The sequence below is a fragment of the Juglans microcarpa x Juglans regia genome, chromosome 2S (genome assembly GCF_004785595.1).
Source record: "Juglans microcarpa x Juglans regia isolate MS1-56 chromosome 2S, Jm3101_v1.0, whole genome shotgun sequence".
Taxonomy (NCBI): domain Eukaryota; kingdom Viridiplantae; phylum Streptophyta; class Magnoliopsida; order Fagales; family Juglandaceae; genus Juglans; species Juglans microcarpa x Juglans regia.
The window spans coordinates 12,296,274-12,440,452 of NC_054597.1; the positions used below are offsets into that span (position 1 = coordinate 12,296,274).

Genomic DNA, 144,179 nt, shown 5'->3' on the forward strand with positions numbered 1-144,179 from the left:
ATCGGCCTTTAGTTTGGTTTTGAAAATCCATTTACATCCAATGAGTTTCTTACCAGGGGAAGAAGTTCAAGAGTCCATGTGGAATTATTCTCTAGGGCACGGATCTCAGCGGACATAGCCTCGTGTCAATGGGAATGGTGGATGGCATCAGAATAGCAGGAATGGTCAATACAGGAGGTAAGAGTAGTTAAATAAGTAATATGTGAGGAAGAAAAATGAGAATATGAAAGAAAAACAGATAAAGGATAAGCAGTACCTGAAGCCGATGTAGCAGGTGAAGATGTCATGGGCTCCATGTGTAAGGTGGGGCATATGTAGTCGTGGAGATAGAGAAGCCGAACAATGGTGCGGTGAGGACGCGGAACAAGAGAGTCAGATGGTGGAGAAGTACTAGGTGAGGGTAAGGAGGGAGGAAAATCAGGAGAATCAAGAGTCAGGGAGTAGAGAAGAAGGGACAACAAGTTCAGGAACAGGAAGAGGATTGATGAGAGAAGGGGAAGAGGAAGTGTCTGGGAGATCTTGAAAAGGAAATTGTTGTTCATGGAATGTGATGTCACGAGAATAGAAAATGGACTGGGTGTCAAAGTTGTAGAGTTTGTATGTTTTATGAGTACTGGGATAGTCAAGAAATATACATTTAGTAGCCAAGAAATACACATTTAGTAGCATAAGGAGAAAATTTTTCACGATGAGCACTAAGAGTTTGTGCATAACATAGATACCCAAACACACGAAGGTGTTCGTAGTTAGATGTTTTATCAAAAAGAATTAAGGGTGCTACCGACCCTTACAGGGCTGGGTAGCCCCCACCGCACCCCCAGCCCTTGCCTGGGCGGGATCATAGTTTTGCTCCCAGGGGCGGGGTACCCCGTCAGTGATAATGGGGTACGGGTTGGGGGGGGGGGGGAGGTCAATTCGTCCGCCCCTACCCCTACTGGGCCTTTGGCCTAAAAGCGATTTTTGGGCCATAAAATTAGAATTTTTTTTAAAAAAAAAGGGCATTAAAAAACCTGATTAAAAAAAATTTACTTGAATAAAAATAATATATACATGATACAAATTTACTAATTTAGACTCTAATAAAATACTATTACAGACTGCAAGTCTACTACCTATTACCTAATAAACTAATAAACAATAATAATAACTAAGCTATTACAAAAATAAAATTGAAAGTCTAAACAATTACAAAATTACAAACATAAAAGTGTCCAAGAGACATTGTATCAACATTACAAAATTACAAATTAAATACATAATACGTACAAATTATTCAAATTTCAATATTCTAAAAAATTAAGAATCTAAAAATAGAGGCATAGAATTGTTTGGATCTTTGACTATGACATTTGGAGCGGCTCGGATGGGTAGTCTTTTGAGGCTGGAGCACATATTCATATTGCAGTGGAGGTAGACATCGTCTGAGTCGTCTCCTGTGTTGCTACAACAATGAATACTAAAATTAATATCGATAAAATCGAAATGAATATAAATAAATCAAAATAAAAAAATAAAACAACAATTACCATATGGTCCAGATTCAGACTGATCACCACCCTCTTCGTCGGTCTCCTTAAAATCTAAAATATCTGGAACATAAATATCATTTTCCATTGTCCAACTCTTTGTGCATATCAATGCCTCCACAGTTGTAGGAGATAATAAACTACGGAAATGATCTAATATGCGTCATTCGGTACTAAAGGCTGACTCCGAGGCAACGGTGCTAATAGGGATGGCTAAAATACAGTGGGTCATCTAAAAAATGATGGGATATTTCTTTGTTGCCGCCTTCCGCCATCCTAATATGTCGAAACCATCATCATCTTGAATAAGATCCACTGACAAATAGTTTGTTTAACTCCGAAACCACATCTGTAGATTGACGAACTAGTGTGGTATTATATGTGAGGGTCATAGTCCACACCAATCTACGCTTCTTTGTTGCCCCAGTGTCTGGAGGAGGTGTTAGAGTAGGTGTAGCTGTAGTAGATGCAGTGACATCCTTAATTGCATTAAACTCATCATATAAATTAACTAGGGTATCTCAAGCCATCTGATCGTGCTCAAGTCCCAAACCATATAACATGCCTGAAATTTTCAGACGAAGATCAAGAATAATAGCCACATATAACAAAATATTTAGTCTACTCAAATCTCCCAAATACTTGTCATATTTTACCCTCATGGTCAATGTCTTCCCCCTCATCCTTAGATTGGAACCCTTACAAATGTCGTCTAATTTTTCTTTCAACCTACATATTTGTTGACAAAATTCATGGGTGTAGAGTACAAAGAACCAGATAACTTCAATGTGACATTTTTAAAAAGTCCAAGAAAATTAACAAAAGTAGAAACTACTTCACAATCATCATCATTAGGGTTTCCTAGGCCCCCGTGCTCATCAAAGTATTTGACATATTGAATGTCTTCGTCACCCAATAATTGAAAGATTGCCTTATATTCTTGGGCCGCCTCCAACATCAAGAAGGTTGAGTTCTATCTAATAGGAACATTAGTACAAAGACCCTTCTTTGATGTTATACCCATAGTTTTTGCAGCAATCTTGAATTTCTCCAATCTAGAAGGAGAAGACCTCACAAATTTTCCAGTCATTCTAACTTGTGCAACCGAGTCATCAACATCTTTCAACCACTCAGTCACAATTATATTCAAGATATGTGCAGAACATCTAACATGCAAATATTTACCACCCAAGAATGTCTTATTTGCTTCTCTAAGATAAGTCTTCAAATATTCCAAGGCGACATTATTAGACAAGGCATTATCAACCGAAACTATCAAAACCCATGCCAACGCTCACTCCTTTATTAAGGCCTCCAAGGCCTTCCCAATCATCTCACCCTTGTGATCAGTTATTTGACAAAATTTAATAATCTTTTTATGAAGAATCTAATCGGAATCAATAAAATGAATAGTCAAAAACAAATAATTGAAATTTTGGACAGAAGTCCAAGTATCAGTAGTGAGACAAACTACCAAACCCGTCGATTAGCCCCTCAAAACATCTTTATCTTTCCAATGCATCTTTTTAATATCTTTTGCCACAGTGTGGCGAGATGCAAGCGTAAATCTAGGTTCCAATTCTTGGATAAATTCTTGGAACACTCTCACATCCATAAACTAAAAAGGTAGTTCGTCTATGATAACCATACGAGTTAACTTCATTCTACACTCATCGGCATTATATTTCGTATACCCCTTTAACGTTAGACCCTCACAACTCCCATTCGCCCTTTTTTTAGTCTAATATCTAATCTAAATTGACTCTTCTCCCGTAAAGATCTTAATATTGGACTCTTCTTGCATTATTCCTCTAAATGGACCTTCAACTAGGATGTACCATGTTTCCTATAGTGGTATCCTTATATTTTCCTACAATAATTACATTTAGCTTGGGATTATTGGGGTCACCACTCTCTAGTGTGGTAAAATGAGACCAAACTACATAAACAGATTTCTTACATTGTGTGGGCTTGGGGGCGGGGCAAGGTGTACTCCCACTCTCAGGGGTTGGAGTAAGGTTAGGTTCTGGAGCAGGGGTACCGATAGGGATAGGAGAGTTATCATTGAAATTCCTTTGACAAGACATTCTTGATTCCACAACACAATAAAAAATTATAAAATCAATCATCACAATATATAAAAAATCATAATAATACACCACACATGAAAAAACAAGGCAAAGTGACAAGCCAACACAATTTAGGGATTTTGGATTAGAACCCCTAAATCAATTTAGGGGTTCAGGATTGAACCCGATGGAGAATGGTCCTGTTATTTTGGTCGGGATCAATAAAATTATTTGTCTAATATCTCCATTTCCTTTTAGTGAGAAGGAAACTCATGGAAAAATCCTCAAACATAACAAAATCTATGCAAAAATGGACTGAAATAGAGTAGCGAGTTACCTAGGACAAAATTGGAACTGATGCGTTGCAGAAGCTCTCGCGCCTTGTAGAAGATCCAGCATGTCTTTGCACTGCTGAGTTTTGTATTGCAGACCAAACTTTGTTGGCAATGTGTTTTGTATTGCAAACCAAGAGAAGTAGAAGAGAAATCGAAGGGGGAGAAGAGGAAGAAGAAATTCAATTAGAATGGGGTGAACAGAAATCAAAGGGGGATAAGGGGAATCATGCGTCTGGCAAAGGAAGAAGAAGTTCAAAATGCACCATTTTATTTCTTCTAAACGGTGCGTTTTGAATCCAAGTATGCAGTAGTGCACGGGGAGCTGTAGACGACGCCTACATCCAGACTTTTTCTTTGTTAAAGGCTTCTGATGACCACCTACATTCTATGTTTATACCTTGAAAAATTATACAAAACGACCACAGCAGCATCGACTCATGCCACTTTTGCACACCTAAAACAACCCACCAACCCCAGCTCGTTAGAGGTTATTTCTGAAACAGAGAATTATACATTCTTTTTATATTTTTTTTATAAAATAATATTTTAAATGATTGATTTTTTTATAAAATAATTTATAAAAATAATTCTATCTATACAAATATCTTCATTTTAAAATATTATTTTATAATAGATTATAAAAATAATTATTTTATAATAGATTATAAAAAGAATTATACGTGTATTATTATTGTATTGCACAATGCTTGCACTATTAAATAATAAAATATTAATTTTTAAATTTATTTTTAAGTATTACTTTGAATTTTGTGTTTTGAATTCAGGGGGCGGTCTAATTGTTAGGATTAGGCCTGTGCAAGAAGCCCAAAGGGCCGATCAACCTGTGCGACCCGATTACACCCAACCTGAAAAAGTCGGGTTGACATCAAAAGTCGGTTTCGACTCTATCGGACCCGATGAATGTCGGGCCGTCATTTGGAACCCGACTATTTAACCTTCACTTTCACTTATACATCAAACACTAGCCCCTGCCCCATCTCTGTTCCTCGTCTTCTAAAACAACGACTCATTGTTGCACATATTTGATGGCCTCCTCGATTTCTTTTCTCATACTTGCTTTTTCACCTGCTTCCATTATGCCGAAATGCATTAGACTTGGTCGAATCATCAGTGCTTAATCGGTTTCCATTACAATTTTCCTCCTCTTCTACAGAATCTGGCTTCTCTTTTATCTGTGAGTTTCAGTTTCTCTTCTTTTCATTTTTTGTAACAGGACTCTTTATCTCTTTACTAGGGTACCAGATTTTGTATTCTCACTGTCTTCCTCTTTTATCTTTTCAACTTCTTCATCTTCATCAATTTCATCTTTTAGAGATTTCTGTGGTCATCCTTTTCTTTTCTGTCAAGTACAAATTTAAAAGAAGAAAAGAGTAGTTTGAGGAAATTCACAACCTCCAAGACTTACTAACTGCAATTTTTTTCATGTATTTTCTCATTAACATGAAAGACTTAAATACAACTAGGAAAATAACAAATGCAGATTACAAGGACTCAATCCATAAAAATAGCATAACTACGCTGATATTCAGCAACCCAACTACGCTGATATTCAGCTGACAACCCAACCTGAAGACCTATTCTTAAGCCAAAATATTTGACTGTGAACAAACAAATTAAGAACAAATCTTATTCTGATGTTCACGTACATTTATTGGACCCAACTAACTAGACTTGACTGGACTCAATTTCTATTAGACCACATAATAATAAACCAACACCTGGGCTTTTTGTGCAAACCATGACCCGACCCATACGCACATGACATTTTCTGTGTCAAATTTTTCTCTTCTTTGCCACTTCTAGAATCGGGGGTGGTGTTGGATTTACTCTATTTTCTGTGTAATTGTGATATGAGAAATCTTGTAATTGGAAAGAATGGCGATTGGTTTTCTAAATTTGCTTGGTGGGAGAAATGGGAAGATAGATAGATGTGTATATATATATATATAATTTTAAAGGAAAGAAAATAGGTGTGGTGAGAGAGAGATGGTGGGTTTTATGGATTCGGTGGAGTCAAAGAGAAGGTAGCGAAAGGTTCAAACTAGGCTTCTCTGCACATCTTTACTTCCAAATTATTGTTGTCTGGTGAATGCCCATCTGGTCCTTTTGATCATGACCGGTGAGGGTCTCTTTGCATGTCTATTGTGAGCCGAGCAAAACAAAGAGAAAGGGATAGCGAGAAATTCGGGGAAAAATCCCTTTCTTAGTTTTCATTTTTGGGTTTCTGACATTCAGAAAATGGAGGTCCTAGAGGTTTAGCAAGGGCAGGTTTCATGGAGCCTCTTTTGTTAGCTCTAGTTTCTGGGCTTTCTCAGATGTGTGAGTGTTTTTGCCCCAACTCACCATGTCGTAACTCGCATACCGATAATTTTTTTTTTCAATAAAGAAGGTCCGACCCTACCCAAATGGTCCAGGTCGTGTCGATTCGAATTGGTATTTTACTATTCATCGAACCGAGTCGGGTCGGATCCAAATCCGACTTGGCATGATCGGGTTGCAGGCCTTAGGATTGATTAGTGTAGAACTAATGGATGCCTTAAATGTGGTATCATAAAGTAGTCATATATCTTTGGTGCATCTCTCACACCAATTTTTCACATGCTAGTACTTTGTGGGTTATGAATTCCCGTTTGCCTAAACATGAATTTGACAAACAATACTCAGATGTCAGGTGGATTGTTATGAGATCTTACTATATTTGATTGTTAAACAAAATTCCAAAAATGGGTTGTGACACCCCAAGATTTCGCTTGAGATCGAACAGACATCCGAAGCGTCAGGACATGCAACACAAGGTTACCTGTCCCGTTTATGACAGGACAAGATGCAATGTTCCTAACATGCATATAGCATTATGCAATATTCGCAGCGAATAATTTTTTTTTTAGCAATACTATACACCAAACTTATAATATTTCAAATAGTTAAAACATAATCCATGTATACTTAATAAAATAAACATCCACGATTACAACACGAATCTCAGAAGGCTGCATCTCAAAACAACGGAGACCTGACTCCATAATTACGTTGCCAAAATACACTATTGGGCTAATTCATTGAATAACTCGCGTAACTCGACTAACAATGCCAGAATACTATCCAAAGACCTAACTATGAAGGTTACAAGTTTCGTGTTGCGTCTATGGCGTCTAGTCAACCTCTTCCAGTCTGCCAGTGTCTGCTCCTTACTCTGATCCTGACACATCGCCTACCATTCGGGGGAATGGTAGCTGGGACTACCACGGTGAGATTTGATTACAAACTCAACAAGTTAACAGGAAACTTCTACACAGGTTAATGATGCATGGATGGCAGTAAAAGTATGAATGCATAATTAAAGTCATAAGTAAGCATAGCATACCTTGACATATAGCATAACATAAATGACATAACTTGAACTGAAACTGAAACTTAGCTTGACATGACATGGCATATACGTGAACTTAAAACATAACATGGACTAACAACATAGCATGAACGTGAACTTGAAACTTAACATGGAATTGAAACATAGTATGAACGTGGACGTACATAATTTAAACATGAACTTGAATATAACATGAACCTGAGCACAACATAACATAAATGTGAACTTGAAACATAACGTGAATGTGAACATGACATAACACGAATGTGAACTTGAACATAACATGACATAAATATGAACTTAAAACATATTCTTGTCTCATGGGATCACCATGATTAAGTAATCTTATCTCATGGGGTTATCATGATTGCGTATTCTTATCTCATGGGGTTACCATGATTGACATGAACTTGAACTTGAACTTGAACTTGACATGAACGTAAACTTGAACGTAACATAACGTGGAATATGACTCGAACGTGAAATACATGAATTTTGAATCTTATTCAATAGAGTTAATTGATAAAAGTGACCATACGGGTGCTACACGAGTTCCCTTAAGCCGTGTGTCCCTATCGATTACTGCATCACAACACAAGTGTATATATCAACTGTGAGTGTATTAATACATACTCCACAGCTGTTGTGGCCCCACGTATTCTCGTGTCACAATTGTTGTGTCTCACGTAGTGTATGCTCTATAGTTCTTGTGGCCCCATACTCCATGTTCCACAGTTGTTGTGGTCCCATGAATTGTTTGTGCCACTTTTGCTGTGGACACAAGTAACATAAAGTGTGGCTCTACCAGCGTTAATGCTTGGGGCGCTGGTGACCAGTTAGTTTGGCCTCATTCGCAACATGTTGACTATACTTCGTCAATCCAGAGAATTTCACACCTATTTAGACACTCCAACGTGAACAAGAGAGTTCCACTGAGATATTACTCTATCCTAGCGCTTAGGGTCATGATTGACATGAATAACTTAACAAGACTGTTCTCGAGATACACAAACTGTATTCAAGACGAGATGACATGAATACGAAAAGACAGAAGTCTTGACGTAGCATAACGTGGTGTGAATATAAGACAACATACATGACATACTTTGAGACATAAATGTAACACACAACATTTCATAACATGGCATAAATATAACAGATAATATTTCATAACATGGCATAACATGTTACAGAAAATATTTCATAATATTGCATAACATGTGATAGTGAATATTATGTAACATGACATACATGTAACAGATGGTATATGTAATGTGACATACTTGCAACAAATAGTAACATGAGACAGATTATAATGTGTAATAGATAAGTATTTCATAACAGAATAATTCGTGTAATAGATAAACATGGCATGACATGGCATATATAACAACATACGGACATAAACTGTAGTTCCCTTACCCATCACATATATACAGTAAACTGATAGTAAATTAAGAGCTAACTTACCTCGATCGTTGCGTTCTATGAGAATAAAACGTAAAACACGAGGAACTGAAAGAAGGTATTCTAAAAGTTAAAAATTTAATACTAACAATTAGAAATGTGAAAAGTGATAACTTATAGTAAAATTACCATTTTACCCTCTACATGTGGGAAAATGATCATTTTATCCATAACTTAAGGATTTCACATCTTAACTCTAAAAATTACCAAAATTTACATTCATCAAGTAAATTTTGTTCTAGACTCAAATATCAACTCAGAAAATTTTAAAACCATTCACAACTATGGAAACTCACAATGGCCGAAACATTCATAGGTCATTTGTCTTGATTTTGGTTGCAATTTCTTTCATCTTCAAAACCCATGATTAAACCAAAATTTTATAACAAAGATCTTCATATCCTAAGTTTAAAAACACACTTAAAGTATCCATTAAGAAAAGCTAATTATCAACACCAAACTTTTTGTAAAAAGACCCAAATTTTTTAACAAAAAGTAAACCCTTAAATCACAAGTTTTGACCTTAATAAAAACATTCTCAAGAATTCTAAAAAACTCAAATCTTACTTCTAACATATTCATAGCATTATCCTACGATCAACCATGCTTTAAATCATAAAAAAAAAGTCACCAAAAATTATAAAACAACACTTGGAGTTTTTGGTTTTACACTTGATCAATCTCTTGATCCATGGCTTAAAGACGTGTAGTCTTCAAACTAATAGATCTCATGGTTTAAAAATGTGTCCTAAAGAAGATCCAACCATTAAACCTAAAATCTCATGGCTAAAATTCAATAAAACATGGATCTAATCCCAAAAAATCAAATCCTAGGCCTAACCGAAATCCTCTTATATAGAAAATTATATCTTTAAAAATAATACTAAATATCTTCAAAATAACATCCTAACATATATATAAGAGGCCTAGTATCATCATATAAAAATATCAAAGCCTTTCAAATAAGATTAAACCACAAAATATTCAAACTTTCACTAAACAAAAACTGTTTTTCCACTTCCAGTTTTCAAGTTTTTAGATCTAAGGAAATCTATCATCAAAAGCTTTATTCATGCAACAAAACCTCAATAAACATTCATAAACACATGCTAACAACACTCCATAAAATTTTCGGACCAAGATATGTCCATTAGCTTGGTCAAAAATTTCAAAACATAACATACTCTCCAGTTTCACGCCCAAAATGACCTTTCCATGGTTAAAAATACTCTTGACCAACCAAATGAACATGGAATGAGACTAATAAGATATACACGGAAACTAGACTCAAATGCGAACAAATTTTATGAAGGATCCATCGTGCAAAACACTTACAAAGGGTCAAAAAGTTCCACACAAAAAATCTGCCCGAGAGTCTTTTGAGTTTCTCTCTAAGAACGGGGTGAAGAAGTGATAAAATGGAGTGAAATGTGCATTGCACGACTTTAGACTCTTAGAGGGGGAAGTTATGGGCTTTGAATGACCCTTGATTGGAGTTGACTATGTGACATAAAGTGGAGAATAGAGAGGAGCAAAGACTGCCTGCAGCAACTGTGAGATATGGAGGTTGATGGGGTGGATTTCTCCTTCACATTAAGGCACTATTGGGTGCAGCCAATGGCAATGAATGGTCTGCCATGTGAGGGAGGAAACTTCTTCAAGAATCTTTTCCAAGGTGGCCAAATTCGTGGGCCTTGGTGGGCCTCAACCAAGTGGGCTTCAATTTGGGGTTTAAAAGGGGTTTGATTAGGGTTTGAGATGCTATCAAGCCCAAATCTAATTTTTCTCTGTCCAATCAAATTTTCAAGGTTTAAAAAATTGGATAATGATGTCATAACAAGGTTTTGATTAATTAATAGCATGTGGAAGTGATTTAATCAAGTGATTAAACATAATGCTAGAAATCGGATTAAAAAGAATTTGGAGGCCAACTTAGGGTTTGGGAAACTGTTTAGGGTTTCGGTTTCAACCAAACTTTTGAGGTTTCAATTGGATTCCAACCATTTAGGGTTCCACTAGGATTGAAACCCTCTTTGGTCTGGCACAATTTGGTTGATCAGATGAAACAAAGTTTTACTTAGGTGGCATGATCTCATACATTGATTTCCTTCACAAATCTAACAAATTGTTCCCCTTTGTGCCAAGTGTCTAATATTATTCACTACGTGTGGCTAAGATCTTGCCAAGTGTCCAAATAAAACTTCTCTAACCTAATTTGGACATTCCACACTGTGATTTTGAAAACACTGCACTGGGTGCGCTTATCGAGATTACTATTCACTCCGAAAAAATACATAATAAACTTAGTATTGAAAAATCCTAAATATTCATATTAACCTATAGTAAAAATCCTTTACCGAAATTCAACCCTGAAATGCCCCTAAAAATAATTTCACAATTTCAAACAGGCGTTTCGTCTGAAATTATGAAAATAGGCTATTACACCATAAAATTTTGAATAATCAACTGAGTCTAATGGCGTAGACCATAACGCATTTTGACACTTCTAACTATCTCAAATAATTAAATTTATATTTCTAGCATCATATTGAGTGATAATACTGACTATGTTAACAAACTAAAACCTGCGCGATTAGTCGATTCGTAAAAATCTAGGGGTTTTCACGAGGTTCCTAAAATCAATAAAAATTCCACTAGTGAATTTCTAACAGGCTGTTACATTGGTGGATACTTATGATTTTAGAAGTGATTTTCTGGATTATCCTCTTCTCTTTCTCTAGATTCTCTATATGCCAATCTTATGGACTTTAGGTCATTTCAAGGGTCAACACAGAGAAATGTTTTAAATTCATAAAAATACCGATAAATATAATATTAGTTAGTTATAAACCTACATATGAGTAAGAGCACGCTTATCCGCATTCCTAAACACTTATATTCTCCAAAATATAGAAGAAATTTTGGAAAGAAACTTATCTTCCCTCCTCCCATCTGGTCCCTAAGTTACGGATTTCATTTGCAGATGCTACAGTGATTCCCCAAATATGGGGAGCCATTGTACATCCCCAAAGGCGTTGTTTATTGTTTTATCACTCTGCTTCCCTCATTCAACTCTCTCTCACGCCCTAGTTGGTATCGACCCTCTCTTACACTGTTTGTGTCCAATGACAACAACCCCTTCGATTGTCTTCGATAGGTAAGTTTCTGCTCTTGTCACACACAAACTAACAGCCACACACACTTTCAATCTCTCTCATGGGTTTCATCTGAGAGAAATGATCTCTCGAATCACTTTGTGCTCACTATCTCGCATGCCTTTGCTTGAGCTTCTCTAGTGTTTCACCAACTGAGATTTTGTTAGACATTTGGAAAGAAATTTAGGGAAAATCAATTCAGTTGCCATTTGATTCTACAACTTCTTTGATTTATGCTTTGTGTGGTTTTCATACTCCAATGAAATATTTGTACTATGTTCTCTGAATTGGATTTTCTGTGATTACTGACTTTGCATGATTTTGAGTAACTGTTGTTTGATAAGTTTTGTGAGAACCATGCGATTTGGGAAATGTCATAATTGAATTTACAAAAGCTATTGATGTGATATTTTTCTTCCACAGTTGCTATGATATTTGGCTTCCACATGTCATTTGTGATATCTTGATTAATGTTTTATGTCGTTGGCTTACTTGGTTCTTGTTATTCATTGGTTATTTACTTTGTTGTTCAATTATACTTTTGTTCTTTATAGCTTCTGGTGTTGAAGTAGGGTTGTCGTTTGGGTTGCATGTGTAATGTAAGGCTATGATGATGGTTGAATTTTGTATTGAAAGTGTAAAATCACAAGTGCTATGAATGGGGCTCGATCAATATGGCAAGGTAACTTCGATGACCATCTTTATTGTGAAAGTCTCACAAAGGTGACTAGGGTTAAATGTTTTGCAGCCACTCAAGCTTGGGCTCCTTTCTTACTCCTGAAAAAATAAAAAAAATAAAAAAATAACCATTATGAGCCCCGTGGAAAAATATTTATAATACTTGCTTGTTACTTATCCCCAATTTGTTATATGTTGTGTTGTGGTCCCTGCATCAAGCTATGGACAAATTGTATAAATAGGCATGCTGTTCTTCAAGCTTGCTTGGTTCCGTGCATTATCTATCAAGCAATGGACAGATTGTATAAATTGGCATTATGTTTTTCGAGCTTGGTTGGATTTGTTTTTTATTTTTCCTGTTGCACTGTGATGGTTCCATGCCTAACATCCTGAAATCTTGAAATCAGCAGTTGTTTTTATATTACTTTAATAATGAAACTATTTCTAGACAAAAATATTACTGATAGATCTCATACAAATGATTAAATGATTTTTATCTGGTTAAATGATTAAAAAATTACCAGTTGTTTTTATCTGGTTAAATGATTTTATTGATCTGAACATGAGTTTCCTTTGGTAACATAATATTCAAACGATGGGAAGCAAGCCGCAAGGCACCGCGCTGGGATGGTTTTGGCTTTGGTTTAAAATAGGTTTAGTATTTTTGTATACGTTTGTTTATAGTTTGGTTTTATGATGCCTGGGATGGTTTTTCATTGTTTTTCTTGTAAATCCCAAGTGTCCGGCTTGTTAGCACGGTTTTCCTCTGTCATAAGTGAGGACTTTTAATAAAATTGAGATACTGTCATCTTCCTAAAAATAAAAAAAAGCTGGGGTGATCAAACTGAACAGTTCCAACAACCCTACTCCTTGTGGCCAACCATACTTTGATTTAATGACAGTTCCCACAACCCCTATTCTTGTCTGCATAATAACTTGACACTGCATGCATGATAGGTAAGAGATTTCTACAAAATTATTGTAACTCTTCATGTTGATGCTAAAACGGATGCAGAATAGAATTCTAGACAGCACAGAGCAGCGCGCACACATCCATAAAGCTGTACAAACATTTCATTTGCGTAAATTACTCGTTCAGACCAATCACAAAAGAGGTTAAGAGTAATATATAAGTAATCACCAATCCAAATCGTGGAGAACTTAAAAAGGGGAGATCAGGCTAAACAGTGGTCCAATTAATATGAACAAGTCATCGATCCAGGTCATTTTGAAAATAACATCCAACTGAACAGTCATCAAACTGATATAAATGATCATTGATCCATGAACATTAAACTAACATACTGCAGAGAATTTACATTTAATATAACTCCATCCTTTGTTATTTTTTTAGTCCTATTCACATTGATGCATATTAATCACGTTTCAGCACATCCCAAAGGTATTCTCGCCACTGTAGGTCATATAGAGGAAACCATCTTCTTCCTTATTTTCCTCATAAATTGCAGACATCATAGCCGCTGCAATTACAGACCAATACTACAAATCAACAAAGCTTAATAATGTGCCGTAAATTGATATCAGAGAGGACTTTTATCTTACCAGTGGGTGGTAGAATGTTCTTGACAAAAATGAAAATAGCCTTCTCAGGACTTAGCTTGATTCTTTTCCGAACCACATACACAAACTGGCCAACAGTCAAATCAGCAGGAACAAGATATCTAGATTCATTAAAAAGGGGAATATTTAGAATATGATAGACTATAAGGAATTGCAAGGTATAGAAGTGATCTATACATATATATAGACATAACCCTCCAAATCCACACTCAAGGCTTAAAGAACTGAGAATCAAACTACAAAATTGTATCTTTTGTTCTCACTAGGAAACTCTAGAAATATATAATAGGTGGAGACTCTAGAAATATATTCAACATGTCCATATTTATTTATTTTTTGATAAGTAGGAATAGACCTGAGAAATACGGCAATGAGTACATTAGAAATAGGTGATAGTTACACAATTAGCACACAGAAACAGCACATGGAAAAATCATTCACTAGTATTAAGAAATTCTCTAGTATTACTTAAACTCCAAAAAGCACTCAAAAAGGTAAAAATATCAATCCAGATGAAAGTATTTTGTGATTGGATAACATATGAAGATTATTATAGAAAAGATGTAGAACAAAAGCAAAGAACAACTGACTTTTTCTTATCGATGTCAGGCACATCACTCTTTTCAGCCCTTTCAACAATCACCTAAACAAGACCAACCATTAAATTGTAATAAACCAAAACTCTCATACACACCAACACACAAAATGAACAATCATACTGGTATTCTGTCTGGGTACTTTTCACGGATCCGAGCAGCTTCTGCCTGCCTCCTTTCTGGCATATTAGAAGAACACAAACATTAACATAGTGCAAAGGATGATCTATTCTTTTATATGTACATTGGGCAATGTTCTTAACATTAATCACCAAGCATCATAAATTTTTTAGGTTATCCTCTTGGGTGCAAACAGTTTCTAGGGCCATTGGACTAGGAGAACTTCCCCTTGAATTACCCGAGTGCACTTGCAGGAAACCCCTTGCCAAGGGCTTGTGCACCCCCGGGATTAGTTGGGACTTTGTTTTCGGACACCCAGTGCCAATCAAAAAAATTTTTTTAGATAATCGCTAAGCATAACATCACAGAACAACCAACACAATGGTTGCCCGAAATAAGCTACATGACACAATTTAAGGAAAAAAATACAATTCTCATTCATAACCAAATGCCCCTAGGTCCTACAGAGTGAAGATGCAAGATTCTACTCCCGTAGTTACTGTCACTGGTACACAATAAAGTCAAAAAAATTCATCGATTTTTTTTTTTTTTTTTTTTTTTTGAGCAAAACCTTCATTGGGTTGCTTTGGAATCTAAAGAAATGAAGAATCCCTAACCCTCATTCACCCAAAGAAACAAAGTATGCATTACAATGACGAAAGTTCAAACCAAAATTGGCAACTGTCAAAAAAACCCAGAGAAAAACCGGAAAAAATATAATTTAAAGCGAATCAAGTTGATAAATATCATAATCAAAGAAATCAGCCAACCAATAAACTAGAACGCCACAAATCAAACAAAATAACTATAAATATTGATTTAATTTTGTCTGTTGTAAATTCAAAATTAAGGAAACATTCAGTTTTCTAAAAAATGAAAGAAAGAAAGAAAAGCGAACCGAGAGGGTGTTCCATCTTAAAGGAACTCTTGGCCATGTCGGCAAATTCTGCAACCAAAGTAATAATTATAATAACATCAACAAAATAAGTGCAGAGTTAGGGTTTTGATCGGGGGATCGAAGGATCAAATAAAATTATTAAGAACAAATTTTACCTAATTGAAGAGAGAGGAGGGGTTTGGTTGAGATCCCAAAAACACGGTCGTGAGAGAAAATGACAAATTGCCTCGTTGCCAATGGAAATACCCCACAAATTCTTGCATGGGCAAAACGCAGTCGTTTTACTATTAAGTGTTACACACGATCATTTCAACAAGTTCTCTCTTCATAAAAAGAGAATTACTTTATATAAAAGAATTACATAAAAATAAATTCATAAAGTGACAACATAATTTGATATAGTATATTAGATTATAAAATTATTTTTATCGTAAAATAGATCTAATAGTTTACATAAAACTACGTCACTTTATAAATTTATTTTTATATAATTTTTTTATATATATAGTACATCTCTTTTTTAAAATAAAATAATTCATAGATCATAACAAAAATGATTTTATCTCATCTAATCTCATATTATCATTACAAATTTTTTAAATTTTCACAAAAAATATAATAAACAATTCAATTTTTTTAAATACTAAAACAATAATAATATTAAAAAATAATATTTTATTTAATTTTTAATTTTTATTTAAAATCATCTTATTTTATCTCATTTTATCTTTATAGTGCCTAAGATAATAGTGTAATATCTACCTGTACTCTTTCTAAAAAGTTTTTTTTTTTTAATTTTCTTCTCCACTTCCTAAAGGAAAAAACATAAAATCGTTTTTGCATTCCAAAGTGCCTCAAACAAATAAAAATTTAAAACTATCAATTGATACCTCAAACTACACTTCTTGGTAATTTGCACCGTCATCTAACTACGAACTTTTATTTTATTTTATTTTTTTTAAAAAGTGATATAATATTCACGGTCAAATCACCATTTGAATGTCCAAGTTGTTAAGAATATTATATTCTAGAGTTCAAATTGTCGAAAGTGAAACTGATTACTTAGACTGGCTTTATGGTTTAATCGGTTTTCTTCGTTTCGAAGTTAAACTTATCTCCATTCATTTCAACTCATCATTATAATTTTTTTAAATTTTAATATAAAATATAATAAAAAATTTAACTTTTTTAAATCTTAAAATAATAATAATATTATTATTAAAAAATAATATTATAATAATACTTTATCATCTCAACTCAATTTAGTTCAATATCTAAACGCAGTCCAAATATTACATGTTGATGTCATTTTCAGTCTGCGGCCTGCCTAACGACCTAAAAGAGAATTTGGGGGAATTTAATGGGATGCCTTCATGCTCAAGTTAACGAAAAGTTATGTTCTTGCTATAACCAATGAATCTATCTCCCAATGGTATGTACCTTGTGAGCTATTTATAAAGGTAAATATGACTTAATATGGCAACACTTCTCCATAGATACGATTCTCAGTGTCTAGTTTAGGTTATTACCTTCTAGAACACAATTCGATCGTTGATAATGTCGATCTGGCGTGGATATCTTGCTCAAAATTATCTTTATAGATTTGTCTCTCCTCAAGATATAAGTGGTTAGGTTTCCATGATGGTTATGCTCTTCTAGGATTTATCTCTATGGACTAGCCTCGATATTAGAGGGATACATGTGGTTGACTTTTATCCCTAAACTCATATTGTGTGTTTGATATAGTTCGATCCTTTAACCGCTCTTTGTCACGTGAATTTTGTGTAACCATGGCTTTTAGTTGTCTGTGGCCCCTTCTTTGCCTACTAAACATAATTACACCTAAAAGTTACCTCGTAAATTCTTGCCGCATGTGGTCGGTAATAATTTTCTCTTTTTTAAATTCTCTTCTTCTCTTTTTTACTCTATATTTCCTCTACATTTCATCTATTTATATCTGATACATTTATTCTAGACACGTGTTCTTCCCTTATAGCGCATGTAATTTGTACATTCCCCATGTCTGACGGTTAACCTTTGACACCATGATTCACTTTATCGTGTAACGTGAAATCAATTAGCCCATTTGACACATGTCTTCTTGTGCAGAGTAGAATATGGTATTTGTCTGGTGTGTTCCCTCTGCTTTGGACACGTGGCATCTCTCTCCTTTGGCTTCAACAACTGCGTCCTTTATCGTTCCACCTTCTCATAACCATCATTATCTTCTTTCATTAACCTATTTAGTTCTCCTTTCTTGCTCTCAGTGTCTTCTGCATATGTTCAAGTTCTCTCATTTGTCTACCTTTACGTTCTTTTTGCCTGCATTAGTCATTCTCTCTTTCTTTCGAATCATCTCATTCTCTTTCTTAGGTGGCCCCCATAAACACTTCCTGCTTTGCTCTTCTTAACCATGTAGGTCCCCAAACAAGTCCCTTGCGGATGAGTCATCATGACTAGTTGCTTTCAAAAAGAGTTGTTGGACTGCTACTACTACTCAGGTGGAGTTGGACTCTGTGAGGGATTGGTACAGTATCTCCAATTCGATGAGCATGATCCTTCCTAACTCACATTGTGGCATTGTCAACTCTAAGGGGATCGCTAAGCATGTTGGCCTGTACATAGGCAAGTTTCTGATGGGGCTAAGACTCCCATTTTGTCGCCTCATTTGCGACATCTTGGACTTTTGGGGTATGACCCCTAGCAAAACTTCTCCCAATGCTTTGAGAATCATATTGTTTTGCTACATTGTTTAGATGTTATAGGAGAAGAGAACCATGATCTCATCCCTCGTAAATTCTTTTATGTCCATAGTATTAGAGGTCACGACGGGAACCAGTGTAGCTTCCATTCATAGATTGCCTATATAGGATTATACATTTGGAGTCTCATTATTCCTAAGTCAAAAACTAGGATATGGAGTTAGATGGGAGTTTCTCGTTGATGAAGCTGACCATCATGAGTTTCTAGAGAGGGCCTCGAGTCGTCATGCTCCCAACGACCATGATTTTGAAGTTACTCCCACCAAGGAGAGATGTGACGTTTGGATCGTGTTTGTTCATGGGTTAGGAAAAGTCCAAACTCTTTTGATTCTAACATGATCCTTACCCGAGAGAACATTGACCGTTTCTTGGTGTCACCAGATCAGTCACGAGTTGTAGGTTGTCAAACACTTGGTTAGACAGGCCCAAGACCCATTCGTATGGGCATAAGAGGTATGCCCTTGCTCCGCCAGACCTTAAAGGAAATAGACCCTATATTATTGAGGGTGTCGATGCCTGTGGTGGGTCATGTGCCTGTCACGACCCCGCTAGCTAGAAAAAGGCACAAGGCATCCTCAGCCATCAACCGTCCCTTCATTTGGGGGTCGCTGAGAAACTCTACTATTGAATGCTACACTTTTCGACACGATCCCTGATGTCTTCCCAGGTTCCTTTCCCAAGATGTTGTTTGAGAGATTCGAGTCGTCTTCAATGGCGAATCAATATGTTGAAGTGTTGGTGGTTGGTGGGGAAGAGCCTGTTCTTGTCGCCCATGAGACCATGGTGGAGGATGTTAAAGTTGCTCTTAGCTTGCCCTCATCGATGGGGAAAAGGTGACCACTTCTCCTATGGGTGAACCCTCGCCCATTGTTACTCTTAAGTGAGGAAGCTCATGATTATGTTAAGCTTTCGGGAAACCAACTTATGGTTCCCTCACCAAGCTTGAGGGCATCTCCTGCTATGTCCTCTTCGACTGTTTTGCCGACAGCTCCCGCCGAAGGGACAAACCATCATTTACCCTTTGCAGCTTCTCAGGAGCCCTATCCTTGCTTAAAGATGTTCAGTCCCTCCCCCACTCAACCTTCTTCATTTGACCCACCTTTGAGTGATTCTTCATATCCATTAGTCACCCAGATTGCTCGAAAATTTGAGCATTTTGAGATCCATTAGAAGAAGTGTAGGAGGCAAAGTGTTGTTGCAATGACAGGTTGGAGATTGAATTAGAGGAGGCACTGAGGTTTGCGTCAGAAGTGAGTGAGGGTTGCTTTGCCTATATAAAGAGAGGGCTACACAGATTGAAAGGTCTCATCGCCGACTTTGTTTGGAACTTGATGTCGCCCAAGAGGAATTGTCTTAAGTTGAGACCAAGTATAACTCAATTAGAGAGGAGTTTGGTAAGGCCAATAGGCAATACTTTAAGCTCCAATGCATAACTGAGACTTTTTAGGGGAAACTTGCAAATTCTCATCAATGCGTTAATGAGCTCGACTCGAATTTGGATTTCCTTGGGGCTGACGTGATGTCAGACACTTTCTTGTACTAGCTGCCTCCCCATCCCCCAAATAGTGGCTCAACTCCTTAAGCTTGGGCTTGTTCCTCTCATTATTTTGTGTTTTATTTTGGTGCTAATGGACTTGTAATACTTTGTTTTGAGTTTATATTGATAGATTTGTAACTTGTAAGACACTTGTCATGTCATGTACATATTCCTTTAGTTTTTGACATCCAATGCTTTGTTTTGTATTAAGGGTCTATAGGTTGTAATATCATGTTTTGGGTTTGCTCTGTAAGAGACCTACCACGTTGCATACATATTCTTTTGGCGTTTGACATCTTGTGCTTTGTTTTGCATTGACGATTTGTAGCTTGTAATATTCTGTTTTGGGTTTTGTATGTAAGAGACTTACCATGTTGAGTACATATTCTTTTGGCCTTTGATTATATGTTGTGGGCCTTTTTGTTCCTTTCATCGCCGACTTTGTCTTTGTCCTTTATTCCTCATCGTAATTGCCTGCTAACCAATGTGGTATTTTCCAAGCGAAGGCTAACCTCAATCACATGTGTGTTGTCAACCTTTGACCGCCACGAATGATTACGAATGTTAACCCCAATCACATGTGCGCTCTTAACACTTTGCTTTTTTAAAGGAGCGGGAGATTTTCTCAACTGCTGTATGGGTGAAGGCTAACCCTATCACATATGCATCGTCAACCTTTCACCACCACGGATTGGTGCAAGTTTTAACCCCGGTTGTATGCGCGTTGTTAACACTTGGTGTGCTAAGGGAGCGAGAGATTTTCTTGACCACTGCATGGATGAAGCTTGACCCCAATTGCATGCACGTTATTAGCATTTGATCACTAGGGAATGATACAATGTTAACCCCGATCTCAGCTTGTTAAGGGAGCTAGAGATTTTATCGGCCGCTGCTTGGGTGAAGGCAAACGTCAATTACATGAATGTTGTCAGCTTTTGACCACCAAGAATTGGTGTGAGTGTTAATCTCGATTGCATATGCGTTATTAATACTTGGTGTTAAGGGAGTGTTGTTAACACTCGACCATTGGATGGGCGAAAGTTGACCTCAATCGCATGCACGTTGTCGGCATGTGCTATTATTAAGCCTAATCACATTTTCTTTGAGGGAGCAGGAGATTCTCTTGACCGCTGCATGGGCGAAGGCTAACCCTGATTGCATGTGAGTTGTTAGCCTTCAACTGCCACAAATTGGGCTAGTGTTAACCTCAATTGCATGTGCGTTGTTAACATTCAACTTAGTAAGGGAGTGGGAGATCTTCTTGACTACTGCATGGGAGAAGGGAATGGTGCAAGTGTTAACCTCAATCACATGCGCTTTATTAACTTTCAACTTGTTAAAGGAGCAAGAGATTTTTTTGACCATTGTTTGGGTGAAGGCTAACCCCAATCGCATGCACGTTGTTAGCCTTTAATGGCCACGAATTAGTGTTAGTTTTAACTCACACAAGCATTCTTAACACTCAGTTACTTATCCCGTAGACATTAACACTAATTCTGAAAATTGCATAACATAAGCACTTGCAAAAATTGTTGCGGACTCATAAGAAGATTCTTTTATTCCACGTCCAAATTACATGAAACCAATTGGAAAAAAATATTTCTTCAAGTGCTCTGCATTCCATAGGAGTTGGTGGTAGTCTTTTCCTATTTATGTCTTCTAGGCGGTAGGAGCCTGGCTAGTTGTTTGCTATTAACACGTATGGTCCTTCCTAGTTAAGCCCAAGCTTTCCCTCTTCTTGCCTCCTGGTTTTTGTCTTGAGTTCTCTTAGCATGAGATCCCCAACTTTGAATGAAAAATGCTTAACTCTCTTGTTGAAGTACGGCACAATTCTTCTCCTATAGGTTGCTGCTCTAACGTTTGCCTCTTCTCTCCTTTTCTCCCGTAGATCGAGGATTCCCTCCAAGCCTCTATAACTTAACCTTTTCGTGATAGTGCTAGACTCGATAACTCGAGATGCTGATCTCCACCAATATCATTGCCTCACAATTGTAAGTTAGTGCGCATGGGGTTTCTCTAGTTGGGGTCCTTATGGTGGTTCTATATGCACATAACACTCTTGGGAGCTCTTCGGTCCACGTTCCTTTTTGGTCCACCAACTTCTTCTTCACTAAGCGAAACATGGTCTTATTTTTCACATCTACTTGCCCATTAGCCTGAGGGGACGAGGGAAGAATATTTGACTTTGACCCCTAATTCTATGCACCATCTCTATACTGGTCGCAGTTGAACTGTAGTCCATTGTCCAAAATCAAGGCTCATGGTATGCTGAATCGATACATAATGGACTACAAGAGGAACTTTATGATGTTGTCGGTCGTAATCGTGGCCAACGCCTCTACCCACTTCATAAAGTAGTCTATTGCGACGATGGTAAAATTGCTCTTCCTTTACTTTGTAGCATGGGACTTGCAATGTCAATTCCCTATTGCGTGAAAGGTCATGGTGTCACTATTGTGGTTCACTCCTCTAGGTGGTTGTGAGGTATGGTAGAGTGCAATTGGTACTTCACACACTTCTTGATAAACTCCTCTGCATTCTTCAGTGTGTGGGGTCAGTAATACCTTGATGTCAAGGATTTTTGTGCAAAGATTTTACCACTGAAATGGCTTCTGCATACTTATTTGTGTATTTATACCATCACATACTATGCTTCTTATGGAAAAACATACCACATGAGTGGGGCAAAGAAACCCCTCTTGTATAGCACCCCTTCTATGAGAGTAAACCTAGTTGCCCTGTCTTTCACCTTCCTTGCCTTCATTTGTTCGTTAGGGAGTTCCCTTATAGTCAGATACCTCGCCACATCTTGTGCCCACTCTAGCACAATTGTTCCTATCACCGATACCTAGGTCGTTATGTCCCATGGGAGGAGTGAGCCTTCCATACTTGAGGCAGCTAGTGCAAGTTTTTCCACCCGCTAGTTGTCTTCATGCCACTCCCATACATGGTGCAAATACATTTGAAGTCTTTCCCCCTTCGCCAGGTACTCCCCTATCACTTGGTTCACCACTAGCTAGAAATCTACATATATTTAAACTTCCTTTACTTCCAGCCCTTTTGCCATAATGAGTCCTGCCAACAGTGCCTCGTATTCTACTTCGTATTCTACCTCACGCCTTTTGGATACAAGGTAGAGGCCTACTCCCTCACCGCTGCAACAGGAGGAGCCGTCGACATACACCTACTCAAGATTTCCCTTCGATGCCACACGTGACTCTTAAACCAATTTAGCGACAAAGTCTGTTGAGACTTGTCCCTTCATGGTGCTTCTTGGAAGGTAATCAAGCTCGAACTCACTAAGCTCGATTGACCAATTCACCAATCAACCTGACGTGTTGGATCTGTGGAGGACTCATGTAGAAGTAGGGCTTTAGAAGTAGGGCTTTAGTCAGCATGCTGCTACCACCAGAGCAAATGCCAACAACTTCATTTGCGAATAATGCATTTCTGCTTCCCTTAGGGGCACGACTCATGTAATACATCGGCTTCTTCTTGCTTCCATCTTCCCTGACCAGTGCAAAGCTCATTGCCTCTGGTGTGACTGACAAGTATAAATAAAGGGTCTCCCCCTTTGTATGTCTGTTGACCTTGACATGATTCTATTCAATGCCATTATCCTGCCAGTCAACTTTTGTACTTTGTTTAGACATTTTGGGGGCTTCATCTCCATTATCACCTTGATCTTTTCTGAGTTGGTTTTTATTTTTTGCTCCGACACCATGAATCCTAATAATTTTTCAAATTCCACGTCGAATGCACATATGGCCGAGTTAAGTTTTCATCTTGTACTAATGCAATACAACGAAAGCTTCTCGTAAGTCTGCTATGTGGTAGTTTGTCTCTTTGCTCTTAACTAGCAAGTCGTCTATGTAGAGCTCACTATTCTTCCTGATCTCTTTTTTGAACATATGGTTCACCAGCCTCTGATACGCCACCCCCAAATTTTTTTAGGCCAAACAACATTACTTGATAAAAATAGAGCCCCCTGTCCATTATCAAGGAAATGTTTTCTTGGTTGCCTTCGCTCATCCGTATCTTATTGTAGCCGAAATAGGCATCCATAAAACTTAGCATCCAGTGGCCTGCTATTGAGTCTACTATCGGGTTAATCCATGGTAAAGGAAAGCTATCATTTGGGCATACAAATCCACACACATTTTCCATTTGTCATTTGACTTTTTCACCAACACGACATTTGAGAGCCATTTCGACTAATGGGCCTCTCGGATAAATCCTGCCTCTAAAGAAGCATTTCGCCTCTTCTGCAATTGCTGCGTATTTCTCTACACTAAAGCTCATATGCTTCAGCCGCCCTTTCTTGGCTATCGGGTCAATGTAGAGGTGATTTTCTATCACCTCCAAATTTATGCCAGGCATGTCCTCATGACTCTATGCAAAGACTTCTCAATGCTTGATGAGGAACAATTTTAGCTACTCCTTGAGTTCTGGCATCATTCAGGTTCCTATATTGGCTGTCGCATTTAGTCTAGACATAGAGTTACTAACTCTAGGCTTAGTGGCCTTTCCTTACTTCAGATTCCCCTCGTCCCGTTTCTCTATTCCTCGTTCGATGAGTTTCGGTGGTGGAGGAATTGCTTCTTCAACCTCTCATTCTTCAGTGGTCCGAACATCCATACCCTCATTCTTCAGTCCTTGCACCTAGCATTCATGTGCCAACACTTGTTTGTAGTAGACTTCCCCGACGCCTGCATCTATGGGCAACTTCAACTTCAGGTGGTCAGTCGAGGCAACTGCACTTGTTCAGCATTGGGCAGCTAATGATGGCATTGTAGAGGAACGAGCTTAAACCACCAAAAAGTCCATCATTGATGTAGTTGCATGACACCCCACTCCCTCTATGACAAGAAGTGCGATGGAGCCTACTGGCTACAGTCTCTCCTAAGAATCCCTTCAACATCATTGGGTTAGGCGTAATTTGTCTTGCTTAATGACCATTTTTGGAAACGCATCTCAGAATAGGATGTCTATAGAGCTCTTGTTATCAATCAAGATCCTAAAGTAGTGTAGTTTGCAATGAGTAGAGTCACTACCAATGCGTCGTCATGCAAATAAAACATGCCCTCGCAGTCTTCGTCGCTAAAGGTTATGGAGTAGTTTTCCCAGTTTTAGTTTGCTTCAACGGTTTGTTGACAGCAAACACTTCTTCATGCCTCGCCTTCTTGGCGTGAACTTTACTCGCGAAGGTTGACACTTTGCCCCTGATGAACCTCATTGCTATAGTTCTGATCTCACCGAGAGGCTGATTCGGTCTAGCAGGGAGAGTGTCCCTTCTTGTGTTTTTGCCCCTACTTGGGCAATGGTTGGGGAGCATCCCTTCTCCCGCCATTTTCCGATGGGCTACCTTAGTGGCAACTCGTATTTAAAAACGAGTCACTCCAACTCCCTATTCTCCTGCATAACCTCAATCTTATGTTTGAGAATGAGACAACACTCAATTCTATGCCCCTCCCTCCTGTTCAATGGTAAGCACATTAGCGGTTGGTGCCTCGGTCATCCGAGTTCTGGCTGTCATTCAGTCATGGCCACACCCCTTCATTCCCTTGCACATTCATACTCGAATGAGCAACCCTGGAACCTTAACCACTAGAGCCTTTGTCCTTCCTCTTGTAGTGGTTGTTTTTTACATTGTCTTCATTTTCCCTTCCTTTGCCACCCTTGCTTGCCTCCTTGAGCTTTTTGTCTGCATCTATTATCTTAGATCTTCATGTATCGATCAATGCCCTCAGTGTGTCTTTCGCATTGAAAAATCATCCACCCTATCCAGGAATTTCCACAATGTCACCAATGACTTCCTCGCCAACTCCGCTATAAAGGGACTTTTGGGCCAAATGCCTCCTTAGAGTGCCACAAGTGTTATATTTTATTCTTGGTCGTTTGCTGTCAGGCGTTCTTTGTTGAACCGAGTACAGTATGCATTCAAGCTTTTGTCCTCTTGCTGTTTCACAGTAAGGAGGTACATGGCTGGCTATCTCCCACCTATTGGCCATAAACTGTGTCAAAAACTATCTACCAAGCTACTCGAAGCTGGAAATATAGTGTGGTTCTAAATTTCCAAACCGGTCTCTTGCTGTCCCCTTAAGGGTTAACGGGAAAGCCCAGCATGCGATTTCTCTCGAAAACCCGTGCAAAGTCATATGAGCCTTAAAGGTTTCCAAATTCTTGACAAGGTACTTAGACCCATCATATAGGTCGGTAGATTAGTATTATTGAGCAGATGATTGACTAATGACGATGTTCCCACTCGCTTTGCCATCTTCCCATACTTGTTCGTGAGGTCGCGCAGGCTGTTGTGCATTATCTTCTTTTCTTCTTGGTCATTTGGAGTAGGCCCCGCTCTACTTCAAGACTCCTTATCGAGTTGTTTGCTACGGTCTCTACCTCCTTCAGACCCCGTGTCTTGCCAATTTAAGGCCTTGTTCTCCCTGTGCAAGGCTTCCATCTCCAGAGTCATCTTCTTCAGCCTCTCTTCCATATTTGTGAACCTCCTCTTCATCATGCTGCTTCCAGCTTGCTCTTCCATTATAGTTGCTTCCTAGCCACATATCGTATGAGAGCATGTAGACACAGGCAATCTTAAGACACTTTATGAACAAATCAACGATCCTACATATAGTGTCAAACTATTGATGTAATTTTTAGTATGCCTGTGGTTTGCCCTAACAAGCTACAACAAGAAATTAGAGCTCAGGAAACCTAGTGGGGGATACCTTTAATTCTTATATATAAAAATTGAATAATGATATACGCATAATTTTTTTTATAACTTTTTATATAATTATATTTTATATTACTTATAAAAAAAATAATTATATTTTATATTAAGAATATTTTTATAAGACGATGTTACTTTTATAAATTATTTTGAAAAAATCTCCCTGATTCAAAAGAAAGTTGTGTAAAGAATTATTCTCAATACAAAACTTTTCCTTTCACTTTCAACGAAACTGGATCTCTACATGGATCCTTTCCAATATAATTTCCAATATCACTTTCCATGCGCTTCCCACGAAGTTTCTACCTATAACGTACGTACTGATCTCTCTCTGTGATCTGGAGGGGCACTCCTATATGTATTTTCCACTTGAAATGCCTTTTCGAACCCATACTTTTTATTTCTTGTAATTTTTAAGTTTCTCTTTTAATAAAGTACTGCACTGCACTGGCCAGCTTGGCGAAGAGGCTTGGTACTTTTTCTTGATCTTCTTCTTCTTCTTTTCCTTCTCCTTCTCCGATCTTCTTCTTCTTCCTTCTTTTTTTTTTTTTTTTTTCTGCTGTCTATGCATTTTAATTATTGTCTCTTTTTATAAGGTGGCCATGGTGGGCATGATAATATTTGCTTTGGCCTATATATAGAGCAGTGAAACTTGTTTGTCTTGATGATCGTCAGATGAACGTACGTGTTTGTTATTTGCTTAAGCATATATTGATTAATAGATCAGTCATCATGAGTGATCAGCAATTATTATATATATATATATAATCTGTACAAATTAATTAATCATGCTTGTGTATAATGCATAATATATGTGTATGTTTAATTATTTAGTACGTATGTAGGCCTAGATACATGATCAGTACCGATGCTGCATGCATGCGAGCTAAATTTGTATAATTTGTAAGGAGAAAAAGGAGGAAGAGAGCTCAAGGATGATCTATTGATCTTCATATTAGGTAACATGTCGATTAATTGGAGACGATTTTAATTATTCCCTGCTAGCTCTTAATTAATTTCTTGCAATAATGGCACCCCAAAAGCCAAAATGTGATAGCCAACATATAATATATATATATATATATATATATATATTTATATATTTGCCTCTGGGCCTTTATATATATATATTTATATATAGCTAGCTGGGCCTTTATCAAAGCTGCCAACTCATCTTTGCCTCTATATATATGTTTCGGCTTCTTTCCTTTTGCTCCAGCATTGACAAAGCCAACTCATGCATGTCTGCGCTTGGAATAAAAAGCTAGCTAGCTTTTTGGGACCCTCAAACTGATGATCTATTCACCGGCCTGGTCAATTCCTATTTTGTTTTTCGGAATGTTTCGTACGTAAACTTGCTAGCTAGAGTGGAATCTTTTATATCATCAACTGATCAATAAATATTTAAGCAGCAAATTAAGAAAATGTATAAATTATTACAAATAATTCTGGTGCTGATCAGAGCCTCAGAGCACCATGCATGCTTAATGTTAATTTCATTGCATGCATTTATAAGTACACCGCGTACTGCACAAATATCTTGATGGTTCTTGACCTTTATCTATGATTTAATTTCAATTTCAACTAAATTAATTAAGCTTATTCCAGACAAAATATAAACATAATCTAGCAAATTAACTTCCCAAAACGATTGCTGCAGGCAGACAGCAATATCAGAAAGCTAATATGTGCAGAGGTTCCAAAAGTGATTGAACGGATCGACTGAACTTACGAACTGCCTCATGCATGCGGCCGGGTGGTTGTATGCATACATATGATCTATACAATAATACCAAAAAGAAAAAGGTTCTTTCGGTTTGATTCATAAATGCTAATTGAACAGAACCAACATCTCTAGCTCTCCCTCTGATCTACTCCATAAATGCACACATTAATTAAAAGCTCCATCTTTGATCTTTGTCCCCCGGTCCGTGAGCTTTTTCACGATTCCTGTACCTTCTTAAATTAATACTCCAACTTCTTTTTTTGTTGGGTGGTTGGAAACTTAAATGCAACACCTTCAATGCTACCATCACCAGCCATCTATTTTTGTTTGCATATCGGACGTCACGACCTTGATCTTTAAGACATGGGTGTCTGATCATCTGCTCACTCTGTCTCGTTTAATTTTAACTTGTCCATGACCACCACCCCTGGCCACTACTCCTCGCCCTCCTCGCACAGCCATCGATCAGAGCTGAGCACTTCTCACTTCCATTTAAGAACTGCATTTTCTTCATATATATATACCCGAAGACTATTCTCGTAGCTAGGTTTTGTTATGTCTTGATACCTTGTACGTAGTACTATTACTAACCTTGTTTATTGTTGTTGTGTTTTTTTTTTTTTTTAATATCATTGGAGACTATATATATAGTACTGTTGCTAAGAGATCGATATTTGAAGATGCATGGTGATGGAGAATAATTATGGATCAGTTTAACGGGATATTGGTCCGGTTCAATAAGAAATCCGTGCTCAAAATGTTTCGGGCCCTGCTTTTTGATTGAGCCGTGCCAATATCACGTTCCACTTCTCCCAAGTAGCCCTCGTATCTATGTATATATCTGTTTTATCACATGAAGGGTTCAAACCCTAGTTCGTTCTTAGCTAGTCTCGGTCGGGGAGGTAAACCCACGTACGGGCTATGGCCGAAGGTAAATTTGGTTTCAGTATTCATTTCTTTTTCGATCCTTTTATGTCTTTGTAACTCGCCATGATTGACATTTTTTTTTCCAACGATCTTCATCATCAGTTGAGGCTGTTATTCATGAGTAGTACTTTATCAGTACAGTGATATGAACCTAATTAACAAAAGCTCACTTAGAAGCTTCACCCAACAAATTAGTACATTTCGAAAGTAGTTGAGATGTGTAGTAGGTTGTACGTTGATGCTAGAAACAGTACTACCTCCGCAGCGCAGCCACATTCATGTTTGGGTAAGACATGCTAGCAGCTTGTGGTTAGTTGATATTAGTTTGAGGCTTTAAGCTGCTTATCTACTACTCACATTTTGCAGGACTAGAGAGGAAAAAAAAGTATATATAGAGCTTTAAAGAGTACTTGAGATTGGTTGAAAGTTGAAAGATCATCATGAGCTGGGCCAAAGCTGGACATGAGTTTCAGTTTGGTAACATGTACCTGTCTAATTAATGTCATTTATATATAATAGTACCTTCCATGGAAAGCAGTTTTTCCTAATTTCATTCAGATTAGTATATACATTTAAGTCAGATGTTGGTGATGTGTCAGTACGTACCTATCTCATGTTGTTTGCAACATTTTTGTAGTAGAATTTTTTATTGTAAATTTGGCATTTTCCTTTTATAATTTACATTATGAGTATACATATACTTCCTTGGCTTGGCGACATTGATCATCCTTTAATTTGTCTTATTTTTTCTTTATATGTATTTCTATGAATCTATGGATAACTTTTACAATTTGATTTAGCCAAATTAGATATCCACTAGACCCATCAGATTCTATAGAAATATTATGTATCAGATCACTTCGAACAACGTACGGATGAAGAAGGCAATATATAATTAAGGCTTGATGTCTCTGAAAGATATTCAGCTTTTGCTGATTGCAAATGAGCTGGTTAATGCTGCTAGCTGTTTTCGCTCGAGAAGGAGAGTTTATCTATATTATATGCTCTAATAAATTAGAGTGGAGAGAGAGAGAGAGAGAGATACGAATTCAAAATTATAAAGAGATCATCAAGAGAGTAGTACTTTATTTCTTCAAATTCATAGTTGAAAAACAGAACTACAATACTATATACGGAAGGAAGGAAGAGCAGCAAAAACCATCAAGGACTGAGTTTTAGGATCGCTTTATCGCCATGGAATTGTAACTTGCAAATTGGCCCTCCAAGCATCCATCCAAGATATGGGTGATGATTGTCTCTTCCTTCTGCTTGCTACTATGGTCAATCTCCTCTCTTAAAATGCAGAATGTCCATGTAGCCACCTCTCTCTCTCTCTCTCTCTCTCTCTCCCCGTGTAGATTACATACTCTCTATACCCACACAATATATAAAAGAAAAATGCATGGTTGCTTCACTACTACTCTAGCTTATAATCATCCCGAGTACTATGGAAGAACTCCAAGCTGCATGCTTCTCAGAAAGAAGCACTCCATAGAGCACTTTCACCTTCCCCACAACGCCGATGGACCTCCTTAATCCTATCAGCAGACCTGCAAATCCCACTGCAGCTCCAATCAAATGAAGCTACACAAATGTTGCCTGCCTGAGCCTTCCACTCGCAATCTGCAGCAGTATTAAGTTCCTAGTTAAGAAATTTATAATAATAAACAAACTAATTCTCAAAGTTTGTGATCAGATCAAATAAAAGGTGGCGCGTTCTCCATATTCCTTAATTTGGTCCCGCACCACAGACCAAAGGTACATGAAGATGACAGCCCAGGTCAAGGGAATGAAAGCCAATAAGTCATATGACAACCTTTATAAACAGTACTTTCAAATATATGATTCATAAAATTTTAATGCGGAAGCCACCATCCAACTATTTGAAATCATAGTTATTATTGTGATCACAGGTGGAAAAAGAAAATCAAGAGTAAAAGGAGCAAACTACAAAAAATAAAGGTATAACATTAATATCATGGTTTTATGTTACCATTCAATATTCAAGAGGTCCCATCTGGGGTCCATCATTGGGTATCCTCATTGGTTGTAAGTATATATTTGCAAGGACCCCACATGATAAGTTCTTCATACCTTCTGGAAAGATAAAACATTAAAATCATGCCATTGCTATCATTTAGCCAATTCAGTTTCCCTTGTGGAGTGCTTCTCTTCCGGGAGAAAAATTGGCATGTACTTTCCCATGCTTGAACAAGATGTGTGAATTTAGTTTTCTTAAGGTAGAGTGATTTCAGTTCACATTACAGAATCTATATATGGCTCAATTTATTTTTCTTCTCCGAAAATAAACCAAAAAAATTATGCTCACACAGCCTTTTTATCCTCTTCAATAATAACACCATCTTGGCAAGATAATTCAGAAATTTCATGAAAGTAGATTTTACCAGGTGGAGTGCCACAACATAGTCTCCGATCATCGATATGCTCCACATCAAGGCCAATAAACCATGATCCCAGTGAGACATCTTCATTAGCGTACTTGTGTAGAACGTGCCTGAGATAACAATGTGACAACCAACATTAGTTCTGAAAAGAACACCAACAACCTGCATGTTCATATTAGCGTCTGGTTTATTGATATGTGGTCTTACTGGTTTGTTGATATATACGTAGCCAGATCTTTTGAAATAGCATAGAGCTGTCCTGTGGCATGACGGAAATACTTGTTTCCTGCCTCACCAAATTTCCAATACTCAGGTTCATGGTATCTCACTCCCCTGTATGATGAAATGGGCAGTTATGAAACTAGAAGATAAGTACGAATGCAACGTGGTGTTTCTGAAGCAGAATCGGCAAAGACTAGATTTCACAACTCTTCTATAAGCCTACCAACTGAGCCTAGGAATATAGGAATTAAAGACAGAATTCCATGATGAAAGCCGGATAGACAATGACAAATGATTATGTCAAACTGGTCCAATAATGTTCAAATGGAGTCTAAAATCGGTCCCTGATTCATAATCCCAATCAAAATGAAAAGGAAAAATCGCAGGTTCACTCAAGCACGTGTTGAGTAAAATTTTGGACAGACAATGGGGACTTTTATAACAAAACTCGCTCGAGAAAAAGGTCAAGCGAACCAAGTGGGCTGAAGCAAGCATGAAGCCAACTTTCTATCATATCACAAATTCACTACAGGTTGTCTCTGGAATCTGGATTGAGCAAAACTCAATACCAAGCAAGAATTCATCCACTCAAACATCTTCATGAAACTGGGACAATCTGGTCTACATTAATTACTTTCTCAGCATTCATCAGAAAAAAGACACAATTCATAAAACAGGAGAAAAGGGAAAAAAAGGGCTCACTTCTGATTAAGAACAGGACCAGATTTCATGCATCCAATATATACCAGTGGTTTTGATCGATGCCTTACTACAGTTTCTCCAAGTGTAGCTGCAGCAATATGAGATGAGTTTTAGTCAGTAACAAAGAATAAACATATAAAAACAGGCTGCAAAAACACTTGGCAACATTAACCTACTGTAATCATCAGATATGGATCTTTGAGGCATTGATAGAGCATGAATTCCAAGGGTGAACATTTATCACATATTAAGAGCTTTGCTTGATTATTTGATTGTAAACCTCATATTGAGTTGTAACTCCCAAATAAGAAAGAATACAAATTAAACAACTCAGATTTATGATTCCCACAAGGTTATCCTAGTAAAGAAAAAAATCAACTCACCTATATTTACATGGACATCATCATCAACTTTAATGTAGAAATCTGCATCCCACAAAGCAACAGCAGTTGAAAAATATGCCCTTGTCTTGGCAGACAATTCCAGGTAGCCTTCAACATGGTCCTGATCTCAATTAATGCATGCATAGAGTCAAATGTATATCGTCTTCTAACAGAATTGATACGGTGAAAACTTCTTCTGAGGTGACAATATATGACACAGAAAAATTAGGCAACATGGGAGAACAATATATGAATGAATTACCAGCCTCAGGAAATCTCCATGCTTTCTGTCCTCTGCTTCAACAGCTCTGTCTAGAATTCCCCTGATGTGGCACTAATGATGAAGAAAAATGTTATATTAGTTATCCATTGTCTGTATTCTTAGTTTTCTATAATGACTGCTGTCTGCTAGCTGTTGGATATAGAAGTCAATATGCAGATGAAAGTGCCTGGGGTGCAAGCATTTTGTTGATAGACTAAAAATTATGGTCAACATATGGAATTTCAGAACTAAACCAAACAAGAAAAATGCATCCAGACAGTTTGCATGAAACAGACATGAACAATATTGATTTGGGAGATCAAACTGTTCTCTCCAATAGATAGATTTGTGTTTCTACCTCCAAAGAAAAAGCTAAAAAATAAAAAATTATGCTCCCCCAAGAGGTTGTAAGAAAAAGGATATCATAATTTGGGCAAGCAACTTATAAAAGCATCAGCACCCATCAGCTACTGTAGAATTAGGAAATGATGCTTTTTTAATCAGGTACATTAAAGTAATCCACCGATTTTATGCCCACCAACTAAAAAGCTAAGCTACTGTGGCAAATTGACAATTAAAATGAGATTACAATATAAATGCAGGTATACATAGTCTCCACTTATGCAAAAGTGGCATCAAAAGAGAATTAAGAACCCACCTATGACCAATGACAAATCGAACGACAATGCCCTTCTCTTCCTCCAGCTTCTTTCTCTTCTCACCTATTTTTGTGTTTTCAGACGCACAGATCATTAGAAAACAGAGCCAAATTAGCAACCAGAATAGCATAAGAGTAATCAAGAAAAACCGGGGGGGAGAAAGCTGGAAATAAAATCAGAACCTTGTGGCATCCATGTTGCACGAACTGAATCTCTTCTCTTTCGGCTGCTAAAAGCAGTATTAATTCCTATTATCATTAGATACTGTCTTTTTCCAGATGATTCATTCTTCTTTAGATCCTGTGATAAAGGAGAGCCACTTTGCATAGACTCCTGAGCTACCCTTGCGGCAGCTAATTCCATCTCTAACTTTGAAATAGTCTTATCTAATGTCCTATGTTCAACATGTAATACTATTATGTTGCATTCAGAATACTCCCAAACCAACTTTCTAGTAGAAAAAGGGTAAGAAAGAAAATAAATAAGAATAGGTGTGGATGACTTACTGTATAGCATTATGAGTCTTAAAAACTTCCCCAGACTGTCCTTTGATTCATGCTTTACTTCCTTTTGATGCAACTAAAGGAACCCGAGCAGATTAAAATGCAGAAGAGATTCAGATGAGAAAGATAACAGAAATGGAATACAGACAGACAAAACATTTTGAACGAAGTTCTCTGAAAGAATTAAAAGAAATCTAGCAATAATAGGATGGCAATGCTTACAGCTTTTGGATTGCAGCCCTCTGAAATTAATTTTAATGTTTCTGCTTCCATTGCAGTTGTCCGTGCAACTGTTTTATGTTCAGGAACATCCCACATCCTGCACCACTTTACTTTTATTATTAACACGTCACAAATTTTCAGCAACAGGTTTCTATACAACAACTGTAGCTATTTTTTTATCTGATACAGTTTAAATGAAGAATACCATGTTTTCAATCGTATCATTGGTATACAACTCCTTAACTAGCCAAAACATTTAAAAAAGAAATTCAAACTTGTTAGAAAACACCAAGGAATGTGCCAGTATAACTAAAGAGGATTGTGACAACTCTTGAAAATATAAAGTGTTCTATGCTGAAAATTCAATGCATACCCAAACAACAATATAGAAGCAGATGAAGCCTATGAAAATAAAACATCGGCTAATAAGCTGAAATTTTGTCTTCAAACAATAATATGAACCAAAAAGAAAAAAAGGTATTTCCTTTAACTTAAGCAAGGTTTTTGGTGGCTAGTACGAACGAAAGCTGAAATGATTCAGATGCCACAGGTCCCAAACACACCTAATAGTGTGAATGGTTGTTTTCACACAGTGGAATTTAAATTCTAACAGATCTAGATTTTTAATCAACCACAAACATTAAACCAAAATCCAGAAAAGCAATTAAAATAATGAACACAAAGATTTGGTCATGAAAGAAATTTTGTGAAGAACTTTCAAAGAAAAACCACCGCGGCTGCTCAGCAACCACCTATAAGTCCATGATAGAAGAAAAATATTATAATCAATTTAAGATCTAAAAAAGCCTTTGTAAACTTGAATACTAGACCATTATCCCGATGAGTGACCCACTCAATCTCTACCGCAACAGTTCGAGAACTCTGGAATTATTCTACAACATTGCACACGAACAAGCTTCATCCAATCTATTGAAACTTCAGCAGCACCATTGATGAATTTACCAGCACACCAATAAATTTCCTGGCTCTCACGGAACAAAGTGATCAAAATATAAACAACTTGGTAGTCTATGCATAGGAGAGAAAACTAGTCCGCTCTAAGGCTCAATATCTCACATTGAGTTTTCTCTCACTAGGAAAAAATCTAGGTTTGTAAAACTAATGCCCATGTTTCCATTGAAGATCGTGCATTATTAAGCTTAAGTAAGCAAATCATGTTTAATTTGGAATTCAAAAACCTAGTAGGACTCGAATTCAGGCCAGTTTGCTTGGCTGCAGATCTCATACGCATCTACCAAACTAATCCACAGTAGTTTACTCGAGTTGTGTGTGCCCCAGCTGTGAATGGGGGGTTGGGTGTTTGTAATTTGAGAACCTTTAATAAAGCGTTATTGGGGAAATGGCTTTGGAGATATCATTTAGAAGGGGGATCATTGTGGAAGGAAACTACAGATGCTAGATATGGTGTTGCTTGGGGTGGTTGGGGTTCCAAAGAAATGAGAGGGGGGTATGGAAGATTCTAAGGAAGGGGTGGACATGCTTAGAAAATCATATTCGCTTTGTCGCCAGTGAAGGCAACCAAATCAGCTTCTAGCGAGACGTGTGGTGTGGATATCATGCATTGGGTGGGTTTTTCCAGCTTTATATCGTATTGCAGCTAACATGGAGGCTTCAGTGGCGGATGTGCGGTTATCTGCTCATGGTTCGCATCAGTGGAATATTCTGTTTAGTATGGATATTCATGACTGACAATTATCTATGGTTTCAGACTTTTTCAGCCTATTACATTCCTCGGGGACTACTATGGCACATCATGATAGCTTGAAGTGGAGGTTTCAGGATCACAAGAAATGTTCAGTAAAGGCGTATTATAACCTATTGACTACACAGAATCACACTCCATTCCCTTGGAAGAATATTTGGAGGTCTCATGTGGTCTCTAAAGTTGCTTTTTTTGTTTGGAATGCCGCTCTTGGGAAGATCTTGACCACGGACAACTTGAAGAAGAGAGGATGTGTAGTGTTGGATTGGTGCTACATGTGTAAAAAGAATAGAGAATCGATGGATCATCTCTTACTACATTGTGACGTAACAAGGGTGTTGTGAGATGAGATCTTTCGAAGGATTGGTGTTACTTGGGTAATGCCTATGAGGGTGGTGGATTTGATGGGTTGTTGGAGAAAATTGCAGGACAGTCATCAAGTGGCAGCAGTTTGGAGGATGATTCTGTTGTGTATCATGTGATGTATTTGGACGGAAAGGAATGTGCGCTGTTTTGAAGACAAGGAACGCACAATGGTGGAGCTGAAGAATTTTTTTCTACATACTTTATTGCTTTGATTTTCCACTATAGTATTAAACGGGGATGATATTCATGATTTCTTGTCTTTAGTTCATCGCTCTTAGAATGTATTTAGATGTTCTTTTGTATACTTCATGTGTTCTTGGTACGTGCCTATTTCATTCATATCAATAAAGTTTATCTCTTACTTATAAAAAAAAAGTTTACTCAAGTGGGTGTCACATGTGTTCAAGCAAAATTTCTTTGTTAAGGTTCGCTCAAGCAGGTGTTGAGTTAGTATGAAACGAACTTTCTGTATGAGCTTCGGCCTATGTTGCAGCTCACGGGAGTCTAGCGAACTCAACTTTGTCTTGAATGTTTTCATCCAATTTCAAATTAAGCTTAATCCAAACTAATTACCATTCAATTCAACTAAGTTTTATAGTTAGAGTAAGCCAATACAATAATTTTTACATTAACAAAATCAACGACTTCCAATTCCCATCACCAGAGATATAATTAAGAGTAGGACATTGAATAAGAGACGTCAGCGGCCTTCTGTGCTATAATGAGAAAACGGAACAAGTAAGAAGTTGGAAATATTCTTCAGGGTCCTCAAATCTGACATGTATATATTTCACCTATATATACAAGCTGACACAATGTCTGAAGATCCACTAAACGATAATGGAATTGACAAAAAATTTTGCAGAGTTTCAGACTAGAGTTGACAATTTTCGACTCGGGAATCTCCGGTACGCAATGTTATACACTATGCAGAAATAGCATCCTATACAGAAAATTAATATGGCTTAGATCTACCTTATTTCAACGATAAAACGGGTACGTTAAGTACATCACAGGCATGAAAGGTAATGGAATCGCGGATATTGAATGTCATAAAACAATGAAACCCAACCGAAAAAAAAAAAAATCTCAGCGCAATCAGAGCATTGAAAATCACAAAAATACTGACCATTCCAGCTAACCAAAACATAAAAAACATCGAATTAGATGTTATAAATTTGTTACTAAAAATATTAAATACTCACAAATCCCATAAAAGTCCAAGAAATATAATTGGACTTGTTACAGGAAAAGCAAAAAATCAACCAACTCGTCAAAATCCAGGAGAAACTGCCTTTCAAAAAGTTGCAGAAACTGAAAAATGAAAAAAGCACATTAGATATACGTACGTGTCGGTGAAGAGCATTCCAGCACAGAAGCAACCCAGACAAAGCAAAAGTGCCCATCTTTGTGATATAACATTTCTAGGAGACTGCTCTCCTCTGCATTTCCAAGACATTTTCTAGCTAGATTCTCCTGTATTCCTAAAGCAACAGCTTTCTCAAGAAAAACCCATATAGACGACTACAAGGAGTTCTAAAAAAATGGAGGACCCAGAAGTAGACAAAGCCCAAGTGCTCACAATCAAACTCGGAAGTGAGCTCTGGTACAAGATTTGAGGCAGAGCAAAAGTACAGAGAGAGAGAGAGAGAGAGAGGGTGGGGGAGAGTATCAGAGCAGGGAGGTTGCTCTGTTGTATAACTTCTCAGTTTGTTTTCTTCTTTATCCTTTGCTCTCTCTCTCTCTCTCTCTCTCTCTCTCGACACTTCTTTGCCGGCAGCAAGGGAAGTTAGAACAGTAGGGAGAGCCGGAGAGAGGACTCCCTAACTGCTAATGTTTCTTACTACCAATTTACCAAACGGTCCTTGTCAGACCTTCCCTACCTTAGGCCCCATTAACTTTTAGTAATGATATACACAACAATTTTTTATATGGTATTTTTATAAAATAATATTATTTTTATATAGTATTTTATAATTATATCTTTTGTTTTAAAATATAATTGTGAAATATATTACAAAAAGTATTGTTTATTTATCATTTTTTTTAATTTTTTTTCCTTTATTGACATAAATGCCCTCGAGACGGTATACTTAATTATTTTTTCTTGGAATTATTTATTTATTTTTATATTTTTAAGAAAACTTTTCATAAGTAAAGTGTCGTTTGTTTTCTCAAATGAATTAAGACGAAAATTAAAAATTGAATAAAATATTGTTAGAATATATTTTTTTATTTTTATTTTTATTTTGAAATTTAAAAAAGTTAAATTTTTATTTTATTTTGTGAAAAAATTTGATAAAATTGTAATGATGTGATGAGATAAGCTGTGAATACAAAAATTTAAAAAATAATGGGAGATTTAATCATTAATATTTTCAATTATGTTTAGAACAAGAACAAACTAGCATTACCAATTTCCTGTCCCTAAAGTTTTATTGTTTATCACATTTTGAACTAGTTTTTTTATGCAGTCATTACTTTGAGAAGACTAGAAGTTTGCACTAATTAGAGAGTGACATTTTTGCTATAAAAAAACATAGTAAAGTAATGCAACTATAAATGCGTTTCCAGGCTGTTTAAAACATCGAAATTATGCGTTTCCAGGCTAATGGGATTTGATTAGGGGGGGTGGCATTATTAGGCTTTTGGCAATAAGGATTAAGGGGTTTGGATGATGTCGACCATTTTCACAGATATTATTTAACCTTAAGATGGAAGTTTGCCAACTAATTCAGAGGTTAGGTCCATGACAGCCATGCATGCATGCTTCATGATCTAACAGTGGCCAGCACTATAATATTTAAATTGGGAAAAAATTTATAATAAATAAATATTCTTTCAAGTAATACTACATACAATTGTGAAAGGTATAAATATCGTACAGTTGTTTTGAAAAAGTGTAAGATTTACTATTAAAAAATTAATTTCTTTTATGTAAGTTTTGTATTCATTCATTTTTTTTAAAGTGATTATACGATGCTTGCATACTCACGATTGTAATTATTATTTTTTTTTTTTTAAATTCTAGAGGTCGAAAACTTGAGGTACAACATCGTTTTGTGATGAAAAATTTTCTTCAATTATCTAATGTGTATTTACGTTACATTTTTTTTTTTTGTTAAGAATTTATACATTCTCGAAATTATTTAGAACATTGTGTTTAAAAAAAAAAAACGTTAGATCTACAATTAAATCCACATTCTAATAATATCGTGATTACATTTTCAAAATTCATTTGATTTCAGCCTACAACTTTTACTTTATAAGAAAGAACGATAGTTATATTTATGTAATGTATAAATATTGTATAGTCATTTAAAACAATAAAAAAATATAAAATTTATATAAAATAATAATAATTTTTTAATAATAAACTTTATTCTTTTCTAAAATAATTTAAAGATACTTACACATTCGACATTACATATATCAATACTTCACCTGATCAGGTCTAGAAGAAACTTATTATTACTTGGCACATCGGTGGGTCCCTTTATAGCACTACCTTACCTTGTCCATGAATGATGTTACAGATCACCCCAAGCTCACGTGGCTGCTGCAGGAAGACACCAAAGCAGTCTGACACGTGGCATTATGCAGTGAGACGACGCCAACTATTTTCTTTGTGGAGGGCACTTCCGTCATTTAGAAAGATTTATATTTTGTCTTGGGATAAATGTTCTTGGGAACATACTTCTTGGGTTTATCTCTAATGATTAAAAATAACAATAAATTACTACTGAAATTAAGTTGTAATCAGATAAGTCACGTTATTGGTCGGTTTGGACTGTCTGTCGGGCAGCATTAGATTTTGTTATCAATAATAAAATTAATGCATTATATTAAAATATCTAATTCTCATATATCTTGTACTTTGAGAATATATTGTGAATGCTTGCATGAGTGAGAGTATGTACTTATTTTCAAAAAAACAAAAAAGAGAGAGTGTGTACTTGAGTCCACTATATATTTTCTTCTTTTCATGCATGAAGTTCACTTTGAAAGTTGTAGCGCATCATGTGTAGCCATGGAGTTGGAGGATTCTTGATTAAGATACTAAACATCTACTTTATCATCTAAATTGTTAGAAATTCTAGATCATAGCGGAATCGTTTTTCTCGAACGTCAAATTTTAGATCGGGTGTGACGATTGTTCCATTGATTTCTTCACGAGTATTGTCGTTCGTCTGAAATCATTTTTGTCATTAGCGGAGTGTGCTATATGATAAGACTAGAGAAATATTCATATACTCCACAATTTAAATATCTAGACTAGAGAGATACATTCTGATAAAGAGATTTTTGCTTTTGTACTTTTCTTAACATGGAGAGGGGGAGCCAATTATATAACCACCTCCATAAAATCTACGACTGAACATTTAAGCCCAGACTTAAATGCTATTATGCCTAGGGGTAAAAAAAAAAATCGATGAATCGGTAAATCAAACTGAACCAAACAAAATTGGTGGGTTTGGTCTAGTTCGATACCAATTCTATTTTTCTCAAAATCGATCATGTTTCGATTTTTCTTTTTTTAACACGGGATCAAATTGAAGCAGACCGGTTCATATATATATTTTAATTTTTTATATTGTATAAAATATTTTTTATATGATTTTTTGTATTATGTATAATTTTTATATATAATTATATATAAAATAATTTTTTATTATATGATAAATTACTAATTAATATAATATTAATTTTAAAATCTTATATAAATAATTATATATTATCACTACAGTCTATTGTGTTAGTAGATATACTAATAATATATCAGTATATATTATAATATACTATAATATATCACTATATTATATACTATAATATATAACTATAGTCTATAATACAATTATAATATATATTATATATATTACAATATATTATCACTATATTATTATATAATATAATATATATACTATATAATATATTGAAAAAATCAGATTGAAGTGGATCGGAATCGTTAAAATCGAAAGTACCGGTTTAGGGGTGCAACCAGTGCGATATTGGTTCTTCAAATCTCAAAACTGATATATACTGGTTCGGTTCTAAAATATATCTAAAACTAGACTGAACCAAGCCGGTTACATCCCTAATTATGCCACTTTTATTGTCAATAGCTTAATGGCTCTCGTCAATAGTTAACTTTCTTAACATAGAATGTTTACATGGAATTTGAGTCTAAAGTAGGTGCGATGACTATGTTTTTATGACCGATTGTAATTCCAAAACTTAAAAAAAGAACATTAAATCTTGTGTAATTGGCAAAGATGGAAGTTCAACCTAAAGGAAGATTTTAGGATTGATAGATAGAGGATCTAATAAATGGGAATTTTAGTTCGAATAACAATGATTGAGAACCGTAAAGCAGCAGCAATAGCAATCCATGAGTTGCAAAGCACAATCGACACAAAGGGACAGCAATTGCCACTTGTTGACATCATATCTTATACTACAACAACTCTTGAAAACAATAAGCAAACAACATCACTTGACTTCGATACAACAACTCATTTTTCATAGCATTGAGTTAATTATGACAAAGAAAAATGCTAAATGTACTTAAGAAAAATTTACTTCTCCACGTGTCAGTTATTAATATGCTGAAAATTATGAAATTTAAAATTCAAAAAAAAAAACTAACAAAATGAATCTTGTAAAACAAAATGCAAGTAATTCGACTCGTTGATATTCCAAAAATAGTATTTCTCAACGCATCCTATTTTATTTCAAAGAATATTTGAGGTAAAGAAAAAGGTGGAAGAAGCTAAAAAGAGGAGGAATTGCTTGCAATAGGAGTGGCTGTTGCTTTACAACCCCACTTGCTAGTCTGGCTAAGCAACCCAAAGCTGCCATTGCACGAGACATCTGATGGTTGGTGTTGGTGCTATGTCTAAATATATGTATTTACACACACACATGACACATGCATAATGAAAAGGGGGAGGTTTCTAAAGGAGCAAAAAGGGCAATCAAGGTCTAAAAGCTATAGACATCAAAAGAAGGGAATTTAAGAATGGGCCAATTTACCATTTTTGGTGCTACTCTGCAAACTTTATGAAGCATTGGTCTAATTTAGCAGAAGGGGCTTGCTTATCATAAGAGAATGATTACCAATTTCTTTAATCAAATTGTATATAATTTGGGAGGAAAAGTATGATTCTTCTAGGAATAGTCTAGATCTACATGCACATCCATTAGCTAACATGGGAAGAGTAAAGATGGGTGGTCTCCTAGAATGCACTGAAAAGTACTCGGCACCTTTCCTAGTTGTCTTAAATCTTAAGGAATTTCATATTCTTAAAATGTGTCTTGTATACTATATCTTTGATAAATTATAAAAATCTTTGAAATTTTGATTTCTTCTTTCTGGAAGAAGAAATTTTAAGAAATTTCAATTTTTTTTTTAAATCTTAAGAAATTTTTGATTTCTTAAAATTGATATACAAGCTGCTTATTTGATCAAATAAGGAATGCTATATATCAATTATTCACTCTCACATCCCACATATATAATTTTTTTCATAGTGTAGAGGTATTTTTCATAGGGTGTGGGGTAGAGGATGAATAATGACTGATGAAAAGAATTTTTTTTTGATCAAATTGAATGATTTAATACAAAAAAGATAGACAGAACATTATAAATACTTATGTGAGGTTTATATTACTTGAAAATAGAATATGAACGGTACTAATGCTGTAGAGCCACATAATTTGACTATCTCTCTTTACAACCCGTTTGGATAGTGAAAGTGTTTTATTTCATCTCATTATTATAATTTTTTTAAATTCTCACATAAAATATAATAAAAAATTTAATTTTTTTCAAGTCCCAAAACAATAATAATATTAAAAAACAATATTCTAACAATATTTTATTCAACTTTCAACTTTTATCTCAACTTATCTTATCTCGACTCACTATACAAATGGCACCTTAAACAATCTTATTCAGTCATACAATTAGAAATTATTTCTATCTGTAATTTCAGCATTCATCCCATTCTAATGAAGTAGGCCTTACGACACATTTCAAAGCCTTCTTAAATGTGGGCAATATCCATACATCGTTTGCATCTTTGATAGCCATTTCCATCCAAGCATCTCTTAATCAACTTCATCCAAATTTTATTTCAGACTTCTGTGTGTTGTTTTTGGAACAAATAAACTAGTGTTAATTGATCTACAGACATCTAGACAATGGTGGGTCAAAGCCAATATAAGACCAATACAAAGAGTTATCTCAGAGTTCTGTTTCTGCTGCTGAAAACGATCTTGATGAGATTTCAGCACGGAAATCGACTCTGGAAGGTGGCATTGGCACAAACAGAACCTCCATAAAGTTATGCAGAATTCCTTTATCATATGGATTTCTAGAACGCACATAGCGCTGCCGAAAATTCTCATAAGCTGTCTGTGTAACACAAAAAAGGAAAAAACCAAATGAAAAGGCAGAGGGAGCACTTGCAGAAAACCATGAAATAATGCATGATGTTCTTGATCATTTTCATTGAAAGTATATTTGGCTTAAACCGAACAAACCTGGTTTATGGCAGTTAGGTAGACATGGAACAGAGCAAGTCCACCAAGGAATCCAATGGCAGCAAAACTAAACGACACCAAAGCCAATGTTTCGGGGCAATTCCTTAGCATCCCAATAAACCCAGTTCCATTTTTCAATACTCTTTGATGGATTTTCCAGCATGAAAACGCAAATAGATAAGCAAATAAGACCATGGCCGATGCCACAAATGTCAGGTAAAATCGATAGTTCCTCTGCAAAAATGCAACACCAAATTTGGCTGTAAATTTGACATGCAAACTGCAAAGCATTTCATGCATAATGTGCGAAGAAACGTTGTGGATAATGTACCACTGAGGTTTGGTAGTCCGTTCGTTTTAGTAATATTTTCTGTGCTATTACATGATTACTGTTGGAGTTGCTATTACTATAGTTGTGCCAACAGATTGAAATTTATGAATCCATTTGCAATACAAGCGCTTATTTAGATTTGGGCATGGAATATAGATTCGGGTCCAATTTGATAGACCCATTGTCCATTTATTTGTTCTGTATTGCTTCTGTAATGGAGTTTTTGGTGGGTCCCGCACTCACTGTTTATGGACTGTGTGTTAAAAAATTTAATAATGTTAGATACAATTATAAGTTATACAAGTATTGTGTACTCTTTTTTAAAAAGAGTGAGTTCTACTATTAAAAAATAAATTTTTTTAAATGGATCTCATATTTACCCACTTTTTTAAAAAAAATACGTAATCTAACTGCAAATATCATTTCTTTCATAAATTAATGAAATCTTGTTTTAAAATGAAGCATTTTGGCAGTCACCTTACCAGTGCAATACATTGACCAATCCATGGACAATGGTGATCAAATTTCTCGACACAGTTATCGCATATAGCACAGTGGCAACTTCTGGGTGGACGATAAATCTTGCAAATCCGACAGTATTTTAGTTTCATTTCCACCCCATTAACTGTTACCCTTCTCCTCCTTGTGCCAGTACTAGTGCCAACATCTGCAATAGTTTCCTGACCATCATTTCTTGGAATCATCCCCGGATCAACTGCACTAACCAAAATCAAGTTGACAAGAACCTGCAATATTCCAAACAGTATGAACAGAAAAAGTGACCATGAAATTAAATTTAAAGAAAAAAAAGGGTTAATCTAGAGAGTTAGACTTACAATTATGGTCAAAATCACAGAGATGCTGATTATGAGGCTAGAAGAATGACTTGGCAGATCCTCCCCAACATAAATGGCAAAAATCCAACTTGAAAGAATGATAGAAACACTTGTCAACATCAACCCTCTTGGATCCGGGCCACATATGAGCCTCCCATGGAAGAAAAAGACCTGCACACATATGGAAGTGAGTGAGTGATGAACAACTTCAGTGAAAACTACTGCAAAATTGTAATTCTAGAATATGAACAGAAAACAATGTCCATGGCTTTTTTATTTTTATTTTTTTATTGCTTTAAAAGAGCATTCAAATTGAAGTGCTGCCAAATGGTATATATGGATTAGAAAAGCACATTTTTTCCTGGCCAAACATGATAGGCTCTAGTTCTTTCCAGGTTGCCACCAAGAAAATGTTTAACCCACTCAATCTCCATAACCCTTTTGAAGAACTCAAACATCTTGTGCTTCACAGTGACCAAAATGTTCCCACTCTTTGCAGTGATCCCATTCTCCTTTTCAACCCCAACATTTTCTCTCTCAAACCCTTCTTCCAATGGCTCAGAAAGAGCAACATTTTCCATCACTTCTATATCCTTCTCAATTTCTTCCATTTTTTTCCCCTTTTGGGGGCTCTTTTCTCGCAGCATACTCTCTCAGAGATATAGTGCAAGTGCAAGAAATTTGGATTGTATCCGACTTTTGGATAACTGAAAAACGGTTATTCTGGGTTCAAATTTGACGAGTCCGACACCATAGGCTAGGCCCAAACTCAACCCGCCCCTAATTTGGGCCTCGGCACGTATGAAGAGGACCCAGACACGTGTAAGGTTTCATACATGCCACGTAAGCCCCATTCCTCTTACGCGGGGTCGTGTTAGAAAAACCCGCCGCCGAGCGATACTACAGTCTACTGCCATGCCAAGGCCGAAGCTATTGAATTTTGATCGGAAAACAGAGAGGAACGGATAAAAAAGATTTAGATAAATGGAAGAGAGGTTGAAGTCTATCAGATTCATCGCAATCACTATCGGTGGCTTTGCGGCGGCACTCTCAATCTTCTTCGCCGCTGCTCAGTACCGGAGACGCCGGAAGAATCACCACAAATGCTCCCCGAAGTCGTGTTATTTACAAGCTGACCAGACCAAGCCGCAGCACGCATTTAAGCGAGTCTTGGCGGATAATTCCTACTCTCCGTTCAAGCATTTGAAGCTCGATGCGTCTCATCACGGTACCCTTTTTTTTTCGGTTTTCCCGTAACTGTGTTTGGGTCAGTGAGAAATTGTTGACTTTTTTGAGTTCGCACTTCGATCGGAGGAAATTACAACTGATATACTGTACTGTACTACACTATGATCGATGGAAATATAAGGTTTTGTTTTGTTGTAGAGAGAATAGAGGGAAACTTTTTTCAACTTTTTTCAACTTTTTGCCTTTTCTGTTGTTTCCTTGCGTGTTTTCTATGGTTCCACTTTCAGCGAGAAGTATTAATCCAGGACTTGTGAAATAGTTTTTATTCATTCAGGAGAGAGAGTTATGAAGATATATACTCTTTCTTCAGCTTTAGTTACAATAACATTCAGCTGGATTTAGTTAGTCATGAAGCAGTGAATCGCAGCTCAACTCAATGAAAAGCTTGAATTTTTTTCCATTTTTAAAATTTTTCGTTTGGTTTTGAGCAATCAAGGGAGCTAAAATCTTATCGAAAGGAAATTGATCACTTATAAATATAATGTATGGCTTGTTGTCATTTTATAGAGGTAGCTAATATTGGAGCTATTATTGTTGGCAGATAATGCTTCTAATTCTCATCCGTATCAGGCAGAGATTTTTGAATTGGTGGAGAATCCTCGACTTGAGTTCAGCTTCATTGATGGAATAGTGGACTCAGAAATGAGCGAGGAATATACATGGGTTGAGACCGTGTCACAATTGAAGGAGCTCCTCGATGTTTTGATCAAAGAGAGGGTTTTTGCTGTGGATACCGAGCAGCATAGTTTACGATCCTTTCTAGGATTTACAGCTCTAATACAGGTACACCGAATTATTTTCTTGTTACAGCAATTCCGGTTTTCAGTTACTCAATGTCTATTGGTTGAGATTTGAACAGATCTCTACTCGCAAGGAGGATTATTTGGTGGACACGATTGCTCTGCACGATTCAATGGGTGTTCTTCGCCCAGTTTTTGCCGAGCCTAGTATTTGTAAGGTGTTTAAATTATGAATTTTTACAAGGTCATTTAAATCATATGATTATGAACACTGTACTGTTGTTTGTGATTGGATGTGAGGATTTAAAATTAAGACATTTGAGTTGGCATGTTTACTATAATTGTTTATATGAATCTCATTAGTATGTTGTGGTTTTGAGCTATGAGAGAAAAAATGAGAGTTTTATGACTTCAGACCACTTATGGAATTAATTATTAGCAAGCTTAAATCAGTGAAACTAATTAATGGAGAGAAAATTGTACTTTTATATTTGATTTCATCCTTTTAGACTAAAATTGGAAATCTAAATCCTCCACTCCATCATTCAAATGCACCATAGAAGCTTTTATATATATTTTTCTTGATAGTGGTTGCTGGAAAGTATCATGCTTTTTAGTCATGTTGATATTGGGAAGTTTTTTGTGTAGGTCTTTCATGGGGCCGATAATGATGTTCTCTGGTTGCAAAGAGACTTTCATATATATATTGTTAATTTATTTGATACTGCAAAGGTGAGTGTTCCCAGGATTCTGATTTTATTGAGGCCCTTCACTAGATACTTTTACCTTATAATCATTATGGTTGACTGACTGGTTGGTTGAAATATCATGGAAGAGGGAGGGAGAGAGAGAGAGAGAGTGAGAGAGAGAGAGAGCGAGAGAGAGAGAGAGAGAGAGAGAGAGATGATGCATACGTAAATTGGCTGGCCATTTTTCTTTTCTCACTCTGTGTCATTGTTATTACACTGCAGGCATGTGATCTTCTTTCAAAGCCGCAGAAATCGCTGGCATACTTACTTGAAACATACTGTGGTGTAACCACAAACAAATTGTTACAGGTTTGGCTTTCAGACTATCTAACAGCCATGGACTTCGCTTCATAGCATGAAGCTTACCGGTCATTATATAACATTGTATAAAGAGAACTAACTAGACTTCTAAAAGAAGAGCATCTTGGGACCTATTGTGGCCTATATTAGCAAACTTGACGTATTTTCCAGGTTTAAAATCCTTTACGTGAGGTTCTTTAGGCCTCGTTTGGTTACATAGTTCAGATGAGATGAGATGATTTGTTGAAAGTTAAATAAAATATTGTTATAATATAAATTTATAATATTATTTTTGTTTGGGATTTGAAAAAGTTGAATTGTTTATTATATTTTGTGTAGGAGTTTGAGAAAGTTGTAGTGATTATATGAGATGAGATGAGATGGTTTGGTTTGGTATAACCAAACCAGCAGTTTGTCAATGAATGGCCTGTGGTACTAACCAATATCTTTTACGTTTGATGTTGATAAGCTGTAGATGATTGATGTTGATATCTTCTGGTCTTGAGTTGTAATGTTTCTTGTGAGTAGACAAAATCTTGCTACTTAGTACTTACTTGATTTCATGTTGAAATTGTAGCGTGAAGACTGGAGACAGCGACCCCTGTCGAAAGAAATGGTGCAATATGCTCGAATAGATGCACACTATCTATTATATATTGCGAATTGTTTAATAACTGAGCTCAAACAACAGGGGACTGGTAGGCCTTCTATCTTCAGCTCATGTTTCATATCTGATATTTGTTGTTGAATTCCTTTGTGTTGGAATGGAGGAAAACTTAAGCTTTTGCAAATAAGTTTTAGGGGCCATCAAATTGGGGGGAATTTCCCTTAAATTACCCAAGATGCACTTGCTGGAAACTCCTTGCCTAAGGCCTGTGCACCCCCAGGACATCCGATGCCCATAAAATAAAATGGAAAAAAATAAACAATTATACAATTGAGATTTTTGTAATAAGTTCAAGTGCTAAAATATGGAAGTATTAACGGTAATGAAGATTCTTTTGTTTTTTTCTTTTTTCGTGTTTTGGAGGTATGGGATGAGGGATCCCTACTTGGGAGTTCACACCTCTGAGATGATAGAAAGTTTTGACATAAGATAACTGCCACTAATTGGTATGCTTAGAATGAAAGATTTTAAATTCTTTAATGTGGTATCAGCAAAGCAAAAAAAAAAAAAAAAATTAATGTAGTTTTTAGGTCAAATCCCTGCTTAGCCATGTATTTTTGCTCATAATGTTGAAAACCTGTATTTACTAGTACACACAGTATTGGAATTCTAAGTATATTAATGTATCAGAAATCTCTTGTCCCGATGACAAATTCGATTTTGTTCTCGAGGCCAGTAGGCGTTCAAACATGACTTGTTTGCAACTTTACGCAAAAGAAGTTGAAACTTTTCCTGGAGAATCGGCCGCATCATCATTAACTTCTCGTCATTTGAATGGTCAAGGAGCTGTTTCATCAGTTTATTTTAAAACCGAGGTTTGCTGCTGTTTTATTTCATTGTCACTTTTAAACTCTGCATAATGTAAAGTTGTGATGGATTTTTTCTGTCAGTTTCAGGATCTCGTGATGCGATTGTGTGCATGGAGAGATTTAATGGTTAGTAAGAGGTCTTTCAAAAATTTAGTTGCCAGCTTGAGAAGCTTTATTATGACAAGCAATTCAGAAAAAGTAACCGTTTACTTGCTAAATGGAAGTATCTGGTGAAATATATTTGTAAAATGACGAATCAAGGGTGCCTCTTCCTTTGACATCTCTCCTCATGTTACTTTCTTCATCTGTTTTCCCTTTTTCCTACACTGGCAAGAAGAATATCTTGTTTTCTGCAATTGGTTAGACCTATTTAATGATAAAAAAATGAAAATCCAAAAAGTGATTTGTCCAATATCAGAAATTTATTTTTGTTTCTTTCCTCACTTTGACATTTTCTGTACTGAGACATTGGTAGAGTATTTTAGTCTGATGATCTAATTTTATCCTGCAAACTCCCTCGTGTCTCCTTTATCAGATAGTGCCACTCATCTTGTCTTCTTAAGTCAGAGGAAAAACAGGAAATGGCATTGTAGGTAGTCAATCTTACCTGTGACATTTACATCTTTTCAGGCTCGTGTGCATGATGAGAGCCTAAGATATGTATTATCGGATCAGGCTATTGTTGCTCTTGCAGACAGACCTCCAATGACTCTGGCAGAAATATGTAGAACAATAACTCAAGCTGATTTGAATGTGGATTTGAGTTTCAACTCTCTCCTTCCATCTCCATCCTCTGTTGTTTGCAGTCATTTGGATGATGTCCATACCCTGCTCCAGGACAACATCAGCAACCTTAACGATATTTTCCCAATGATTCTCCAAAAGTGCCTTGGTTCATGTGGGACTTGTCCACTTTCTATTTTAAATTATGCTCTACTGGTTAACTGTAATCTAAAAGTGTCTTTAGTACCCAAACAAAACATGGTAAAAAGTTCAAAGCAAGTTGCTCGGAAGACTTCTCGAGAGCTGTTTGTTCAAAAGTTCTCCTGCAAAACTCCGGTTTATCATAATTGCAAAATCTTTGCAAATGATGGACGGTTACTTTGTTACTGTGACCGCAGGAAGCTTGAATGGTTGGTGAACCTTTCTTTTGTCTTTTTGTTACATTATGTACATAATGCATTTGACATGATTGATGTTATATCATAACAGGTATCTCCATAGAGAGTTAGCTAAACTTGTTGATGACAATCCACCTGCCATTATGCTTCTTTTTGAACCCAAAGGTCGTCCAGAAGATGAAGATAATGATTTTTATATCCAAAGTAAGAAAAATATATGTGTTTGCTGTGGCGAAGGAAATCACTACTTGCGCTACAGAATAATTCCTTCGTGCTACAGAATACACTTTCCCGAGCATTTGAAAAGCCACCGTTCTCATGATATTGTCCTGCTCTGTGTGGACTGCCATGAAGTTGCCCATGCTGCTGCTGAGAAGTATAAAAAACAGATTGCTGCAGAATTTGGAATTCCCCTATTTGTTAGTAAAGTGGTTGATTCAAAGGAAATCCAAGTTATTTCCGGATCATCTGAGTCAGCAACAAACGATGAGGAGGTGGGAGTACCCCCTTTACAATTGAGAACAGCTGCTATGGCACTTTTGCGCCATGGACCAAGAATGCCATCCAAGCGCCACGAAGAACTGATGCAGGTATTACAGCACTTTTTCAGCATTGACTTTTACCAACTTTATCGCATACGGGATATATATATTGAATCTTTACTGAAAATAACTTTTTTTCATTTTTATTTTTTTATTTGCACCGGGTGTCCAAATTACAGGGAACTTCACGGGGCGGTTATTAACTTAATTTTTCAGGGTGTCTACAATGTGTAGATCTCTAGTTAAATAGTATCAGATGAATTACAAAGGAGCTGAAAAACAATTTTTATTCATTATGGTTGCAAATCTCATTGTAATTAACTGACTTCATTGTGATTTAATTTCATGGTGAAAAACTACGATTTTTTAATAAGGATGTGTTTACAGGTCCTTTTGTTCATTTTCGCTGCTGACTGTTAAGCAATAAAGTTGATGAAAAAATGACTTTTAATAATTTTTGTAGTTTTTTCTCCATATTATGTTATTGTTTGCTGTTGTAGATTGTCATGCGTTATTATGGAGGAAGAGAGATAACTGGGGCAGACTTGGAAGCAGCTTTGCTAGTTGGCATGAGTCCCCACGAAAGAAGGCGGCTTAAAAAGAAGAAAGGGATATCTTTTAAGCATTCTGCTGGGAGCATCCTTCCAAATGTGCAGAATAATGTGAACAGTATGGAGACATCTTCCATTGTGGATGCATCAGAAGTTGGTATTCTAAATAGTTCTGACAGCACTAAAGCAGAAGCATGCAATGGACAACAAGAATTCAGAAAAGCAGATGATGATGTAGGTGACTCCACTATTGGTGCTGACTCAGGTGTTGATGAAGTCAATTATACTTTTAAAGATAGCGTAAAGTCTGACACACATGGAGCATCTGATAGAAAAGGTGACTGCATTGGAAATTCTGATGACAATTATGAGAGTAGGGGCCCATCAAACGGAACCGTTGAGTTGAATCATAAGAAATATGATGGAACTGCCCAATCTAAGCATAATTCCAAATTATCATTGTTAGGACATGGGCCGCATGGGAAACAAGTTGTAAATCATCTGCTAAAGGAATATGGTGAGGATGGTGTCTGTCAATTCTGTCAAAGGTGGAGACAAGTATTTGTCGAGGCTCTTCAACCTCGTTTCTTGCCTGCTGGCTGGGATGTAATGCACAGGTATGCTGAAAAACACTCATGATTGTGTTTCATTTTTCCATGCGTAGCAAATAACCACACATTAACTAGGATGAATAATAATGATATGATCTACATTGGCCCAAGGTAAAACTATCCATAAAAGGTTTCAATCGCCCCCTCTATTTGTTTTTTATTGGCACCGGGTGTTCGAGAACAAAGTCCCGACTAATTTCGGCAGTGCAGTGGCCCTCGGTAAAGAGTTTTCCGCAAGTGCACCTCGGGTAATTCATTAGCAAGTTCCCCCAATTCAATGGCCCCTAAAAATTATTTGCTCCCAAAAGGATTCGAAACTTAGACTTGGAGGGAGCATGAGTATACCACCAAGACCAAGGTTTCACAATTCGTCCCCTCTAGTTGTGAGGTTATAAACCCCTCTTATCAGGGATTATGTACTGCATTCACCACCATTATGGCCCCTACTGCCTCACCATCTACCATAATTGGTACCACTGTACTCATACGATGGTTTCATCTTTAAGATCAGCATTACTGTCACCTCATCACCTCTTCCCTTGCTATTTCATGACCAGGCCACACTAGGTAGTCCAATCATGCGGAAGAATAATGTCTTTATATGAAGAATTGGAGACCCGCAACACAAAGTTTAAGTCAGTTTAGGAAGTTGCATATTAATAACTGTATTGTGTGTATCAAAATCAAGAATATGTCTCATCCAATTGAATTGGCACAAATGTTTGTGCACTTACACAAGGATGGAACTAGGGGGCCTGTAGGGGCAATCCCCTTCCCCCTGGGGGTTTTGAATCTTTAAATTAAATTATCATCAAAATAAAAAGTCATATAAATGTTGAATTGCAAAAAAATCCAGCCTGTCTATTTTTATAAACTATGAACAAAAAATTGTAAAGAGAATCGAAATAATAATTTCATATGAAAAGATCAAATATTTTCATTGAAAAAAGCAGGCCACTGACCCTACTATTTCATTTTTGAACTTGAAATGGCGTAATGGATTGTACACCCGAACCTCAATTGGCTCCCTTGGAGATAAGAAGTCTTGGTTCTGTCCTTGTGTTCACACACCCACAAATGCACACACCGTATGGATCTAGTAACTGTTGACTATCATGATGTTTTGAAATGCCATATTGAGTTTAAAAGAGGAGTTTTTTAGGATTAGATTAATTTAGTAGACAAGAAGGTATTATATACTAAACTAATTTACTTATCAAAATACTTAACTAATTATGTGAAAGTTACTTGAGAGTACTAAATTTGAATGACCTTGACAGTTGGCATATGACTCTTAACACTTTAAAAAATGCAGACAACTTCAGTTTGTATTTTGTGAGCTTGAGAGGAATAGGTTTAAATTATGTTTAGAAAACTGAGTTTTTTTCCTATTTGTTTCAAGGATTTGATCATGGGCAATGTTTCTGGCAGTGGTAGGCGTGAATTTGGTGAATTTAGTGTATACAATCCTGCCAACAAAGCTTTGGACTTGGTTAAGAGTTAGTCTGTACATTTTGTGATGCTGGGATGATGTCTTCCATGAGGTTGCTGCGATCATTGGACTTCTAACGCTGGTGTTGAATGACATTATTTCTGTTTCAGTGCTTTATGATCCTTTTTCTGAGTTTCCAGTTCGAGTTAGGGGTGAGTAAGAATTTCCTTGTTAAATCTCTATGTTCTATTTCTTGTTTTTTCACATGATGAAGAAAGAAAGATTTTTTCGATCCTTGTTTCGGCTTGGTGGCTCTTTTAGCTTAGATAAAATTGCTTTTTTGGAAGAGTGGCTGGCAGCAGCCCACATTCGAACACAATGTATTTCAGTCGGATGTCTGAGATTCTGAATTATGAAACGCAGTGGTGGCCATTGATTTAGAAATTTTTTTGATCGGTAAACAAGATTTTATTGATAAAGAGAATAGGCAAAAACCCAAGTATACGGCATATATATATATATAAGTGCAACGTTTATGTGTGCTTAGTTTAGAGATACAAGGAATTCATGAAATGACAAGCCATCAAAATCAAGAAAAACTCTATTTGCAGTCTCTCAGCTGCAGTCAGCGCACACCAAACCGATGTGGATGCCTGCATCGTTTTAATGAAACGGTGCGGATTGGAGTTGGTGGAAGACAAAACAGAGCTCAACTTTTGGGAGGAAAAAGAGAAAAAACAAAAACTCAGGCGGGAATCGAAAAGCTCAGTTTCATTTTCTTACATTTTTCGGGAGTACTCTTTTGTTTGGAAAACAGAGAGGCCATGATCATCACTTGTATGGATTCTCTATAACGCTGTAGCAAAAGGCAACATCATGGCTTTCAAAGATCAAGTCAATGCCAAAGATGAAACTCCATTACATGTCGCATCAAGGTATGGGAATGTTGTTCTGATCGAACATGGGAGATATCCACATCCTCAAGATCTTGAAAGTGGGGCTGAAGTTGTCAGGGAGATGCTTAGGATGGTGAACAAAGAGAAAGACACAGCCTTACATGAGGCTGTACGTTATAATCACCTTGAAGTGATAAAACTTTTAATCAAGGAAGGCCATCAACAAAATTCTTCATGAAAAATCCAGCTGAACATTTTTTTCTTTTGTTGCCCGAAACTCCACAGTTATCATTAAGAAAATGAACAAGATTTTGGTTTGCAAGAACTGTCGGATGTGAAAACCCCCAAGGCCTAGTAACCGGATCTTAGAGACGAAAATAAGGGAGGAGAAGAGCTGATTTTGTTGGGCGGAGAAGAAGTTGGGTTCACCCGCTATCGAACGATTTTCCTTTCTTCTTTGTGAGATATTCACCAGATTGTAACTGTAAGTGCTTTCTTCTGGCTTCTTTTCTACTTGTTTTTTTGTAATGTTTGAAGTGGGATCCAGTCACATGAGGTTTAGTGCGTGCCGACTGTAGGGAGACGACTGTACATAACATAACTTTAAAATCAATTACAATCGACCAATGGAGTAAAGTATTGAAATATAGACTTTTAAGCTCTTCCATTGGCCTTGCTTGATCTTCAAAACTTCTTTCGTTCCTCCCTCCAAATACACCACCATAAAACATATTGGAACCATATTCCAAATAGAGGCAATCTGAGAGTTATCTTCAACTCCCGCCAACAACCAAGTGGAGTAATCTAGGTTATAGAACTCTGAAAAAGTCACAACTTCTCAATTTTGAGCGTCTTTAAGGAATGTCATTCAATTGTGGAGTGCCATTAGAGAGAATGAAGAGGTCCATAATTGAGACTTCTTTCATGCTTGCTATGCCATAAACTTGTGGAAAAGTTTCCTTGACCGCTATATCGCCATATCATAAATCATGCCAAAATTTAATGGTAGTCTTTACATTTTCTCTTTTAGTTGGAGACTTTAGGTGGCCCCTAGCCGTAAGTGAGATACAGCTTTAGAAAAATTAGAAATATAAGCTTGTATCTTGATCGCAAAATATACAACTTTTTATTTTTGAAACTTGAATTAAACATAAATTCGAGTACTTATTCATCTTTTGGATACCCGTAAAACTATTAAAGATTATTAAACTGACTAAATTTAGTCTTCTTCTTTCTTCACCTTTTGAGTTCGTCCTCTGTCCACTTTACACTCAGTTGCTTAATAGTTATAGAAATATACTTTTAAGAATTTGTAAGTTGTTATCCTGCCTAGCAAGCAAATACTTATTTATGCAGAATTACTATATTCTAATTGTACTTCACTTCACTTGAGCGCTCATTTCTCCGCTTTAACAAGTTTGTAGTACCATGTATCCTTAAATAGACTTATTGTTTAACGGCTATTGTATTTGTTAACATCGTATTTCGTACGCTTTTGAGTCAAGTTCCAGCAACTTAGGTCTTCAAAGCTGGGCCTTCGAAAACGAAGGAGAAAGAAGTTGGGAGAGGGTGGCTTTGGGGCCGAAGAGTCTCCGATGCCAAAGTCAGTAGAGTATTTTAAAAGTTTGTAAATAATGAGATAGTCTAGAGAGATTTTTTCGTACCTGAAAATTGCTATTTATACCGGGAGTCTGGGGGACAAATTGTACCTGTCCTCGTGGAACCCATGTCATTTTTACTGTTCATTTTGTCAGAGTCCTTTAAATGTGGCATGCCTCTACGCGTCATTAATGTGGCGTGTTGTTCGGGTAGTTGTGTCATTAATGTGGCTTGGTTCCCTAATTTGTTTTACTCTGCTAGTGTTTTCGGTGGTTCGTCGATGTTCTCTTGTCAGAAGATCAAATGTTCTTCGTCTTTCTCGTTCTTCTCTGTACAAGTTCCCATGAGCGGGGTGTGGTCGAGTGGCGTCAGACCTATCTGTCCCATTAGCCATCATTGTGTACTTTTCTGTGCAGGTGAGTTGCTTCGTAGACAAGTTTGGGCCCGGGGGACAGGGCGAAGCCCATTACTCTCGACTGAGTACCTAGTGGGCTTATGAGTGAGGTAAAAATTTCCTTACAGTATTAGGTACAACCATTATAACTATTTGTAATTCACAAACCATTTCTTACTGACGATTAAAATTTCTGTACATACATACTTAAATTCATTCGAGACACTAGAAAAAACTCAAATTGGAGAAGAGATGTAACAAGTTTGAAAAGCAGATGAGGCCATAGCAAAAGCATGCTTAGAAATGAAATACAAGCCAATAAGCACGATGTACTTCTTGAGGTTAGATCTACTCACAAGCTACTACCAATTACATATTGTAGAAGATAACCTATGTGACAAGCAAACAACCTTACCAACATAGGGGCATTTGATTTGGTTATGCCTGTTGGGCTTACCATTGAGCTATGATGCTTGGATATTAAAAATTAGAAAGTTTTTATGAATAATGAATAAAATGAAGTTGAGATGAGAGAAAACCCGGTTTAAAATAGTAGGTTAAATAATATTTCTAATTATCCCAAGGGGTTGGTCCAAGTTGTGAAAGTCTTGGTCTTGGAGTATCACTCTTTTCAAGATTTAAGTTTCAACACTTTATGGGTGCAAACAATCATTTGGAGTCATATCTCTTGGTGAAAAGTCAACGATTTAATCAGTTCTGTGTAAGAAAATTTTCGAAGGTGCGGTGCACGATATCAAGGTTTATTCGGTAGGGGTGGGTTCGAAAGGCCCTACCTTGGAGAAGTTTCTTGACATAAAAAAAAAAAAAAACTCTAATAATATTTGTGAATTTTTGAGATGAGAATGTTGGTCTCACCTTAAATTAATATGTTTTTGTATTAAAATAACATATTTTTAATAACTAAGCGAGTGAAATATATTGATACGAGAAGTTTTATACGTTTGAAAAGGAGTTGATAAAAAACTTTTACCATAAATAAAAAATTCCTCTACTTAAAAAAAGAAAAAGAAATCATCCCATACATTACATGGCCCTACAGTTACGTTTAAATAAGCCTCGTTGTTATCATAAATGAGGGCACAACCACATGGAAAGTTCACCAATAGAATAATTAAATTATGATATTATAATTAATAATTAATAGAGAAAGTATATGATTAGGATGTCATATGGATGTTGCATTGTAAATTATTCATGTCGAGGGGGGAAATAATTGAAGTCAAATGATTCTCCGAGTGGCGCATATTGAGTGGTGCAAACTCCTACTCTTCACATTGTCTATGGATAGTTTCATGTTATGCAAAATCATTCTTGTATCCTCGTCTTTGTCTTTGTCCCGTCTTTTTTGATATAAGTAATACTATTCATCATCTTTCTATTATTTTATGATGTGACATAAGATGATTAGAGACTATTTATTATATTTTATTTTTAAATTTATCATCTAATATCACATTATGAAATGATGAGAATTAGAATGATAAATATAATTTTTTTTTATATTCACTCACATCTACCTTTATAGACCGCCGACAAGTGTGACATACATTTTATCTTATAGTGGGTTGATGATGAAATAAAATGAAAATTGAGTAGAAATTAATCAAATCGATAGAGAAAAACATTAAGTGATACGGGTTATGAAATTTAAAAAAGGAATGCTATTTGTCATCTTTTATCATTTTATTTAAACATATATATATATATTTACATATTAATATGTTTATTTAAATAAAAAGATATAATTGTAAATGACGTGTGTGATATAAGGAATATTAAAAAATTCGGCATTACAATTGTGGAGCGAAATTTCGGACTCAGCAGGAGAAGGACCCGGTATAATCGAAATTCGCAAAAGATGTGGGAGAAGGTGATTGGATGAATAAAAAAGCTTGGAAACGTATCTTACGACAGGCAAATCGTTAACCCCTCTGCCCCGTGTACGTGTAGTTTCCCGGGGGTCAGGGCGAGCATCCTCGATCCTTGTCAACTTGTATATAGTGGCACACAGCCCTAAGCGCTGCCCATCCCTACCGCCTCCCCCACTGTCTTCTCCACTCGCACAATCTCCACACGCCGCCCTCTCTGACCATCCTTCGTAAAGCACACACATACGTCGGAGATACGACGCCGTTTTCATGTTTATGCGTTCCCACCTTCGTCGTCGTTGTCGAGAGTCATCATGTATTTAAACGCCCCCTCCATCCTGAGAGCTGCTTCTTCTACTTCTTCTTCTTCTTCTTCTTCCTACCTTCTGGCTACCCTCCGCTCTCCCTCTCTTTCTCGAACTTTCGTCGCGTCTTCTCCTTCTCTCCGCGCCTGCCGATCCTTCTCCTCCTCTGCGGTTCGCTCCCTCTGCTGCTCCTCCCCTCGCTGGAGCCACGGTGTCCATTGGCGCTCCCCGATCAGTCTCCGCGCTCAGATCAGGGCCGTCGCTCCCGTCATCGAACGCTTCCAGAGAAAGATCGCCACCATGGGTACGGTGTCTGTTCTGTTGATTTCCGTATCGTTAGGAGTGATTTTGAAAAAAAAAAAAAAAAAAACTTCTTTTCCTTGATTGATTTGCGACGTATACCCATTTTGGGCGCTGAGAGCGAAGGAAAAAAGGAAGGAATCTTTTCCGATATTCCAAGTTAGCTATGTGTTTGTGTGCTCTGTTTGGTTTTGTCGTTGCCTACAATCCCCCCGTGATTCATGGAGCGGTGGCTTTTCATGAACTGTGATCGCGGCCAGTGAGCGGATTCTGCTTCTAACGCTGTTAATATAGCTAATATATTCCTGGAAATGATGCGATTTTTGAAATTTTCAGGAAATCTTCCTTTTATATGATCATCCAGTACTCTAGTCAGCTGAGCTTAGTATTTATACGCTCTGTTTGGTCCCAAGAAAGCTGAGGAAGTAGAAAGAAAACAAACAGAAATTTAACTGCGATTCTCTCTCTCTCTCTCTCCAGTTTATCTTCATTTCCTGCATTTCTATCAGCGCTTCAACGGATTGACATTATTATTATTATTTGTTCCTTGTTACTACTTTAATGATTGGTGGTTCGTTGGTGGTAGATTCAGCTTATATGGAATTCAGCAGCGACACCACCGCCCGCCACCCCCCCCCCCCCCGGGGTGGGGCAACACACACACTCCGATACTTTTTTTTGAGGAGGCAAATAGGCAGAGCCTAATTAACACATAATTGATACATAGCAAGTACAACAAAAAGTGAACGTAATGTGAGTCTTTCAATTAGAACATTTTAATTACTAGAGGAAAATTTATCTTCTGACTGTTCATTGTATGGTTTCAGCTTCTGAAAATCCTTTCAAGGCTAACTTGACAAGTCTTCCCAAGCCAGGAGGTGGCGAGTTTGGAAAGTTTTACAGCCTTCCATCTTTGAATGATCCTAGGATTGGTAAATTTTTCTACTATGTTTTCCTGCAATACGTTTGTTTTTATGCAGCAAATAACTTCATTTGTCATTTTTTGGGGGTCTTACAGTGACTGAACATGAAACAAAAATGAAAGAAAAATCAGTCTCCGCACGTTTAAGTAATGAGTTGTTGTTTATCTGGCTGATATTATTAACTCATTTATGCATAACAGAGAAGTTGCCATACTCAATCAGAATCCTCCTGGAGTCCGCGATTCGCAATTGTGATAACTTCCAAGTAAAGAAGGAAGATGTTGAGAAAATTATTGATTGGGAGAAATCTTCTCCGAAGCAAGTTGAAATTCCTTTCAAGCCTGCTCGTGTTCTCTTGCAGGTATCTAATGGAGCTAAGCATGCTTGGAAACTATTCTAAACTCTTCTCCTTCTTCTTCTTCTTCTTCTTCTTCTTCTTCTTCTTCTTCTTCTTCAAAGGTTTCTTATTTGATCCCAGGATTTTACTGGAGTTCCAGCTGTGGTCGACCTTGCTTGTATGCGGGACGCCATGAACAAACTTGGAAGCGATTCTAACAAGATTAATCCTTTGGTACATGCTGTTCTTATGACCTATCCATATGGTATCATTGAAGTTACTGATATGGATAATTGAGATTATATTTTGGGCTAGAAGTTTCAATTTTGGTTTAATAACCTTAGATGTGTGTTGGCTTTGAATAAGTTTTTATGTTTTTTAGGAGAAATGCTTTGACCACAAAGGAGTTTTGCAGTAAACATACAAATTGACGTGACCTGACATTGTACCTTAGATTGTAACTTATTGTAAAGTAGATCTAACGTATCATATGAAGCCATGTCTGTTTGTGACTTTACTTTTGTGAAGTCTCTTTGTGGTTTTAGCAATTCTCAAACTACAATGCATCTGTATTGTAATCTCATTTTGCCCTTGGTTATTAGTTGCTGGAGCCATTTATTATTCCTAGATAAGTTAATAGACTAATAAAAGTGTTAAATATTACTAACACTTCTTTATTTAACAAAATTCATATTCTTATTCCTGGAGCCATTTTGTTTTTACCTCTCAAAAATCAATAACTGTTAAATATTATTACATGGTGTGATGTTGCTAATATTCCATGTTGTATGCTAGTTATATTCTCAATTATTTTTTGTCTCAACATCTCCCATTCTAAACATGCAGGTTCCGGTGGACCTTGTAATTGATCATTCAGTTCAGGTTGATGTAGCAAGGTCTGACAATGCTGTCCAGGCAAATATGGATCTTGAATTTCAGAGAAACAAGGAGAGATTTGCTTTTCTTAAATGGGGGTCTACTGCTTTCCACAACATGCTTGTTGTTCCTCCTGGTTCTGGCATTGTGCATCAGGTAAAGTAGTTTTGATGCAGACATGGAAGATCGCATATTGTCACCTTACATACTACCTCGATGTATTAAATCTACTGCAACAATTAAATTTCATTTCACTTTAATATCTCATTCTATGTATTTGAATCATATCTTTTCCTTTTCAATTTATATATGCAAATGAAAATCAAGAACGTTAAATCTCTGGACAGTCATGCGGACTTGGCATGGAATTACTTGATGTGTTGAATTCTCAGGTTAATCTCGAATATCTTGGACGGGTTGTTTTCAACACAGATGGCATCCTCTATCCTGATAGTGTGGTTGGAACTGATTCCCATACAACCATGATTGATGGGTTAGGAGTTGCTGGCTGGGGAGTTGGAGGTATTGAAGCAGAGGCTGCAATGCTTGGTCAGGTAATTAAGTTCTGAACATATAAGTTATAATCATTTAAGGCCCCCGGGATTAGTTGGGATTAATCATTTAAGGACTGCAAAAAGGCAGATTGAATCTATGTACTTCATTTATTTAATTTTCTTTATATAAAACTTACCGCTCAATGGATTTTATGATTCTAATACCTTGCTATATTTGGCATTGACAGCCCATGAGCATGGTGTTGCCTGGTGTTGTTGGGTTCAAGTTATCTGGAAAATTGCGCAATGGCGTTACTGCTACCGACTTGGTTTTAACTGTGACACAAATGCTGAGGAAGCATGGCGTTGTTGGAAAATTCGTTGAGTTCTATGGTAATTCAGTTTTCATGAAGTTATCTAATATTAAATTTTGATTGTTTGCTAAAGCAACTAGATAGATACAAGGTCATCATGCTTTTATGTGCTTGTAGGGGATGGCATGGGTGAACTATCACTAGCTGATAGGGCCACTATTGCCAATATGTCTCCTGAATATGGGGCAACCATGGGATTCTTCCCTGTAGACCATATCACTTTACAGTATCTCAAGTTAACCGGAAGAAGTGATGAGACGGTCAGTACTTAAATATATTTTGTTCTCTGGAATGTGAAATTCCCACAGCATCAAGTGACTTTTTTCTTTCTTAACATTAGGTGGAAATGATAGAAGCTTATCTCCGGGCAAATAAATTGTTTGTTGATTATAACGAGGTGTCCATTGTTTTCCCTCTATTTCTTATTTGTCGTTCTTTGAGTATTTACTTGCATAAAATTTTCTTTGAGTTGCAATACTAACTGATTTTATCTGAATTCAGCCTCAACTAGAAAGAGTGTACTCCTCTTATCTACAGCTGGATCTCGCGGATGTTGATCCTTGTGTCTCGGGACCAAAGAGGTGTATACTTTGTTCTTGCACAGACTTTCTCACATTGACTCTACTTTGTTTGATTTTTGGTTGTTGAACTCATATTTCATATATCCATCATATGATTCATTTTATATTAACTGCTATTTTTTTGTAGACCCCATGATCGAGTGCCTTTAAAAGAAATGAAAGCTGATTGGCATTCTTGTCTTGATAACAAAGTTGGATTCAAGGTTAGTCTAACCTTTTGTTTCAAGCAACCTTGTTAATTTACATGCTATTTTGGTTGTTTTTTATGATTATTTTAATCTTTATTTGTACTTGTACTCTGCTGTTATTCTTTTTGCCAAAAACCTGATAGCTTCAACCGAGCATGTAAATTACTGTTTAGTTATCATGTATATCCATGAGCAGTGATTGAACAAATAATACAGTATCGAGGACAGAATTTTTTCTCTGTCCATTACCAGACTGGAAATACCTAGTTCCATTAAGGATTGTGTTAATTTTCTTAATCCCATACAAGTCGGATGGACCAGAGTTAGATCTGTTCATCATTGCTGTTAAGACCTATGACATCCTGGTGTTCAATCTTAAAATGGTTATCACCATGATCACTCTCTCTTTCTTAATAATTAATGCTGGGTCATCATGACCATTTCCATCAGTATTTTTTTGTTTTCTGATGTCGGGGAACCTTTCCATCAGTATTTTTAATCACAATTCCCCTTGCCTTTGCCAGATTCTGTGTTGGTCATTGCTGTAGTTACCTCTTAAGCAGATCCACCATAATCAACTACGATTTTCACTGCCTCTAATTAGCTAATTCTGCACCAGTTATTCTATTGCTCACAATCAATTCATCAACCATTTCTGCTGCTGTCCTATCATCACTAATTCTGCTGTCGCTTGCTTTTACTGTCAAAATCAAAGGCCACTAGCTCTCAAACATAGCTGCTTCATCCTTTTGAACATGATGGCACCTCCAATCTGAGCTACTACCCACCTGTCATTCCTGCAAAGCCTGCAATTTTATATCTCCTGTCACTTCAGTCCTGGCAGATCCTCAGCCACATGCTTTCACTAAAACCTTTTTGCATGATGATCCTCTCTCTCTCTCTCTCTGGGTGTGCATTCCCCAGGATGGAACATCACTTCTTTACATGGATTTATCTAGTCTGTTTATTGTGTACATATGACATGTTTCATCACAAGTATTGGGTCCCAAGACCTCCAGGCTCCACTGGAATTCTTATCCATCTATGGCACACTTTTCTTTTCTATCTGTTGCTTTATGATGTAGTTGTATTGCCTTCACTTGTCATTTATTTTATTTGGGCACTAGATTTTCTGTATATTGCTTACCATTCTTCCTGAATGTCTTGCCGTACTGCAGGGGTTTGCTATACCAAAAGAAGTACAAGAAAAAGTGGCCAAGTTTTCATTCCATGGACAACCAGCAGAGCTTAGGCATGGTAGTGTTGTGATTGCTGCAATCACAAGCTGCACCAATACATCAAACCCTAGTGTCATGCTTGGTGCAGGTCTTGTTGCAAAGAAAGCTTGTGAACTTGGTTTGCAGGTTAGTTGTGTCCATGTTTATTATGCGTCTCAGCTATAAGAATACCGCCCTCCAACTTTTTCCCGTGTTCCAAATTTGGCATATACAACCTTTCTTTCCATTTGCTGTAAGAAAGTAAAAGATTAATGTTTAATGTCTTGGATCCTTTCTTTTATTTTCTCATTGATTTCATTCAAGAATGGTTTACCAGGTGAAACCATGGGTAAAAACAAGTCTTGCCCCGGGCTCTGGAGTTGTTACAAAATATTTGCTCCAAAGGTATTTCTTGTTATATATTATGGTATTTACTTTGTACAATCAAAATTACTGCTTGATTACTTTACATACAAGGTAACTGTCTGTTAAATTTGGATTTGTTTGATGCAGCGGACTGCAAAAATATTTTAACCAACAGGGCTTCCATATTGTTGGATATGGCTGCACAACATGTATAGGAAATTCAGGAGATTTGGATGAATCGGTTGCTTCTACTATTTCAGAAAATGGTGATGTCTCTATAATTTGCTGATATTCTGTAATGGATAGATAATAGCTGTAACTTGAGCTTAGGAATGCTAGCTTATATGCCTCATCCCCTGGCTTCTAAGTTTAAAGTTTCATAATAGTTTTGTGCTTGTTTAACATTATCAGCATCCCCAACTACATTTATTGGTGTGTTGGTGTGTTTATGCAGACATTGTAGCAGCTGCCGTGCTTTCTGGGAACCGGAATTTTGAAGGTCGTGTTCATCCATTGACAAGAGCTAACTACCTTGCCTCTCCTCCTTTAGTGGTTGCCTATGCCCTTGCTGGCACGGTAAGTAGCACAGTACATTGTATTAATTTCTATGATGTCTGTATATGTTAGTTAGTTGGGGAAGATTGATATGATAGTCCATTATGGGGCCAAACATAAGTATGGAAAACCTGAAGAGTTAATCCATTGGATGTGAAAAATTAATGATAGAAAGGTCAATCGTAAGTACTTGTTTTGTCTGCAAGATTCCTCAGATAAAGCTTCATGCAACATCTTTACACCTAAGGTTCGAATAGTTCTACTCTATTCATATGGCCATTGAGACAAATCATTTAATGTAATTTTAAGCAGTACCTACTAAAGTTTTATATAATTACCGAGGACAACACGATTCACAAATTCCAGTTCCAGGTCCTCATGGTAACCCTTGATTGCCTGACATTCAACACTTGGGTGGTAGACATTGACTGGATAGTTTCATGTTGTATTACTTAAATGCAATTTCTGGACTACATCTTGTGTTCTTTGATATGGAAAAAGGTTTTCTAGCAGAGTATCCTGTTTGCCTAAAGGGGACATGTACTACATCAGATATGTAGAGGCATTTTGCATTACCTCACAGCACTTGTTTCTCTGCCAAAGCTCCTGATTTTATGTCATGCCCCCAAAAATCTTAGAAGCTATAGAGTATGTTAGCTGTGCAAGAGCCGGACATTCATAAAATTGTAATTTCAGCATGTGTTTTTAGTATATTTATAACTCATTTACGTTTAGTTGATATATAGAAGAATCATTTAGAATTTATTTTGCTGTGATTTTCTGTTACTCTTATTAATGACCTATTACATGCAAATTGGGTAACTTGAAACTCCTTTCCAGGTTGACATTGACTTCGACAAGGAGCCAATTGGCACTGGGAAGGATGGTAAGAGTGTCTATTTTAAGGATATCTGGCCTTCAACAGAAGAAATTGCAGAGGTAGAAAATTATAACAATAAAGTTTTGTTATAATGTTTGAGAATCTGTATGGGATAAACTGACTTTGGATGACATACTGTTTAGGTTGTTCAATCTAGTGTGTTGCCTGAGATGTTCAAAAGTACTTACAAGGCTATTACGAAAGGCAATCCCATGTGGAATCAGCTTTCAGTTCCAACTGCCACCCTGTACTCATGGGACCCCAATTCAACCTACATTCACGAGCCCCCATACTTCAAGGGCATGACTCTGGATCCTCCCGGAGCTCATGGAGTAAAGGATGCTTACTGCCTGCTAAATTTTGGTGACAGTATTACAACAGATCACATTTCCCCAGCTGGAAGCATCCACAAAGACAGTCCTGCTGCGAAATACCTTCTTGAGCGTGGGGTTGATCGCAAGGACTTCAATTCTTATGGAAGTCGCCGTGGCAATGATGAAGTGATGGCAAGGGGAACTTTTGCCAATATCCGCATTGTTAACAAGCTCTTGAGTGGGGAAGTGGGCCCAAAAACAATTCACATTCCTACAGGAGAGAAACTCTATGTTTTTGATGCAGCAACGGTGAGTTCCTTTTCCTCACGCTGTTCACAACTTTTCATTCTGATCCTCTTTCCTTGTCAAAGTTTATGCTTGTGATGATTTAGCATATTTGTCCTTTATTTTTGGTGGCCCACACACTTGATCTCTTGGTAATGCTGGACTGTGAACTTCTGGGCTGAACTAATTAAACAAAAAAATGCGCTTTATATCAATACCCTCCTTTCCCATTTGTACATATTAGGTAAATTCACCCAAATGTCAAAATGTGAACTTTTGACATATTTTCTGAGTGAGAAATTCTAATCATCTGAAATAATCACCAGTGATTTGAAGTAATTTTTTTACAGTTCATGGCTGCTGCCCTTAATTAATAATGATGATCTCCAAATGTACTATTGGATTTATGCTTTTGGTTGGTGTCTATTTCAGAGGTACAAGGCTGCTGGGCAGGACACCATTATACTGGCTGGTGCTGAATATGGAAGCGGAAGCTCTAGGGACTGGGCTGCCAAAGGTCCAATGTTATTGGTGGGTTTCTCAGTTCCACCTTTCGATCATCTTAACATGTCCTGGTAGTCAGTTGTCCTCACATAACAATTGTATTATAACAGGGAGTTAAGGCAGTGATTGCCAAAAGCTTTGAGAGAATTCACCGCAGTAATTTGGTGGGAATGGGTGTTATTCCACTTTGCTTCAAGGCTGGTGAGGATGCTGACACGCTAGGATTGACTGGTCACGAACGTTACACCATTGACCTCCCAAGCAAAATTAGCGAGATAAAGCCAGGCCAAGATGTGACTGTCACAACCGATACCGGAAAGTCTTTCACATGCATCGCCCGTTTTGACACTGAGGTATTTCCCACTTTCATATGTTTGTGCATTTTGCATTCAATGTTGTGGAGCAGAGAATGCTATTTGCATGTGCTGGAGGAATACATAACTCAAGACGGGAATTTTAATGTTTAAATTCAATTGGAGTAGGACCTTTGAAATGACACTTTTCATTTGAAATGTTGGAAAGCTTTGTTCCCTCGCATCATTCTATTGCTCAGGGGGGTTTTGAGGAATTGCTTAGTATAGGCCAGAGATGGTGTTATTGAATTTTTTGTCATGCAAGAGTACTTATGTTTTGCATCCTCGAGCGATATGCGTATAAGTTCTGCAATCTCATTGAAAAAAGATGGTTTACATACACAGATACTTTACCAAATTCTTCTGTTTGTGTTTACAGGTGGAGTTGGCTTATTTCAATCATGGAGGCATTCTTCCATATGTTATACGTAATCTGACCAAGCAATAAATAACTGCATCGTTGGATTAGCAGGCTTGCCATATCCGTGCGAGGTTGGACGTTTGTTTTTAATTTTTTTCTTTTTTTGAAGCGTTATTGAGGAAGCAGGGTGGCTGCCTCCTTCAACAAAGGAAGAGTATGTTTTAGTCAAAGGTACTCTTTCTTTTCCTATTTTTGCGTTCTCGTTCTCTGGTGAAAAATATGATTTGTAACACATTATTATGGATATGAAGAGAGCAACGAACTTTTCAGAGGTTAATTGATGACGGTTGAAGGCTGATCGACCAAATTGCTTCGGAACACAATATGAATAAAAAGAGGCAATTTCTGGTTAGACCATCTGAAACTTATTGCTCAGATAGCCTCTTGACGTAGCACCACCACGTGTTAGTCTGTAGTTTATTAAAAAAATATATATATTCAAAATAAAAGGGTGTCTAACATACAAAAAGAGACTGAAATCTTCAGTTTCAGATGGCGAAGTAGCATTATTAATGTTGTTCTAAAATTACAAAGAATAAGTTACTACAGTCTTTTATCATCATTATCATTGTCAATCATCGAGGCCTACATAAATAGAAACTAAAGAAAGGACGCTGGTGGGTCTACAAAGGGATCTTATATCAAAAGAAAAACAAAAAAAATCTGATATGGTATGTCATATCATATAAAGAAATCTACCATTAGTTTGTAATATCTTTTTATATATCTTCGGCCCCATTTGAATGTTGTAAGATACTGTGATCAATTCAGATTAGTTTAATTTTAAATTGAGTCTAACATTTAAATATTTAACTTTCAAATCACTAAACATTATTCAACTTAAAACTTTTTTATACGTGAGACTCATAATTTTTTTCAACTCAACATTTCTTTACATGCGGGACATATAATTTTTTTCAATTTTTTATAAATACATCTAAATTTATTTTAATATCTAAACACATCTAAACTCATCTTAGGTGGGTCTTACAAAACTCACTTAATTATCTCAACTTACTACTATTCATAAAGAACTCAACTCATCTTAACCTAACTCATCTTAATATCCAAACAGGGTCTTTAACTTAATTTTATAAGATATTTTTATAGATCCAACACTTCTCACTTATAAATACAAATATGATGAAATGGAGGAGGTTAATGGAGGAGGAGCTCCTCTACCACAATCCTTTCTCTTGAGGTCGCAATTAAGGTCGATGGTGTTAGTGTCTTGTAAAATCGATTGGAAGGATTTGCTATCAAACAATGTGAAATGCTTTTATTAGACGCATGGACTCTCTCCAATATGAAAGATTTGCTAATCATGTAAGCGTTTAAACGTCGACTATTAGAAGTCTTTTGTGACTTTGTCAGTGGAATCAGTTTCTCTCCTTCTCACTTGATAATCCTCATTTACTATAAAATGTTGGCTATTTTGAGTACTTCGTATTATCTTGAAAAGTGAAATGACTTAAATATCCATGTTTTACACTAAACTGATACTATCTATTTGACTTGAAATGGGGAGGATCTTCGAGAAAAAAATGCTTTGTAGTAGAGTAATGTTTCACTTTAAATACAACGTTTTCTTTTTCCTAAGCAAGTTAGTGAACTTGGTTAAAATTAGAAAAGATGATACGTGATTGGGGGGAGGATCGCAAAGGTGGTAAAAAAAGGAAAAAAAAAAAAAAAAAAAAGAGTTCTGGTATCACTTTTATGGTCCCTACCCTTACCCTACAAAGAGGGTTCTATCTTAAAAAGACAGTCTGTTGGTAAGCCACTGCTGGAGGTGGTGTAAGCGGGTGCACTGCAATCAATTGTCTTGAGATATTTTTTGAAGAGATCCGTAGTCCATTTTTCAAGATTATCGGTTAAGGAAAAACGATTACATAGTAGGAAAATTGATATCAAAATGATAGATTTGCGGCAGAACAAAAGTCTTCCCGTGCCTTTGTATTGGCGCGTGTGGGCCACGCGCCGGTGGTTTAGAGGTGAGGGGAGGCCGATTAGAAAGATCGGGAGGTGGGGAATCCGCTTGTCGCCAGCGAAGGTGTCAGGATGAGGAGGCGAGTGAAGCCTACACGTGGAAACAATCCACGCGTGTGGGCCACACACTAACCTTTTTGGCGAGGTTCCGTGTTGTCTTGATAGATCAGTGGCTGGGGAGTGGCGGGGTGGGGTGCGTGTCTACTGATGGTGGCTGGAGTGCGATAGATCTAAGAAAACCAAAACGGTAGAACGAAGAGGAAAAAAAACTACTATGATAGCATATTCACACCTAGGTAGTGAAAGTGAAAAGGAACAACAGAAGGAAATGGAGAGGAGGGCAGAGCCGTCTCTCCTCTCCGGCAAAGGCTATCATGAGGATAATGATGAGTTTTTTTTCTAAAGAGAAGTCAGACCTCTTTCTAAAAAAACCAATAGCCGTTTAAATACAAGGTCTTTTACTGCCATGTTGAAGAGAGAATGAGTAAAAGAGTAGTGACACTGTCTGTCTCATCATGACCTTTTTGCATACACACTAGATTAATAATTTACATAAATTCTTGTCAATATTAACTCAAAACTAGTACACATTCAATGATATGGTGATCAATTAGTCACACTATATGCTATGAAAACTGTTTAAAACTCTCTCTCTCTCTCTCTCAGACACACACATATAGAGAGAGAGAGAGAGGACTTACTAGTGCTAGTGAACAAACCACTTGACCTTCAATGGAGCTCCGAAATGCTCTCCAGAGCTGGCCTCTGACTATTATCTATGCGCCCATAACTTGTTCTAGATCTACAAATCCTCCTTCCTCTCAAATTCATCGCCCTTACCAATTCCTCCACGGAAGAATACTTGGAGCTCTCCTTCGAATCCAGTATCTGTTTCAACTCTTTCAGGGTCACCACCACTCGAATCCTTACAACCCCACTTCTAGAATCACCCTCTGTACTTCCTCCACCAACATTATCATCTTCTTGGAGCTTGAACCTCACCATCTTCTTCTTATAACCACCATCTACCTGCAGTAGCGTCACTGGGTTTGACTTGGATCCTGGAAATGATTCTCTTTGTTCAACTACTTCCTCTCGCTTCGCCTCCTCCTCATCTTTCTCATCCTGATCTGCTGAAGTCCTAGTACTACTACTCATGCAACTCCCCATGTTAGAGAGAGAGAGAGAGAGAGAGAGAGAGAGTAAATGCTAAATTGCTAATATATAGAGAAGGGTGGAGATTATTCCCAATGTCTCGTACTGGAAAGTATAGCATGCACCAGCATATATTAGACATATTGACACCCCTTTTGGCTTTCTATTATGTTGAGCATTATAGAAGTACTACCCTGTCTTGGCTTGTGGCGAGAGTGGTGATACGGATACCTGGTCCACCAGAGACGTAGTTGATGCATCAGGCTGGCTTTAACGATCAGATTGATAATTTCTCATTATTGAGATCACATTGTTGAGATTTCTGTAATAGATTCTTTGTGATCAGTCCAAAGTTTGTGATGCATGGTGACTAGCAACGATTGTCTAGTTTAAGGTTTAAATCACTTTAGGGGCCCCTAATCAATACTCAAAAGTCGTGGTGGTTATTGCTATATACCTCTTGACTTCACTTTTAACTCAGACATGACTTCTTGCTGTCATGGTGGGTATTGGTTATTTTTCTCTGTTTTTCGATTTTTGACTCATGGGATGGGTTGCGTTTGAATGTTTGTAAATCCTGTGAAGTCTGGATGTTGCCATTCCTCCGCCATAAGTGAGATTATGTTTTTCAAATAAATGTAGACCGGGGTCACTATTGGACATATGATCTCGTCTCTTTAAAAAAAAAAAAAAAACTCAGACATGATTTGCTATAATTTGAAGAGAAATACGTATATTAGTCAAGTCTACATGTTATATCTTTTTCTCTGAGAGTTTTGAAAAGGATTATATATATTGCTTGATCATGAGTTGAAAGAAGTAAATTAAAGCAAGAATGTATATGGATTGGTGCTGGACCTCGAGTCAAGTGCTGGCAAATGCTAATGGTGGAGGTGGGACGTTGGATGCATGTGACATCATGTCCTTCAAATTTGGGGCACTATTTGGGGGCCGGGATCACTTCCTTATCAGCATTAGCTTCCATAATATCATGAGTGGTGGGTCGCGTGCATGTGACATGTCCTTTAAATTTGGGGGACTTTCGTTTGCATTAACTTCCATGATATCATGCTTGTCGAAATGTGATCAAGGCTTGCACAGTTTGGCGTTTGGAGTGTAGAGGCATCTCTCACATGGAGTCAGTAGTCAGTACCTAGTTTTCTACTGAAAATAATTGGGGCATTTCCCTTTCCTTTTGTGACTGACTATGCTTTGTTTCTTTAGAACTTAATGGGAGACAACCACCAAACTCCCAACTAAAAGCTTTTTTGCTTTTTTCATGTTTGACAAATTGATGCTGACGCGACGGACGGACGTGTTCACATTTTATCAAACACATTCGCAACATAAAATGGAGAGGATGCATTATCGATCATGCTAATCTACTCCCAAACAACAAATACAATGTCAAGATATTTGACTTAAAAAAGCGTTGTTCTCTTCTTTATTTTCTTCTTCAATTTTTCCGGTACGCTAACAAAAATACTGTCTATCATGGCAAATCACTCTACGCATGTAATGACCCGACCCAATAACAATTAGGTCAAAATATTGATAATTTTTATTGGGCTTAAATTATATTTAATGGATCATATTAGATAAGCCCACGAATGATAAATTATTGAGGTTGATTATGAGTTTTAATTTAGCTCAATAACTAGGTTAAATCTCATTTATTATTTATTGAACGAGTTAAATTCATTTCAGAATTCAAAGATTGGTCATTAGAAATTCATTTAAATTTAAAATCATTACGATTGAAGTCCCATTTGCAGTCTCAGTCACTATCAATCCTACATTAAATGAACTGCTAGATCACGTTTTTAAATTCAAACTCTCTTATTGAATGATAGCGACCGAGTTTTCAATAGATTAGTGTCACTACATGTATTAACCAAGTTCAACTAGAACTCGTCGGCACCCTCTCCCAAATCTCTCTATAAATATCTTCATTCCGTGTGTTATTTTAACAAACCATAAACTTTCGTAAGTGCAGCGGCCGAACCCAAGATGCTTAGTTTAGCACCGTGCCTGTCCCACATTCATCACGCCAATACTCGACTGTCTCATTTCTCTCACAACATCCCTCACGTTCTCTCTCCTTCTCTCTCACGTTTGTTTTCTCTCAAGCTCTCAGTTAATCTATTTCTCTTTCTAGCCAGAGCCGAGCCCATGAATGGAAATCAGTCGCACCCCAAAAATATTAGAGTAGCGCTACAAGGTAAGTAATTTGATCATAAAATTAGGATTGACACATGTTAGCTAGTTATATATATTATTGTTAAAGCCAATTATTTGGAAGCTAATGTTTATGTACCACGCATGTCATGATATTTGCAAGCACGTCATTCATCATATTTCATTTTGCATATATATTGTAGTTATGTATGTATTATGAATCTCAGGTTGCATAAGACATGTAAACTTTCTTATGATCAAGTGTAAGGTAGGATCATATCAGTTAATAAGATGATCATTCAGATGCATGGTATCAATGCAAATTTATGGGTGAATGTGCAAGCCACGGACGTAAGCGTGGTTCACTATAGTATGCTAGAATCCTATTAACGGTTACCCTTATGGCTACATGATGTGAGGCCGGTGCACAACTTTGCGTATAAGGTTAAGTGTGTGGGCCAATATGATAAGTTAGATAAGCTAAAATAAGTCAAGTATGTCATAAACATATGTATGAATGATCTTGATTTTAATTCTCAGCATGAAATATTTTATGAAAAACCTTATGTTAAATATGTTTACGTTATCATAGATTTCTTATTGAGTCTTTGACTCATATTAGTTGTTTTTATGTTTTTAAACCATCTCAAGTCATAATATTATGAAGGTAGAGCTGCAAGATGAGACTAGGTCTAGAGAGGCGTGACAGAGGCCTAGATCATGTGTAGAGATTTTAAGTTATGATTTTTAAACATAGACTTTAAGAAATTTTAATAAGAGTTTTGCTATGTACAAACAAGTTTGCGTACCAATTTGCGTACTAATGTTGTTGCCTTCATATTCTAAATTTAAATTAGCACTCTTTTCAATAAAATCTACTTTCTAACCAATCATATTGAATGTGTGCGCGTATTGGTGCGCAGAATTGCTTACAATTAGATTTTTCCTTTTAATAAATGCTTCCACACACCCTTATTTACGATTTCAATATTTTAATATAAAATGAATCTATTTATTATAAAGAATCTTTGTACTTGGCACTTATTTTAGAAAAAAAGTATTTTAAGTTAGGTTCAGTAGCAGTACTCTAGCTCTCTTAATTTTCTAAAAAAATAACGTTTTTCTTAATCGTGGGGGAGCGGGATGTTACAATGCATCATAATTAACGTTGAATGAATCCATTTTGAACACTTCAAGTTAAGTTCAGTAAAATTTAGATAATTATCCTAAGTTTTCTCTTTACTCTTACACATTTTATATTCCCAGGGAGTATATAGTCTATTCCCGTTAATCGCTCGAGCTTCAATTCAATAAAAATAAGTTCCTACCCCATTATTTGTGCATTTAACTTAAAAGGAAAATGATTAACTTACAACTCCGAAGTTCGAAGGGATTGATAATTATATAAACTTGAAACTCATTTAAGGAAGTAATATGATGTATAATTATCTAAACACACAAAAAAAAAAAAAAAACAATTCTTTCTTGACAATCATCGTGTGAACCACACGTGCCTGTATAGATCTCCATGCATATGCTCCCGAGGTGCCCTCCTATGCTAGATCAATCTGATTCTCACTATTTATAGATTCTTTTTAATTTTTCCTATTCTCTTCTTTCTATCATCCTTTTCTTTTTGGAGGGAATATTATGAAGTTATTCATTACATTTTAAAAGGGTTGTTACATTTAAAAGGGTTGTTACACTTCCTAATTTGGAGTCTATGGAGATTCCCATCCTTCTACGTGTTATTTTGAATATTTAAGAATTTTAGTAGTTTGCTTAAAAAGAGATTTTTAAATCCTATTTTATGGGCCACAAAACCCCAACTCTTGGTGCAAGATCCTATTATGTAGTTATTTTATATTTTTAATTTTTTATGCACCGATCCTATCATTAGGGTTGAACATCGTCCGAATTGGAGTTGGTATCTAGAAAATTTGACTTCGACTCCAATTTATCAAATCCGAGTTGAATTTGGGCTTCAAGTTTCAAGTTTACTAAAACCATTATAGAAAAAAAAAAATACAAAACTTACATATGTAAAACCTAAAAATATTTCATATGCTATGCAAACCTGAGAAATAAATTAAAAGCCTAAAGAAATTAAAAATGTACAGTAGGCCCTTTAGACTATTCTTGATATTATACCAACATTCGTAATTTCATATTAGAGTCTCGTACTCCCATATCAACTAAAAACAATAAAATGATTCTTTAACCATCTAGCCATGGCCCAGACTAACACCCAAGACCCCAAGTAACAACTAACAAATAAGAGCAATCATGAGTCATAATGGTCCAATAACGATATCCATCATCCAATCATTCACTGCTGAATAAATTATAAATAGGAAACGCAACCAACCACTCAAATACAAGTCAAATATTGTATTAGAATCCAGTTACATACTACTATATATATATATATTAGATTTAGATAATAAATTAACAGTCTTACAATATATACACTATACATGGTACATGACTCACTATTATGAAACACTTTCGATGCCTAAGTTAGATGTATTGTTTGACTTATATAAAGTATAGAGGCCAAATTCACTTACTTGATTGGTGCACATCTTCCCATATTTGTGTGGGTGGGGGGGGGGGGGGGGGGGGGGGGGTGCTTGTTCTAGTCTTTATAAGAACCTAATCTCTTATTTGAATTAGGCTTGAGCTAGTGATTTGAATCTCCCTCCTTATCTGATCTTATTTGATCACCAATGATATATTTGAATTTACCCTGTTGATACGGGATCCGTTGAGTCCCTTACCTGTGGGTAATGTATGGATTCATAATGGGTGGCCCATATGGCGTTCGGGGCTTATCATGTGTTCATTCTCTTGGGCCTGTGGGCCTTTAAGTTGCAAATGTGGGCTTGAGGTCGAGAGGAGATTTTGGCCTCTCCAATTACCTCGCGAAGTCCAATCACACTCGCATGATGAGACTTTGACTTGTGGACATCACTTCATTACCTGGGCCGCCCTCATGTCAGGTTCTATACGTAAAGAGGGAAAGGGCATTGTTTCCTTTTTGCGCCTCTTCCTTTCTCCTTTTTGCCTTTGACACGTTTTCATCATCATCATCCTGTCATTTCAAGTGGTATTGTCCTTCTTGAACTGCTATTCTCTGTGCGTTCTCCACTATTATTTTTCATTTTTTTCCCTAAATATGCACCTTCTTGCGACATTTTCTTTTTCTCAATCATCCCTTTCAGATTTCCTTCAGTTAATGGATTTTCACAAGTTTTCTCATGCTATTTCTAGGAGTGCTAGAATTTCCCGACCTCGTTATTCTCCTCCTTGCACTGAGGGGACTGGTGCAGGCCGCCCTTTGTCTTTGAGGGGGACCACTAGACGACGACGAAGTCACGATCTGATTTGGATTTAATGAAAAATCGCTACGGGATCCCTAACCCAGTGGTACTAAGTCTGTTGGAGTCTTACTAGGGGTGGTTGATGCTGGGGGTTTTGCCACTTAGGTTGCACTATATTCTATAATGATTTTGATGAGACTTTGCTTGCCGTTTTGTCGGCATGTCCATGATGTGCTTGATTTTTTGGGGCTTGCTCCCTCGCACCTTGTGCCAAACGTGTGGAGGATACTGATGACTTGATGCATTACTTGGAGGCAGGTTCTGGAACCTGTTGGCAAAGACTATCCAGACCTCACAGTGAGGGAATTCCTTTTCACTTAAGGAGTTCACCACATACACGGGAACTTATGTAGCTTTACGTCTCGAATAGGTAATCGTGTTGTGCTCTTGGAATGTTTCTACTCTATGCCAAGGAATGGCAGAGGAAGTTCTTCTTTGTTTCTGGTGATGGCTGGGAATTCCCATCAAGTGAGGCCGCTCGTCGTGAGTTCCTAGTTCGAGCGGCGTGGGGTCTTGATCCCAACGATTGTGATTTTTCCATTATCCTTTCAGATCGAGAGGAGGCTCATCTGCGTCTGGTGTAAGCTTGAGTGGAACAGAACGATAATACCACTTGGTCAAACATTCTTTTGAGTTGCGCCAATATTAACAAGTTTGTAGTTTTGCCTAGTCGGGGCCATGTGTTTGGCTGTGAAGTTTTGGGTGCCCCCTCCTTATCTCGAGCGCAAAAGAGGGGATCCTCAACTACGATGGATCGAAAGGGGAAAAGGGCTCTTGCTGAAGTACCCCCTGTTCGTGCTAGGGCCGATCCTTCTGACGAGTCGAGCTCTACTAGGGGAGGACCTCCTCCTCCTTCCATGGTGTGTGGAGAGGGAAGTTTGGTTCGCCCCCAATGCTTTTTGGTTGGCCCTCTAGAAGACATTATGGCACAAGAAGAGGCAGACTAAAAGTAAGTTTTGGAGGCTGAGTCCGTTATGTTGCCTGGTCGGGAGGTTGCTCCACTGACTTCTCCCTCGTTGGATGATCAACATGAGGCTTCTGGCTCAGATGAGGTGAGATAGAAGTGACTCTCGACCTTGCTTTCTTGGAGACTCCCCTAGTTGTTCCAACCGAGCCTTCAGTCCCCTTTGATGGATTGGGTGAAGCCTCCTTGGTAGCAGGCGATGACACCACGCCAAAGGTTCCTGTACTCGCTTCAGCAACTTCTGCTGCCCCTTTTGACAGCTTCAGGTGGGGTCATCCCAGAGATTCCCTTTTTTTTTTTTCTAGATTTTTTTCATGAAGAGCCCTTGGGAATGGATCTTAGCAACGACAGAGTTTCCATTCCGTCGTCACCTTTTAGTTTTTCACCAGCAAGAGGAGATGTTTCATTGCCCGTGTTCTTGAGCAGCTTGAGCTTCAATTCAATAAAAATAAGTTCCTACCCCATTATTTATGCATTTAACTTAAAAGGAAAATGATTAACTTACAACTTCGAAGTTCGAAGGGATTGATAATTATATAAAATTGAAACTCATTTAAGGAAGTAATATGATGTATAATTATCTATATACTAAAAAAAAAAACAATTCTTTCTTGACAATCATCTTGTGAACCACACGTGCCCGTATAGATCTCCATGCTCCCGAGGTGCCATCCTATGTTAGATCAATCTGATTCCCACTATTTATAGATTCTTTTTAATTTTTCCTATTCTCTTCTTTCTATCATCTTTTTCTTTTTGGAGGGAATATTATGAAGTTATTCATTACATTTGAAAAGGGTTGGGTTGTTACACTTCCTAACGCAGTTCAGCTGTTCACTGCCTACTTCAACTCAAGGAAGCCGCCTAATCTTGAGATTGCACAAAAAACCACCAATCAAGGTGGTCCTTATGGACGTACGGTGAAAAAACCACACAGAGTGAAAAAACGCTCCAAGAAACACTCCAAGAAACGCTCCAATCTACACAAGCAATTGAGGCTCTGCATGGCTACCGCCGAAGGCCATCAGGCCATTTTGGTGGCTGCTCCTCGCCTCAGATCCTTTGCAGACATGGTCCTGGAGACTCCTAAGCCCATCCTTGAAGTCGTGAGACCCTTCCGCTCTCACAAAATTATTGCTGGAGAGGTTTGTATTGTCTTATCTAAAGATGAAGTGGACCGCTCGGCTATACCTTTTCAATACTCCCTAGTATTGAAATTCCTTCGACAAAGACCCTCTCTTGATTCCATAAGAGCATTCATCAGAGCCAGATGGGGTCAGTTGAACCAACCGATTGTTTCATTCATGCGACTGGCTTTGGAGGAAGATTTTGTTAAAGCATTTGCTCATGAGAATTGTGAAATCAATGGAGTACCGTATAGAGTATTTCATTGGACTACTGAATTCCAAGAAGACCAAGAACCTGTCCGTGTGCCGGTGTAGATCACGCTGCTGATCTTCCACCAAACTATTATCACGAGTCTTTCCTTCGCACCATTACGGCTCCAATTGGAAGATTTCTAAAGCAAGACAATCCCACTCGATGCGCTACTCGTACAGACGGCACAAGACTTTGTTTAGAGATGGATATTTCTAAAGAGCCTATTCAAGCTTTGTGGATTGGTACACCTCGAAATCCTCAAAGTCTTTATCAAATTATTGAGTTTGAGACATTGCCAGCATACTATCCAAGGTGTTATGTTCAAGGCCATAATTCTAGGACTTGTAAAGGTGAAGGCAAGAAACAGAATGTGAAGCTGAAGAAACCAAAAGATAAGGCAACGACAGAACAGGCCTGGGTTATCAAGGAAACCAAGGGTGGGAGCCTTGTTCAGAAGGGTGAATCTAGCAAGGTGGGAGAGAGGCCGTTGAATGAGGAGGGATTTATTCCAAATGTTCAGGTATTGGAGAGTTCAGAAACGAACCGAATGAATGTTGTTGAAGGCAGAGGAACTGAAGCTGCTCCAACACTAGAGCAGGAAGAGGCTGTTAACAACGGAGAGCTTGGTTCCACAACTCAGTTGCTGACTAGGGGCAGTCCAGTTATTGACCAGGTTGGACATGGTATATCAATGGATGCAGAATTGGCTGTTACCGAGGTGGTGGTTCTTAAGGAGGGGAATTCGGTGGCACCTGAGCCATTAGAAGGAAATGATGGTTTGCATTTGGATATAGTCCAAGAAGAGTTGGCAACGGGTCTTATTTTTGATATGGTAGGTTTGCAAACTGGGGTCATGCTTGCACCCATTATGGAGGATATACATACGGAAGGCCATGATCGACGGACGCTAGATGAAGTCACTACCCAGGAAGGATGTGATCCAGTTTGTGAGGAGGTTGAACGTACGAATTATTGCTCAGATGGTCACACTTGCTCATATTCGGATTCGGAAGGGGCTTTAGAACACTTAGCTAAAGACAATCTGAAGCCTCGGATTCAGATTCTCATTTGAACAAGAAATGGAAGGGGAAAGGTATTAAGTTAAAAGGTTCTTCTAGGGTCGTAAATAAGCCCGCCCAGCTTAATTTATGAAGACATCTTTCTTGTATTGGAATGCTCGAGGGATTGGAACGGCGAGAAAGCGTCTTAAAAAATTGGTATCAAAATTTCTTCCTAAAATTCTTGTTATTGCTGAGCCAATGGTAAGAAATTCTCTTTTAGATTTGTGGCATGATCGTTTGTGATTTGACTGTTGTTGCTCTAATGTTGATGACAGAGGTAAGTAATGGATGTTTTGGGTTCAGGAATTAAATCTTGTTGTTGAGTATATGGGAGATCAATTCTTGACAGTTCGTATTGATAATCCGAATGTTGTCCGATTTACATTTGTATATGCGAAATGCTCCTATTTGGAATGTAGAAGACTGTGGGATTCTTTGATGGCGACTAATATTCACCAGTTACCATGGATGGTGATGGGAGATTTTAATATTATCAGGAATGATTCGGAAAGCAAAGGGGGCCGGCCAAGATTGGCTTTGGCTATGGAGGAGTTTAATGATTGGGTGGGTTCTTGTGGTCTACTTGATATGCCTTTTTGTGGGAATTCCCTATCCTGGTGTAATGGTCACTCTGGAAGATCTAGGCACTGGGCAAGACTTGATTGTTGTTTTCTTAATACAACGGTTCTTGATATTTTTCCTGCTGCTAAATTCGAATACTTGGCACGTACTTCTTCTGATCATGCACCAATGTCGATTTCGTTGGAAAATCAGTTTGTTACTTATGGCTATCCTTCTTTTAAATTTCAGCAAATGTGGGTATCTCATGCCCAATTTTTTGACTGTGTTTCAAACTCTTGGGAATGTGGATGTTGTTGGGGGCTCAAGTTTACATGTGTTTATGACTAAACTTAAAAGACTCAAAATTGCATTGAGAGAGTGGAACAAGCACATTTTTGGGAGGACGAAAATCCATATAGCGGCGCTTGAGGCTCAGATAAAAGGTTTGGAGGCCAGGTTGCAATCTGAATACCTAGAAGATGTAGAGGATGATCTCGTGGTATCACAATTGTAGCTTTCAGTTTGGTTGGATAAGGAAGAAAAATGCTTAGCCCAACAAGCTAAATAAGGTTGGATTCAGAAGGGCAAAGCGACCTCTATGTTCTTCCGTGCAGTCAGTCGTCGTAATCATAAAGAGGTGAAAGAGATGAAGCTTGCAGACGATACTATTCTTTCCTCACCAGAGCAGATTCATGAAGAGGTTATTTCTTATTTCTCACAATTCCTAGAGGTTGGTTCTTGCTGTGAAGAGCCGATCCTGGGGGGTTTGGTCCAACCGATTATTTCACGGGGTGAAAATGACTTTCTTTCTCGTACTCCTTCATCCCATGAAGTTTATGATGCTCTTTGCTCCATTCTGGAAGATAGTAGTCCGGGTCCTGATGGGTTTGGATCGGGATTCTATCGATCTTGTTGGCACATAGTGGGCAATGAGGTTGTTGATGCGGTGGCAGAGTTTTTTCGAGTTAGGAATCTTCTGAGGTTTTTCAATGTTATTTTCTTGGTTTTAATTTGGAAAGTAGATAATCCGACGAGTTTTGATAAGTTTAGGCCGATTAGCCTATGTAACGTGTTTTACAAAATTTGCACTAAAATTATGGTTAATCGCCTCCCCCCATGTTGGCAAAAATTATTTCTCCTGAACAAGGAGCTTTTCTTCCAGGTCGAAGCATCTTTGAGAATATTAGTGTTACGCAAGAAATGATCCATTCTATTAATAAACCGGCACATGGTGGAAATGTAGCTTTGAAGATTGACATGGCTAAGGTATATGATAGTGTGGACTGGTCTTTTCTTTTACATGTTCTTAAAGCTTTTGGGTTCTCAGAATTTTTTGGCATGTTGATTCGACAATGCATCACTAATCCTTGGTTCTCTGTGGTCATGAACATGGTACCCAAAGATTTTTTCAAAGGAGGTCGAGGGTTGAGGCAAGGTGACCCTATCTCTCCTTATTTATTTATTCTTGTTGAGGAAATTTTTACAAGGATGATAAAAAAACAGGTGGAAATGGGTAAGATCACTCCGTTTTACCATCCGAGGGGTACCCCCATTATTTCTCATTTGCTCTATGCGGATGATGTGGTGCTATTTTGTAATGGGTCAAAGCTTCATTAAAAGCTATTTCTGATGTGTTGAAGACGAATGAACAATGGTCAGGGCAAGTAGTTAGCAAAAACAAGTCCTCTATATTTTTCTCTTTGCAGGTTTCTATCTCTAGACATCGGGCTCTTCTTTGCTTCACGGGTTTTACGGAAAGGACTTTCCCTTTTAAATATTTGGGAGTTCCTATTATTTCAGGAAGACTGAAAATAGCTCATTTTGATGGCTTGATTGCTAAAGTTCAATCCAGATTGGAGGGATGGCAAGCCAGAATGTTATCTAGTGGGGCGCGTCTAATTCTCATTAAACACGTGCTTCAAAGTATTCCCGTTCACATCCTTTCTATCTTAAGGATGCCTAAAGCTGTTCTTGAGAAACTTCAAAGAATCATCAGTACCTTTTTCTAGGGTCTGAAAGATGGTAAAGCCAAGAAAAAATGGCGTTCTTGGGTGGATATTTGTAAGCCTGTCTCGGAAGGTGAGATGGGTATTCGGAGTCTTCAAGACGTGCAAACATCTCTGCATATGAAGTTAGCTTCAAACCTTATGCAAGGTACATCTCTTTGGTCTAATTTTTTTCATGCTAAGTATGTTGGTCATAGACATATTTCTATGGTGGATCCTAAAAAAGGGTCTATTTTCTGGAAGATGATCTTGCAAAGTATTCCTTTAGTGCAAACTAATTCTAAATGGAAAGTTCGGGAGGGTAAGCTTCTTTTTTGGCATGATAAGTGGGCTGATGATGCCCCTCTTTGCGATAATATTCAGATTTCAGATATGCCAAATCTTAAGTTGGAAGATTGTAAAACTGGGTTGGGTTGGAATATGGAGATTTTTGCTTGGTTGGTTGGTCATCAAAAAGCTGAAGACATTATTTTGTAGTTGGGTAGGGTTAAACATGGGAAAGCTATATTGATATGGCTCCCTAATGATGACCGAAATTTCTCTACTAAGAGTGCTTGGAATTGTATTCGTTTGAGGGGTCCAGATTTCCCTTGGGCAAAATGTGGAAGGCCATACATGATTGTCTTCCTGTGGATGACAGAATTTGCAGAATTGGAATTCCTATCGCTTCCCGTTGTGATTGTTGTTCCAGTTATACTCATGAAGACCTTAATCATATTCTTGCGGGAGGAGACTTTGCTGAAAAAATTTGGCGTATCTATTCAGTGGTTCTTGGAGTTCCTTGGGTGGAAGGTTGCTCGTGGAGACAGAGGGTGGAGTGTTGGTATATGCAGGCTAAGAATTCTAATCGCCTTGGTCAACTGTTGGGACTTCTTCCGGCAATCATTACTTGGCGGCTATGGGGGCGTCGCTGTAAGGTCTGGATGGAAGGAGTAATGGAATCGGTCCAACAGGTTTGGTGTTCGATAAAATATTGGGTTTCTTGGATTGCGGTTAAACTAAAAGATGTTAATTTGCTCAATCGGCATGATGAAGGTATTTTAAAATGTTTTAATATGCCTTTAAATGTCATAAGGAAAGAGATTGTCATCCTGGTCAAGTGGAAGCATCCTAAGCAATGTTGGGTCAAGCTGAATGTCAATGGTTGTTCTCTAGGTAATCCAGGCCCTTCGGGTGCTGGAGGCATTATTCGAGATGAAAAAGGTAATCTGGTTTGTGGGTTTACAATAGCCACAGGGCATCTTTCGAACAATTATGCAGAGTTGATGGGTTTATTTCATGGGCTTCGACATATTGGCTTGCTGGGTGTTTTATTTGTGGAGATTGAACTTGATTCCATGTTAGTGATAAATAAACTGGTTGAAGAATCAGAGATGTGGCTTGTGGTACATGGAAGATTATTGGGATGAAATTCAGAGTCGACTAGGTGGGCTTAATGTTTCATTTGTTCACTGTTATAGAGAATGTAACTCGGTTACGGATGGCTTAGCTAAAATGGGTGCTAATGGTTTTACGGGATCATGGTTTTCTCTTCCTGAGTTGCCTTGTTCTATTAGAGGGATCATTAGGCTGGACAGAGGGGGCCTCCCTTACATACGGAAAACCCGAAGTAGTTCATAGAAAGCTATCTGTGCTGGTCTTACGGGAGGTATGTCCTTTTTGCATTTGATCATTTCATTTCTTACTCTATGTTCGTGCAGATTTTTCTTGCAGGTTCTTGATTTGAAGGTTTTTTTGGAGGCATTTGTATAGTGGTTGAGCTTATTTTGTTTTTTGAGGCTTGGGTTTTGGCTTTTATTATAATATTTGTAGCCCTCAGGCCTTGGATTGTAATCAAGGTTTTCTTCTGCCACAAGTGAGGGTTGATCAATAAAATTTGGGATGAGGTCACAAATGGACATGTGATCTTTGGCTCTTCTTAAAAAAAAATAAAAAAGGTGGTCCTTGTGGGATTTGGGCCTATGGATCTATTTCCATAATTTTATTTTTATTTTTTTGCAATTTGGTGAAATTTAATTTGGAGTTTATGGAGATTCCCATCCTTCTACATGTTATTTTGAATATTTAAGAATTTTAGTAGTTTGCTTAAAAAGAGATTTTTAAATCCTATTTTATGGGCCACAAGACCCCAACTCTTGGTGCAAGATCCTATTATGTAGTTATTTTATATTTTTAATTTTTTATGCACCGATCCTATCATTAGGGTTGAACATTGTCCGAACTGGAGTCGGTATATAGAAAGTTCGACTCCGACTTCGACTCCAATTTATCAAATCTGAGTTGAATTTGGGCTTTCAAATTTCAAGTTTACTAAAAACTTTATAGAAAAAAAAAATACAAATCTTACATATGAAAAACCTAAAAATATTTCATATGCTATGCAAACCTAAGAAATAAATTAAAAGCCTAAAGAAATTAAAAATGTACAGTAGGCCCTTTAGACTATTCTTGATATTATACTAACTTTCGTAATTTCATATTAGAGTCTCATACTCCCAAATCAACTAAAAATAATAAAATGATTCTTCAACCATCTAGCCACGGCCTAGACTAACATCCAAGACCCAAATAACAACTAACAAATAACCGCAATCATGAGTCATAATGGTCCAATGGTGATGTTCATCATCCAATCATTCACTATTGAATAAATTACAAATAGGAAACACAACCAGCCACTCAAATACAAGTCAAATATTGTATCAGAATCCAATTACATACTACTATATATATATATATATATATATATATATATATATATATTAGAATTTAGATAATAAATTAATAGTCTTACAATATATACACTATACATGGTACATGACTCACTATTAGCTAGTCAAGTTTCATCTATCCTAATATATGTAATATGTATAATAATGATATTATGAAACACTTTCAATGCCTAAATTTGATGTATTGTTTGACTTATATAAAGTACAGAGGCCAGATTCACTTGCTTGACTGGTGCGCATCTTCCCATATATGTAGGGGCTTGTTCTAGTATTTGTAATAACCTAATCTCTTATTTGAATTAGGCTTGGGCTAATGATTCGAATCTCCCTCCTTATCTAATCTTATTTGATCACCAAGGAAATATTTGAATTTACCCAGCTGATACGGGATCCGTTGAGTCCCTTACCCGTGGGTAATGTATGGATTCAGAATGGGTTGCCCATGCGGTGTTCGGGGCTTATCGTGGCTTCATTCTCTTGGGCTTGTGGGGCTTTAAGTCGCGTAGGTGAGGCTTGAGGTCGAGAGGAGGTTTTGGCCTCTCTAATTACCCCACGAAGTCTAATCATACTCACATGATGGGACTTTTACTGTGGACATCACTTCTTTACCTGGGCCGCCCTTATGTCAGTTTTATATGTAAAGAGGGAAAGGACATCATTTCCTTTTCGTGCCTCTTCCTTTCTCCTTTTTGCCTTTAACACGTTTTCATCATCATCATCCTGTCATTTCAAGTGGCATTGTCCTTCTTGAACTGCTATTCTCTGTGTGTTCCCCACTCTGTTATTTTCCCTTTTTTTTTTTTTTTTCCTTAGTGTGCACCTTGTTGCAACATTTTCTTTTCTCAATCATCCCTTTCGGATTTTCTTCAGTTAATGGCTTTTCACAAGTTTTCTCATGCTGTTTCTAGGAGTGCAAGGTCTTCCCAACCTCGCAATTCTCCTCCTCACACTGAGGGGACTGGTGTAGGTCGCCCCTTTGTCTTTGAGGGGAACCACTGGACGGCGATGAGGTCACGATCCGATTCAAATTTTGTGAGGAATCGCTACGGGATCCCTGACCCAGTGGTGCTGAGTCCATTGGAATTTTACTAGGGGTGGTTGATGCTGGGGGTTTTGCCGCTTAGGTTGCACTATATTCTATAATGATTCTAATGGGACTCTGCTTGCCATTTTGTCTGCATGTCCGTGATGTGCTTGACTTTTTAGGGCTTGCTCCCTCGCACCTTGTGCCAAACGTGTGGAGGATACTGATGGCTTGCTGCATTGGTTGGAGGCAGGTTCTGGAACCTGTTGGCGAAGACTATCCAGATTTCATAGCGAGGGAATTCCTTTTCACTCATGGAGTTCGCCGCATAGACGAGAACCAATGTAGCTTTTGATCTCGCATAGGTAATCATGTTGTGCGCTTGGAACGTCTCTACTTTCATGCCAAGGAGTGGCAGAGGAAGTTCTTCTTCGTTTTTGGTGACGGCTTGGAATTCCCATCAAGCGAGGCCGCTTGTCGTGAGTTCCTAGTTCGGGCGGCGTGGGTCCTGTTCCCGACGATCGTGATTTTTCCATTATCCTTTCTGATCGAGAGGAGGCTCGTCTGTGTCTGGTGTATGCTTGAGTGGAACAGAACGATAGTACCACTTGGTCAAACGTTCTTCTGACTCGTGGCAATATTAAAAAGTTAGTAGTTTTGCCTAGTCGGGGCCATGTGTTTGGCCGCGAGGAAAAGGGCTCGTGCTGAAGTACCCCTGTTCATGCTAGGGCCAATCCTTCTGATGAGTCGAGTTCTACTACGGGAGGACCTCCTCCTCCTTCCATGGTGTTCGGAGAGGGAAGTTCGGTTTTCCCCCAACGCTTTTTTATTGACCATTCAGAAGAAATTATGGCACAAGAAGAGGTAGACCTAGAGTTAGTTTTGGAGGCTGAGTTCGTTATGTTGCCTGGTCGGGAGGTTGCTCCATCGACTTCTCCTTTATTGGATGATCAACACGAGGCTTCTGGCTCATATGAGGTGAGATAGAAGTGACTCTCAACCTTGCTTTCTTGGAGACTCCCCCAGTTGTTCCAATCGAGCCTTCAGTCCCCTTTGATGGATCAGGTGAAGCCTCCTTGGCGGCAGGTGATGACACTGCGCCGAAGGTTCCTGTACTCGCTTCAGCAACTTCTGATCCCCCTCTTGATAGCTTTAGGTTGGGTCATCCCAGAGATTCCCTTTATTTTTCTAGATTTTTTTTCATTGGAATGGATCTCAGCAACGACAGAGTTTCCATTCCATTCTCACCTTTTAGTTTTTCATCGGCGAGAGGAGATGTTTCATTGCCTATGTTCTTGAGTAGCTCGCCCTTTAGGATCCTTCTTTGGGCTCGGTTGATCAAGTGGGGGACAACACTTCTGTTGCTCTTTCATCTCCTCCACGCCCTCACCCGAGTTGAAACACTCAGTTTTGTATTTAGGAAATTGTCTCGACAGCGCTGAAGGGGCAAAAAGAAAAACACTTTGTGGAGCTGTTTCCTCCTTTGGTCTCTAGGTGCTAGTGGAGACACTCGATTATCTTTCCCTCGGACGTCTTTGAGGTAGTACGATCTCGGTCTATAGCTAGCTACGACAATTTAGGGACCTTCTGATCGTGGTCTATTTTTCCCTCTTCTGTGGTGGTGACTCCAGTTTCTTTCTGGACCAAGTCTCCTATCTTGAAGGACCTTGCCTTAACCCTCTTATTGAAATATTGCTTCATCTTCCTTTTGTTGACTACTGCTTTGGTCTCTGCGTCGTTTCTTTTTTCTTCTAGCAAGTCGAGGTTTTCCTCCAGTGCTCCAACATTTCGTCCTTCATTGTAGTATAGGGTTCTATGGCTTGGCAACCTTACTTTGACGGGTATCACCGCTTCGCTGCTATATGTTAGGGCGAAAGGCATTTCTCCTATTGGGATTTTGACGGTTGTCTTATAGGGCCAAAGTATCCCAGGAAGGTCCTTGGTCCATGCATCCTTCTTTTCCCCAGTCTCTTATTCAATATGCCCATTATCATTTTATTTGTCATCTCAACTTGCCCATTGGCCTGAGGATGTCTAGGGGAGGAATATTTGTCCTTGATTTTGAGTTCATCGCACTAGTTGCTATGGTACTCGGTGTCAAATTGCTTGTCATTGTCTGAAATGATGCATTGTGGTATCCCCAGTCGGCACACAATGGATTTCCATAGAAACTTGGTGACATTTTGCGAGGTTGCTGTTGCCATTGCCTCGACCTTTGCCCATTTTGTGAAGTAATCAACGACGATGATGATGAACTTTGCTCCTCCTTTGCCTAGTGGCATGGGACCGACTAGATCCACTCCCTACTAGGCAAATGGCTAGGTGATGTGATCGATGTTAGTTCCTGAGGTGGGTTGCTTGAGATTGGCATGTGCAACTGGCATTGGACACACTTCCTGGCGAATGCCTTGGCATCTTTGAGGGTGTGTGGCCAATAGTACCCAACCCTTATGAACTTAGCCACCAAAGCTCTTCCTCCTGAGTGATTTTCGCATACTCTCATGTGTACTTCGTCATGGCGTATTGTACCTCTTCCTTTGATACATATCTTAAGGGGGCTGACAAACCCCGTTTGTATAGTGTGTTGCCAATCATGGCAAACTGGGCAATCTTGTTCTTAACTCTCCTTGCTTTTTCCTTATTGGGTGAGAGTTTCCTGGTAGTTACAAACTTGATTATATCACTCACCCATTCTAGGGTTTTTGCATTTATTTCTGAGACCTCGAGCCCTATAGCTAGGCCCTCTACTATTTGCATGATCACCCTCCATGGTAAGGCCGTTTCATCTTTCCCGGATGCTGCTCGCGCTAGTTTTTTAGCTTTTCAATTATCCTCCCTTGAGATGCTGCTGATTCGAAAGTAATTGGAGGCAATCGTGCCTTTTATAGACTTGTTGTAAGTATTGTTTTAGCTTTTCGATTTTTGCTAGATATTCTCTTGTTATTTTGCCGACTACCACTTGGGAATCTGCGTTCATGTCGACCTCGCTTGCTCTCGAGGCTCTGGCTATGGCGAGTCCTACCAATACTACTTCACACTCAGCCTTGTTGATGACTTTGAATTCCAACCTTATTTCATAGTATGCTTCAATGTTATCTTCCGCAACTACATACAGCCCTACTCCCCCTCCTGTTTTGCAGGACTAGCCATCGTTGCACACTTGCCATAGTTTTTCAACAAGAGACTCTGGCATTTCTTCAAGAAAGTTGGAAAATTCAACTACAAAATTAGTGAAGGCTTGCCCTTTCACTGCGGTTTGGGGAATATAGTCAATATCGAACTTGCTTAGTTCGATCAATATTCTTTACTAGTCAGCTTGAAGTGTTTGGTTATTGCAGTATCTTCATTAGGGGTGTTGCTCTACCTTTATGGGGTGTGCCCGGAAGTAAGGTCGTAGTCGGCTGGCGGCTATTACATCATTTCCACTTTTGGGTACTGTGTCTTGGCTCCCCTCAAGGCTCAACTTATATAGTATACTGGCCTTTGTACGCCTCCCTCCTCATGCATTAGGGTGGCAGATATGACGCCCGATGTGACCGACAAATATATGAGCAGGGGCTCTCCCTGCTTGGTTTGGCTTACTAGTGGGGAATGTGCCAAGTATTCCTTGAGTTTTGTAAACACCTTCTCACACTCGGCATCCTAGTTTTGAACCTTCCGAAAGACTCAGAAGAATGACAGGATTTGTTAGTCGATCTTTACAAGAACATGTTGAGCGCTGTTATTTTCCCTATTAGCTTCTGCACTTCATTCAGGTTCCTCAGCGGCTCCATCCCAATAATCGCCTGTACTTTTTTTGGATCAGCTTCAATTCATTGTTCTAACACTATGAAGCCTATGAACTTACCCGATTTTACTCCGAATGCACATTTCACCGAGTTGAGTTTCATTTTGTATTGCTACAACACTCCAAAAGCTTCCTTCAGATCCTCTATGTGCTATTCTTGCTCATAGCTTTTGACCAACAAGTTATCAACATATACTTCCATATTTCACCCTATCTGTTTCTTAAACATTCTATTTACTAGCCTCTAGTATGTCACTCCTACATTTTTTAAGCCAAAAGACATGACCTTGTACCAGTATAACCCCTGGTCGGTTATGAATGTTGTTTCCTCTTGATCGAATTGGCTCATCTAGATCTGATTATATCCCAAATAGACATCCATGAAACTCACAATTCTTTGCCTTGTAGTGAAGTCTACAATTAAGTCTATCAGGTTAGAGGAAGGCTATCATTTGGATAGGCTTTATTGAGATCGATAAAATCCACACACATTCGCCACTTCCCATTTGGCTTATTCATGAGTATTACGTTTGAAGGCCATTCGAGGTAGTGGGTTTCTTTGATGAATCCAGTTGCTAAGAGTCAGTCGACCTCTTTTGCAATGGCTATGTATTTCTCGGTACTAAAGCTCATTTTTCTTTGCTTAACTGGTCGTATATCTGAGTTGACACTCAATCAGTGTTCTGTAAATTTTTCGTCAATTCCTGGCATGTCCTCATGACTCCAAGCAAAGATATCCTGGTTCGGCGAGGAGCTGCCTCAGTTGCTACCTTTCTTCACCTTTCGTTCTGGTTCCAATCCTTACTATGGCTTGAGGATGAGCTGGGTCCACGACGACTAGCTCGAGAGGCTCATCGGCCTTGCCCTGCTTCAAGGCTTTTTCATCTCTTATTTCTACTTCGTGCACCATTATCTTAGGTGGAGGAGCTAGAACAAGGCCGCTTACTGCCAAAGACTCGGCCATTCTAATATTCTTCTATCCTTCTCTGAGTTCCTATACATAACATTGCCAGGTGAGCACTTGCTCGCAGTGAACTTTCCCTATTCCCGCTTCTGTGGGGAATTTCATTTTTAGGTGGTACGTAGAGGTAACCACCCTGAAAGCGTTCAATGTTGGTCACCCAATGATGGCGTGGTATGATGATCGAGTTCTAACCACTAAGAAATCCATCATCGTGGTGGTTGTGTAGGGATCGGACCTGGTCGACACCAATAGGGTGATCGAGCCTATAGGTTGCACTGTCTTTCTTGAAAACCCTTTTAATGGGGTAGGGACTGGATGCAATTTGCTTTGGCTGATCCATGAATGCGTCCCAAAAGAGGACATTAGTTGAACTGCCATTGTGGATAAATATCATTTGTGTAGTGTAATTAGCCACCAACATGATTAATACCAATGTGTCATCGTGCGGGTAGACTACCCCTTTCAGTCGTACTGAAGGATATTGTCGCCGATGGTTGTTGCTTCAGTTGCTTTGCTTATCTATTGATATTGAAAATTTCCCTATACCTAGCTTGGTGTGCATAAGCCTTTCGCCTAGAGGAGGTAGGGCCACCCCCAGCAAATCCTTAAGTGATTGTGCGGATTTCTTTGAGGGGAGGGTTAGTCCGGTCCATGCTCCGTCTAGGAATCCGGTCTTGGTGCTCTATAAGAGTTTTTCTACTTATTGGGCTCTCACTTTTTTGGCGTCTTCATTCCCAATCTTGTCTTTTCTCGTTTGGTCGTCTGGGTGGTGGTATTTTGAGCAACTAAGCACTCATTCTCATTACTGCCATGCATTCCCTTGATTCTTTGTCTCAGGGTCTGACAATCTTCCATCCGATGTCCCCCTACATTGTGATAAGTGTAGAATTCTTTAGACCGTGGCACACGGTCGTCATCTTGGGGAGGCTCCCTGGCCTTCTCCTGAGCATTCATGTTAGAGTATTGAGCTCTGGAGCTCGTAATCTGTGTTGTGGGACCTGTTTCTCAACGACTCTCATGTTGGTTTTTCTTTATCCTTGGTTCCTTTTCTCGATCTTTCCCTTGACCCCCTTTCCTAGCTTGGTCTTTTGGCTGCTCCATCTTTGATTTCCTTGGTGTGGTTAGGGCCTACAACATGTCCTTCACATTGACAAAATCATTAGCTTTATCCATGAATTCTCATAGAGTAGGGGGTTTTCTCGCCTACTCGGGCATAAAGAGATTTCTAGGCCAGATTCATCCTAATAAGACTGCCAACATGATCTTTTCATCTTGATTGTCAATCATCATGCTTTCTTTGTTAAAATGAGTAAGGTAAGCCTTTAAGCTTTCATCCTCCCTTTGTTTCATAGTGAGCAGGTATGCCTTCTTCTAGTTGCCATGAACTGGGTCAGGAATTTCCTACCCAATTCCTCAAAATTGTCTATAAATCTTGACTGCAGTGCTCCAAACCACTCGTGTGCAACTCCCATTAGGTTCATAGGAAATGTTCAGCACGCAATTTCATTGAGAAATCCATGGAGCATCATATGAATTTTGAATGTTTCTAAGTGTTCAACAGGGTCCTTGGACCCATTGTACATTTCAACCAACAGGACTTTGAATTTTAATGGGTGTGGTACTGCCATTATTTTCGCATTGTATGGTTAGTTTGTGCTGATAAGCAGTTGATCAATCGATGAAGAGGCGCCTATCTTCCAAGTCATTTCCTCATATTTATCCATGAGGCTTCGCAGATTGTTATGCTTCTCATCCTCGTTACTAAGGAGTCTGCCCATGCTTTGTGATTCAACCTTCGCCCTATCAACTTTGCTCGGCACAAGGTCTTCCCTTGACATGACATTTCTTTGTTTTAGGGCCTCATTCTCAAGTTCTAGTGCTTCTAGCTTTACCGTCACTCTATTTAGTTTGTCCTCCATCTTGGCTAAACTGGCCTTCATGCTCACGAAAGTGGCTTCCTAGTCTCTGGTTGCTTGGGAGCGTGGTTGCAAGGATGCAAAAAGCACGTTGAGATATGAAAGTCTCACAGACGACGCTAATTATTACATGTGTTTCACACTCCTACGCGTGCCTTATACAAACCTACAACATGTGAATCGAGAAAAGCTTGAAGGGTACTGAAACACCTAAGTTAGATATATTGTTTGACTTATATAAAGTACTGAGGTTAGATTCACTTACTTGACTGGTGCGCATCTTCCCATAAATATAGACGTCCACGGGGAGGGGGGGGTTTGTTCTAGTCTCTGTAACAACCTAATCTCTTCTTTGAATTAGGCTCAAGCTAGTGATTTGAATCTCCCTCTTTATCTGATCTTATTTGATCACTAAGGATGTATTTGAATTTACCCCTCTGATACTGGATCTGTTGAGTTGCTTACTCGCGGGTAATGTATTGATTCAGAATGGGTGGCCCATACGGCTTTCGGGGCTTATCGTGGGTTTGTTCTCTTGGGCCTGTGGGCCTTTAAGTCATGTAGGTGGGCCTTAAGGTCGGGAGGAGATTTTGACCTCTATAGAAGTTATAAACTTTTTATATGAGTATATATGACCAATATATAAATAATTTATATTTTTATTAAAAATGGAGTTGGAAGTCAAAGTTGGATTTAGAATTGAAGGTAAAGTCTTAGTTGAGTCAGAATCGAAATTCAAGTCGGAGTGAATTTTCATGTTTTTGCATGGACTACCTACCATGTGGTTAACCTTAATATATCAACTTCCTTGAAAGGCAACATATTTCCTTTTGATGATCATTTCTTCTCAGACCAACATTAGAAGGTGCAAAATATTGAAGAAATTTGAGCTGATACAATAATCTGTTTAAATAAATGCGACTTTGAGGTATGTAGACACTATCTTTAAGGTAATAATTGCCCTCACTTGAAAGAGTTTGCTACCATATTATAAGTAATTCACCTCCAGGATAAAACAAAGTCACAAACTACAGATAACAATTATGATGTTTTTCCTTTAGAGTTTCTCTATAAAATTATGTAAATGACTAAAAAAAATGAAAGAATAGAATGTTTAAATTCATGAGTCTCATCCTCTATTTATAGAGAATGAAGTGACACCATGTGAAAGATCACAACTCTTAACTTGTGATTTTTCAACTGGCAGTTATTGGTTTAAAGGTCATGATGTTTCACATAAAGACCAAGAGACATGTCTAACCTAGTGGTCAGGCGCCTCCCTTGGGGAAGGGGGTACTGGTTCGAGTCTCCTCAATGAGTGCAATGTTTCAAGGCATTGCAGTGAAACATCATGTTCTTTAAACTAGTAACTGCCAGTTGAAAAATCACAAGTTAAGAGTTATGATTTTTCACATGGTGCCACTTCATTTTCTATAAATAGAGGATGAGACCCACAAATTTAAATATTCTATTCTCTCATTTTTTTTATCTGCGATTGGTGACTTTATTGTATCCTGAAGGTGAATTAATTGTAATCCGGTAGGAAACTCTTTTAAGTGTAGGCAATTATTATCTTAAAGATAATGTTTTATGTCTCAAAATTACATTTATTTTTTTAAATTACTGTATCCGCTCAAATTTCTTGAACACAAAAAAGCCATGGCCACGCTTTAGAAGTTAGAGGTAACACAAGCTCAACTACCCAAACAACCGCACGTGCCTCTGTCCTACCCGTCACGTGAACACATCACGTACTTCCCTCCACATGAGTGAACTGGGAAGCAACAACAAAAAGAGGTAGAAATAGCTTGAAAGTTGAAAACCGGATTTGCTTTCACATTACATCCATTCTCTGCGTGACATTTGACTTCTTACTCTAAGCTCTCAATGTTTTCTTCACAATGTTTTCTTGACATACTTTTCTAATGCCCGTTTCTCCTTGGGAGTCACGTAAGTCAGGGAAAAAGGATCTCTTGCACTCCCACACTTCAATTTGCTCTATTGACTCTTCTCTGTAAGTTGTTCCATAGCTCATCTCTCAGGTTCTATGCTGTCTTAGAGCTCTTGTACTTGGGTCTTCATGAAACTATTATTTACGAGGGAAACTTGTTAAGATATAAAATAAATAATAAAATTTATCTTTTCTTATAAGTACTTTTAGGACAAGTGGTGATTTCACAAAACTAGCTAGTGCTGCTCGGTTTTTTGCTGCATTTTGACATTAATTAGCTTTTGATACTGTTATTGATTTTGTCAATTATTTCTCGGTTAGTATCATATCCTATGCTTTTCGTTCTTACAGCTGTTGCGGCTTAACTTAGTATAGCTATTGTGAATCTGTTTCTTCTCCAAATCAGAGTTGGTTTAGCTTTTTAATTTTAACAAGAATCAATGTACTAAGCTCATATTTTTGGTGAATTAATAAGTGACTTAAAAGAAAAGATTTGTAGGATAGTATTTATTGAGGAATAATCCTACATTGCCTGTAGACAAGGTCTTGAGCATGTTTATAAGCAATGAGTAATCCTTTCTTATAGAATTGGTTTTATGAGATGAGTTAGACCCATGAATTTCTTTATGGTATTAAGAGCCATTTTGAACACTGGGGCTTCACAATTCTACTTTCACCGACTGCAACTTTAATCATTCGCACATCATCATTTCTAAATATCTCTTTTCTTTTGTCTTTCACTCTCTTCTTTCGCCATGGCTACTCTATCTCTCAATGTTGGCAACTTCATCACACTCAGACTCAGCCCCACTAATTATCCCTTGTGGTGTGAACAAGCCTTGGCTCTTGCAGAGAGTCAAGAATTGGTCGGCCATCTCACAAATGAAGGTCCCGCTCCCACAAAATACACCGCACCAAATCCAAATAATCAACAGATGCTGAAAATTTTGTTCCACACTTATCAGATGCATACATTGCCTGGCGAAAGTCTAATCGTCTCCTTCGTGGGTGGATCATCGGTACACTCTTAGAGGAAACTCTTGGACTCGTTGCTGGCCTCGACACATCTCATGTAGTATGGGAAGCACTAAAAAATGCATATGCCCAAGAATCGCAAGAACACAAATTTACACTACGGCAATAGGTAACTTATCTTTGGAAAGAAGATGACAAAACCATTACAGAACATATTTGTACCTTCAAAAGTCTATGTGACAGTTTAGCAGCCATTGGGAAAGCTGTTCCTGACCAAGAAAAAGTTTTTTGTCTTCTTACCAGTCTTGATCCTCAATATGAAACCTTCACAACTACCATGTTGAAGCCCCCACGACCTTGATACTCTGAGTTGGTTCATCAACTCCAAAATTTTGATCAAAGGTGTAACTGGTTCTCTAGTCATACAGATGTACCAGTTTCATCACTCGCCCATCAACTGGCATTTTATGGCCAGCAGCAGCAACATTCCCAACAAACTTCCTTAGGAAATCGTGGAACCTAACAGAAATTCACATCCAATGGGTGTGGATTCCAAGCACAACAGCCCAAGGATTCCAATAGAAGCTACAACAACAACTCTTCTTCTGCCAACTCACAACGCCATCCTCCACCACCAGGTGAGCGTCGCATGACTCCTACAGAGAGGGACAAATACCGTGATCAACAGTATCAATACTGTGGGATGATGGGTCATATTGCCAAGATCTGTTGGTGGGTGCCCAAAAAGTCTACTCTTCATGATGAAATTTCACAAGCACTTGCAGCACTTACCTTAGACAACACAATCACAGACACAGAATGGACAACATACATTGGAGCTTCCAACCACATGACAGGTAAGCCAGTTATGTTAAAAAATATTTGTAAGTATTCTGGTAGTGACACAGTTTTAATTGGCGATGGATCTTCTTTGCCAATTCTTGGAATTGATGATTCTTGCATAAAGCAAAAGAAAGCTGCCTTACCTCTTCATGATGTCTTGCTAGTTCCAGATTTAACAAAAAAATTACTCTCTGTAAGCCAGTTAACTAAGTTAACTACTCAATTTCCTGTCAATTGTGAATTTTCTAATGTTGACTTTGTGTTAAAAAACGGGAAACAGGACAACCAGTGATAATAGGGAGACGTAGGGGGTGATCTTTACGTTCTACCCACTTCGCCGAAACTGCATTTTTCTCATCGTTTCAAATCCGGCACCAACGCTTAGGCCATCCTCAATCTTCAGCTTTACAGTTACTAAAAATAAGGGACTAATTGATGTCGTAGGGGCAACCAAATATGAATATCTTTGTGACAGTTGTCAATTACGAAAGCTTAGCCGGTTACCTTTCTCTTGTTCTGAACATTCAAGTTCCAGTATTTTGAAAAAACTCATTGTGATTTGTGGGGACCTGCTCCTGTTTTATCTATTGCAAAATTCAAATATTATGCTTGTTTGGTAAATGACTTCTCTAAATATACATGGATTATTCCCTTACATCGTAAATCTGATTTTTTTAATGCATACTTAGCATTTGAAAAATACATTGACAGGCAATTCAACAAACACATTAAAATTTTCCATTCAGATGGGGGTAGTGAGTTCATCAACTCCAAGCTTTCATCTCACTTTCTTTCCACATGCACTATTCATCAGCTATCTTTCCCATATACTCCTGAGTAGACTGGTATGGTCGAAAGATGTCATAGGACTATAAGAGAGCTAGGTATGACTATGTTGTTTCACTATGGTGCTCCTTTATTTTTATGGGTAGAAGTTTTCACTACGGCTTTCTACCTTATTAATCAACTGCACTCATCTGCTCTTAATTTTGAAACACCATATTTTGCACTGCATGGAGCCCATCCTGTTTACTCTTCACTTTGTGCCTTTGGCTCTAAATGTTTTCCTTACACTTAGGACACACGACGTCACAAACTTGATCCAAAAACACTTATTTGTATTTTTGTAGGCTACAGTGATAAACACAAAGGATACAAGTGCTTTTATCCTTCAAGTATTTTTTTTTTATTTTTTTATTTTTTTATTTCACGGCATGTTATTTTTTATGAATTAGTCTTTCCTTATAAGATTGCCAACACTTCCTGCATCACACCTACAAAGCCACAAGTCAGTAGCATTTTTTATTTTTGGTTACCACACACTGACATTAGCTCCTTTACAGGGCCTTCTGTGCAATCTTCTACACCACCTTGTTTGAGTCCCTTATCAGTAGTAGACGTCCATACACCAATCTCACCACCCCACCATCCCAGTTCCATTGACCTAACAAATATTCCATCCTCCCTATCATAGTCTTACAACTCGACATAGCTTGAAACACCCCCACCAAAAGAGTTTGAGCTATTGGAACCATCTCCACCCGCATCACTTTGACAGCTTGCACCTGAACAATTGGAGTCATCCCATCCTACTCCAGATTCCTCAGCACCGATACTTCATTCTATGAAAACTCGGTCTAAACTAGGAGTAATAAAACCCAACCCAAAGTATGCTTTGATTGCTACCACATCTGTCGATGTGCCTTGTGAGCCACACAATGTTAGATCTGCCTTGGCAGATTCTGGTTGGAAAGCTGCCATGGACAAGGAACTTGCGGCACTACATCAAAATAAAACCTAGAGCTTGTTCCTCGCACATCTAACATGCACGTCATTGGATCTAAATGGGTATTCAAATCAAAACTCAAACCTAATGGTTCTCTAGAACAATTTAATGCACGTCTTGTTACAAAGGACTATCATCAAATTGATGGAGTGGACTATACCATATTCTCCAGTTATTAAACCAGGAACCATTTGCATGATTATTACTATAGCACTTGTTCAGCAATGGCCTATACGTCAGCTTGACGTAAAGGATGCCTTTCTGCATGGTTTAATCTCTGAAGATATATATATGCAACAACCCCCACGAATGGCAGATCCTCAACACTGAACATATGTTTGCAAACTCCAAAAAGCTCTCTATGGTTTAAAACAAGCACCACATGCTTGATTTGATTGATTCAGTGCTTTTCTCCTAAAATATGGGTTCTTTTGCAATTTAGCAGATCCTTATTTATTTTTCACTCTGATTATGACTCACTAATTTTTTTTTCTTTATGTAGATGATATATTGCTCATAGGATCTACTCCAACACTTGTTACAAATTTTATTCAACTGTTGAGTCATGAATTCACAATGAAAGACTTGGGACAGATTCATCACTTTCTTGGCATAGAAATCTCCCCAACATCCAATGGTCTTCATCTATCCCAATCACACTACGCTCTTACAATACTTGAACGATCCAACATGGTAGATTGCAAGCCCATGAGTACACATCTCAAAGCTAAGAAAAAAACCTCTTCAAATGTTACTCTCATGGAAGATCCCAGTTACTATTGAGGACTTGTTGGAGCTTTACAGTACCTCACACTCACATGCCCTAATATTTCATTTAGTGTTAACTATATGTCTCAATTCATGCATGCTCCCACCATGGCTCATTTAAAAATGGTTCGGCATATCCTACGATACATCAAAGGAACTATTGACATAGGGTTACATTTTTTTTCAAACATTACACTTGATCTGTTTGCTTTTTCAGATGCAGACGCTCCACTACTGGCTACTACACCTACCTAGGAGGAAACCTCATCTCTTGGTGTGCAAAGAAACAACATACAATTTCCTGGTCAAGCACAGAAGCAGAATACTGAGCCATGGCTAAAACTGCAGCTGAACTAATATGGATGACCTTCATTCTCAAAGATCTTCGCATTCCAATGGCATCACCTCCCATACTCTAATGTGACAATCTTAGTACTCTTTATATGACAGTTAATCATGTGTTCCATACTCGAAGTAAACAAATTGAGTTGGATTACAATTTTGTGCGCAAACGAGTTGCACTTAGACTGCTTATCACTCGGCATATCTCCATTGATAACCAAATTGCAGACCTCTTCACTAAGCCAATGTCAAAGGTAGCCTTTCATTATTTTAGAACCAAACTCTACCTCCGACCCCGGCACAGTTTGCGGGAGGGTATTAGAACACAACATCTCGACAAGCCTGGCAATTGTGAGAGTCAATGGAGAGATAAGGGTGGACACGATTCTCGAAGCAATAAGGTTGGAAACTCCCATGATTCTCGTAGCAATAAGGCTAGAAACTCTCATATTTTACCTCAATCAGTGGAGAGACTTTGAGAGATATTGGAGCTCTAATGGCAACTCATTCATACCAAGATAGTGATCCAACTAATAAGGAATGCACATAAGCTGTCAACCAGATTTATGAGGAGCATATCAGTTGGCAGATTTGATGAGATTTTATTGTTTATTGTTTCCATCTTTATCTTATGTATTCATGTTTAAATACATGTCTTTTGTATCGCCTCTATTCACGTTGCGATCAATAGAAATAAAATCATTTCTTTACAAAATCTCTTCCTTCTTATCTTTTTCTTTATGGTATTAGAGCTTGTCCCAGAAAGAATGAGGGCCCACAATGCTTACCGCGTGACAAGGATTAGAAAAAAATACTGGCCTGCACATGAGGGGGGTGTTAAGGAATAATCTCACATTGTCTGTGGACAAGGTCTTAGACATGTTTATAAGCAATGAACAATCCTCTCTTGTAGAACTGAATTGAACACTGCATCAGCATATTATTTTTACCCAAGAGCATCAGAAGGGCATGTGCCTCTGCACTCTCTACAGGGCTCCTGGTTGATACAAATCTGGATACATCAATCCCTGACACTTATAGACCACCTCCAACACCTATGCCATATGATGTAATTTTAGGGCGTCCTCAAACTCCACCTGTGGCTCAAGAAATTTGCAACAGCATGATGGATGCAGCGGTGCAAACAACAAATTCTGAATCTTTTCAACAAACAGTTGATGGCAACACGCTAGAAAATTCAGCAAAGTCGGAAGATCCAAAAGAATCAGAATGCAAAGTGCAAATCGATTTTGAACTTGATTCGGCAAAAGGGTCAGAAGTTGAACTTTCAAAGCCAGTGGAACCTGTTATTTTTGCATCAAAGGAAGAGGATTGTCCCATTTGCTTAGAAGAGTATGTGCTGAGAATCCAAAAATTACCACAAAGTATGAGCATCATTTTCACCTTGCATGCATTCTTGAGTGGATGGAATGAAGTGATGCAAGTGCTGTGTGCGATAAGGAGATGATTTTCAATCCTCCTATAGTTTAGCAGCAATCAGGTGATCAAGAAGTCAAGTTCCAACTTCTTTGCTGTTCAAAACATGGTCTAAGAGGAGGTTACAAATCTGCTAGAGTTTTCAGATCTCTCTCTCTCTCCTTTTAAGTGGCAGCTACAGATTTAGCTGTGATTTGGTTAATTTGGTATTGAGGAGTCATGCCCATTTCAAAAGGATAGCGTCTTTGTGCATATACATTTACTTTTAAACTTAGGAAGAAATGGAAAGAAAAACAGAAAGTAAATATAGAATTTGCACGATTCAATCCCGGAGGTCCATTATACATTTGCAATGGATTCGTCCTTAGTTTTTGGCCAGCCAGTATGTTATAAGCAATATATTTGCTCGAGTCGGATTGTAGTTGAAGGGGTTGCCATGTTGTCATGTTGATCGTCTCTTGGTGATTGTAGCCTCTTAGTTTATTTTCGCAGATGAGATGAGATAAAATGAATTGAGATTAAAGCTAAAAGTTGAATAAAATATTGTTAGAATATATTTTTTTTAATTAAAAAAAATAAAAACCTCCGAAGTTCATGGTCCCATTTTTGATAAATTAGTGGGACCTTCTTATTCAATGTAAATTTGAACCAGTTAGTTTTCAATTTTGTTGTATATTGTATGATTTCAAAGTTCTTCATCATATATAATGAAAATCGTTTGGGAGATCTTCCATCAAAATGCTTAAATGGATGCTGCTGATTATCTTTCAGGACTCTGTACGTTAAGCTTTACAGCTCCTGAAAGTGCGATGAGCATATCCGCAACCGACTGCTGGGCTTCCTTCGCACCATATTTAGCCAATGGGGCATGTTGTCCTCAATTAAATGCCGCGCTAGTGATTATTATAGGGCAGTCCAGTAACTACTCTGGGAGCCTTGCTTTGAACAAGACTCATGCCAGCCACTGCCTCTCAGATGTAGAGAAGATCCTAGAGAGCCAAGGAGCAAATGAGGATCTCCAAAACATATGCTTCTTCCACCTAAGAACCTCACACAAGCCTCTTGCCCTCTTACAGATGTTGACGAATTTGAGCACACCCTGGACTCTTCTAGACTTCTGGATGCTTGTGAAAAGATTGATCCCGTCGATGTGATGTTCCCTGTAATTTTCTTCTGTTCATCCCAAGTCTTGTCGGAAATTTGATTCTTTACATTTTGGTTGTTTCCAAGCATATATAATTTGCCTTTATTTAATTCCTTTGTTGCTACCTCCGCATAGTGTTTCGCAATCGACAAGGATGTGAGTGTTTTTAGTCAATTTGATTACTCCTGAAGATTGGTTTTACTGATAGTGTACACTAAAAATGGTCTCTTTCACATCGGTGTGAAAAGTATCCTGGCCTTACTAGATTCAGCTTCTCTACATTCGAGACTCCTTCTCGCTTTTTTTTTTTACTGAATATAGCCCTGGAACTAGGGCTGCAACCCGACCAACCCGGTCCATGTTTAGGCCCGACTCGACCCGACCCGACTTTAAACCGGGTCAAATAGATATGGACCGACCCGACCCGACATTGGAAGCAGGAATTGGGAGCCCGAATCGTGTACAAACAGATCAAAAAAACCTTACAAATCCCTATACAATCCATTTCCTGAATTTTCAAATTTAACGAGCGCCCACTATTACAGACAACTTGAAAACATCCTCACCCCATCACTTCAAATTTTCTAGGAAAAATAAAGGAAAATCAAGACTAGGAAAGCAAGCTAAAATTCCCAAAACAAGCAATGTGCAAGATCTGCACCTTCATACCAGAAAACCAAACCCATTAGCACCATAAATCAAAGAACTTACAAAGCAGTCGTCGTCAATGGTGAAAATATACTTCTTCTTAGACACCCAAAGCAGCGGCAAGCAGAGTCCTTGAAGGAAATGCTGGAGGCTTTGGGACCCAGAATCTTGTTGATGTCGTTGCGGTTATAGAGCTCGTAATCGAAGCCATCAGGGATGTTGATGGTCTTCGAAGGATCACCATCTTGGACGATGATGAGGTGGTAAGGCTCAAAGCTCATCTTTCAGCAACGGCGTTGGGGCATGCAAAGAAGCTTCAACGTTAGCCATGGCAGAGAAACAGAGTGCATGATGGAAGCCGTGTATGGATTTGGAAGGTTTTGGGACTTTTTCAAAGGCTGCCGGTGTCTGAACTAAGCTGGGTTGCGATTTTACGTTGATGGAATCCGCAGAGGCCGGAGATGGCAACGTCGGAGGCTAAGGTTTCTAAACTTTTGTTTGAAGAGAGTGAAATTAAGTGTCAGCCCGCCCCCTTTTTTTCTTTCTTTATAGCGGTTTCAGCGGGTTTGACCCACACGTTACTTCAACCTGCTATTTTGGTCGAGTCGGGTCGGGCCACACGGACGGGTCGGGTCCTAATGTTTTCTGCACAGCCCTACCTGGAACGATGTGCCCCCCTTCCTCTATAAAAAGGGGTTTTTTAAATCTTGATTAGACTCTAATGGAGTGAGATGTTATCGAAGATGTGGCTTACACTAAGTTCTAATTTTTGGTTATTGAAAAATATTGTGTTACTGCTACTGATTATAAGATGCAAGCAGCTGAAAAATGTAGATGTTTATGGTAATCTTAGTTGTTACATTTTAAGAATGCTTATGGGAACTCCTCTCTTTGGTGAAAATTCGGTAGATTTAACTCTGCTTCATCCATGTTTTCTTTTAGAGTCTGGCTACCGTTTACCAAGCTTGCCTTCGGATGCGACATATGATAGGATGATAGGACTTCAGGGATTGGCTTCGGTTGTGATCTGAATGACAACAATGAAGCACCTTGGCCCTCTAAATCGTATGTCCCTACTTCTACCTGCAATAAAAGTATTTTTACAGGACATGGTTCTTCGTCCTATTTTCTTCGATAAGTTGTTCTTTTCCCCTTTTCACTATCCCCCCTCAAATTCTCGCTTTTGTGTCTTTCTGTTGTGCTAAGTGCGGCAGTTATGAACAGTACATAAAAAGAGAAAGCAAGAAAAACACATAGATTTAACATGGTTCGGCAGTATGCCTACATCAATAGAAGCGAGGACTAAATTTTCACTAACTATCAAAAGTAGGTTACATCATATGTATTGATACTAACCCTAGCTGTACAGAGATATTAGAAAATTCCAATAATACCCCTGTGCCTCCCACTTTCGATTGATTGTTTCCTTGACTTGATGGAAATTGCAGCTACCAAACTTCCAGCAATCCCTGCAGCAACATCTGCACAAAGTGGTAAGGGGATTACACCCGCATTGCAGTGCTTGAGCAAGTCTTCTTCTTTCTCTCTCTCTTTTTTTTTTTTTTAAATGGCAATGCCGTGGAATTTGGAAACCTTTATCTCCATTATCTCAATTCATCTCAACTGAAGTAAGCTGTAATCTCCAAAAAATTGGGATCGGCCGCATGGATTCTTCTTCAAGATCTTATGCTATTAAAAATGAAAATGTAGTTTGTAAAGGAGTGGAAGTTGGAAACCTTTTGTCTCTAATATCTCAGGCTCCTAGCTCCCGGCTTAAGTATATCCGACTTTGGCAATCAACTGGTATCACATATGCTATGAAGGAAGTTTGCTAGATAGTTCATTCTCAATTAATCTCTTGCTAGTGATTTATTCTGTAACAATGCTAACAATTTTCCTGTTCAGACTAACTTCCCCTACATGATCATGGCAAGTTTTGAGGTGTTGTTGCTTCCCTTGCTACTAGCTTGGGTGTCTTCTTTCCCTTGATTCCTTGAACAATCCTTTTATGATGCTTTCTGGCCAGCGTTTCAAATTTTAGTTGATACCCTTCCAGTCCCTATCAAAAACTAAATTGCTTGAAAACGTTACACAAAATTCCTGACATATCCGTGCATGATTAAAAGTGTTTGATGCAGCTTTCAACATTTTTTAGAAATTAGAGTAGAAGCCGAATCTCTAACCTGGTGCTTACCATTTCAAGCACGAGGCAGTTTTCTTACATTGTTTGGTGGAGTCAGAAGGTTATAATTGCTGCAGTTATCTACTCAGAATGAACTATCTACCAGATCATGCCATTGATAGTTTCTATGATTTTATGCCTTATTAGCTCTACAAAATTGCTGAACTTAGTGGAACCAGAAGCTTTTCATTTATAATTAATGGCTTCACTCAGATCTCACTCCTATGCATTGCAGGTCGTTATGCTGAGAGCTTGATGTTTCCACCTCTCGTGCCACCCTTACTGGTTCTCAAGATGCTCCTTTGATTTTTTTTTTTTAATTTTTTTTTTCACTTTTCTTTGGTTCTTTTGGCCACAAACAGAAGTTGCTCTTTGTGAAGATAGCTTCATGGTAAATGATTTATAGAGTCATATGGGATACGAGTTTTGCACATTTTTTTTGAAAAAATGAATAAATTTTGAATCCAAATGAAAAAATTCACTTTTTAATGATGGACTCTATTTTTTTCAAAGAGAGTACGAGAGATTTGCACACTCTCAAACTGCATCTGGCATTAATCTTGGTATAGAATAGAGAGAGTATTTTTTTTTTTTTTTTGAGGGGTGGGGGTTCTAGAGAAAGCTTCACAAATTTCAATTCTAGAATGTATACAATACTGTTCATTACTTCAAAGTGCAGATGCTTTATTCCTTCATTCCCTTCTCTCTTTCATTTTTCTTTAATATATTTTCCACTTTCCATATGATTAAGAAGCAAAATGTAAATTTTTAGAAGAGCTTTGATCTATTGCTTACTTCCTTACCTTGAGTACTCATTCGAAGAAGTGATTATGGTTTTTATTTGTTCAGCTCATGATATTATGGTTTAAATTAATTAACACATTCTCAACTTCTTAAGAGGAATTGGATAATAAATGGTGTAATGAATTGATGTTGAAATTATATGTTAAATTCTATTATTTCCCAAACTGACCCTATAGGCCGGTAAGGATATGTATATATCAAATGGAGTTCTATTTGTTTTCTTTTGTATCATTCAAAGGTTGTTGAGACTAATTTTAAAAACTAACGAAAGATTTGTCAGGATGATAAATTAATTTGTAAAGGTTTATTGAAAGAGAAATTATTGTAGCCATAATATGCGTTTAGATATTGAGATGAGTTGAGATGAATTGAATTTTTTATAAATAGTAGTGAATTGAAATTGTTGAATGAGTTTGATGGGATATACTTAAGATGAGTTTAAAATATATTTAAATATTAAGATAAATTTAGATATATATATATATATATAAAGTTGTAAAAGAAATAGATTTCACCATTATTTTATACTATTCACCTGACAGTTAAAAGGAAAATTTTCTCTTCCGGCGCCAAACAGATTTCTTTCTCGAAAGTAACCGAACTCCCTCTTTATTTCTCTTTTCTCTAAAATCGTAATGGGACCACTTACACCCTCTCCCTATTTCTCTCTCTTTCTCTTTAATGTGTGGGATCCACTGACATTCTCTCTATTTCTCTCTCTTCCTCTTTATTTGACTGACACTCTCTCTATTTCTCTCTCTCTTTAATTTATGGGACCATTGACTCATTAACTCTTAATTCTTCATATTTAGGCACCACGTATAAATTAGTATCAAGTTTTTGTTATTAATTCAGGCCTGCGTACCACTTCATAAAAAAGAGAGAAGAAAAATTCTATTGTGTAGAACACAGTTAGTAGTAAAATATTTATATAATATAATTTGATTTAAAAGATAAATTTTAAAATTTATATATTATAAATCAAATCTTACAATTTAAGTGATGTAGATAATGTGCTCTACACACCGACTTAAAAATTAAATAAAAAAAAATACTAACATTCGACTTCAGAATTGAATAACCAAAAAAAAAAAAAATACTAACATTAAGTGATGTGGATATTGAATCTCAAGTTTTACACAACCACATTTCATTTCATTTAAAACAGGGTTGTAGTAAGAATAGCCTGAAACCAAATCCTTCTATTCAACAACAAAGGTGAAGAGACGGTTTATATTCTATGATTGTATTCTCGTAATATTCTATTATTATTTATTATTTATTTTTTATTATTATTCATTATTATTTAATATTCTATCATTACTTTTTTATTACTATTTATAGAATATTCGAGATCATTTTATTACTCAAACGCAACCTTAATTAAGAACCATAACTGCTTTTTTCTATTTATCTATTTTTTTTTTAAATAATCCGCTTTCAAAAAATGATGATGAGATTTATTTTTTTAACTAAGAAAGAATAATGAAATGGTTAAAGCATTTAAGTAGATGCAAAAGTCCTCAATAGCAAAAATTGGGATAAGAAAAGAAGAAAACAACTGGTTTATGGTATTTACTAATAAAACACCATTGTATATGGGACAAAATAAAAAAAAATACAAAGTGGTTATGTGCATTTTGGTTGCATGCAACTGAACAGGGTCAATAACTCTTTTCTTGGCGGCATCCACGACTGCACTGGAAAAAATTACTTTGCCTGTTAAGTTGTATTACTTGTTTGGTAAAAATTTTTATTTATTTAATTTTATTTAATAATTAAAGAAGTGATTTTAAATATATTAATATATTTTTTTATTTTTTAAAAATATTTAAAAATATAAATTAAAAAAAAAAATTAAAAACTAACTAACAGCCAAAACTAACGGGTTAGGTAGTAGAGTAACTCGACTCTTTTGGAAAAGACCGCGGGCCATACATCTCTTGAATCACGTTCTATTGGCCGAGAGAAGATGAGAGTTGAGACGTGGATTACTCCCTAGCCACAACTTGAGTAATTCTTTATATATTTTCTTTTAATTTTTATTTTTATTTGACCAATAAAAAACACGTTTCCTTTCTAACATTGTTGCACAATCACAATGTTTATTGTAATCGGATGTTTGTTAAGGAATCACACCTCCTTCTCATGTATTTTGAATTACTTAGGTTAATAAAATGTTTGCTTGATTAGAAAAAAAAAACTCACTGATTTTCCGCGATTCTTGTTTTGATTTAGTGCTTTTAATTTATCTTTTATCTTTTAATAATAATATACGTATAATTATTTATATATAATATAATTATATTTTTAGTTGAGAATATTTATGTATATATATATTTCTTAAGAAAAGTCTAGTCCTATCGAGAATACTCATCAGTACCGATTGTTATATATATATATATATATATATATATGAGTCGGGCTACTCTACCGCCCAGAGTAGCCGCTCGTTCTTACCGCACAACTGTTTTTAAGTTTTTATTTTTTCTTTATTTTTTTTTCATATTTTTTTAATATATTTAAATATTTTTAAAAAATAAAAAAATATATGAATACATTTAAAATCACTTTCTTAATCACTAAATAAAAATAAAAAATAAAAAATAAAATTTTTTTCTAAGCGATACACTTAAACGGTCACATGGGCCGGCAGAGTAGACTTTTCCTATATATATATATATTAATTAATGGTTAATAAAATATTTTATAAATGATTTAATAAATTTATTTTTTTAAATATTTAAGAGGGTTAAAAAAAAAAATTACATGTTCAGTGAGGGTGAGAATCGTCGGACGACGTAGCAGCCCTCTTTCAGAAAATATCGATATTCCCAACCTGGAAAGCGGAAACGGGATAATTGTGTTGGTTCCCAGAAGAGTACTGCTCCGCTGGGAGCTATAGCCGGGTTCTAGCACATGTTTTTTATGTGTTTTTTAATTATTTTTTATAAAATTTTTTTTAATACTTTTAAAAATTTAAAAAGGATAAAATAAATTTAAAATATTATTAAAAAATACTTCCTTAATTATAAAATAAAAAAATACTATTAAAAAATACTTCTTTAATCACTAAATATTTTTTATTTTACTTCATGATTAAAGAAGTATTTTTTAATAATATTATAAATTTTTTTATTTTTTAAAAATATTTAAAATTTATATAAAAAAATTAAAAAAATACATAAAAAAAAATACATAATAGAGCCAGCAGTAGCTCTAGTGAGAGCTACCAGCGGTCACTCTATCGTTATTCTTTCCAGAAAGGACAAAGAGCATCCAACATAAACAGCTCCCTCACTCATTCAAGACACAGTTATTATTCACAACTACCGCTCTTTCCCTCTATGAAATAACATAACTGACTCACATGGAAGATTGAAACCATTATACGCTCATTTATTCAAGCCAAAGAAGTATCAACGTAGTATTGTTATTCACCACATATTACTTATGTGATATAATTTAATTTAAAAAGTAAATTTAAATATTATAAATCAAATCTTACTATTTAAATAATATGGATAACATACTCTTGAGAATAGAATAACTCATATCAGAAGTGCAATCCTCATATTTATTTTATAAATAAACTTTTTTGGGATATCAAAATGGGTCTAATAACCCAAAAATTATGAGACTAAGGGCATATTTGGACGAGTAATACTATTCATCATTTCAAATTCTATCATCCTTTCATCATCCTATAATGTGGTATTAGGTGATTAAAAATTATTTATTACATTTCACTTGTCAACCTATCACTTAATGCCACATTATAGGATGATAGGAGGATGATGGAAGTTAAGATGATGAATAGATTTTTTCTTTGAAAAAAGAAAAGAGAAAAACTGAATAAAAATATTATAAAGTTAAAAATTAGTTTAAATATAATTTTTTTAATATTATTTGTGTTTTATAGTTTGTAAAAGTTGTATTAATTTTTTATATTTGAATAATGATTAGATAATTTTTAGATGAAAACTTAAAAATTAAAAATTAAAAAATATTTTATGTAGAGAATAAAATTATTATTATTAGTTTTTTTTATAAATTTTAAAAATTCTGATAGCATCTAAACATGCCCTGAAAACGCTTTATTTTTATGATTATTTTTTTTTTTTGGGGCGTGCATGGCACTTATTAAATTGAACATGCTGGAAAGCTGATTATCTCCTACCAAGAACAAATTCTTATCACCAAATGTGCATTCCTATTGGGTGGAGGGGTATTGATGCTTTTTAAGTGGACCTGAAGTTGCCTTTTTGTAGGGTCACGTCCATGTATGCTCTACATTAATATTGGCTGCCAAACTTTGATTAGACTCCTTGACCACTTTAAGAGAATCATTCTTTATTTCTTTAAGTGGGTGTGCCATTATTGCGAATTCTATGTGCTTTTTTTTAGAGCAATTTGCTGACACTTTTTGTTTTTTTTTTAAACAGAGTTTTCGTATCTTGCATTTTCATTCACAAACATTTCATTCATTTTTATTTTTTTCATAATGATTAAAACTTATGATATTAATTTTCATTTATATATATTATTGGATATTTACATAATGGAGGAGTAAATATTGATCTGGTCTAAACTAGGGATCCAAGGTACATCATTTATAAATGATAGCTACTCAAAAGAGTCGTGTAGCTTAACATAGACCCTAACTGACCTGATTATTAGGGAGATGTAAACTTCATATTATGAATATAAATAATGTGGTAATTAGATAACTTCGATGCATCGGAGATAAGCCTTCTAATGGCTAAACATTGTGCAAACTTAATCAGTTTATAATATTCATCCAATATTCTCTATGCCTATGTATAAGGGCAACATGTAACTTTCAAATTATTTGATTGAGCATGTTTTAATTATTATCTCTTACTTATTGCAAACTTAAGCATCGGAAGTGTTACAGGCATAACGCATCGCCTACTTAACGATTTGCAAGTTAACAATCATGATCGATGGTGGGACACGTCCTTTGCAGTGGCGCCATCTATGAGATCGTGTAATCTGTGATTTCAGTTTTTCACTGGACTTCAACGTGGTTCCCTCATATCGACCGTGACACGTTCTTAAGCAACTCATGAACCGGAAGCAATGCCTACAAACATAGAAATACGATTAGCAGTAGCTGAAGAAAAGTTGAATATTACGTTAGACGCCATGGAAAACCTAAGGAAAGAGAACGAAGAACTAAAGCGCCACAACATTGAGCTTAGTGAAGCTACCATGCTTTGCCTCATAGCGCGGAAGTAATGGTCGTGCCACTCCCACCGAAGTCTAAAGTGCCACATATAGAGATGTGTGATGGGTTGAAGGGCCTAGTAGATCACTTGGATAACTTTAATTAGCATATCACACTCCACGGTTTCCCAAGAGAAATCGCTTGCCGATCTTTTCCCCTAACTCTGAGGGGAATGGCAAGAGGATGGTTTGGAATGCTCCAGCCTGGATTGTTTGATAGATTTGAAGAGCTAGCTAGAAAATTCTTTACATAATTTATGTCCAGTAGTAGGCGCCCAATGTTGTACCTCCTGATCATCAAATAGAGGGAGGAGGAGGAGAGCCTAAAGACATACCTCACCCGCTTTAATAAAGAAAGATTGACGATAGATGGCCAAGACAAGAAGATTACTCTAGCCGCTCTGCTAGGCGGGATATGGCCATGCAGCCCATTCGTGGCTGAGTTGGCTAGAAAGACCCCCTTTATCCTGAGAGAGTTCATGGATAAGGCGGATGATTTCGTCAACACTGAAGATACATCACCGGCTCTTATAAAACCAAGGAAAGGGGAGCCGAAGGCGGAACGCAAAAATAGTTTGGGGGACAAGAAAGTTACATTGAACCATCAAGACAATAGGCACGAAAGGTAGCAAAAGCATAATACCTGACTCATCCACAAAAATTTGAATGTGCAAGAAAAGGAAGAGCCAGAAAGAGAATATCACCAACCCAGAACCAATAGGCGCTACTGCAAATATCATAAAATGAGATCTCATAGGACAAAGGACTACATGACCATGAAGAAGAGAGTGACCAAACTGGCGGACACTAGAGAGCTTAAGCGAATGGTCGCGAAGCGACCAAAGCCCAAACGACGATTTGAGAGAGGGCACAACCCCCGTAGAAGCAGCAGCCAGAATAGACGGCGCCTATAGAGGGAAGATGGCTGTAATAATGATAGGGACATGGCGCCCCAGAATAACGATAGGGACAGGGTCCCCTAGGCAAAATTAGGACAATAGAAAGCAGATTCGCTGAGGGAAGCACATCCTCGTCTAACAGAAGGGTGCACGCCCAAAGGGCAAGATATGAAGAAATTTATGTGGTGGACAGGTCGTCCAAGCACCAAAAACTTGACGCCTTAGTAGCTCTCTCTTTTGGGGAAGAAGATTGTGAATGAGTATTGTACCCTCATGATGATGCGCTAGTAGTAACCCTTTTGGTCGGTAATTACACTATTAGGCGCATCCTCATTGAAAATGGGAGCTCAGCAGACATATTATTTTGAGAGGCTTTCGTAAAGATGGGCATAGACGCCACTAAGCTGAGACCCTCTCTGACACTACTGAAGGGTTTCGCTGGAGATTTGATCCAACCGATGGGTGCTATTACCCTCCCAGTCACGACGGGAAAAGGGATGCATACTGCAACCACTATGACCCATTTTTTAGTTGTGAAGGCGCCCTCCTCGTATAATGTTATACTAGGGAGACCGACATTGAACAATCTGAAGACAACTATGTCCACGTACCACCTCAAGATGAAGTTCCCAACTGAAGAAGGAGTGGGGGGGGGGGGGGGGGGAAGCACGAGGTGAGCAAGCCCTGGCACGAAAATATTATTTGTAGGAACTAAGGAGCAAAGGGAGAGAAGTATGCGCTATCGGAGGCGACGATGACCAGGCCGCTCAGGAGGATGGTCAGAGCACATTGCCCCCACTTCTTACGGTCCTTCTGGACAGGGGCTTAGAGGTGAGGGACGAGCAAAACCTATAGCATGCAGAGGCGAATGAGCCATTAGAGATCGTAACATTATACCCAAATCTCCCCAATACAACAATGCGGATAAGGACTAAAATTCTCCCAAAATACTGAGAGGCCCTAAAGTAACTATTAGTAGAGCACTGAGATGTATTCGTCTAGAGTCATGAAGATATGCCAGGGATTGAAAAAAAGGTTATCAAACACCGACTGTGCGTGAACCCCATGCACAAGAAGGTGCGTCAAAAGAGAAGATCGTTCAGCACAGAGAAATACACAGCCATCGCCAAAGAAGTAGAACGCCTGCTCGATGCGAGATTCATCAAGGAAGTCCATTACCCCGAATGGCTATCCAATGTTGTCTTAGTGAAAAAAGCGAACGGGAATTGGAGAATGTGCATGGGTTTTATCGACCTTAATAAAACCTGCCCAAAAGATAGCTTCCCCTACCATGAATCGATGTCATCGTAGATGCCACTGCAAGGCACAAGATGTTGAGTTTTATGGACTCCTATTCAGGCTATAACCAAATCTGAATGTACCCAGCATATGAAGAGAATACCTCATTTATCACAGACCATGGGTTGTATTGCTACCAGGTTATGCCATTTGGCTTGAAGAACGTAGGGGCAACCTACCAGAGCCTGGTCAACCGAATGTTTAAGAACCAAATAGGGCACACCACGGAAGCTTACGTGGATGACCTGTTAGTTAAAAGTAAAGAGCCCGCCTAACATCTGGCTGACCTAAGAGAAATGTTCATAGCACTACGACAGTACAAGATGAAGCTGAACCCATCAAAGTGCTCATTTGGAGTAAGGTCGAGTAAGTTTCTGGGATTCATTGTGTCAAAAAGAGGAATTGAAGCCTCCCCAGAAAATATTAAAGCAATCATAAACATGAAACCGCCAAAAAGTCTAAATGACATGCAATGGCTGGCAGGAAGAATAACAACCTTGAACAGGTTCGTATCCAAATCCATGGACAAATGCCTCATCTTCTTTAGGGTAGTGCGGAAGGTACACCCCTGGAACAAGGAGTGTGACAAAGTTTTCCAAAATTTGAAGCAGCATTTGACCAATCCACTGCTCTTGAGGCACTTTATAGAAGGAGACATACTCTATACATATCTAGCGGTATCCCCCCCCCCCCCCCCCCCCCCCCCCCCCCCCCCCCCCCCCCCCCCCGTTTTAGCCGTCCTTGTCAAGGAGAAATGGTTGGTGCAACTACCTGTGTACTACACAAGTCACGCCCTAAGGGGAGCAGAAGTCAGATATCCGCAAGTAGACATGTTAGTGTTTGCCTTGGTGACAGCAACCGGGAGGATATGCCCATATTTCCAGGCCCACTCAATCAAAGTGCTCACAGGAAGCCCACTGGCAAAGGTGTTGCAGAAACCAGACAACTTTGGAAAACTAGTCGGGTGGTCAATTGAGCTTAGCGAGTTCGACATCAAGTACTTTCCAAGGAAGGCCGTGAAAGGGCAGGCGTTGGCCAACTTTATCGTCGCATTCTCAGGTTTCCCACCAGAAATGGTCGCCGTCTCGACAGGAAAACCCTGGATTCTCTTTGAAGATGTCTCATTTTGTCATGCTAGCGGAAGGGTAGGAGTCCACATAATCAGCAGCGAAGGGCAGGAGCATCGCTACGTGGCAACGTTCACGTTCAAAACTACCAACAATGCAATAGATTATGAGGCTCTCGTAGCAGGGCTTTCAGTGGTCGAAGCATCGGGGGCAACCGAGGTAGAGGTGAAGTCAGACTCACAAGTAGTAGTCAACCAAGCGTTGGGAACATACGCCACCAAGGGAGAAAAGCTGAAGAATACCTAAGTCGAGTCTAGGAGGCGCGCGACCGATTTTCCTATTTTTGCATAACACGTGTGCCTAGAGAATGCAACGTTGTGGCAGACAGGCTGGCACATACAACCTTGGGGATGGAGGACTCCCCCCTTGGGAAGTCGAGATAACAGTAATAGAAGTTTCAGCAATAGGACGAAAAGTCTACATGATAGGCGTCAATGAGCCCGAGTGGGTAGGCGACATCATCAAGTGTCTAGATGCTGGTGAACTCCCCGAGGGGAAAAAGGAGGCAAGAAAGGTAAGAAGAAGGGTAGCGAGATTCGTAAAGGTGGATGAGATCCTCTATAAGAGGGGTTTCTCCTCCCCTCTACTACGATGCATCTCACCAGAAAAAGTACATTACGTTTTAGTTAAGATACATGAAGGGATATGTGGAAACCACTCCGAGGGAAAGACATTGGTAGAAAGGTGGTAAGGTCAAGATACTACTGACCCAATACACTTAGGGACGCTAAAGAATTTATAAAAAGGTGTGTCAAATGTCAGACGTAAGCACCACTATCACGCACCCCCCCAGACGAGCTGACTTCCATGACTGCCCCTTGGCCATTCGCCCAATGGGGGGTTAACCTAGTTGGACCTTTCCCGCCCGGGAAAGGTGGAGTCAAGTTCATGATCATAACAGTGGACTAGTTTAAGAAGTGGGCAGAAGCGAAACCTCTGGCGACCATCATGACCAGAGCCGTGACGAAGTTCTTGTGGAAGAATTTCATTTGTCGGTACGGAATTCCACAAAGGATGGTCTCGGATAACAGGTGAATGGACAGGCAAAGGCTACGAACAAAGCATTGCTAGGAATTCTAAAGAAGAAACTCACAAACAAGTAAGGGGAATGAGTGGAGGAACTACCAGGAGTTGTGGCCCTACAGGACTAGAGTAAAGACCCATATAGGGGAGACCCCATTCACCTTGGCATACAGGAGTGAAGAGATACCCCCCGTGGAAGTCGGTCTACCAAGTTACTAAACCCACCATTTTTCGGCGCTAAAAAATGATGAAGCTATAAAAGAGCACCTCGACCCTCTAGAGGAAGTGAGAGAGGCGACTGAAGTTAGGATGATACTCAAGAAGAAAAAGGCAGGACATTATTTCAACAGGAGAGTCAAACCCAGGACATTCAAAATAGGAGATCTGGTCCCAAAGGAAAGCAGGGTCACCACCAAGGAAGATGGCAAGATCGGACCCTGATGGGAAGGACTGTACGTGGTAGTGCTTGAAGAATTCTACCCCTGATTATGTTAATTCTACCCCTGATTACATTCTACCCTGATGGGAAGGACCGTACGTGGTAGTGCTTGAAGAAATTCAGGGGTAGAATTTACTATTGTCAAATTTTATGTCTTTAAGAAGTGGTTTGTTTTTAATCTGATTATTATTATTATTATTATTATTATTATTATTATTATGAGGATAGAGATAGTGGGATAGTTTAAACTTCCCCATCTCTCTCGAACAAGCGTTCAAAGCATGCACGTTATGCAGTAGTATGTAATCGTTGACATCTTTATATTTCTCTTTATGCAATTCTCTCCATCACAACAAGCAACCTCCTTACACACATCATCAACCTTTGTTCCCTCTTTTTTGTTCTACTAGTTTTTCATCGCATGTAGTAGCAATAGGAGGAAACTATACGACCTAGCAAGCCTTCCACGTCCAAACCGAGAGCCTCTGTTTTTCAATACAAAAACAGAGCTCATGTTGCCCTTAAAAACACTACCGTGAGCCACTGGTTCACATTGAAACCACCGTAGTCACTTCAACCATCCAGACCATGCACAACCGTGCACAACCAGAGAGTCCCACCGTCATCAATCTTCACCCACTAGCCACCGCCACTGCACTCCATTTTCTTTGGGTAAGTCCTCACCGATCTCCTTTTTCGCTCCACCATATCTTAGCCTAACAAAGTAAATGCCCTCTTCGTTGCCCAGAAATTTCTTCATCGTTGACTCCACTCAGGCCATCAACCCCATCGCACTTCCTTTCTTCCACGGTGAGTAGATCACAACCTCTCCCTTGTTCACGCCTCTATATGCTTATTCTAGCCTTTGGTTTCTTCTAAAAGGAAGTTTTGGTGTTGGTTTAAATTAGGTAGGTCATTGTTGTTCTGGCTCAAATGGACAGTTGAGAGAGTGGGTTTTGGTCCTCAAGGGTGAGGTTTTTTGCTCTGTCTTTTGACAAAGCTTTGGTCTCTTGAGTGTAAGCTTATAGAGTTCAGTACAATGGAGGATGAAATAACTGCACGCTATGGAAAAATGAAGCTCATCGAGGAAGAACAACAAGAACTTATACTCACGGAAGAGGAAGTTTTATCTTCCAAACACAAAGGAAGTCATTGGCTCTTTGCTCTAATTCTCAATGATAGGATTGCCAACTGCAAGGCTTTCAAAACTACCATGGCGAAGGTGTGGAGAACAGAATGATGGCTAACCTTCAAGGAGTTAGGAACCAACAAATATTTGTTAGAATTTCAGTTGTTGGCTGACAAGGAAAAGGTTTTACAGGGGAGACTTTGGTCTTTCGATCGATACTTGATTTGTCTAATGGATTTTGAAATTGAGTTATCATCCAATGAGGTAGTTTTCAACTCAGAACCATTCTGGGTTCAAGTCTACGACCTTCCATTCGCCATCATGATAGAAAAGCTAGGGGAGCAAATAGGAGCAGCCATTGGCAAGGTGCACATAATGGAGGTAGATGACCAAGGCTATGGATGGGGTAGCTTTCTAAGAATAAGAGTGGATGTGAATATCTCAAAGCCTTTGCTTCGTGGCAGACTGGTCAACATGGGAGGTAAACAAATCTAGGCTTGTTTCAAGTACAAAAGACTTCTCAGTTTTTGTTACAAATGTGGCTGTTTGAAGCATAAAGAAGGGAAGAGTTCGAGTTTCACTCTAGCAGATCAAGCTTAGGACCAATATGGCCAATGGATGAGGGCACCTTATGTCCCTCTTAACTCTCAGATTGTTAGAAAGTATGGAGGTCCTCTAGTTTCAACACCTTAGGAAAATTTCCATAGGGAGTAGTCAGAGTCAGTTGGTGTTCAAGGAAAAGCAGGTGGAAAATCAAGCCCAGCTGGAACTACAGAGGCAACAAACACAGATTCTTCAACCCCTCCTCAAGAGCCAAATAGTTACCCCTAAAATACAGATCAACCAAACCAAAGGAGCAACTGGACTGGTATGAATGCAAGTAACAAGATGAGCATGCCTGAGGATTTCCAAGTCCTCGGGATCTCTACTGAGCTACAAGAGGTACTTCCCACTTTTCCTGCAAATGTAGTGCAAAAGGTTAGTGCCAAAAGCCACACTTTTCCTTTTACTATGCAAAAAGATGACAGACAAGCTTTAAACAACATTATTGAAACACATTACTCCCCAAACTAGTCAAACCTCACAAATCCTAATACTCAACCAACCTCATCTCTACCTACCAAAAGCACTAAATGGAAAAGAAAAGCTAAAGGTCAGTCCCCTACCCTTGCCGACATTACCAACCTTCCAAAAGACCCCCCCCCCCACTTCCTAAAGCTAAAAGACCAGCATCTGCTATAGATACTCGGGCCAGTTCCTAGGGTATTAAGAAAATGAAATTGAATCTCCCACCTGTAATTTAAATCAGGTAACTGTGGTGGCGGCTGCTCAGCAGCCCCACCCCTTCCAATGAATATATTAAGCTGAAATTGTTGAGGGCTTGAGAATTCTCACAAAATTCATGATCTTCACCTTATGGTCAAACTAAAGGTCTCTCACTTGGTTTTCCTTATAGAAACCAAGTGCAATAGTGACAAATTGGAGCAAATAGGTATCAAGATGGGCTTTGACAATTGCTTTTGTGTCAATAGTAGGGGAATAAGTGGAGGATTGGCCCTTCTTTGGAAATACTCAGTTTATTTTAAGATTGTTTCCTATACAAATTGACATATTTCTGGGTTGGTCAAATCTACTAAGGATGGCACTGCTTGGTTTTTAATAGGTTTTTATGGCCATCCCAACACTGTTAAAAGAAGTACTACTTGGCACCTCCTCAAAGCACTTACTCCTGCCTCAAATATCCCATGATTATGCTTTGGGGACTTCAATGAGATAATGAGTATTGATGAAAAAGTTGGAGCTGCCATTTACAAATAGATTTTAGAATTTAGGCAGACATTAGAACAATGTGACCTCCATGACCTTGTCTTTGTAGGAGACAAGTTCACATGGGCTTACAATCGAGAAGGAGAGCAATTCACCAAAGAAAGAATAGACAGAGCCCTAGGTAATACCTCTTGGATTGCCAAACTCGAGTTTCATTCAACCCACCACCTTGCTGCAACAACCAAGCCATATAGTGGAAGAGCTTCATCAGATTGTCCAACAAAATAGGCCTCAGTTCCCTCACTGCCCTCAGTCAACTCATTGGGAAGCTCCACCTCAAGGACAGTATAAACTGAACTGGGATGTGGCTCTAGACAAAGTTGCATGCAGGGTTGGAGTGGGAGCAGCAATCAGGGATGAGGAGGGTCGAGTGGTTGCTACTCTCAGAATGCAATAAGCCATGTTCCCAAACCCATTGACAAAGAAGCATTTGCTACTCTACAGGTAGCCTATTTTTGCAAGTCCACTGGTTTTCAAGATATCATAATGGAAGGGGATTCTCTACAAGTAGTTAATGGACTCAATTCAACAACAGATTCTATCTCCTACGCAAGACAACTGATTGTAGATACCAAGGAAACCCTTAACTCTTTTACTCGTTGGACAGTTAAGCATACTCCTAGAGCAAATAATTCTATTGCTCATGCCTTAAGCAAGGATGCTTTAAGCATCAGTGGCTATACCACTTCGTTTGTATCAGTTCCTTTTTGTATCCAAACTCTTATTTGAACTTAATGTCAGTTATGTTACATTCAAAAAAAAAGAAAAGAAAAAAAATTATGTAGGTCAACATGTGGTCATATCTTTTTGGTTAATTTCAAAACTGCCCTTTTGATTTTTGTCGGGCATCACAATTTTAATCTGGTTTCAGCTTTCCATATAGCCCTTACATATTTCTTTGTTATTTCAAAAATGCCTTCAACCACCCTTCAAGTAAAACATGCAGCTTTTCCAAGCGTTAAATCAAATCACAACTTGTTGCCTTTCTAGGAAATAATATCCATAGACCTTAAGCTTATCTTATAGTCTACTTGTATTAGTTGGAGTCTATTACTTACATTGACGCACGAAATATTTATGGAGTTTTAGTTATATTATTAAGTATAATTTTTACAATCAAATTATTGTAGTAAATCATAAAAGTTTAATTTTATATTTTAACGCTATAAATATGATGCAGACTATTTTAAGAAATGAGCTTCACTTTTTAATTGATAACTTTAGGTAAAGTATAATTTCCTATTAAGTTCGAATTTGAAAGTGAAGATATGTTACTACTATTTAATCATTTTAGTATTTATTAATCTAGTATATCATAGAATAATTATTAAAGTTCTCTGCACAGTATTTATTTAATTATGTAAAATATTATAATACGCTTTTTAGGAAATTAGAGACATGGTATTTTGTATAGGTAACGGCTTGCGAGGCAAGATTTTGGAATTAGTAATATGAGGTAAGTAATTTGATCATAAATTAAGATCATCACATGTCAGCTTAGATAAAGTATTATTAAAGCCAATTCTTGAAAACCAATATTTATGTATCTCACATGTCATAATTATGCAATCATATCATCTAGCATAGCATACGATCATGTCATTCTGCATCATGTTCAGATTCGGAAACTATAATTATGTACATATTATGTCATGCATTTCACGTCTCATAAGACACATAAGCTATCCTAAATTCAAGTGTAAGATAAGATCAGATCAGTTCAATCATATGATCATTCAGATGCATAGTATCAATACAATGTCAGGGTGGATGTGCAAGTCATAAACTCAAGCGTGACCTACCATAATATGCCAAAATGCTATCAACAGCTCACATTGCGGCCTTGGAACGTGGAGCCGGTGCACAACCTTACACACAGGGTTAAGTGTATTGGCCAGTCAGATCAGTCAGTTAAATCAGATTAGTCAGTTAATTCAAATAAATCAATCATGCATAGCATAAGCATCAGCATGAACAATCATGAATTTAAGCTTTCAGCATGAAATTTTTATGAAAAATCCTATATTTTTTATGTTTACGTTGTGATGGATTTCTTGCTGAGTTTTTGACTCATTTTAGTTTATTTCATATTTTTAACCACCCAGGTGAGGATGATGAATACAAGCAGGCATGCCAAGATTAGAAAGAGCAGTTGATTTAACTTCATACTTCCTAGAATAAAATTTGCTTTTATGAAAAAAAACTTTATTTAGTTTATTCATTTAATATTTTTGGAAGACATTTTATCAGACAAATATTTTATGAAATAAATGCTAATTTCATATTATTAAAGATGAGATCTCTTGTCGGGTTATATTTTATGAAAATTACGTGACACTCCTAACCTACGGGAAGGAGGGTGTTACAATTTGGTATCAGAGCTGATCAAGAGATTATGCATACTTTTAAAAAAGAATCTTTCTAGAAATAATCCTATGATAAGTCCACCTAGGATGCTCCTGGCATGCTCGAGAGTTATTAAGACGTTTCTGTTTATGATAAGATTTTTATAACTCTTACTAGTTAGCATTATTGATGTTAATGGTTAGGAAGCTTGTACTGTTAAGATTGATGGTACTTCTTGTGCATAAGAAAATAGTCTTATATTTTATGGAGTTATATGAGAAAATTAGGAATAAATTTAATGGATTTTGAAGTTATGACATAGATTTATATATGGGGTATGGTATCTCACGATGATTGATGGATTGTATTTTATGTTCTATAGGTAATGTGATTTGCACCTAGTTCCTCCCTCACAACTGCCAAGTCAGACTGCAACGTATTCACATGCTGGGTCTTTTCCTTCAGTCGGGCATCCTTATGAAGAAGCATTTCGTTTAGCTTCTTCTGTTGTTCGTCTATGTCGGCGCGATTTTTCTTGTATTCCTCGTGCTGTTTGGTAAGCTCCTTTAGACGCCGTACATCTCAGAGAGGTCAAGATTAACTTGCCGCTTGCTTTCCTCTGAGGCTGCCAACACCTTCCCAAGTTCAAAGCAGTGCTGCTGAGAACTAGACAACTCCTGGCTGATAGAATTTTGCTCCTCCTTTAAGGCGGAGAGCTCAGAGTGAACACAACCCCGCTCTGATTCTAACTCCCCCCGGGCAAGGAAAAGCTGAGCTTTAGTGGAATCATGCTTTGATTCCAACAGTCCCAATGAGAAGTTATCCTCGACCTTCACCTCCATGGTGCAACGGAGTTCATCTCGAAGGTGAAAAATCTCGTCACGAAGAATGTCCAAGTCACTTGCCAGAGAGTACGAGTAGCCATTTGCTTGCTCGAGTAGGGTCTCCACCTCCGAACTCTCACCCCTCCCTCCATCTCTCAAATTCCCTCTTGGCCTAGAAAGAAAAGACAAGCCTAGAGGAAACTTCATCCTCCAGGTTAGCATGATCCGCTATGATCCAAGTCGCCAAATCGTCGACACCCTACAAATATAAAAGCAAAGAAAGTTAAAAAAGAAAAGGAAAAAAAAAAAGAAAAAAGAGAAATGAGTGAGAGAAGCAGAGTCAGAGGTACCCTAGAGAGAAAATTCCTTAACCGATTATACATCTTGCTAACGGCTTCATCTCTAGCAGGACTAAAGGAGATGGAAGCACCTCCCTACACCTCCCCATCATACCTCACCTCTGGCCCATAGTGGGGACCAAGGGGGAGAACCTTAGGAGACGCCACTGTTGAGCCCACTCCAATCTCAGGGGCCTTACCAAATCTTCCACAGGGCGAACAACGTCGATGTAAGCAAGTTCAACATCCCCCTGACTGATGTCCTCACTTGCGAGACCACCCAGAGGAACATCCTCCTCTAAGGGAGAGGACTCAGCGTCATCCTTAAGAGAAGAGGGAAAAGGATAGGGGATAGAAACACGATCGCCTTCAGCCCCCATGAAGTCAAATGGAGGAGTCTCTCCTCCCAAGATGGTAGTGGGCAAAGAGTGGGGAGTTGAACTTTTACCTTCACTCTATTATTCAATTTCTTCAAAAATAGGGACGTCGCCGCCCTTCCCTATGCCCTGGACACCATGATCACCGAGGGCACCACCTTCATTGCCCTGAGTTCCCTCGTGGGCCGTCATGTCGGCAAGGCTCAAAGAAAAGGCAGTGTCCACATCCATGTTGACCTCACCGCTTTCCCTTGGCAAATCAAAAACTTCAAATGTAGGGAATTCAAAGGTTGGGCTAGACGCTGAATCAAGTTGTTGAGAAGGAAGATCAAAGTCAAAAGTGGTCGCCAAGTCAGACAGGGCTTGACCCATCAAGCCCTCGACGTCGTTAAGACTTGGAGAAGGTGTGCGTGCTGATGAGCAGTTGGGGGTAGAGGGCAAGGAACCCTGAGGTCAGTTAGCCATGGGGGAGGCGCCAATACCTGGGCCTGCAACCCCCTCTTTGTCGTAAGAGAAGGTGTATCTATAGTAGACTGGTGAGAACACTTCCGTGAAGCCTTTGGAGAAGACTCAGAGGAAGGCTTAGCTAGGGGTAGATGGCGCCACGGCCTTGTTTAGGAAGAGGTGACCCGTGACCTTAGAACTGTTAGGCATTACCAAGAAACGATCAATATCGGTGGGTGTCAAGAGATCCTCAGTCCAAAGGTTGTCCTCATGCTCACTTGCCTAGGCGGCAACCATGTCAACACAGGATTGTTCCCGTTCAGATAGAGGTTCCAAAGCCTATGTAGTCGGGAATTTTACTCCAGGTAGCTCTAATTAGGAATTCCTAGCGCATAACCTCTTAATTGGGAAATTTTCAACCTACGCCAGAGACCAAGAAAAACTTCCTTATCCATTGTCTGGCGTTTGAATGACAGCTCTCAAATGGACTAATTGATACTTCCTAATCCGAAAGCTGCACATGTTACCCAGAGAGCTCCTCAAAGAAAAAAACGCAAGAACTCTCAGGTGGTTAAATCTGGGTATTCTTCCCTAGTGGGTTCCAAAACCAAACGAAACACAATGCAAGAACAAAGAAGAACCCGCCACTCATGAGAATGAAGTTGCGCAGGGGCTAGCCAAAGAAGATCAAGAATGTCGCGTATTGGGCAACAGAAAAGAAATCGCTAATCATGGGTTAGGGCACAGACAGGAAGATCAACCTTTTCGGCGAACCATTCTTCATCGACGCAGCCACGACGAGGGAGTTCAAAGAGTATTGAGTCTGGGATCTCGTAGGTGTTGCATAGATTCATCAAGTCCCTGGCAGTGAGAGTGGAGCACCACCCAAAACCTTCGAGTATGTGACGTCTTTAGCAAAAGAAGACTCCGGGCGGCATGGGTTTGGGATGTGTTTCATTGGGCCATGAGGATGACAAAGAAGCATAGGGAAAGAAAGAAATGAGGGAGATTAGGGTCACAGATAAATAACTCGAGATAATGGGGCCTTAAGAACTTAAAGAAGAAATAAAGAAATTGGGAAGAAGATGAAAATGAAAGGAGTGGGGAAATGAAGAGTAGGTGATAACTGCAAATCATCATTACCTGACTAAATGACGTGACTGAAAGAGAACGTGGCGACGGTTACTAGGTAACGTACGCACGTTTTCCAAATTTAAAATTCCCGCCTCTTGATAAGTGGAAATGATGAGTAAAGTAATGAATGGGCCAGAGGGGTAGTCCATAGGTCTAAAATCTCTAGCGGGGTAGTATAGGGTCTCAAACATCATCGACTGATTAAAACAAGATATTTACAATTCCTTCATTGGTGAATTCTCCACGCTTTCATGCGAGAGGAATTAAAAGGGTAACCTGGAGGAGTTAACATTGGTCTGGCCCAAACTAGGGACGCAAGGACCATCATCCATAAATGATAGCTACTCAAAGGAGTCGTGTAGCTTAACGCAAACCCTAGCTACCCTGATTATTAGGGAGGGATAAACCTCATATTATGAATATGAATAATGTGGTGATTAGATAACTTCGATACATCAAGGATAGGCCTTCTAATGGATAAGCATTGTGCAAAGTTAATCAATTTGTAATACAAGTAACCTTCAAATTATCTAATTGAGCATTCTTGAATCATTATCTCTCACTTATTACTGATTTAAGCATCAGAGGTATCACAAGCATACCATGTTGCCTACTTAACGATTTGTAGGTTAACGATCACGACCGATAGTGGGACACGTCCTTCACACATAGTACTTGGACTTTCTCCTCATTAGTTGTTGGCCCACGCAATGTGTGCAAATAATTACTTGACTATCATGCATTAATTGTCAAAATTTTTATCAAAAAAGTTCTAAAATGCAAGAATATTCTTATAATATTGAAAAATGGCCATTTATATATTTCAACAAAGATCAAAATAAACTGGTGAAAATACAAAAATTTCAAAAGTATGAGGGTTAAGAGCCAAATAGAATAAAGGGATATAAGTAAAGGAGAGTCCATAATTACAATAAGATAAATAGTTATTTTTTCTTTATGGAAAAAATAATTACAAAATGATGAAGGAGTAAAGTAGTAAGAAAGAAAAAGAGACAAGTACTAATGGAAAATCAATAACCATGATAAGATAAAACAGAAATAATTTTTTCTTTCTTTCTATTGAATTAATAATTATAAATGGAATGAAACCTTTCGTCTTAATTTTCTTTCTACGTCTTAACCACAAAAAATCGAGTGGGTTAATTGTGATAATAAGAATAATACAATAAAGTGTCTTTTTAATATGTGAATGGTTAAGATAAGTTAATACAATAAAACAAAACAAAACGATTGCTTTATGTAATTACAAAGAAGATATTTGTAAATTAAAAATGGAAAATTGCATGACTTAAAAAATGAGAAATGATTTTTACATTCTTAAGATGGACAAGTCTCGCATTTCCTTCGAAAAAAATGGATAAAATATGAGACTTACATAAAAAATTATTTTTTAATTATGAACTCTATGTTTTTTAAAAAGGCGTGCATTTGATTTGCATACCATAAAATTGTATCTATCATTATTGTTAAAAGAAAAAGTCTATTCATTACCATCACACCCCACATAATTTTTTAATTTTTTTCTCTTACCAACTGTATAGTGTATTAATGATGAGTAGAAAAACTCAATTAGTTTAGAAAGAATAAAACAAAAAAAAAATTAAATTTTTGTTTAAAAGATAAATATAAGTGCGACGTGGGGAGATGATGAATATTTAAGCTCTTATTAAAAATATATATATTAAAAAGAAATAGCAGATAAAAAAATTTGGAGTTAAATACACTTTACCCCTTTGAATTTTCACTTAATTCACAATGTACCTCCAAAACTAATAATTGTATCAAAGTGCACCCTCGAACTTTCAAAACTTTCCAATCTCCCCCTTCCGTCTATCAGTAGTGTCAAATCTAATGAAAATTCACTATAAAGATGTAATTTTTATCTAATTTATTATCATTGACCATCTAAAATAGAAAATAATATATGCTATCAATTAATAATAATTCATTAATCATTAACCATATATAAAATTATTTTATACTTAAGTTGCAAGCAAGTATGAATAATTTATGTACACAATGAAATTTCATTAACCATATATAAATTAATAAAAAATTATTTAATGATTTATGATTTATTATTAATTGATAGCATATATTATTTTATATTTTATATGATCAATGATAATAAATTAAATGAAAATTAAATCTTTACAATGAATGTTGTGCACATGAGCAGCATGTGCAGTGAATTCTCTTTAGATTTAACACTACTGGTAGATAGAATGGAGGATTGAGAAGTTTTGAAAGTTTAAGAGTCTACTTTGATGCAATTATTAGTTTTTGATGTACATTGTGAATTGAGTAAAAGTTCAAGATGACAGAGTGCAATTAATCCAAAAATTTGTTTCAATATCATTTCACAGGGTCAAATAAGACGGGAGTGGATTTTTTGGTGATGATCAAAATTCAAAAGAACATATAGTCTCATTTATTTATATAGATGATATGAGATGAGATGAGTTAAAATTAAAATTAAAAATTAAATAAAATATTATTAGAGTATATTTTTTTAATATTATTTTTGTCTCAAAATTTGAAAAATTTGAATTATTTATTTAATTTTATATAAAAATTTTAAAAAAATTATAATAATTAAATAAGATGAGATAGATTTAAAAAAAATGTGATAGGTTGAGTGGAATTATAAAAATAAACTGAATCCTAGCATATTGAAAGCCGCCATCAATATAGTTAACGCATAGAAAAATGATAAATACACAATATTTTATACAATAATATTTTAAAAAGAGGGATATTTTTATAAAATACTTTATAAAACTAACATCATTTTATAAAAATACTTTTATTTTATAATATATTGTAAAAAATATTGTGTAAAATATTGTGTATTTATCACTACTCTAACGCATAATAATAGCGTTGTCTATTAAACTGCATAGAATGCAGCGTATCTTAGCATTTTTCTTGGCGCCACTGATAAGCCTTTGACAGAGTAACATGGAAATATAGACAGCATCAGTTGAACTGTTGAAGACTTGAAGGCCCTCCCGACGGTGAAAGTCACTGGAAGGAGGTCTTGTCGAAGGACCCACAGTGGACCGGTGGGGCTGATGTCTTTCTTCCTTCTCAATTCTGCGTTCATGCTATTGAAATGTAAATTTGCGACCCCTTTCTGGATATCCTTTTGTTCCTCATAAATTCTCTCCCAAAACGTGATTCTCATTTTTACCGTGTGGGACTTGTTTCCACGAAAAAAAAAACAAAGAAATCAAAGTCAATGCTGTTCTTCGCTTGTTCTTTCCTTTATTTTCCCCAAGCAAGCACGTCCGTCTTTTGTTTCAGTTTTGGTGACGTATTCTCTGGTGGCTGGCCCTTTGAAAATTCCAAATTTGGGAGGATGAAATTTCTAGGTTGTCAGTTTTCCACACTTGCTGGTTTTGTTCTGTTAAATATTTCACAAGTTCTTTTCAGACAGAGAACTGGGTCGCTCACTGATCATGAAGTTCTGGTTGGGTGCTTTTAGTTTGCGGGGCACCCTTTATTTCTTGGGAGAGATTCTTCATTCATCTCATCTGAGTACTTATCAAATTGTACTTTTAACCCCTATTATCCAGATTTTGAAGCATGTGCGGTCTTAATTAGAGAAAAGTTTTAGTCTTTGTTGTGAAGAATTGGGGTGGCGGTTTTCTCTTGTTTTAAACATGAAACACTTTGTGTTTCTACCTGCGATGGTTTTCATATGGATATTCCTTATTGTTTCTGTGCACTCCCAAAGTCCTGCTGTTGTGAACATCGGTGCAATTTTTACTTACAATTCGGTTATTGGTAGAGCCGCCAAGATAGCGATGGAAGCAGCAGTGTATGATGTCAATGCGAATCCGACAATTCTCAACGGTACAGAGCTGAAGTTGCTCATGAATGATGCAAAATGCAGTGTCTTCTTTGGGGCCGTTGGGGGTATGATCGAATTGTTCATTTTATATTTAATTTGAAACATAATAGAACTCGTTGTGTGAGGGAAATAAGTTAAAGCTCTTAAAATGAATAACTTTCTCTCTTTTTGGTTAGTAGGGAGTCTGATAAGAACTGTGATGATGCAAAGGCTATCAACTAAGGTTGTAAGCTTTCGGGTGATTTCTAATATCACTTGCCACGATTACTTGTCAAAAGAAAAATCACTGACCATAATTTTAACTTGTGAGTTTGAATTTCTGCCAAAATTTATAGTTACTGGTTTTCGTAATCTACTAATATTAGAATTTCAGTTTATTTTTTCTTTATATATAATTGCATAATTTTATTTAAATCTCCTGTTTTGACATCGTTCATCTGAAAACGAGTTTACCCTTCATATAAGCTCTTAATGAACTTTTCCAGTCTCTCTGACCTCTATATTCTGAAAACAGCCAATTTCCTCCTCTTAGTAGTAATCTTGACCAGTCTATCAGGATCAACTTTGTTTATTACATGGTAATATCTGGTTTTTTCCCCTACTGAAATATGCTATTTTAAGTTCTAAATTCAGAAATGGAGTTCCTGTTACCTAAATAATATTGGTTGCTTCCTTTTTCTGGGCAGCTTTACAGGTGCTTGAGAAAGGGGTAGTGGCCATAATTGGTCCACAGTCCTCTGCTATAGCTCATATGATCTCTGAGATTGCTAATGGTCTCCAAGTGCCCCTTATTTCGTATGCTGCCACTGATCCAACGCTCTCTGCCCTCCAATTTCCATTCTTTTTTCGAACTACACAAAGCGATTCGTACCAAATGGCTGCTATGGCCAACTTAATTGACTTTTATGGATGGAAAGAGGTCATTGCCATCTTTGTGGATGATGATTATGGGAGAAATGGGATATCTGCTTTAGGTGGTGAACTCGACAAGAGAGCATTGACGATTGCTCAAAAGTTTCCTTTGCCTATCCATTTTGATCTGAACGACATCACTGATACCCTCAATAAATCTAAATTGCTTGGTTCTCGTGTTTATGTCGTTCATCTCAATCCTGACCCCAAAATGAGATTCTTCACTATAGCTCAAAAACTACAAATGATGACCAGCGACTACGTGTGGCTTGCAACAGATTGGCTTTCTACTACCTTAGATTCATCCTCTTCATTGAGTAAAACTTCACTCCATATCCTCCAAGGGGTAGTTGGGCTTCGTCAACATACTCCAGAGTCCAGGTGGAAGAGGACTTTTGCGTCTCAATGGAGAAAATTGGTAGATGAGGGTAAAGCAAGTTCTGAGCTGAATACGTATGGACTCTATGCTTATGACACGGTATGGACAGTTGCACATTCAATCGATAAGTTTGTAAAAGAACACAGAAAGATCACATTCTCTTTTGACGATGGGTTACTCAAAATGAACTTAACTAAAGTTCAGCTGAGCAAGCTGAGAGTCTTTGATGGTGGATCTCTTCTCCGTAGGAAATTATTGGAGACAGACTTCACTGGTTTAACTGGTCAAGTCCAATTTAATAAAGAGGATCGAAACATAGTGAGTGGTAGTTATGATGTCATTAATATTGACCAGATGGCAGTTCAATTGGTTGGTTATTGGTCCAACTCCTCAGGCTTTTCAATTTTAGCCCCAGAAAATCTGAAAAGTGAAGAAAATAGTAATTCCCACCTAGATCAGAAGCTTAAAAAGGTTACTTGGCCTGGTGGTAGTACAGAAAGGCCACGCGGGTGGGTGATTGCAGATGATGAGAGACCGTTGCGAATTGGAGTACCATACAGAGCAAGTTTTGTTGAATTTGCTACTAAGCTGAATAACAGCCATAAAATGCAAGGATACTGCATTGATGTGTTCCTTGAAGCACGGAAATTAGTTCCATATGATGTTCCTTACAAATTTGAGCCGTTTGGGGATGGCCACTCCAATCCCAATTACAATGATCTTGTACAGAAGGTCAAAGATGAGGTACGTAAAACATATTGTTCCATTACCGGTAAAAAACAAAAGAACTAAATGTAACTATGCCTTGTTTGGTAAAAAGATGACCTGAAAGCGCATGGTAGATGTGCTCACACATGATTTACTAGGCTTCCTAGAAGATCCTAATATCTAAACGTTAGCAATGAATTCAACTTGATGACATTAAACTTGTCTTTTACACATTGTGAAATGGAGGAGCAGAGTATTAACAGTTACATGCTAAACAATAATCATTTTATGTTAGCTGTGATGTGGGTGAGATCCACACACTGGTGGTTCTCGCTTTGAATCTTGATTGTTATATGGGGTGCATCTTTTAGCAGAGTGAGATGCATTAGGCACAAGAAATTTATTAGGTACACCTTGTTTATTACCGAGCATTTGGTGTCAGGTGTTCGATGCTGCCGTTGGGGACATTGCAATTGTGACAAACAGGACAAAGATTGTGGACTTTTCACAGCCGTATGCTACTACTGGTCTTGTCATAGTGGCTCCAGTCCACAATTCAAAATCAAGTGCTTGGGTGTTTCTCAAACCATTTACAGTAGAAATGTGGTGTGTTACCGCAGCATCGTTTGTAATCATTGCAGTAGTTATTTGGATTCTTGAGCATCGAGTCAATGATGATTTCAGGGGTCCCCCTAAGAGGCAGCTTGTTACGATGTTTCTGTAAGCATATTCAAGTTTGAAAATGAGTTGCTTTATAGCTTTTTCTACAAATTTATTTTTGCAATATGTGGCATGAGAACATCATTTTTGTTATACTTTTTTTCGGTTAACCCTTTGATATTGCATTACCTTAATCCAATATACCATCTAAATACCTAATATATGTGACTCTAACCTTATTCAGTGAATTCATGTTACAGGTTCAGCTTCTCGACATTGTTTAAGACAAATCGTAAGGAAACTGCTGACTTTTATAACTTTTAATTTCTAAATCTTCATTCTTTCTTACAGCCAAGTATCTATCATTAAAAAGGGCGGTGGGCTTAAGGGCACCTTTATGCTGATACATCATGCCATTAAAAACTGTAGCTGGAGTGCTACCTCAGTTAGATGAATGAACAAAATCCTGGTTTTATCATCAATTATACGACTTAGATAACTTTTTTTTATAAGTGATTATACGACTTAGATAATTACTTACTAAACAGTGAATCATACCAACTTTTGCAGGTGCAAATGAAAGAAAGATGTGATATTTCTGAACTTATTACTTACTGGCGATTCTCTTTCATGTTACATACCCTTAAGTCAGTAAAAAACTTTGTCTGATAGGCTTCTAAGTCCAGTAAAGAAATGGAAGAAAAGAGCTCTTACATTTTTTTTTTTTTTTTTTTAATATTTTCTCTTTGGTTATTTATAATACTGAAATTTCACAATTTTTAGAGACAACATTAATTTTGAATTTGACAAGTTTTTACTGCATTATTTTAAACAGAGGAAAAAACAGTGAGCCCACTTGGACGGATGGTGATGGTGGTTTGGCTATTCTTATTGATGGTGCTCACAGCAAGCTATACAGCAAGCTTAACTTCGATTCTTACATTCCAGCAGCTTTCATCACCCATCACAGGAATTGATAGCTTGGTTGCAAGTAACTGGCCCATTGGGTACCAAGTAGGTTCGTTTACTTATAGCTATCTGGTCGACAGTCTTTACATAGCTAGGTCAAGACTCGTTGCTCTGGGATCCCCAGAAGAATTTGAGAGAGCACTTCGACAAGGACCAACTAATGGAGGGGTGGCAGCTATTATAGATGAACTTACATATGTGGAGTTATTTCTGTCGAAGCAATCTGAATTTGGGATTATTGGGCAACCATTTACCAAGAGTGGATGGGGATTTGTGAGTAGATTTTGCCTACAATCAAATGCATGCATACATATGTACATAGTCCACGAATGACATATTCATAATGCATGAGATATATACGTGCTTTTTTTTTTTTTTTTTCTTTATGCCTTTCTTTTAATGAAACATATTACATCTTTTCTGCATCTCTCTGTCTCTCTGTCTCTCTCTCTCTCGCCCTTCTTCGTATGTGTGCGAGCTGTAACATCTCTTGTTATGATGATTTTCACATGCGTTTTCTCATTTACTTTGTTCACTACCATAAACTAGGCTTTCAAGAGAGATTCCCCACTTGCTGTTGACATTTCTACTGCAATCTTGAAGCTTTCCGAGAATGGAGAGCTTCAGAGGATCCGTGAAAGGTGGTTCTGTAAGACGGGTTGTCCAGGAGAGGGGAAACGGCATGCTGAGCCTAACCAACTCCACTTGATCAGCTTTTGGGGTCTTTATTTATTATGTGGTATCTTCACTCTAGGTGCCCTTCTGGTGTTTCTTCTACGAATGATTTGGCAATTCGTGCGTTACAAGCGACAGCAGAGGGAGTCTTCTCATCCATCCCCAGTGTCATCAGAGGCACACTGTTCTCACGTCATTTCCAGTTTTATTAACTTCATTGATGAGAAGGAAGAAGCTATCAAGAAAATTTTTCATCATGAAAATCGTCAAGATCAGATTTAGGTAATTGATATGCAATATAGGTTGTGAGAGGACTTCAGGGGCTACACCAGTTTAATTAGAGCAGGTTTTCTGATATTGAAAAAGGATAGGTTTTTGAGTTGATTCACTTGCTACATTACAGCAAAACAACATAGAGCATGTACATATCTCTTTCCCTTGTATAGCAATAAAAACATGATGGTACTTTTCTAAATGCCTAAAATGGCACATGATCAGTGTCTTGATTCAAATGCACTGTCATTATGGAATCTTGCTTGATTGGTTCTTTTGTTCTGGCATACTGCTTAGGGAAGATGGGTTCTTCTTATTGCTATTTGGTTGTAGCTTCTTCTGCTAAAACACACGAGTTCAAATGCAAAGCTCGAGAGATCGTGACAATAACAACAGTTTTTCTATGCATAGTCGTCTCATGTAGACGGCTTGCAATCGGCTGATGTGATGTTATGCTACGTTAGCTGATATAAAAAAAAACACAAAACGAGGAAGAAAAACTTGAAAGCAATTACATTTAGTTTCATTTCGTCATTTCCCGCTTCCTATGTGCGCCGTGTGAGACCAAAGTCGATTTTGGGCGAGTTTGCCAACCTTTTGTTCCTCATTTTGGTCTGTAGATTGGAACCCATCTTTATGGGTTCTTTCCTCGATCCAACTGTGTTGGGTGCCCAAAGCAAGGCCAGTTTCCATTGGACTAGGTCAAGGCTGAGCATCGTTTGGGTCAGGTTCGTGGGCCAGCATCTCGGGTCAGATTTGTGGGCCAGCATTTCGGGTCAACGACATGGGTCGGTTTCGTGGGTTAGCTTCATGGATCATCTTCGTCCCCATACTGTCACCTTCGTGGATCATCTTCATCTGTGCTTCAATCTGCAATTTTAACATTTGATTAAATGTTTTGGTCACTGATAAACAATCAAGCATATTGTGATTTAGTTGTTTTTTTTTCTTCAACAGCATGTTGTGATTTAGTTGGTTTTTTTCTTTCACAGCTTGGTTTTTTTCTTCCACAACATGTTGTGATTTTGTTGATTTTTTTCTTCCATAGCATGTTGTGATTTAGATTTGATATTGTTAAATACAAGATTTCTTGGCTGAAAATATTAATTTCCTGGTTAAATATTGTGGTTTATTTATTATGGTTTAGTTGTTGTTAAATATACAAAATTTTTGGAGTAGATCATGAAAACAATTGTTCAAATGATCTTTTTATTTTCCTATGCATACAAAAAATATTGAAAATTGATGTTGGTAAAGTTTGATCAATGTGGTCCTTTAAACAATGATTTTGGGAGAAGGATTATTATTCTTTTTCCTCATGTACGTTAGTTAAAAAAAAAAAAAAAAAAAAAAAAAAAAAAAAAAAAAAAAAGGCCCATGGATGATTTAGTTGAGAACAAAGGCATGAATAATGTCTGGCATGTGTAAATCTTATTTGATGCTAATCAAATTTTGATTATTTTTTTTTTTCTTGGAAGAAGTATGTACAATATTAGTCTTCACTTTAGGTAGATTGAAGTAATTTTCCTGATAACTTATCAAAGACTGACCTTGGATATTGAACAACTTGTACAGGGCATGGGAAAAGGAGAAGAACACCCATCTCCGCTAACACCATCTAGCTCAAATCCCTCAAATTCAGTATGTTATTTTATAATTAAAAAATTTATTGCAACTCAATGTTTAACATCGTAATTATTATTATTATTATTATTACGTTAGGACATCCCTCAAGTTGGTCTGCTAAACTATCCAAATTACATGCACGGTTACCTTGGACTAATGCCTACATGGTCACCAGCTTTGTTGCCATATCTAGATGGAAAAAAAAATCCAAGAAACATTTAGGTGGTTTTTCAACTTCCTGCTTGTTTTTTAGTTATAAGTTAATTATTTTTTAAACAATTTAAATGTTTTAATTTTTTTGTTTTGAGCAAAACGTTAGTTACCCATTTCAATATGGGATGGGACCTCCAAGGCCATTTATCGCTACAAGTTTCACAACAAGTGCAAGAATTGGTCAAGAAGATAGACCCGATTGTCTAGAAATTGAAGCACCATGTACTTCTACTAAAGGAGATGAAGAAATTCTATTGAATAGACCAGATGAACGGGAAACTGATGATGGCACTACCGGTACACCACAGGTAGTGCCATCGTCGGATGGTGATAATATCATTGAGGAGCCAAAGTCGAGGATGGAGTTCAATTTGTTTGAAGATTTGTTGAGCTATTATAAGAATTATGCTAAAAAATGTGGGTTTGGGGTGATGACACAAAGGAGTGAGAGGTTAGAAGATCAAAGTGTCAAATATGTCACCCTTGGTTGTGCACAGGGAGAGAAGGCCCGAAATAAGACTTCCAATGTCGCCAACCCACGTCCAACGGGAAAAATGGACTATAAGGCAAAGATTATTGCCTTAAGAGTAGAGGGAAAGATGCGGTTGACAATAGTCCATAATACACATAATCATGGCCTTAACCCAATGAAATTCTGCTTCTTTCGATGTAACAGAGAAGTAAGTGAGTCTGTTAAAAGAGTCCTAGACACAAATGACTTAGCTGACATCCGATTAAATAAGAGTTACAAATCTCTTGTCGTTGGCCCAGGTGGTTTTGAGAACCTTCCATTTTTGGAAAATGATTGTCGCAATTACATCGATAAAGCACGACATCTACGACTTGGCGCATGTGGTGTTGGAGCACTTCGAGATTATTTTATGAGGATGCAGTACAAGAATAACGGGTTTTTTGCATTGATAGATTTAGACGATGACAAGAGGTTAAAGAATGCTTTTTGGATAGATCCATGTAGTCGGGCAGCCTACCAGTATTTTAGTGATGTAGTTACATTCGACACCACATACCTGACAAATAGGTATGGGATGCCCTTTGCACTATTTGTTGGTGTAAACCACCACGGACAGTCAATTCTTTTGGGAGCTGGGTTGATTTCCAATGAGGACACATAGACCTTTACATGGCTATTCCAAACCTGGTTGTAGTGTATGGACGGTATAGCTCCAAAGGCTATTATTACTGATTAAGACAGTAATGAAAAATGTAATTACTATTGTCTTTCCAGAAATTCGACATAAATTATGCCTGTGGCATATACTGAAGAAAGTCCCTGAGAAGCTTGGGTCATATGCTGCCAACAGAAGTGGACTGAAAACTCAACTAATGAAATGTGTGTACGACACACAAACTATTGAGGAGTTTGAGAATTGTTGGGCTGAGTTTATTAACACATATGACTTACATGAGAATGCATGGATGAAAAGTTTATATGCGGAGCGTGAGCATTGGGTACCGGTATTCCTGAAAGAGCACTTCTGAGCTGGAATGAGTGCAACTTAGCACATCGTGAGTATGAATACTTTTTTTAACTGTTATGTTCATTCAAAGACAAACTTGAAGGAGTTTGTCAACTAGTTTAACAGTGCGCTGAGGAAGAAAATTGAGAATGAAAATCATGTCGAATTTCAATCATTTAGCCAGGTCATTCCCTGCATATCTAGATCTCCAATTGAAAAAAAAATTCCAAAAGTTGTACACTAACGCTAAATTTAGGGAAGTTTAGCAACAAGTAATAGGTGTGCTCGATTTGGATTCATCTCTACATACATCGGATGGTGTAATGAAGAGTTATTTGGTAAAAATGAAGTTCGTATTGAGGAATTCACTAAACTGGTTACATATTCAGTGGACTTTAATGAAGAAGACTGCAATGGTAAGTGTTCATGTGGGTTATTTCAGATGAGGGAGATATTGTGTAGGCATATTTTGGTCATATTCAAATCTAACGGTATAAAATCATTATCACACTAGTACATTCTAGACCAATGGAAGAAGGACATCAAGAGGAGATACACATTAATCCGCAGTAGTTATGACGCAAGGGATCAGAGGCCAAATGATAATAGATATTCAATTCTGTTGAATATGTGTTATGTGATGATAAGATATACAGCAGAATTCTAATGAGCAATCGAAAATGCAAACAAGAAGATACATGAGATGACTAAATGTTATCACGAGCACACACGCAACAGATCTTTGACCCAAATAGATTTGAAGGCGATGAATTTTAAAGTCTATTAATCTGGTTTAGTTCTTTATAACTACTTAATTTCTATTATTTAATGATGTCCTATTTAACAATTCTTTGCCCATAACAGATTCGAATGCTGGTTTTATGACACTGGACACAACTGCAATTGGTGGTTCACAACAAGTTAAGAGTCCACTTATTGTAAGAGGAAAAGGAAGACCCCCATTTCTGAGGAGAGCATCCAGGATAGAAATAGACATGCGAAAGGTTAAAGCCAAACAGAAGAAAGCACAAGTCAGAGGAAAACTCAAATAGGTGAATGTTTTAACATTGGTAGAATTAAAAAAAAAACGTGTGAATCTGTGTTAGATTTATACTATAAACTTAGAAGAAAAAGTATTTTTACTTGTTACTTTATTATTAGCGAGATAAGAGTTCTGATTTTGGAGATACACCAGTTATGGGCACGCGTAAGAATTTATTTAGGCCATCAGAAGTAGGTAGAAGTGGATATCACCAATCCTGGACAAATGCAGGTATCAGAAATAGATCTATTTATCAATCAAACAATTATTTTACCCCCATTCAATATTGGTCAATATTTGTATTGTAATCAATGTTAATCTTGTTAAAAGTTGAGATGGTAACTTGTCCTGCATTTAATATTTACTAAGAATTTTGTTATTTATAAACAGCCTGTTCTAGACAGCTTAGTAATTGATAATTTGATAGTAGTGGAACCCAACATCGAGAAACAGTGATTGGTAGGCAAGAAAGTGTAACATTTGTAAACTTTGTACAATTTAATTGTAATATTTAGATGACATTAATATTTTCATATTAGTCCTAACAGATTTTTTTGGGTTGGATGGCACACAACCTGACCTCCCTGGATTTTGATGGATCACAACCGGTGCAAAAAGGTTGAATTTTAATTTTTGCAAGCTTGGCAAGTGATAGATTTTGTAATTATTTATGTAAGAAGAAAGCTTGATGGTTATAGTTTTTGAGATTATTTTGTAAGAAGAAAGTTTGGTGGTATTGAGGAGCTTTTATAATTATTTTGTAAGAATTAAGCTTGGTGGTTAAAGTTTTTGTAATTATTTTATATTCACAAAGTTTGGAAAGTGATAGTATTTCCAATTATTTTTGGAAGAAGAAAGATTTTATAATTATTTATATTACTAGTGATGCAACATATTTGAGTAGGATTATTATGCATTGCCAAGAGTATAACAGGTACATTCAAAGACAAATGGTCAAGGATGCTTTGATGGCTGATGATTTGTAACTTTCAAATGGCTCTCGATGAGAATTAGAATTTATTACAGCATAAGATTGGGGGTGGACCCTTTTGCCTCATTCTATGTTCGGTTGTAGTTTTTTTTTTTTTTTTCAATTGAGACGGGAGAGAAGACAACATGTGTTGGTCCCTATGCAAGAGAGAAGCATTTAAAGCCAGATGTTTTACATGTGTTATATCCCATGGAAGTATATTTGGCAGAGTCAAGCTCCCTTAAGAGCAACGTTCTTTTCTTGAGTGGTAGCTAATACGGAAAATCCTTTCATTGCTTATAGTGATGAATAATCCATTTGGCCAACCATAGGGCTACTGCTTTTTCCATTTAGCTAGATTCCTTTAACTTACATACACAAACCAATCTTTACACAAAGCAGTCCCACTTTTTCCATTTAGCTAGATTCATTTACATTACATATACAAAGCAATCTTTACACAAAGCAATCATTAAATACACGGTTTTAAAGATTGCTGGTAATTAGAATGGAAAACTAAAATTCAAACTAAAGTACAAATTCAGTTCTCTAAATAACTAATAACACTTAATTATACAAATATAATAACTAAATAACTTATAACTCTTAAACTACAAGTTCAGAATAAGATGTAACGTAAACCACTACCGAGTCAATAAATAACAACTACAAAAGACCAAAAGTACACATGGGATAGCGTGCATGAACCCCTTAGGACAGCTTTTCTATCCAAAAGTACCAACTCCTTTTTCCGAACCTCCTCATCTCTATCTTCTTGATGTCACCACTATCTTAAGGAGCTCAATTACTTTATTTTCGACATTACTGAGTCTTTTCTCGAGCTCTTTCTCCTTCCTTGACAGTTCATTTTTTCTTTCTTGTTGCTCTATGCATTGATCACTATATGCCCACTTGAAATATTTATAGTATGGTAATCCCTGATATTTTCACACAAAAACAATTCAAATGTTAGACGTACATAATATTAATCAAGTCATTAAACACGTTACATTACAAGTCCTGTAGTTACCTTCGTGTTGTACTTTGGACGCCCTAAAAAATAAATGGTCAATAAGCAATACAACAGAAAAAAAAAAAAAAAAATGTAAGCAAAGTAGCAGAGATGAAATTCCATGAAAGACTTTTTAAATCATCCACATGATTGAATAAATAAAGTAGCAGTTTTTTCCCACAAACAGATGAACACTGTATATTTTTTTTCCAGAATAATAACTTGCAATAAATTCTTTCTTATTTTTTGCTAGTTATTTGAATTCTCCCAAAGATACTCATATTTTATCTTACGGGCCTCTAGAAGTGGGTGTAATTCACTAAACCAAATTTGAAGATCTCGAATTTGAAGTAGTGTCCAAGTCCAAAAATGAGACCAATTAAGGTCCCAATGGGTCTCTAGGCTTGCTTGGTACTTGTTCTTTACTGAGATTGACACTTGCTTGCTGAGACTCCAGTTTCACATGAGTCAGCAGTTTTGAAAAAAACATTAAAACAAACATAACTAGATTGAACAGTATAGCACTTGTTGTCATATTATAGCCAGTTTTCAGTTCAACGTTCCAATCATCCATGGAGAATGGAACTTAAGAAAAATAAGCATAACTACTATCGAATTAAATCAAACAACAGGAGCCAAAGAACAAATATTTTACCTGTGTACAAGGCACAATCCATTCACTAGTCCAAGCATGATCGCCAGAAAAAACTCCAAACTCCAAGAGTTGAAAAGTAAAACAAAAGCAAATAATAGACTAAGAAAATAATGCTAACCATACTACTCCTTCGTTACAAAAGATGCACACCCAAATTTTTGTTATTGTCAAAAACATTAAAACAAACACAAAAAGAAAGGAAAAAAAAAAAGATTTGTGGAATTGTGGAAGCTTTTGAAAGACAACTAAGTAGTCTTTCGACTTAATAATGCACGACACAATCACTAGTTCAATCGTGATCCAAGCATTCAAAAGGAATACAATGCACGTATACCATAGGCACAACCCATTCACTAGTCCAAGTATGATCACCAGTAATAACTCCAAACTTCAAGAGTTGAAAAGTAAAACAAAAGTAAATAATAGACTAAGAAAATAATATATATGAGCATATATAGGAATTAGGATTAACAATAATTAATATTTGTTCGTTGACTTTTATTAATTGGTTTTAGATTCCCTGCTATATATGAACAGATGTTGGTGAAAGCTAGCTGTACGAGTGGTTCGAAACCTTTTTGATGGGAAGAATCTCATGGTATATGTATATAAAAAAAAAAATGAATGTGTGGACACGTGCGGAATTGCTTAACCAATTAATTATTTCATGAGAAGTAAAATATGATTCATGCATATTTTTTTTTTTTATTATCATCCCTCAGTTTATATCATCCTTTACAGTAATGTGATATGACAATTATTATTTTATATCATATTTTGAGATGAGAAACGATTGATAATTAAGAATATGACGAATAATATTAAATATTGTTTTCAACTCCATGCAGTTTAATATTGATCATGTTTACTTAAAATTAGAACGATATTTTTATTTTAGTAAGCAAGAATTAATATTAATATATTAATAGGTAAAACTGACATTGGATAAGACATGCATGCATACAATTTGATCAGGACATGAAGAGGTCCTTCCAAGTCTTCTTGTTCTTTAATTGTGTACATTGATCTCTAAGAAAGACCAAACAATAAAAGTTTTTGTAATGCATAATACAGAAGGAATACAAAAGGATGTGTACTTGCCTTCAACCTGGACCGAACATTGGCAAGTCTCTTCCTTGTTCCTGGATCATCTTCTTTTAGGATTAGGGTTTCGGGATGAAGGGAAAGTAGTTGGTTAGGGTTAGGGTTAGGATTACGGTTTCGGGATGAAGGAAAGGGAAAGGGGTTGGTTAGGATTAGGATTAGGGTTTTGAGATGAGGGAAAGAGAACGGGGTTGGTTAGGGTTAGAGTTAGAGTTAGGGTTTCGGAATGAAGGGAAATGGGCTGGGTTAGGGTTAGGAGGGAGGGAGGTCTACTGGGTTATCTTTGAGGGAGGTGAGAACTCGGAATGAAGGGAAATGGAAGGCTTCGAGTGAGAAAAATTACATTTTGTAAATTTCTTGAGGGTCCCCGAGACAAAGAGAGGAAGGAAGGGGCTTCATCGCTAGAGAGAAATTTCTTGAAGAGGGTCTTCGAGACACAGAGACGAAGGAGGGAAGGGGCTTCACTGTGACACAGAGAGGACGGAAGGAAGGGGCTTCACCGTGACATAGAGACAAAGGACGGAAGGGGCATCTGGGGTGAGAAATAGAGAGGAAGGAAGGGGCTTGGCCGCGACAAAGAGACGAAGGACTCCAAAAGGAAAGAAGGAAGGGGCTTTGCCGCAACACAGAGATAAAGGACTTAGAAAGGATGGCAAGAAGGGGCAACTAGGGTGAGAAACAGAGAGGTCTCGAGGTCGAATAAACACAGAGAGAAGGAAGGGGTTGAAACACATAGAGAATGAGAGAGAGCTGGAGAAATGGAGGCAAACTGCAAAAAATTATAACGAAATGTCATTTTCATTTCTTTATGTCAGTGCCGTCTGCATGGTATTTGCACAAATCAATTACATCTAGTTTTTTTGCAATAAAAATCATATTGACAATGAGTATTTTTATGCATCAATCTACAGCCCGTAGCACACCTCACATTATATATATATATTTTTTTTACTGCGACTGTAAGTTGATGCATACATATTTTCATTGACAATTGATGTCTTTGGCATTACTTCCTGAATCTAAGCTTGACTTCTCCATGCCCTGCCGTCCTCTGGATTGCACAGATGCGAAGGAGCTATCCTTGCAAACTTACGAGGTAGAAAAGTCGTGCACTCTTCATTGAGAACCTAAGGTATAGGCCGCAGGGTACCATCTAGAAAGGTTGCCGGCAGCAATCTTTGCATTTAAGGATGAAAAATGACAAACACATTTTCTACCTCATGTCATTTAAGGAAGTCTTTCAAACTAATAAAATATCTGTGATCAAAGACAAGCATCAGCCCCTAAAACTGCATGGCTTTTTTTTTTTTTTTTTTTTATAATCTTTTTGGGCAAGTCAATTTTGCATTATGGTATTGTGGGCCATGTGGTCTTTGAATCTTTTGGCAATTGTTCAGAGGATGCCTGCAATATTGATTTCTGCGTCTCCCATTAGTGTGGACTCCGATTTTTGGAAGTGAAAAATGAGATGGAAATGGGATCCCAACAACCATGTTGGAAAAGCAAAAGCAGCCATAATAGAATCTGTTTCTGTAGTCTTCAGTTTCCTATCCTTTTTCCCATGCTCCAGTCTCTTTCAGAAGGCGTGTCGTGTTGAAAATGAATCAAATTAGACCTTGCTTTTCCACGTAAACTTCTTACTTCTTACCTTACCGAACTGAACGGAGAATTTGGACTGAGGCTATGCCAAAGTTTTAGGTTAGGTTTGGACTGAGTTTTATATAAAATGAATTGAGATAAAGATTATTATAAAAATTAAAAATTAAATAAAGTATTATTTTTTTAATATTATTATTATTTTAAAATTAAAAAAAAAGTTAAATTATTTATTATAATTTGTATAGAAATTTAAAAAAATTATAATAATTATATTAGATAAGTTGAAATCATCTTTTATATTTAAAAAATTTTTTTATATTTTTTTATATATTTTTTTTAATCCTTTTAAATATTTTAAAAAAATACACCATTATTAAAAAATATTTATTTAATTATTAAAAAAAAATCGAGACTCATTCTTGGGACCCAAAGTAACTCGGTCCTATAAGTATACTGTTTAGATGAATGCTCACGTGGCACTGTCAGATCATATAAAAAGAACATAAATAGATCGTGCACTTATTTTTTTTCTCAAGATCTTCTCTTTGAATCTATTTCTCAATTTTGTATTTTTATTAATAGCAATGATTATAAAACAAGGTCTATCAATTGTAGTATGCATGTGATATTTCTTTGACACAATAGAATAGAAATGAAATTATGATTTTAGAAATGAGGGAGATAGATCGAAACTTTTGACAACATTATTATTTTTAATGATACATTTTAAGAGTTTGTTAAGAAATTTGATAATTATTTTGTAGTCAGTGAATCATTCTACACATGTTTATTATCATGATAACAAATTAATATTGGTGATAATAAGCAAATAACTGAGTTCTGCGTTCTATTTTTTTTAATATGACATGTCAACGTTGCTAGGTCTAGCGGTCCATTTTAGCGTTAAACTTAGATGGTTGAGTAACAACATCCTTTAAAAAAAAAAAATCATCCTTCTTATTCACTCTTGATTAAAATAATGAGTTATGCTACTTATAAGTTGGTATATAAATACTCTTTTTTTCAATAATTATTGTAATTTTTTTAAAAGAATTTAAAATAACAATATTTTTTTAGTCATTAATGATGTGTTTGGTACCTTAATAAATA

The 144,179-nt window shown here is 37.5% G+C and overlaps 7 protein-coding genes, 1 long non-coding RNA gene and 1 pseudogene across 13 annotated transcripts; 6 read left to right on the forward strand and 3 right to left on the reverse strand.

Annotated features, from left to right (window-relative positions):
* Nucleotides 1–13,560: 13,560 nt before the first annotated feature.
* LOC121252833 (autophagy-related protein 8C-like) lies at nucleotides 13,561–15,853 on the reverse strand. Its single transcript, XM_041152657.1, has 5 exons — nucleotides 15,817–15,853; nucleotides 14,922–14,977; nucleotides 14,793–14,845; nucleotides 14,185–14,303; nucleotides 13,561–14,102 (listed from the first exon to the last, which is right to left on the reverse strand). Exons 1-5 carry the CDS (start codon nucleotides 15,851–15,853, stop codon nucleotides 14,008–14,010), a joined length of 360 nt encoding a protein of 119 aa, XP_041008591.1. The 3' UTR covers nucleotides 13,561–14,007.
* An 11,394-nt stretch (nucleotides 15,854–27,247) lies between these two features.
* On the forward strand, nucleotides 27,248–29,877 carry LOC121251441. Its single transcript, XR_005938019.1, has 4 exons — nucleotides 27,248–27,323; nucleotides 27,448–27,532; nucleotides 27,697–27,810; nucleotides 29,216–29,877. It is a non-coding gene; the product is annotated as an uncharacterized LOC121251441 (long non-coding RNA).
* Nucleotides 29,878–30,570: 693 nt separating this feature from the next.
* Nucleotides 30,571–38,777, reverse strand: LOC121253223 (probable beta-1,3-galactosyltransferase 2). The gene is given in 13 exon segments (XM_041153201.1): nucleotides 30,571–31,127; nucleotides 31,910–32,019; nucleotides 32,117–32,242; nucleotides 32,834–32,921; nucleotides 33,217–33,337; nucleotides 33,479–33,540; nucleotides 33,543–33,550; nucleotides 34,137–34,200; nucleotides 34,320–34,531; nucleotides 34,644–34,680; nucleotides 34,683–34,716; nucleotides 34,863–34,959; nucleotides 38,301–38,777. Coding segments are annotated over 13 exon segments (1,218 nt in total). The 5' UTR covers nucleotides 38,411–38,777; the 3' UTR covers nucleotides 30,571–30,978.
* A 5,420-nt stretch (nucleotides 38,778–44,197) lies between these two features.
* LOC121253362 (probable protein S-acyltransferase 6) lies at nucleotides 44,198–46,274 on the reverse strand. The gene is made up of 5 exons (XM_041153386.1): nucleotides 46,017–46,274; nucleotides 45,664–45,834; nucleotides 45,310–45,573; nucleotides 44,497–44,730; nucleotides 44,198–44,368 (listed from the first exon to the last, which is right to left on the reverse strand). The coding sequence occupies exons 1-5, from the start codon at nucleotides 46,272–46,274 to the stop codon at nucleotides 44,198–44,200; spliced, it is 1,098 nt and encodes a 365-aa protein (XP_041009320.1).
* A 247-nt stretch (nucleotides 46,275–46,521) lies between these two features.
* On the forward strand, nucleotides 46,522–55,354 carry LOC121252444 (protein RRP6-like 3). 6 transcript variants are annotated; one of them, XM_041152093.1, is made up of 12 exons: nucleotides 46,522–46,891; nucleotides 47,453–47,694; nucleotides 47,771–47,869; nucleotides 48,300–48,383; nucleotides 48,623–48,709; nucleotides 49,278–49,398; nucleotides 49,998–50,182; nucleotides 50,258–50,302; nucleotides 50,807–51,309; nucleotides 51,389–51,887; nucleotides 52,340–53,007; nucleotides 55,045–55,354. In XM_041152093.1, the coding sequence occupies exons 1-12, from the start codon at nucleotides 46,648–46,650 to the stop codon at nucleotides 55,259–55,261; spliced, it is 2,994 nt and encodes a 997-aa protein (XP_041008027.1). In that variant the 5' UTR covers nucleotides 46,522–46,647; the 3' UTR covers nucleotides 55,262–55,354. The 6 variants fall into 6 exon arrangements, with proteins under 6 accessions (XP_041008027.1, XP_041008028.1, XP_041008031.1 ...); XM_041152094.1 differs by having other exon boundaries at nucleotides 50,264–50,302; XM_041152097.1 differs by lacking the exon at nucleotides 55,045–55,354 and adding an exon at nucleotides 54,404–54,843 and having other exon boundaries at nucleotides 46,523–46,891.
* Nucleotides 55,355–59,278: 3,924 nt separating this feature from the next.
* On the forward strand, nucleotides 59,279–68,761 carry LOC121252008 (aconitate hydratase, cytoplasmic). The gene is made up of 21 exons (XM_041151455.1): nucleotides 59,279–59,420; nucleotides 59,472–59,820; nucleotides 60,644–60,748; nucleotides 60,940–61,100; nucleotides 61,218–61,310; nucleotides 61,923–62,108; nucleotides 62,345–62,506; nucleotides 62,695–62,839; nucleotides 62,938–63,080; nucleotides 63,161–63,217; nucleotides 63,322–63,401; nucleotides 63,529–63,604; nucleotides 64,768–64,953; nucleotides 65,144–65,211; nucleotides 65,320–65,438; nucleotides 65,627–65,748; nucleotides 66,568–66,666; nucleotides 66,751–67,230; nucleotides 67,639–67,737; nucleotides 67,821–68,063; nucleotides 68,443–68,761. Exons 2-21 carry the CDS (start codon nucleotides 59,526–59,528, stop codon nucleotides 68,509–68,511), a joined length of 2,988 nt encoding a protein of 995 aa, XP_041007389.1. The 5' UTR covers nucleotides 59,279–59,420; nucleotides 59,472–59,525; the 3' UTR covers nucleotides 68,512–68,761.
* Nucleotides 68,762–97,156: 28,395 nt separating this feature from the next.
* Nucleotides 97,157–102,009, forward strand: LOC121253363 (annotated as a pseudogene).
* Nucleotides 102,010–127,889: 25,880 nt separating this feature from the next.
* On the forward strand, nucleotides 127,890–133,609 carry LOC121252516 (glutamate receptor 3.7-like). Its single transcript, XM_041152210.1, has 6 exons — nucleotides 127,890–128,859; nucleotides 129,481–130,829; nucleotides 131,236–131,513; nucleotides 131,714–131,745; nucleotides 132,289–132,695; nucleotides 132,972–133,609. Exons 1-6 carry the CDS (start codon nucleotides 128,604–128,606, stop codon nucleotides 133,377–133,379), a joined length of 2,730 nt encoding a protein of 909 aa, XP_041008144.1. The 5' UTR covers nucleotides 127,890–128,603; the 3' UTR covers nucleotides 133,380–133,609.
* A 1,725-nt stretch (nucleotides 133,610–135,334) lies between these two features.
* Nucleotides 135,335–136,342, forward strand: LOC121253364 (protein FAR-RED IMPAIRED RESPONSE 1-like). Its single transcript, XM_041153387.1, has one exon. It carries the CDS (start codon nucleotides 135,335–135,337, stop codon nucleotides 136,340–136,342), a length of 1,008 nt encoding a protein of 335 aa, XP_041009321.1.
* The last annotated feature ends 7,837 nt before the right edge of the window (nucleotides 136,343–144,179 follow it).

Excerpts from the sequence above, each read along its gene's own strand:
- LOC121252833 (XM_041152657.1), bottom strand. The coding sequence starts at position 15,853 with ATGGCCAAGAGTTCCTTTAAGATGGAACACCCTCTCG. Across the intron at positions 14,978-15,816 it reads TAAGATGGAACACCCTCTCG|AAAGGAGGCAGGCAGAAGCT; the intron begins GTTCGCTTTTCT and ends CTAATATGCCAG. Across the intron at positions 14,846-14,921 it reads AGTACCCAGACAGAATACCA|GTGATTGTTGAAAGGGCTGA; the intron begins GTATGATTGTTC and ends GGTCTTGTTTAG.
- LOC121252444 (XM_041152093.1), top strand. The coding sequence starts at position 46,648 with ATGGAAGAGAGGTTGAAGTCTATCAGATTCATCGCAATCACTATCGGT. Across the intron at positions 47,695-47,770 it reads GATTTACAGCTCTAATACAG|ATCTCTACTCGCAAGGAGGA; the intron begins GTACACCGAATT and ends AGATTTGAACAG. Across the intron at positions 51,888-52,339 it reads GCCACGAAGAACTGATGCAG|ATTGTCATGCGTTATTATGG; the intron begins GTATTACAGCAC and ends TTGCTGTTGTAG.
- LOC121252516 (XM_041152210.1), top strand. The coding sequence starts at position 128,604 with ATGAAACACTTTGTGTTTCTACCTGCGATGGTTTTCATATGGATATTC. Across the intron at positions 130,830-131,235 it reads TACAGAAGGTCAAAGATGAG|GTGTTCGATGCTGCCGTTGG; the intron begins GTACGTAAAACA and ends ATTTGGTGTCAG. Across the intron at positions 131,514-131,713 it reads CAGCTTGTTACGATGTTTCT|GTTCAGCTTCTCGACATTGT; the intron begins GTAAGCATATTC and ends TTCATGTTACAG.
- LOC121253364 (XM_041153387.1), top strand. The coding sequence starts at position 135,335 with ATGGGACCTCCAAGGCCATTTATCGCTACAAGTTTCACAACAAGTGCA.
- LOC121252008 (XM_041151455.1), top strand. The coding sequence starts at position 59,526 with ATGTATTTAAACGCCCCCTCCATCCTGAGAGCTGCTTCTTCTACTTCT. Across the intron at positions 61,311-61,922 it reads CTAACAAGATTAATCCTTTG|GTTCCGGTGGACCTTGTAAT; the intron begins GTACATGCTGTT and ends CTAAACATGCAG. Across the intron at positions 65,212-65,319 it reads ACAAAATATTTGCTCCAAAG|CGGACTGCAAAAATATTTTA; the intron begins GTATTTCTTGTT and ends TGTTTGATGCAG.
- LOC121253362 (XM_041153386.1), bottom strand. The coding sequence starts at position 46,274 with ATGGAAGAAATTGAGAAGGATATAGAAGTGATGGAAAATGTTGCTCTT. Across the intron at positions 45,835-46,016 it reads ATGTTTGGCCAGGAAAAAAT|GTCTTTTTCTTCCATGGGAG; the intron begins GTGCTTTTCTAA and ends ATATGTGTGCAG. Across the intron at positions 45,574-45,663 it reads CTGTGATTTTGACCATAATT|GTTCTTGTCAACTTGATTTT; the intron begins GTAAGTCTAACT and ends GGAATATTGCAG.